We start from the raw sequence: 144,179 nt of genomic DNA on the forward strand, positions 1-144,179 counted from the left end.
GCAAAACTGCAGTAAAGCCAGAAAAATCTAATATCCAGGAAATCCTAAATTATTTGAAACTGACAAAATCTCTGTTCTACTCATGTGGCCCACAGGAGGGGGGTGGGAGGTACATTTATGTTTACGCTCCCAGAATGATATTGATTTGTGATTTTCAATCTGTTCTTTGACACCTGGATCCATTCCTCATCATTTAGGGTATGCATGGTGATTGCAGACCACCCACTTTTCAGACAGATTTTGAATTCCTACATGATCTAGATTTTGCCATAAATGTTTATAGGGAAAAAGAATTTAATAACATTCAATTGTATTTTTAAAACCATAGTGTAAAAACATCATCACTATTGTTTCAGTTGATTCTAGGATAATTAGGCATGGACTATGCAGAGAGGAATTGGTCTTTCATTTTTAAAAATGAATGAGCTAAACATACAAAAAACTAAAAACAAAAGGCATTGAATGGTTCAGTTAAGGAAAGGCAATGTGCGTTTCCTGCAATAGAAGATGTCAAACAGGGTGGAACAACAGATTTGTACTATAATATTGAAGGAAATTTTCGATCAATCATTATACAATACATTAAGAAATAAGAAAAAATGTTTTTACTGCAATCCTGGTAAAAACATATTTTCTCAATATTTATCAAAGGTTTTGAAGTATTCTGAAATACAACCACAAATACTAAACTCAAGATTTAAGAAACAGACAGCTAGATGAGAAGTGTTAATTTATAAGCAATTTTCTTGAAGGAGATCAACAACCAATGACAAAACTTATACCCCCCAAAATGTTAATTTCTTCACATTCCTCTAATCTGAAATAAACTTGTAAATAAAATTTTAGTTTTACCTTTGTGGTTGTTTCTGATGTCACTGTTATCTTGAAAATACAGAATTTAGCTTTTGCCCAGTATACAAATATTCTGTGTTTTTTCTCCTTTCTAGCTATGTATCCTTTTTTTCTTACTGATTTAAATTTATGTGCCATACTAAAGTCATCATGGAAATGTTACCACCAGTAATTTACACATTTTACAGTATTTCTAACAACAGGATTTTGAATTCATCTGCATACCAAATCAAAATTACACATGAAATATGTAGGTATGTATTTTGTAAGTAGCAGGTTTGTTTAGTTTAAAATATATATTATATAAATACTAAAAACAATTCCTGTAATTTAAACACATTAAAAGCTCCGGCAATGTTTAAATTTAGCATTTAGACATGCTAACATGCATCCATAGTTGGAGGCCATTTAAAAACATAAAAACCTGACACAAATGTTTAATGTTTCTTAATGCATTTTCTAATGCTCTCTTTGTATTTCTACCAGACACATAATAACATACTGTATGTCTTGACAGTACTTTCAGCACTAAAATATGAACTGCTTCAACCCTGAGTGCTAGAAATAAAGACTCTCTATGGATAGATTAGAGGCGATTTCCACAAAAGTTAGATCACCCACTGCTTTTTTGAAAGGTAATTGTTGCATCTGCCTCTTGAAGTTGTCTGAAACAGACAACAAAGGCCAAGCTTCTTTTTTATCACACTGACAAGAAAAAGTTAAAGCACTGAGTTAAAAGTGAAAGGGGTTAGAAATTGACCATAGGTGGCAACAGGTCAGAGAAGAAGACAGAGACAGCTGCCTTTTGAAAGGAATCATCAGAGCTTCTCGGTCACTGCACTTGCCCACAAGTTGCTAGGCAAGGGCTTTTGTATTATTTCTTCCTCTAAGAAGCTACTCTCCAGGCACTTTTGAAGTGGGATTAACTGCTAAGTGTCAATCAACACAGTTTTCTTTTTTCCTGTTACAAAGACTTTTAATTGAAGATCGTGTGCAAGCCTAACTTGCAGTACCTTTATTTACTCATCTATGAGTTTGCAGAATTTAAAATAATACTGTCACAGATAAGAGTGGTACATTAATCATCAACACAAACTCTTTTATCAATTCCAAGTCTCTCTCTCTCATATTTACAAGTTGAATATTTGTTAGAACCCTTCCATCTGTATTAATTTCTTGTGCATGTGAAACTAAAAACTAACAACTGTAACACAAAGCCTAAAATGAACTGTCAAAATTGGTATATTATATTGTTAAAATGCAAAAGTTAAAACATATTTAGCAGGCCTGGTTAAACCATATGAAAATATAATATTTCAAAATCATGCAACTATTCATTGCATTAAAAGAATTTAGTAAAATGGACCCCAATTATCAAATTTAGTGGAAAACTCCGCTGAGACTGCTGTTGAGCTCAATAGTCCAAGGTATGGTTACTTCTTCCTTCCTGGGTTGTGTCATTAGTCATCTGGACTATAGGGCATCCTATTTGAGAAACCAGGGGTTGCAGGGGGTTTGAATTTGAGCATATTTGAACCTTGCCAGTTGCCCCGTGCCTTAACATAATTGTGGTGGTGTGGGCTCTCAAAAATGGCCACCTAATGGATGTTTTGGAGAATATTTCAACAGTTACAATGAGATCATCGTGATGAAACACAAACATTTAAACTAAAAATAAAGAGTGCAATTGTGATAATACACTACTATTGTGTTTCCTACCAGATCTGATACTGATACTAGTTTGATCAATCTAAGGAACAGAAATTTTAGTCATTTTACTCATTTTAGTTCTGACCAGTAATTTATTCTTTAAAATGGTAATTTGTCATATTACCATATTGATGCATGGAAAACTTTTTAAAGAAATTAAAACTTAAAAAAAGCTAAAATAATGCAAAAGTTATTATTTATGTAAACCATCACAGACTATTCTTTTAACAATAACTTATTTATCATTAGGTAGAACAGTGGAGCAGTGGTTACCATTATTGCCATAGAGAGAATGCCAGAATAGCCAGAATGGAGTTTCTATATTCTCCCTTTGTTCACATGGATTTCCTCCAGGTGCTTCAGTTTCCTCCCATAGTCCAAAGACATACAAGATGGTTAATTAGCTTCTGTGAAAAATGGCCCTGGTGTGAGTGTGTGCATGTTCGTGGATGGATGGGTGTTTATTGTCTCTCTTAACCTCGCTGATCCTCTGTTAACGAAATCTTTCAACCATTGAACTGTAATAAACTTCATAGCAATAAATAGCACTGTAAAAAAGACACACAGCTGCCATCTTTCCACACCCAGGTAGTACCTAATAATGATAATTCCATGCATTCATATAGTACTTTTCCTGAATATTGTAGCATTTTCAAGTTCCCACAGGACAAAGGATAAGTGGAGACGAGATAGTAAACCAAGCGACTGCTTTATTCTCCTATCGAAACCACACAAAAACCAAACACAGGCTATACACACACATGAGGAAACAGACTGAATACGTACACAAGGTTAGGGTGGTCACTCGTTAACCATAGGCTATACACTTATGAAGCTACACAGCACAGTACAACTACTATAACACTGTTTACATATGCAGGGTCAGCTGCTGGTCATCGTGCTGACCCTCAGACTCCCCCCCCCCGGCTACAACTCCCAGCCTGCTTCGCGGTACCATGAGTGCCTAGGTTCGCTTCCTCCTCACCACCGGGTGAGGGCGTTACAATATATTCCTGAAAGATCCAAAAGTACTTTCCATATAGAAGAAGCCCCACTTTATTTATTATGTAAATACCCATCCATCTCACTGACACACAACAGATGGTTTAAGCTAGAAACTCGACTGCACAGTAGATCAGATATAGAAGTAGCAAATTATTTCACCAGTTGAATCAGGAGTTAAATTTAGGTAGGCAAGATCTTCAATGACCAAGCAGGAAAGGCCCTACGTTTAACATCTCATCTAGAAGTAGTTTGAAAAATCTTGAATAAAGAGAGCACCAACTCACCTACTGGTCCAGTTTTAGTGTTTTCTGTTGCTTTTTTACTACTTATAAGTTATCATGCTGTAAACAAAAACTGACTGCAACAATGACATACTATAACTATAAATACTATGATGCAATTTTACTTACTGTTAAAATACACACTGTGTTTGTCTTGGGCTGATTATTTCACTTCATTTTCCCTGGAACACTTTGAGACACAATGAAATTTTAAATCGAAATTGAAAGAGCTACATAAATTATAACACATTTGCTGTGATAAATACTGATGTATAATGTAGAATGGTTTAGTCTCCAAAGGTGTGTTAGGAAAAGTGACATCACTACCTTCAAACCTAGGTCCAAATTAGCAAACATATTTTAATGAAAACCAGTCTACAACAGCTGAGGGACAAACTTTATCTGGCTGTACTAAGATGATAATTGTTTGTTTTCCTTCCACAATTCAGCTACTCTCAGCGTTGTAGTGCAGTATGGTATCAAATTCCCTTGTGGTTTCAACACATAAATGAATAAACATCTCTAAGTAGTTAATTGATGACAGCAAATGGTTTCAGTTTCATAAATAATTATGGGTAAGTGAGGATGTCGAGGTGGTTGATCCTACACCAATATACCACAAAGCTCAAAGGGCTGTGAGGGTGTAGAACGAGCCATGTTGTTGAAAGCTGATACCCTGGCTTCTATCAAGAAATGGTTGGATGAGATTTTCATAACAATTATCCAGTAACAAACTAGCTAAACAGGCCATTAATATTAGCCAAGTCATAATTTTTCTGTGTACATTTGACAGCTCTGACCTACTGTATTACCCATTGCCCTAGCCTTGTAATTGAAAGCTTGGGAATTTGAATCCCAGGTGTGGCACTGCAGTTGTACTCAAGAGCAAAGTGTAATATTGCTCCAGTCAAATGCTCAACTGCATAAATAAATACAAATGTAAATGATGTTGAATAGAAGCATATGCCAAATAAATAATTGATTTGTTAATATATAACTGGAAATATTTTCAAAGTTGAAAAACTACTCTGTAGAAAAGTCTAACTATATAATGCAATTGATTATTAAAACGTTGTACTTTCAAATTACGTTATTTCTTTAACAAAACTAGCATATTGCTAAAATTACAAGAAAATTTAATTCAGAATTAAAATAACTACACAAAATCTTACCTTCATTTTATTGTGTAACTTAATGTAAACAACAGTAATAATAATAACAATTCCTTACACTTATGTAGTGCCTTTCTGGACACTCCACTCAAAGCACTTTACAAGTAATGGGGACTTCTCTCCACCACCACCAGTGTGCAGCACCCACCTGGATGATGCAACAGCAATCATAGTGCGCCAGTACACTCACCACACATTAGCTATCAGTAGGGAGGAGAACAGAGTGATTAAGGCAGTTCACAGACGTGTCACTCTCTCACATAATCAACCGCATAATTCGGATCAACGCTGGCGCATTACCACAACCCCTGTCAGTCAGACACCAGCCCGATCAAATTCCCAAAAACGACAACGCACAAGCTAATCATCCTATCACATCTCTTGCTTCTCACCGCACCTGCTATTTAAACCTCCTCAACCTTCACTTCACGGCTTGGTATTAAACAGTCTACTGTTTTCCTAAGCTCATCACCTTTGAAACCTTTGCGATCCCTTTTTTCTTCAAGCCTCCTGGAAACAACACTGATTGCCTACCCAACTCTGTATTTGTCTCGCCCTTTGGATTTGTTCGCACCCTCTTAACAGCCTCCTGGATAATGACACTGCCTGCATACCTGATTCCATCTTCGCCTAATGTACTCATTTGCAATCCGACCTGCATAGGGTTCTTCACACCGCTTGTTACAAGATAGGGGCTTATAAGGAGGCCATAATTGGTAAAGGCCAATGGGAAATTTTGAACACGACATAAAACCCCTTTCTCTTTCTGAGAAACGTCCTGGCCTTTTTTATTACCACAGAGAGTCAGGACCTCAGTTTTACATCTCATCCGAAGGACAGCGGTTTTTTATAGAATAGTGTCTACATCACTATACTGGGGCATTAGGAACCACACTGACTACAGGGTGAGTGCCCCCTACTGACCCCATTAACACCACTTCCAGCAGCAGTTTTTAAGTTCTTCCCAGGTGGTCTCCCCACATCCCTCAATGGTTAGCTTCAATGGTTTGCCAGTTGTGAGTTGCAGGGTGATATGGCTACTAGACTATGTGGGACATGCATGTCAATTAAAACTCAGAATCTTTCAGTTCCAGTGGGTAAGAACCCATTACCAGACAACATATATATATGATAACGTGGCAGACTTCCTGATGCCTTTAATTGCTCAACATATTTAATTAGAGAAGAGTACGCTTTATTCTTTGTGCAATATAATGCTTACACATTAGATTTTATTTAATAGTCCACTTGTTGTTAAACATAATCTGAATTCCTCTGGGTCTAAGGATGTGATCAAGTAAGATATCGAAAAATTTGTGCCCATAACTATGTTCCTGTGAAATTTAAAGGACACTTTGAAATTTGTGTAAGATTTTAATTAATCTCTTATATCTTATTTTTCCCTGTAGGTAAATGTATGATGCATGACATTACACAAACTTTTTTCAATTATTAATTAAAATCTCATGGTGCCTGTTGTTTTTTAAATGTATTTTTTTACATTCAGGTTCTAACATCTTTTGAGAAAAAAGAAAACATCGAAATATATTTATAATATATTTAAACCAGATGTCAATCTCTTTTTTTCTTCATCAGATACATTATGTAGCAAGTCATAATAGGTTTTAGAATCCAACTGTACCTATAGGAAACAAATATTTGATCTTTAATTCTTTGCTTGTTTTCAAACTTTTTCTTGCACATGGAAGTGTTTTTAATTCCATATTTTATGTTTCTGCTATTGAAAGACCTTGTGAATGTCTATTTTTTGTCAGAAACCCTAGTATTCATAATGCTGTACTATTATTTGGATAGCATGCTTTAAACTAGCAGTAACTAGCAGTATTTGAATAGCAGATTAGACTATTGTAATGTCTTACTTATTGGGGAATTTTCTAAAATATTAAGTTTCAGTACATGACAGAATTTACCAGTTCATTACTAACTAAGTACTATGCATCATCACATAGATCTTGTACAAGTTGCACTTGGCATAAGAAGGTGCTCCTACTTCTCGCTTTTTATATAATATAGAAATACATACACATATGTTTATATTATATTTTAAAATACAGTATGTATGCCTCATACCTAAATACATCAACACCTGTTTAAAGTTATTTTACTTTGCTATTAAAAATCGATCAATGTATTTATTCAAGCAAAATCTACAAAAAGAACTTCTCAAAATTGTCATGGTTTCAGTAAATTATTCCAATTCATTTTAATTCTGGACATCTGTTTCAGGTTTTCTTTCAGGCTTTCTGTGTTTTCACAAGTGCAGAATCTACAATATATAATTACATATATATGTTTATTAATACCATGTTGATATATAATATACAGTGGTGTGAAAAAGTAAGTACACCCCATGAAAAGGTTTGTCTTTTTTTTTACATTTTTGGACAAAAGTATATTTGATCGTCATTTCATCAATATTGATAGATAAGGGTGATCTAATTTTAAAACATAACATTGAAAAATTATATTTTGCATTCATTTGTACTATTTAAATAAACAGAAATGCAATTTCCTTTTGCGGGGAAAAGTTAGCACACCCCTACCTTTATCATTGCATCAAATGCCTAAAATTAGAATCGGGTGCACCAAAACAGGTGTAAATTATTAGAATATCATTAGAGAGTAAAATGGAAGACACTGCCTTCTATAAACATTGCATACCTGTGGTCTGATTTGATCTTAGCAATTAAGGTGTGTGGCTACATCATGCCAAGATCAAAGGAGCTCTCTAAGGCCCTCAGAAGAAAGATTGTTGATGCCTATGAGTCTGGGAAGGGTTTTAAAGCCATTTCCAATCAATTTGTAGTCAATCACTTCACTGTCCGAAAGATCATCTACAAATGGAGAAAATTTAAATCCACTGGCAATCTATCCAGGCCAGGTCGTTCCACCAAATTTAGCCCAAGAGCTGACTGAAACATGCTGCAGGAAGTCTCCAAGAACCCCAGGATAACATCAAGGGATTTACAGGCAAGTCTTGCCTCAGTCAATGTCAAAGTGCATGAGTCTACCATCCGAAAGAGACTGCACAACTTTGCCCTACATGCGAGGTCAGGAAGGAACGGAAGTTTGCCAGACAACACCTAGGTGAAGATCAGGACTATTGGAGCAATATTCTCTGGATGGATGAGACAATGGCCACAATGCCAGACATCATATTTGGCGAACAACTGCCTTTGACCAAAGGAACCTCATACCTCATACCAACTGGTGGTGGAAGCATTATGGTTTGGGGCTGCTTTTCTGCCTCAGGGCCTGGCCAGTGTGCCATCATAGAGTCAACCATGAATTCCATATTGTACCAGGGAGTACTTGAGGATAATGTGAGGCCTTCTGTCTAAAAGCTGAAGCTGAACCATTAGTGGACCTTGCAACAAGACAATGACCCAAAACACTCAAGCAAATCCAAAAAAGAATGGCTCAAAAAGAAGAAATAGAGGGTTATGGAATGGCCAAGTCAAAGCCCAGATCTTAACCCCATAGAAATGCTGTGGGGGGGACTTGAAGCGGGCAGTACATGCAAGAAAGCCCTCAAACATCACACAGTTGAAGGAGTTCTGTAAGGAGGAGTGGGCAGAAAATTCTCTACATTGAGGGCGACTGATAGACAATTACAAGAAACGCCTGAAGTGATTTCTGCCAAAGGGGGCAACACCAGCTATTGAAGCCAGGGGGTGTACTTATTTTTTCCACAGCACACAGTTGCATTTCTGACTGTTGTTCTGTTGCATAAATGATTGCAAAGAATAATTTTCATTGTTATTTGTTAAGTTAGATAAACTTTAGCAATTAATATTTTTTAAATTAAGATCAAATATCCGTGCATGCAAATATGTTGAAAAACACACACCTTTTCATGGGGTATACTTACTTTTTCACAGCACTGTATGTAATTAATTTCTTAAATTTCCTAGCTGAGACATACTATTAGGTTGGCTATTAATATTTTTCATATGAATTTAAATGTGATCAATGAACAATTGTGGAAATAGATCACCTATGATAACAGATCTGTCTTGAAATATGGTTTATCAGGGTGCCTGTTTGCAGGGCCTTGTTAGATTGAGCAGAAAAAATCAAAATATCAAAGTACTTAACATTCACTTGCTGGGAAAACAGAGTTACTGTTAGCGACTTCCAAACATAATACTGTAAATCTAACATCGTGACAAATAACAAACACAAATTTTACTTAGTCATTTTCTACTACACAAAAAAGTAAGCCTACCATTACTTTAAAAAAGTAAGTCTAAGTGTATGATTCTCACTTGGGGTGCGAGAGGTCCCGGGTTCAGATCCCAGATGAGTCCCCATCTTGTGACATTCATGTTCCTCCTTAGGACGTGGTGTACTAGTTAATAGGTCAAGTCGAGATTGTGTACTAGGAGTAAGCAAAGCCTTTTCCACGTGTGCAGACATAAAAACATTTTTATGGGTAAGCACAAATTCGTCTGCTAATACAGCTGCTTGAGACGAAGACAATACTTTCTGTTCACTTTAATAGGCAACAACACGTTCAGGCAAACAGTTCTTAAATTCTTCTAACAGAATTAACTCGCACAATGAGTTAAAGTCGCTCACTTTACTGGCTACACACCACTTATCAAAGAGAATTCCCTTTTCTCTGGTGAATTCAACAAAAGTTTGGCTTGACACTTTCTTATGATTTTGGAATCATTGTCTATAAGCTTCAGGAACCAGTTCGTAAGCACGTAAGATAGCAGCTTTTACAATGTCATAATTCAAACTTTCCTCTAGAGAAAGTGTATAACAAACTTCCTGAGCTTTCCCAGCTAACATAACATGCAATAGCAGTGACCAAACCTCTTTAGGCCAACAAAGTGTTAACCTCTTTCTCGGCCTAATCTCCATTTTACGAATCGCAAGACACAGATTGAATTCTGCCTGACGTGCCAGGGCTTTTTCCTGCACCTCCATTTGCAAACGGGCCAGACGAACTTTCAGGCAAGTCTCATCTTTCGGCCCAGTGGAGACAGGAGAGAACGGTACAAAGGGAGGTGATGTGACCTTAACCTCAGCCTCTGCTATGTCTTCAGCCACCACCTGCACCTCGTCCTGTTCTTCCATAGCCTTAGCAGGTTTAGCACCAGCCCCAGGAGAACCAGCGTCCTTGCTCACTAGTCCAAAGACCTCTAATTCCACCAACCTATCAATTGCAGCTCTTTTGATGTCCCTTTTAAGAGCTTGCTTCAATACCTGAACCCGGAAGAGATCCGCAATTTGGAGCAATTCGTCCTTCCTACACCTTTCCAGCTGCTCAAAGGAAGGTTCCGCCACAAACATCCGTAAATCAAAAGTAGCCATAACTACTTTGCCAAAAACACATTCCAAAAATCCTATACCAGTCCTTATTCAATATACCAAGCAATGCAAACCAGTTCCAATATGCAAAAAGTACAAACAACAAAATTCTGCAGCCAAAAATCCTTAGCACGGGAATTTGATATCCTGGACGAATAGTATCCCAGACGAGCCCTCAATAATGTTACGACCCCAGGTGTCTAGGGGTAAAGGGATGTAACATTTAGGATGGGTTTGGATGCAGGTGGGTTTCTTGTGAGGAACTTAGGAAGCGTGACAACAAAAGTTGGGTGCAAAAGTGATTTTTTTTAAAAGAGTGAATAAGTGACTGGTACGTATACAGGACACAATAAAACACAGGGAAAAGGAACTTGAGCGGTGCCAAAGGAAAGAAAATAACAAAACCAAATGGATCTAGCTAATACAGTGAGGTCTAATCTAACTAACCCAAACAAACAAAAATCAAAAGGTCTTCATACACCCTAACTTCCCTACACTGAATTAACCATAACCAAAATACACAAGTGGCACACACCCCTAACCTAGTGTGTCTAGACAAAAACAAACCTACGTGTGAACAATTTAACCCGACAACCTTACCTATACTTTTTCCCCTGGTGTACAACAAGTTCACAGTTAACAATAACACGACACAAGTGAACCAATTGTACTATTATGGGAAAATGGGTAGTACCGAAGAAAATACATGAACAAGGAATAGGGTAACAAATGTGCACTAGCAAGGTAAAAAGGAAAGTAACAAGTGCAGGCAAGATAATAACAAAACACAGGTAATCAAAACCAACAAACAGATGAACCCAAAGCTAACAACGAACAAACACGAACACAAGTGAGCAAATGCCAACATGAGCGGAAGCTAACCAAAGTTAAGCCGAATAAGCTAACTGAAGTTGAGCCAAAAGCCGACCGAAGTTGAGCCAAAAGCTAATGGAGTCGAACTTCTTCAAGTATTTAAACTGTAGATCTTGGGTTCTGATTAGCCAGGAGTAGAGATGATAATGATGTCACAACTGCAGCCATGGTGTAATGATGGACCAATGGGGAGGGAGGGGGTTCCTGAATACAGGAAGTGGGGAAAAAAGCAAACCTTATGAACACACGGGACAATACATAACACACTTGTATATAACTTAAAAAACGTTGTCAGTGTGGTCTGGAGGATTCAAGTCTGTAATAACACATCATGTCTAGGTCAAAAATATATTTCAAGTGGAGAAGCAGGGGTTAGTAAAATAGAGAAAAGAGCACCCGGATCACACAGGGGAACCCAGGTGGCTAATTGGGTTGGCTGACTCGGCGGCCTCCGGGGCATGAAAACATGAACACCTCTGACTCTCTAAGAGTCGCTTGAGAGGCGCTGACTCAATGCTGGGAGCTAGGGCATCAGGGGTAGGGAAGGAAGAGGAAGACTTCCCTGCCTCATGACTGGGAGCTAGGCCATCAGGGGATAGAAAGGGAAGAGGAAGACTCCCCTGACTCCTTAAGGGTCCCTTTGAGAGCCGCTGCCTCGCGACCAGACACTGCTCTCAGGGGATAGAAAAGAGGACATAGCCCCTTAAATCGCTGAGAGTCACATGAAAGGCTCTGCCTCACAACTGGGATAAAGCCTCCGGGGACTGAGGGAACACGAATGAGTAAATTAGAGTTCCTGAGAATAATGTGGCCAGGGGTCCCCTTTTTCTGCAGATGTTAATATAAACTCAATCTGCCGTAAATTATATAAACACAGGCATAATGTTCAGATTAATACTCTTGTATGAAAAATGTTTATATCATATTAACAAAAAGCTTCTATTGTTTTAGTGGAGCTTACAGTGACTGTAATTGAAAATGTACAAAGGAATAAAACCAAATTTGGATGAATGGTTATGTTTTGGAGCATTTGTTCCTGTGTGTAGCTCATTAAACGTGCTGAAACACCACTTTTGTTCCTCAAATAATCTTGACCGGGAGAGATGGGCAGAGAGAGATGTTTGCTGACACTACATTAGGCTTCTTTTATTTTACATGATGGGAAACAAAAGGCAAGCAAAACATTTATAACCAGATATAATCACAGGGAAGAATTCTAAGAGTTTTTCAAAGTGAATATGTTTGGGAAGCAGATCTCACAACTCAGCAACAGAAACAAACTTTAATTTTGCACTTTCATTTAAAAATTCCAAATATCAAAGCAATATTACATTTAAAAAGGTAATTAGAAACAAATGGTTCAAGTCACAACAAATTAAAAGGTGAAGTGATTTTTTTATGTATTTGTAATTGTCACGATCGCTAACACCTCCTCTTAAGGGCGCTCCAGCCCTTCCTTGTTCCCTCCCATTGTCTGCACCTGTTCCCTATTCCCGCTCCCCCTTAAAAGCCAGACGCGGACCTTACTCCTGGTTCCTCATTGAACTCTGCTTCGTGAGAGCCCGGGGTCCTGCCGCGTCTGGCTCTGTTATGGTTTTAACCTTCTGTTCCTGATTCCCTGCCCCGCCGGTCCCGACCCGGCTCATGCTTTTAACCCTTGGATAGATCTCCTGGCCTTGGACTCTACTCTTCCGTTTGGATTCCCCGTTTGGACTTTGGCTTTGTTTGTTCGCCCGGACTCACTTCCCCAGGACACCTGCTCACCTCGGACACGCCCCCCTGTATCCAGACCCTTTCCTGCATGACTTTCTCCCTAGTGTATCTTCACAATTCCGGATCGCGTCGTCTGCATAGGGCCCGGAAAGAACTGATCGTGACAGTAATAAAGGTAACTGACACATAATTTGAAATGCAACTTGGGAATGTGTCTCAATTTGGAACATTAGAAGTGAAAGCTTTGCATCTTGTTGTTTGGTTTCTGGCAGACAATTTGAGTCACAGTTTGGGTAGGGGCATAAACATATTTTTTAGGTTCCTGATAGCAACACCACATTAACAATATATTTTAAGGGTTGGTGTTCAAATTAAAACATCTCTCAATTTCACAGACAAGTAAGGAGAGGGATCACTTTGTTATGTGTTTTATATTAGGAAGTAAACAATGCCATTTTAACTAAACTGTCAATTAAATAAATAAAATAAATAAATAAAAACATAAAAAAAACATAAAAACAACTTTCAGCAGGTGTGTGAGAAAGCTGAGAAAGGCCACAGTCACCCAGTACCAGAGGTCCACAGACAAGCCCCTGTAAGAGAAAGACAGATTAAAACTTGGAGATGAGCAAGCCTGAAAAACAGCCTGATAACAGCTTGTAAAGAAGCCCAGGGACTGACAGCTAAATGACAGAGACAGAAGAAAGAGACTAAAGAGTTGCCTTTTGCAGAAGCAGTCCAGATAACTGAAAACTGATGAATTTTTTGTTTCATTATTTAAAACAAAAACAAGACAGCTACCATGCTTGTTTCATTTGAAACCCAAACATTGCATCATTTTCAACCAGCCTGTAACAAGAATATTACACAAAGGAATCTCATTAAAGAAATAGTTCAAGTAGGTAGCTGCATCAGCATGTGAAGGCTGCAAAGGAACAAGTAAAGGTTTATTTAATGCTGAAAAGAGAAGAAAAGAAGCACGATTAGGATAGAATAACTTCTCTTTTCAGCATGGAATAAACCTTTACTTGTTCCTTAATTAAAGAAATGATTTAGAAAGAGTCCTATGTCCTATTCAGTCCTATGAAACTATGGTTTCACATCTCATCTGAGGGACAAAGCACAAGATATTTGAATAATTTGTTCAGGGTGACAGTGGTTCAGAGGCAGAACCAGAGTCTGAACCTGAATTCTCCTGAATTTCCCCTGTTAACAAGGTGTTTTTCTTCACCATTGAGAACTAACTTTCTTATATTCACTGGGTAGAAAGAATGAGCCCAACCTTTCGTACACCAGTAACATATGTAGAGCAAAATAATGAGCATGTTTTTTTTTCAGAGATGATCTTTCCTAGCCAGTGATATAAGGAAACAAAATCCTAGTAAGGACCAGGTAAAGGCATGTCTCCTAATTCAAATCAGTGTGAGGATAAAAATTCACTGTTCTAACCATTACAAATTTTATTATTTTTTGTAATAGGGGCCAACAGGTACTGTAGATAAGCTAAATGTTACAACACAGTTCACAAAGCTATCAGCACTACACTAACAACACTGTTTTTTGCACTTTATGTGGTAGAGCAGAGAATAATATTTGGGAACAGTCCCTTGGAGGGCAGAGTAAAAGCAATTCAGATGTGCCTAGTTATTAAATCTGCCGGTTAGTACTATAAAATATCAATTTATGGTGTGCACCTAAATAGCGTTAAACCACAAAATCCCTTGTTTTTTTAATCTTGCTTGAAACTTTAATGAGAATAAGGAAACTATTTAGGTCACTGGTCCAAAAATACACATAAGAATTGTTTGTAAAGTTGCCATTCTGCAGCAAAGATAACACATATTATTATGTGGTTTGGACATGCTAGGATAAACTAGACATGCCCTGGACTAACTTTATTTCAAAAGCATGATTCCTTTCTACGACTAGTGCCAATTTAAAAAATGACAGAAAAGCACTACTGATCCTTGTCAATCTATGACCGCTCTTTTACCCACACTAATGCCATTTGAGGTAAAAGCAAGTAGTGTTTTAAAGGCTTCTCAGAACTCTCCTTCAACAGAGCCAAAGTGTTTGGCTTAAACCAGGCTGGCTAGAAAAAGTCAGAAAATTATACTTTATATGGTAGCTAATTATAATGTATAGATAACAATAACAAATATTAAAAATCTATATTTTGTTTATGTTATTATAAATGGAGTTTATAAATTAAATAATTATTGTACTATGCAAGTCATGCAAAGATGTTAAGCTTAGTAAATAATCTATTTTTAAGTGATAGCCTGTACTCCTGTAGCTGGAAAGTCAATTAATTTATGGCACCTCAAACTGTGTTTAAATATAGCAATAATTCAAGGGTAGGATCCTCACTCTACCAGGAGCCTAAACTAATCTAAATTTAAAAATGATCTGATTGATCAGTCTTTGCTTACTGTCTTAATACAGTCAACACTATGACTGCCTTAGTTGTGACTGATCCTGTGGAGACTACTACTGGCCATTTTGAATGTAGGTCATAGGCCACTATGAGGAACCAACGCAGGGGCTGGACATCATGTAGCTCCCCACAGATGTCCAGTTGGAGATGATCCCAGGGCGTGGTTGGTCCATCTGGGGGCTGGAGAGGAGGCAGAGAAGGTCCTCTTGTTTTCCTGCTAAGGAGACAAGCCTTGAGGTTTCTGACCAGTGCCTCTTTGTCCTGGTCATTAGCTGGCCACCACACCAGATCCCAGCACCGTTGCTGGACTTCAACAAAGCCCAAGTGGCCCTCATGTGTCATCTGCAGAACGCGTGTTTGGAGACTGGCTGGGAAAACAGTGCAACACAGGAGTTGTTCCAGAATGATAGCTTGTCTGTCATGATCGTAAACCCTCCTCCTAAGGGTGCTCCGGCTCTTGCACTTTGTTGTTGATTTTGTGCACCTGCCTCCTATCCAGCCCCTCTTTATTTAAATCAGACGATCTTACTATCCTGGGCTCAGCATTGGAAGATGGACGCCCGGAAGCCCGCCTACCAGCAGGTCCTGGAGTGACCCGACGGCATAGGCTTCACCATGGCGTCCTGACCATCTGGGTCCGGTGCTGGGAGCACCTGGCCTCATTAACCCACTTTTATTCCCTGTCCCTGCACCGGATCCTGTTCCAGTTTTTAAACCTTGTCTTGTCCTATTCTCATTTGGATTACCCCCTGTTTGTCAACCTGCCCAGTTCCTCGCCGTCTCCTGCCTGTGTCCGTTTCACTTACTTCCAGATTATGCCGTCTGCATAGGGTCCTGACCTACACATCGCTACATTGTCTTTGAAGCAATGTAAAGGGCCCAGTTCACCAGGGACATTGGATGGCCAGCCTGAGCGTTTAAAGGCTTGTAGAGCACTGGGTCCTATTCTGAGGCTTGCTGGAGCTCCTGGAGAGAGACTGTAGTCTAAAGTAGTGTGTGGAGCATCAGGATGAGATTGGGCTTGAGAGTGTTCGGATCAGGATCCAAATGTGTTATGGAAGGAGCAGGACAGCTGGTATGTCACTACATTTTCACATTCTGGAGTGAACTTTGATTTGAAATTGTAATGGAGTCTCTCAGACCAGTGGTGGAGAATGAGTGATTGACCGGTAATTGTAATAGGCTGGGTAAATTAGTGAGTATAAGTGGTAAAATAATCAGGAATAATCAAATCAACTTAAGCATCCTTTACAAACAGAGGGTGACTAAGAAAGCCAAAAGCATCATGCAGATCAGCAGTGACATCATCACAGAGGGCCAGCAGAATGCGGCACAGTGACTAGATGACCGTGCCCACCGGGTTGTCAAGCAGGACCTTATGGTTAAAAGCAGTGATGCAGCAGAGACCATGAGGTGCTGTAGGCCACTGGCACTGCCATGGTGAGCTAACAGTAAGAATGGCCGAGCTGCGGTTGTCGATCAGAGTGAACTAAAGGTGAGTGGAAATTGAAGACTGAGAGAGTCCTGGGGCCATACTTGTAAGCTGAGTACACCCACTATATTGATTTTATAATTGCCATAACCACACAGGAAGGTGGAAGGTGTTGAGAGAGGCCAGTGTGAGAAAAACTGCTCCATTGATGAAATATTCAAGACAGAAACCGCAGCTCTAGTGTCCAGCTGCAGTGGAATACACATGCCACCCAGCTCAACAGTCCACATCTTAAAAGCTCTAGGCGTTGCTTTCACTGAGTGAATTATGGTGGGTGCTGCAGAGAAGATGAGGTTGATCAATAGGGGCGGACCTTGGCAAGGTGATTGTATTTTCTGCAATGCCCATTGATGCAGTTCTGAGCCCTGGTGACATGACAAGGAGAACCAGCAGTGTCTGGGAGGGCACACACATCTGCCGCATGTGCAACATGGCTATTTCCTGTGTCTGTGAGACAGTCTGGGCTGCCCGGCAACTGTGGTTGCGCCACATGGCAGGCGGCGAGTGCAGGAGAAGGAGCCGGGGAGCAAGCTAGTGTAGTGGATAAGGCAGTGGGGACCTCCATTTAAAACTTTATTTGAATAGTCTTATCCAGTGTAAGGTCATCAAGTGTTGTCAGCAATCTATCGCTGATTATTCATGTGCTCTTCTGGTTTTCGAATGAACTAATTCCACATCGCACAAAGCTGGCAAGGGGAGGAAAGGGCCTGCAAGTCTGCAAACTGTGGAGGATGACACTCCAGAGGGTGGCAAAATTAATTTTCAAAAAGCTCCATGGCACCAGCATATCTCACAGCGGTGATGAGAGTGTGAAAAATGCCCTGTCCGTCCGCCCTTAGACAGTGTACAAGGATTTTTTTGGACATCTGGTATGTTTTTCAGGTCTAGTACAGCCCAGTAAGCCTCAAAAGACTCCAGACAGCTAGTCCAGGGCACTGGAGGCTCACCAGGTAAAGTGAGGAACAGGGGAGGTGGTGTGAGTGAAAGCTCCATCCTCGTTGCCAGTGTTATGCCGTGAGACTCCAAGAACTAAGGCAGACAGATTTCATAGATAGACATCTGCTCTTTATTGTGCATCTAATTGAACTGAACAGAAAATGGCAGGAACCCGCCATGGCACCACCTTTGTGCCATAATGCAGTAAAACATAAGCATGAAAGTATCATAAACACAAATGGGTGCTGTGTATCGTCATAACACATCCCAGGTTAGGAACCAGTGTCTTAAAGGTTTGTTTGGAAAACCCTAATGCACAGTTTTATTTTGATCAACTAAGGTGTCACGATTGTAATCCCTTCCCCTTAAGGGCACTCCGGCTCTTTCACATTTTAGTTGATTTTGTGCATCTGCTCCCTGTTCCAGCCTCCCTACAAAAGCCAGATGCTTACCCTGTTCCGGGCTCTGTATTGGAACACAGACACTGGAGGCCTGCCTACCACCAAGTCGCCCTATGTCCGTGGCTTGAGGGGTTAGGTCTCCTGTCGGCTTCCTGAACCAGCCGGGTCTGGGACCTGGAGCGCCTTTTTATCTCCCCGACCCTTCACTCCAGTTTTTAACTTTGTCCACTGGATCCTGCTCCAGTTTTTAACTTTGTCATGTCTTGGATCACCCGGCTCTGGACTTTTGCCTGCACTGGATTTCCCTTCGGACTCCCCTTGGACTGTTTGCCTGGCCCACACCCCCCCAAGAACCTGCGCACCTTTGTCACGCCCCCCTGTTTGTCTACCAGCCCAGTTCCTCATCTCCTCCCCGTGTCTGTTCACTCTCTTCCGGATACTGCTGTCTGCATAGGGTCCTGAAAAAACGCTTCGGAACATAAGGTCTTATTGGTACAATATCAAGGATTGTTTAAAGATGAATTGACAGTTTGGATAATGTATTTTAATTAGTTTTTCAATCACTTTTTAGTAAAACAAACTAATAACATAACCCTTTGTGTTTACATTAGCATAAACTTACAGCTGATCAATTTTAAGGAAATCAAGACCATGTGATAAGACTACAATTAGTTTACTCAAGAAAAATCATTAAAATTCATGTTCAAAATTAACAGGATACATTTTTGATGATGATGGTGATCATTATTATTAGTAGTAGAAGTAGTATTCAGGGTTCAGCACTTATAAACCTACATATAAACCATTATGTATACATTACATTTTACACACTATTTTCTCTTCATTAGCAATATCTTCTGGAATTTAAAATAACACACCACTTTTCTAAGAAAGTCAGAAAGGCTCAGCAAAAAAAAAACCTTAGCTTCTGATTGAAACACAAACAGCCATCAGCATTTCTGTCCTTGTAATGACTGATGTGGTAAAAACATGAAGGAAAGTTCATAGCTCACTTCCCACACAAAACAATTTCTCTGGTGTGTTGGTTTAGATCCCTCCCAGGGTCTTCCAGGATTAGAATTTCCAAGGAAGACATTATTAAATTGCCAGCAGCCATATCACCCTGCAGATCTTAACTGGCTTCCTACTGAAACTTAGCAGGGTTGAGCATGGTCAGTACTTGGATGGGACACCTCCTGGGAAGCTATGGTTGCTGCTGGAAGAGGTGTTAGTGGGGCCAGCAGCCCCAGTATAGTGACGGGGACACTATACTGTAAACAGGCGAAATCCTTCAGATGAGGCGTAAAACCAAGGTCCTGACTCTCTGTGGTCATTAAAAATCTCAGGGCGTATCTCGAAAAGAGTAGGGGTGTAACCCCGGCGTCCTGGACAAATTTCCCATTGGCCCTTACCAATCATGGCCTCCTAATAATCCCCATCTTGAATTGGCTTCATTACTCTGCTCTCCTCTCCACTGATAGCTGATGTGTGGTAAGCGTTCTGGCGCACTATGGCTGCCATCGCATCATCCAGGTGGATGCTGCACATTGGTGGTGGTGGAGGGGAGTCCCCATTACCTGTAAAGTACTTTGAGTGGAGTGTCCAGAAAAGGGCTATATAAGTGTAAGCAATTATTATTATTATTATTATTATTATTAGTTATAGTGGGACCAGTGGTGATTGTCCACCCTGTGGTCTGTGTGGGTCCTAATGCCCTGGTATAGTGGCGGGGACACTATACTATAGTGGGTGCCGTCTTTTGGATGAGATGTTAAACCGAGGACCTCACTGTCAGGGATCATTAAAGATCCCAGGGCATTTCTCGATAAGAATAGGAAGTTATCCCCAAATTTCCCCCTTCAACCTTAACTGTGGCCTCCAAATTGTCCCCATGTATGATTGGCTTGCACTTTCCCTGGTGCCCTGTCCAGGGTGTATCCTGCCTTGTGCTCGTTGCTTACTACGTAGGCTCCGGCTTAAAATCAGCTGAAAGGAACAAAGCACAGTGAAAACTGCAGTGATATTTATTGAGCAGTAGGTGTCAGTATAGGGTAGGGGGCATCTTAGAGACAGGACTTTACTGTATGTTGAAGAACAACAGATCCTAAACACATCGATTGATAGCATCTGAGGTTGTTTTCCTTTTTTGATTTCCAAGCAATGTTACATACAAAATTCTGTAGTAGTACTTGTCATATCTCAAATCATAATGACTGGATGAGTAATATAGCATCATTTGATACAGCAAGTCTTTTCCATGTAAACTTAAGCAACTGAAATATTTCACTTTCAGGTTGTCGGAATTTCCATGTTGCAAATATCTTTATGGTTAAGAAAGGAAAAATAAACACTGTTGTGACAGCTAAGGTTCAGTACCTTCTGTTTATCTCTCAAAGTCCTGAAATGCAGTTCACAATTAAGAAGACAGGTGTCTTCTTTGCCATATGACTGTTTTGTATATGGGTATTTAGATTCCAATGAGAATCAAGAAATGTGGCACAAAAAACACAAGAACACATTAACAAATAAGACACAAGTAATAGGTTTATTCCATGCTGAAAAAAAGAAGAAAGAGAACACAACGTTTCGGCCGAGGAGCCTTCTTCAGGTGTGAGAGAGACAGGGCAGTAGGCAAAGGTAAAGTAGCGGGAGAACAAAGGTTGGGAGGGAGGAGGAGTGAGAGGCGGGAGCAGGGGACAGAAAGAGAGGCCAATCAAGAGGTGTGAAGTCAGAATGGGTTCAGAGAGGTGTGAAATGAAACTTCCAATGAATGGAGAAAATTTAAAAGAACAGTAGTCTGTCGTTAAGGGAAGGGAGAATGTGTGATCCTAGCTGCAGAATAATTTTAGTTTCGGTGGTCTTTCTGATGTATGAGTTCGGAAAACCGTCTTTGAGAACACAGACGGAGAGATTAGAGTGGTCGTGGCCGTCAGAGGTGAAATGAGAAACAATGGGCTTGGAGAGATCTTTAATCTTCACAGCCCTGACGTGCTCTCTGAAGCGGTCTCCGAGTCTCCTTCCTGTTTCTCCAATGTAGATGGCTGGGCATTTACTGCAAGAGATACAGTAAATAAGGTTGCTGGAGGTACAAGATGCTGTCTGGGTGATCCAGAATTGTCCTGAGGGGCCTTGAATGAGTGTGGTGGTGGATGTGTACTTGCAGGTGATACAGCGAGTTCTGTTGCAAGGGAAAGTGCCAGGTGTGGATGGTTGTTGAGGGCGGTCAAGGGAGCTGTGAACAAGGAGGTTACGCAGATTAGGTGGTCGGCGATATAAGATGATAGGGCGATCAGAAAAGAGGGCCCCAATGGAGGGATCATCCTGTAGGATGGAAAAGTTGTGGTTAATGGTCCTGGGGATAGGAAGTGTGTTAGGGTGGTAAGGAAGCACCAAAGGAATGCGGTTGTTGCGGCGGGAGTTCCTGATCGGGTTGATGGTCCGGGGGGTGTTTTTGGCTCAGGCAAGGGCCCTGTCAATCACACTGCTGGGGTATCCTCTGTTGATGAAAAAGGAGTACATTTGGAGGGCTTGGTTCTCGAAGTCGATGTCGTTGCTGCATAATCGTCGTAACCTAAGGAACTGTGAAAAAGGAAGAGAGTTTTTAGCCCAGCCATCTACATTGGAGAAACAGGAAGGAGACTCGGAGACCGCTTCAGAGAGCACGTCAGGGCTGTGAAGATTAAAGATCTCTCCAAGCCCATTGTTTCTCATTTCACCTCTGACGGCCACGACCACTCTAATCTCTCCGTCTGTGTTCTCAAAGACGGTTTTCCGAACTCATACATCAGAAAGACCACCGAAACTAAAATTATTCTGCAGCTAGGATCACACCTTCTCCCTTCCCTTAACGACAGACTACTGTTCTTTTAAATTTTCTCCATTCATTGGAAGTTTCATTTCACACCTCTCTGAACCCATTCTGACTTCACACCTCTTGATTGGCCTCTCTTTCTGTCCCCTGCTCCCGCCTCTCACTCCTCCTCCCTCCCAACCTTTGTTCTCCCGCTACTTTACCTTTGCCTACTGCCCTGTCTCTCTCACACCTGAAGAAGGCTCCACGGCCGAAACGTTGTGTTCTCTTTCTTCTTTTTTTCAGCATGGAATAAACCTATTACTTGTTCCTTTGCAGCCTACGCATGCTGACGCAGCTCCCCACCTGAACAAATAAGACATACATGTATGATTAAAAAAATAAATATATCATTTAAGTAAAATATACAATTCATTGTCCAAATTGAGCAGGTTGATAGCGATGGGAATAAAAGATAACATTTCTATTGCACTTGAATCTGCATAGTCTAAACTGATGCCCGGATGGAAGAAGCTCAAATACACTGTGTAAGGGGTGGTTATGACCATCAATGATTATATTGGCCTTCCAACACTATCTGTTTGAGAAGACGTCCGACAGCTTTAGCTGCTGTACACTGATGATTTTGCTGGCCACCTTTACTGTCCTACACAGTCTGTTTCTATTGTGTTATTAAGGTTACCAAACCAGGTTACCGCAGTAAATGTTAGAACAGATTCAATGAAAAGTCTAGAGAATATAGTTATTGTGCAAATATAATAATTTTCATTGGAATGGCTGAGATCCATACCTGAAATTGACTTTCTGATGAATGGAAAGACGGGAAGTTGTACACATTCAGTCCACAGTTTCATCTTTTAGAACATAATTTTTTTTGTTCTAAATGCTGAATCATTCATCCATTTTCTAATTTCTTCCTCAAACTCAGAGTTGCACACGGGAGTTGGAGCACAGCAAACAATTAGCTCAAGGCAGGGTAAACCTTAGACGGAATAATAATAATAATAATAATAATTGCTTACACTTATACAATGCTTTTCTGGACAATCCACTTAGAGTGCTTTACAGGTAATGGGGACTCCCCTCCACCACGACCAATGTGTAGCATCCACCTGGATGATGCAAAGGCAGCCATAGTGCGCCAGAACGCTCACCACACATCAGCTATCAGTGGGGAGGAAAGCAGAGTAATGAAGCCATTTCATAGATGGGGATTATTAGGAGGCAATGATTATGTAAGGGCCAATGGGAAATTTGGCCAGGATGCTGGGGTTACACCCCTACTCTTTTAAAAAAAATGCCCTCCAATTTTTAATGACCACAGAGCATCAGTACTTACATTTTACATCTCATCCAAAGGACAGCACCTGTTTACAGTATAGTGTCCCCATCACTATACTGGGGCATTAGGACCCACATGGAGAGCACCCCCTGCTGGTCCCACTAACAAGTCTTCCAGCAGCAACCTTCATTTTTCCCAGGAGGCCTCCCCTCCAGGTACTTGCTAAGCTCACACCTGCTTAGTTTCAGTGGGTTATCCATTGTGAGATGCAGGGTGATAGGGCTGCTGGCTATAATACAGCAAATACAGTAGTGTACAGTATACAAAACAGATCCAATAAAATTTAATAATAATAAAATGCAGGGAACACAGCAGATGCATAGTTCTCACAAACAGCCATCCTTCTGTCTCTAATCGCACAAATTGAAGATTAATTCTTGCCATACCTACACACCAAAGTGCTCACCATAAACCCACCTACTGGTTCAAAATCTGGATTTTTAATTTCAGATCAGTCACTTTTCTTGATTTTCCTTTCCCTTTCATAGTTATTTTTATTTTACAAGCCATATTGAGGATGATGGTGTACAGTAAAGAAAGCACCAATTTGATTTTTAATGTATTTTTTGTTGCCAACCTTGTATACACAAATTTGCTTAAAATATTTTGTGTGAAACATGAGTCTACTGTATTCTGCTAACAGTAACTTACATTGAACCTTGTCCTGTATGTACTGCTTGAGAATGGCAAATATTTTTAAAAAGGAAACCACTTTTAGTTGGTCAATAAGAGTACTCAGTTAAGAAGTTTATTTTCAATCATTAAATCCCCATGTTAATTAAATTTCAAAGAGTAAATGTAAAGTTGGAGCTGTGCTAGCTCAGATGGCTCTTTCCATATGGCTCCCAGGTCCACTTAGCCTGCTTTCCAAATGAGTACCAAGGGTTAATCCTTCTGGGGGTAATAGGCCAGCCGGAGTATGATACTGACCACATCTCCTCAACTTCCACTGTTAGATGGTTGAGAAAAATGGTGGCCCTTGCCCCCCATTCTCCTATGGGGCTTTATGGCCTTTCTTACCTAAAAGGAAGGTTATATACTTGTACCCTTGACAGTAAGTAATTTAACTAACAAAAAGGGATCATCGAAGCTTCAGAAGAATACATATTTCAAGATGTGAATAGTGCAAATGACAGCATATTGTAAATATGGAAAAGGCAACAAATTGTAGCTGTTTATTGTCATTGTTCTATATTTAGCAAATGATGTTGACTTGTACAAGATATAAAGGCCATAGTTTTCAGACACAGGCTTTTTACTTTTGTTACATAGAATAACCATATTTTTTACATAATATTAATTCACGAGGAATGACAACGCCCAAAATCAAAGCGTGGCAAACTATTGTGGAGTGAATATTTGGCTTAACCCGCTTGGCTGAGGGCCAACCTCCTGGCCATAGGACAAGGAGGCCAGGACCCCAACGCAAGGTAACCAAGGGGCAGCTGCAGAGGTGGAGTTGGGGTGGAGGTGGGATGCAAAAGTCACACGTGAGGGAGAGGGAGATATCGCATTTGGTATTTATAGCATTAGGTGGAGGAAGGACGAAGGGAGTGATTGCTAATCGCTGACAGCTGGGGATGATTAAGCGTGGTTGTTGTCATCCCTCCCGAACTTTAATTAAATAAACTCCATTAGTAAAGATGATGGAGGGCACCCCAGTGGTGCAGTGGTTAGCATTGCCTCCTTGTAGAGCTGTGGCTCTAGGTTAGGTTCCTGGGGTGTTAGCTGAGTGGACTGCATGCCCTGTGATGGACGGGTGTCCCATCAAGGGAGTATCCTTCCATGTGTCAGGATAGGCTTTGGTTCTGCCACAACCCTGTAAGATAAATGCTGGCTTTTCTCCCCAGAATACATTTAAAGAAAATAACTGGACGATAGAACTTTGTTTTTGGAAACACTTGTTTGAGAACCACTTCAAGTTATCTGGGAAGATGTCAGCTAGGGTCAGGCTCCCTTCACGACTTCACTTTGTTCTCAGCCTGGGATCACAATGTGGTTTCCTTTGGCAGAAGAGCACAACCTATTTTAGCAAACAATGTCCTTCCTTTCCAACTTAGAGTGACATGGATCCACTCTAGCTTTTTACTTAAAACTGAAAACTGGATGGGAGACCTCCTGGGAAAAACTAAGGTTGCTGCTGGAAGAGGTGTCAATGGGGCCAGAAGGGGGTGCTCACCCTACAGTCCACGTGGGTCCTAATGCCCCAGTATAGTGACAGGGACACTATACTGTAAACTGGTGCTGTCCTTTGGATGAGATGTAAAACTGAGGTCCTGACTCTCTGTGGTCATTAAAAATCCCAGGGTGTCTCTCAGAAAGAGTAGGGGTTAGCTGATGTGGGGTGAGTGTTCTGGCGCACTATGCTGCACATTGGTGGTGGTGGAGGGGAGTCCCCATTACCTTTAAAGCACTTTGAGTGGAGTGTCCAGAAAAGCACTATATAAGTGTAAGCAATTATTATTATTTTTCTTCCTCCTATGTAAAATAGTGTTTATTGTTAATGACGAAAGGAGTTTATTTTTTGCAATGCCGAGACGAGATCTATTATACTTTGGGTGTAGTGACAGTTTTTTAAATGAAAAACCATCATGGCGTTTAAACTCATTGAAATAAATTAGGAAAAGGGATCAAACATTTTGGTGAAGACAGGTAATTGGATACATTTGTTTTAGACAGAAGGGATTACTTTGTTAAAACCTTTGTGAAGGCTTTTTGTCCTAATACTATCAGTGCTTAAAGCTTCAGTGATGTCCATTTCTCCAAGAAAGTTTTTTGAAAGGACTCTATCTTTTTTAAAATTTGTTATATATAAGACCATATAAGATCAAAATTGTAACATCACCTAAACAAAGGCACCTAAATAAAGGCAGTGGAAAAGTGCATACAACTAAAAATAAGATGCATATTGTAACGACTGCTAGGTTTTGGTACAGAATGGAGCATGCTGACACAGCTCTAAAGTGCTTTGGCAACACATTTATTGTCCTCACGCAGCTGCAAGGTTCCAATTTAAGAACTTTATTTTCTTTTCACAAATAAATACAGGAAATCACAAAATAGAAAACTTTACATTAATGTACATACTTAAAACAGTATATATTAACACATCTCATTAAGTTTTGACACGGTAAGTTACATAGCAACAATTTATCTTGTTCCAGTGCAAATCCCATTCTTTACTTTAACAATGTTTTTCACAGATTCTTGAGGTACTGTCCTATGCCCTCTATTTCCCACAGATTTTCTACTTCCTCCCTCCCTTCTCTTCACAGATCTCTGAGGTAATAGTTCTCTCGGGTAATGGATAGGGCCAGGCTACCTGCTGCCTTGACTGGGACCTCGATGCCTTTGAACAAACGCATGTTCCTCACTCTCCACAGGGCGTCTTTCCCACTGTTCACCACGGCCCAAATCCTGTCAAATATGTCAAAAGGAAGTTTGACGGGAGAGATGCCATATACAATGAAAGCAGCCGTCAGGGAAAAGTGGGGTGAAAGGGCTTGCAACCAGTCTTCAAACTGGACCCAGAAAGCCTTAGCAAAAAAGCAGGACCACAGGAGATGGGTTACAGGCTCCTCCTCACCACAGCCCACCCTAACACAGCGAGGGCTGGGGGTAAGGCCTCTGTGGTACAAGAAGGTTTGCACTGGTAAGCACTGGTGGATGACACTCCAGGCTAAGTCTCTGTGAACGTTGCACAGAAACTTAGAGGATGAGTGTTTCCACACCTTCCTTGTTTGGGCTGATGTTAAAATGCCCACAGGGGTCTGCCTATTGTTCTGAGGTGCAATGAAGTCTTCCAGTTTTTGGACACTGACATCTCAGAAGGGAACATGGCCAATTGGGTGAGATCTTTGAAAACTTTTAACTGTCCCATAAATTGCAGGGCATGTGTCAGAGTGGGACATCCACCTTGGGTCTGATACCCCACACTCTGAACACCTCCCTACCTACCCAAAGCCTGGCAAAATAAATCCAGGTACGTGCTTCAGGTGCTGTCGCAAAGCCTCTCAGAACACAGACCAGATAAATGCACAGCAGCTTCGTAGCAATATCTGGGACAGACTTCTCCCCTAAGGGTAGTGACCTGTACATTATTTCCCTCCTGAGTCTTTCCTGCTTCCAGGTTCCACACACCTACACTTCAGACAGACACGAAACAGAAGAGGCTGCCTCACAGCCTCCGGCACATTATATACAGTCCGGTAACCCAAGTCCCGCCCCTCAGGCGCTGTTCCCAACCCGCCTTGCGTGCACAAGGCTAAAAGGGGACGGTACAGCTGCTAAAGCGTCCTGCGCGGGCGCTACAATATAAAGAAAATTAAAGTTGGCTTTTCACCTGGATGATAAAGCTGCACACTCATTGCATACGTTTACAAGAATCATTATACAGTAGACTCGCTTGTTACGCGAAACATTTTTACGTGAATTGGTGTATACATGGTTGACGACGAAAAACATTAATGAAAAATAAATGCGGGAAATTTCACGGATTCAAATCTGGCGCAGCACGCACCTGAGCTGCGCTTTGGGAACTAGTGTAAGCTTATGCAATATGTTACTGTTGTTTTATTCAGTTATTCAGTTTAAAGTATTTTTAGGTTTTATAAAAGTATCTGTTTTAATTTGTAGATATCTTTATGTTCAAATACATTTCCTTATTGTTTGGTCACACTGAATAGTGTGAAAAGGAAATAGAAAGATATCGGGAAAAGAGAGAGGGAACGAGGCGGTTGGTAATTTGACTGTTAAAATTAACTGTTAAAAAGGAAATAAACATCTCCATCCGGTTTCCATCCTTGCAGGTAGTGTGTTTAACCACACCTTCACGAACCCTACAGTTACGCTACTCACAGAGCCTCTAGCAAGTCGGTGCTTTCTTTAATATGCGGCATTACCCCTAATATGACTCGTAAATCGAAAACAAGTACTAAGGTGAAGAAATGGGTACTAAGGGGAAAGGTAAGCCAAGAAAAGATTTGGAGTTAAAATCGACATTTTGAACATGTTAAGAGTGACCCGTTTGGCGCGTATGTATGGCAATAATGAATTTTCGATTCGTACAATTGGAGAAAGAGAAGGCTATTCGTTAGAGCCATGCATCTGCTGCGTTTTTTTATTATTTAGGAATCTGTTATTAATTTATATTTGATCTATTTCGTATACTCTACAGTACTGTATTTGCTGTATTACTGTTCATAATACACATACTAATAAACCTACGATTGATTTTACTTGTTTAAGGGGGAAATGGGGGTGTTCCGATCATACGCGATTTTCGGTATACGTGTCAGGCCACCTAACTACCACGTAAACCGCATATAGCTATCGTCATAATACAGTAGCATACACACCGTGCACATATTTTGGTTTGGGGGGATGCATTGTCTTCTAATCTATAAATTGTTTTAAAATTTGCTGGGAAACGTTCCCGTTCCCGTTACTGGCCTTCTAATGTTTTTTTTCTAACACATCACCTCAAAATTTGTTAAAGGATACATGCATAAACAAAAGATGACAAGAAAAACTGCCCTAGGTTTACTCTTTCTGTACATCTAAAACACACTGATGTGAATTTTGTGACAGGTCTGGACATACAGTATGTTTTCAGTGCTTGTTAACTTTTTTTGAATGGACAGTTTCTGTCTTCAGGAGGATTTAAAACTAATCATATCCTTTATTAAAGATATTAATGGTTAAACATCTCAAACCGTTTAAAATGCCCCTCACAATGCACAGTGGTCTCACGTTTGTCATTGCACATACCAGTAAAATGTATTCACAAAGGACATTTTAAGAAAATCAGTGAAATATGACCTAGAGGACACAAATGGAAACTACTAATAATAGTGCAACTATGGGAAGGTGCGTTTAAAACTGAAAACAGGGAAATTCTTTAACCTTCCAAAAAAGGGTTGTTGTACAAGCTACTCAGCAATATTGTGGAAGGTGATAATAGAATGCCTTGCTTATTTCAAGAAATGGCTGTATTGATCATTATTCAATGAACATCTAAAAATAAAATCAGATTGATTGGTCAAGTGGCCTCCTTTCATTGTAACCTGTCTTATATTCTTATGTTCTTAAATGTACTATTGTATTGTAATGAGGGTTATGCACTTTGGAACCATTCAACCATATAGACTGTCAAACTTTTTGTCAGCAAAAACTGTACTAGGTGGTTTGAGTTTTTATGCCAAATAAAATTTTGTATCAAATTATTAAGAAAAAATATAGTTTCTTGTGTAATGCCAGCCATATTGTAATTCGTTGAATTTTGGGAGATAAGAATCCTCAAACTGTCTGCATACTTGATCATTAGCTACAGAATTGTGTATAAACTGTATACAGTATATGACAGAAGCTAGGGTTTCTCTACAATATTTCTACAATTCAATGGAATTGATTAAAAAAATATTAATTTGACTTGCTTGTTAACAGTGGCAGAACAATAAATCCTCCAAAACTATACAGGAGAGAACTGAAAGGCATTAGGAAAAGAAGATAAGCTTATTTATTTAGGCACAGCTGAGGCATTTTGTAACTCATTGTCATTGTCTTTGGAAAAATGTTGGCTTTCTGGAAAAATTGAACATCAGTTTAATACTAGCAGGTAATCAAGGTTCGACGTCATGAATAAAACCACATAATATAGTGGAGTTGGGGTTTATAATAATGAAATACGATCCCTATTGAGCACACAAATGGATTACATTCTTCTCAGAGTTGTTTTTTTCTGATTGCTGTCCAGTTTCACTTTTTTTCTCTGCATTTCAAATGAATTGAAAGTAAAATGAAAAGTGTAGAATGTTTCCTTTCCACATGCAACTCAAATGAACTCAACTGCTACACTCATCTACTAATGCCAGATTCTACTCAAGTTCATTAATCCTATAACAACATTGCAATGTAGGTTATATTACAAAGAGTAATGCAATTCTAAATGTATTAAAATTTTATTTTATGAAATAAAGTCATAAAATGCAGGAAATGTGCTTTATTACTGGAAATATCTACAAATTATATTGCTAATTCAAAAAGGTCTTATATGAGTTAAAAAGTCACGACTGTCTTTGTAAAAATCATCCCAATAAAATGTAGAATAAAATATCCTTTCCAGAAAAATTGTGTGTAGTGGTGTAAGACAAAGGTAAAAAACAACATGAGTCTCACAAAGAATTCAGAAGCTAAAAAGATCAATACTGCTGAAGTCTGTCTGTGAAACATTTGCTTGTCTAAGAGTTCCTGTTGTCAAGGTTAAAGATGTGAGAAGGTTAGAGGATATAGCCTTGGAAGTGTTACTGTCTCCATTCATGCTTCTGTTTTTCAGTAATAAGATGTACTATATGCGATCTAAAGAATCATAGAAAAAATCTCAGGTCATTTTCTCAGATCCCATAAAAGGATAGGTAACAACAACAAGGTTCTTTCCTGAAATCTATGAGACAGAGATAGTTCTGATAAAAAAGTCACTAAATAAAATTTATAAATCTGCCTTTTTAAGGGGTGGAAAAAGCAAATTCCACCAAAATAGCACCATATGTATATGACTTGATTATTGTGAAGATTGTTAATCATCCTGGGCTCAATTCTGGAATTTGATGTCTTCGATTTAGTGTTTAAATGTTCTCCATGTACTTATATGGGCTTTCTCCTGGTGCCCTGCTTTAAAATCTTGCTATCTTGCTAGCTAGGTTAGCTAACTCAGTGTGTGTATGAAAAAGGGACTGGTGCCCTGTCCAGGGTGTACTTAAGTCCCACAATCCACTATGACCCTCACCAGGAAAAGGCAGCTTTCTAATAATAATTGTAATAATAGTTACATTTTATATTGTACTCATCCCAAAGAATCATATAGGAAGACAACAACCACTGAAGAGCAGCACCCACCTTAGTGACACAAGTATGCCTTTATTAGCCAGCAGCCTCACTATACAGCAGAAAAATTAGTAATTGCTACATCTATAAAATCAGGGGGTAACTTATTTATCCTGATGTTTTATGTTTCTGATACTCAAGGACCCTATATTCAAAACATGTAGGAAAGGAACATTAGCCAAAGGATAAAATCTGGATTGAAGTGCCTAATTGTTTTTAATGTAGAGCACATGGAGTTTTGTCTTCGACTGTATTGACCCTATATTAATCACAACACAAACTCTTGATTCACCTGTTATGTAGGAAATGCAGTTAAAGCTCTTATATTGTTCACTTATGCAAATCCAATTATATATGAGACCTGAAGACATTCAAACACATTTAAAATAAACTTGCACTTGCATTAGAAAGTTATTTTAAATTTAGTATGGACAGAATAGTTGAATTAGTATAAGGGTTTGCACTAAATTCTCTGCCTTGTTTATGTCCATGAGACCCAGATGCATAAGGGGTTAATGTGACCTATAATGTGTGTTTGAGGCTCACAGGAAACTCTTTTCTGGGCGTAACAGTGTGTATTGAGATGGACAGTGCATTTGTATTCTTTTTCCCAGCAGTTTCTAAATTTAATGGCTATTGTTTTCTTTCAAAGCTCTGCCTGGAGCCCCTCCAATAATGATAACAACATCTTGACAGTGGAGACAGTGTGTATGACAGTGGATTTTCTCTTACAACAGAATCCCAGCAGAGGCAACAGCAGTAGTGTAAACAATGTGAATAGGCCTAAACAATAACGGGGGGAGGTTGTTTCCCTGCACATCTTCGTCATATATGAGAGGATCGCCTGTAAGGGTCCATACATACAGTAGATATTTATGTCATGTGTGCAGCAGTAAATACTCTACTTACTTTAATACACAAAATATTCTCTCACACTGATGTTTTGCTTCACTGTTTAAAAATAATATTTTTCAGTCCTTTTTACTTTGTGTGGGTAAGAGAAAAGGGAAAAATGTTTGTTTGGATCAAAATGACATAAAAATGACATTAAAATGAACTGCACACCAATTTGCTTGAAGTAGAGATGTAATTCCTTTTTTAAAAAATAGCATCAATCTAATCAACCCAGCAGATTTAAATTCATATTACATAATGCCAATTCTGTTTTTTAAATATATCTTTATTTTATTGGTGTGGCCAAATTCCAGAGTGCTTGATGCCCAACCAGTTGGCTCTCTTTCGACATCTCTGCCACATTCTGGTCACTTGTGCTTGGATTCTGCCAATTACACCCACAGCTGTGCCCCATGTACAGCTGCGGCATAACAGTTATAGCATATTAGCATGACTTTTAATAGTTTTAAGCTATATTCTATGCCAGGTAAAACAAGTCAGTTTAATCGAAAATAATGTGTTCCTCAAATTTTCCTCAAAATGTCATTTATACTACACAAAAAAGGAGTAAGAATTTACAATAGCTATTTTAGGCAACACGTTTTTTTTGGGAAATGTTCATTGGAGAAACAGTAAGATAAATTAATAAGTATCACAGATAAGTGCCACTCTGGACTCCAACATACAGCAGTCAGTCTCACAACAATACATCCAAAATTCTGTCTCTCTCTGTCATTTATGTCAGATAATAAACTTGGTTTATATAGAAAAATAACGAGTGCATGTCAGAACAAAGGGTTTCTTCACTGCTACTCTGAAATTGTTGTGACCATAAGAACTGAATAAGCAGATTCTTTCACTGTCTATAAATCTAAACTTAAAACTCACCTTTTTACTAGGACATATGTCTGATTGTCTTACAGTATGTCATGTATGTTATCATTATGTACAATGTCCTTGGGTTTAAAAAGGTGCTTTATAATTAATTAAAGATATTATTTATTATTATAGAATCTCTGCACAGAGTTCTGTAAAACTCCATGTGCGGAGAAAAACACCAAAACAATGTGTAGCGAGCTAAATATGGCCAATACCTCCAATAATACATGTACAGAAGAGAACACTAAAATATTACTTACACATAAAAAGCAGTGACCAGAAGATCTACCACCACAAGGCCTTGCTGATCCAATAGGGGAGCCCAGAGAAGAGCCCCCTCAGCCAGTAGGTAAACACAATTCAAAGTCAACCAAATCAAAGCACAAGCCAAACAACACTGCCACTGGGACACATACAGTACACACAGCAGATACTGGAATGCTACAGGACCCTAAAAAGACAATACACACTACCTGAAACTGGATGACACAGGCGGACCTTAGTGCCCAGTGAGGACAGGCTATGTTCCCATTGCCAGCAGGGAGAAGCAGAGACAGATATGCACTTTCTGTTGCATTTGAGAAATACTCAGGGATTAGAAATTCTTCCCTACAGTAACAAACCTCGTCCCTGAACTCCCACACAAAAGTGTGGGAGTCAAAAGAGCTTCCTATGCTACTGGGGGAGGGGTAAGGAACCTCAATAGACCTGGTAGCAATTTCCTATGATCTCCTGTGACGTTTTAAGAAACAGACAGTGAGTGTGCCTTGTAATAATGTGTTATGTACTGTATGCAAATATTCGATAATACATTTTTACTCTAAATGTCTATAATTGTTGTGTTAATTGAATCTGTTTTGAAAACCTGTAATTCACTGGTCATGTCACTAAAGCACTTTGAATTTGAATTTGAATTAGAGGTGACAGGTTAAGTGATGATATTGTAAATCAATCATTTGGTTGTTCAATCAGTGAATCAATCAAAGGGTGCTTTTGAGTTTATTGTCATGACTCTTAATACCTGTAGGGAGGCTAAGGTGATTAACTGAATTTTGCAGTTTTCTGGCCTGTGTTCTTGTTAAGATTACTTAGCATCCTTGCTGCTGCTTAACATAAAAAAGTCATTTTGTATGTTTGTAGAAATGGGGAACAGCACACATCTAATAAAAAGTGGAAATAAAAGAGTAAGAAATCTGTCAGGATCAAAAATATTTAATTCATGGGACAGAGGAAATTAAATGCAAGTGTATTTTGGAATATAAATACAAAATACAAGATGGATAAAATAAGTGACAAAACATTCCTATTTTTTATTTTTATTTATGTATCCAGGTAAGCCTTTTGCCCTTTTAAATTACTAATGGGACCATTCAATCCATAATACAATAATATGACATGTAAGTAAGGTACACAGGTACCTCCTGCAAATCAAAAAGAAGTGAGGAATAAAATATTGTCAGATAAACCTAATGCAACATGTTACAAACTGAAACATTTTATGGAAATCATTGCATTCTGCAAAGTAAAACATCTAAATTCCCATGCATGATCAAAATGAATGATTTAGGAGCTTCATCTAAAAGAACACCCAGATTCTGAGGAAATCCCAAAAACATGCAGGAATTTGTACTGGTGCAAGTAATTGCAATTCTCTTAAAATTATATTTGCAATTTTATTCCTGGTGGAATATGCCGAGTTGCAGCTGTCCTGCCTTTGTTCCCTTGCTGTCTTGCCTTTAAGTCACCTAACCTTGACAAATACAATGTAAAATACTGAATGTACTATATGGACTGACCAAAAAATAAAATGATAATATTTTCAAACTAGACATAGAGTAGGTTCCTTTCCTTATTGTGAGTCTGGGAAGCCTAGAGGTGTTAGGCACAGAGAACCACAATGTAGAGAGCATGGTGTCTCCCAGATGTCTTAATCTACTGAATTCTTCTTTGTGTAGGCTCACCATTTAAACCCAATGCTGTTTAAAACAAGGCCACTTCCAATAAGGTTCATGCGTTACATTTTGAGTTCATAAGGACTGAGACAGATTACAATAAACTTATGCCAAAGTATATTATGAGTTTTCTCCAAAGCAAAGAAAAAACATAAATATCTGCAGCTCTGTAGAAGGCAAAGGGTTTGGAGTATCTTTCCTGTAAGTGTAGAGAATATGATGGCAAGCCCCTTTTTTGAGATTTTCACACATGTTCTGACCTAGCCATCAGGAAGTGGTCATTGTTTAAACTCTGTGCAGTCAGGTAGTGACAACAGATATTTTTACACTGATATGAGTCTCTTTTCCTGCATGCATTTTCTCATGAGTACTACCCATGCTCGACAGACTCTAAAGAAACCTTAAACTAATTTGACTGTTTGCTCTAGTATACAGTAAAGATTTGATAAAGGTAAACAAAATCTATTTTATTTTTTTTTATTACTGGGTCACCAGTAAACTAATAAGCCTGCATTTCCACTTCTCAATCTCAAGTGGCATCAAAGCTAAATGTAAAGCAAGGCACCTTAGCTATTGATATTCCAAAATTTGGAATATTACAGAGGAAAGTGTAAAGAAGTTTATTTTCATGGTGGTTATATTAGTTATCTATTATTTAATTTACTACAAATTTATTTTTCCAGGATGGAACCTTGATATCTACGGACTGAACAGGATATTTCTGAAGTATGTGACATTTTCTACTGTGGAAAGAACTTGTTTATAGTTTTCACTTCATGGATTAAAGTACTTCATGGATACAAGTATTTTCAATTTTTTATATTTCTCTGTATTTTATTCTATTTACTGGATGGACTTGCTTCTTTGCTTCTTGTTTCTTTGACATATAATGTATTAGTAATATTTTTGGCGCAATTAATTCATATAATTTTTTTATCAGTTACAATTCCTCTTGATGATTTGCTTTCACAGTCTCCTGCTAGAGTGGTTAGTACTGCTGTGTCACATCTCCAAGGTTTAGTTTCAGCAAGAGCAATTCATTGTTTGGTAGATCTCCTTACAGTGGCTTGGGTGTTAGGCACTTGATCTCATTGGAAGAAAGCAAAATAGTCACCAAAAACCAAAGTCAGCATAAGGACAATTGCTACACCTCCAAAACACAAACATATTAGGTATGGTTATCTGCAAAACCAGTACCAGTTATAATTTGTAGGACTAAAACAGAACGGAATGAGCATGATGGGCCAAATGATCTCTTCTGATTTTAGAAACCCCGTTTTGGATATTGGATATCTTCAATTACTCTGTGGTGAGTTTGGAGATCAGGATTCTGTGCTGGAGTTATGACAGCTGTAGTCAGAAAGAAAGGTAATTCCATTAATCCATCCATATATTTTCTAACCAGCATTATCCAGTATAGGAGAGAGCTGGAGCCTACCTCAGCAAGCAACAGGGGCAATCCAGGATACACCCTGGATGTAACTCTAGCTCATTGCAGGGCACACATGGACACAAACGTGCACACACTCACACCAGGACAAGTTTTACCAATAAAAAGCCAATTAACCTACCAATATATCTTTGGACTGTGAGAGAAAACTGGAGCACCTGGAGGAAACCCACATAAATACAGGGAGAACATTCAAAATCCACACAGATAGCAGCTAATGAATTTTTCATTTAGCAGAGCCCTAGAGCTGGCAAGCATACACTCACAACAGGGTCACTTTTCCCAGAACCCAATTAACCTACCTGTACCAGTATGTTTTTGGCCTGAGGGAGGAAACCCAACGAAAACCCACGAGAACATGAGGAGAACATACAAACTTCATGCAGGTAGCATCCCAGGTCCAGAATTGAATCCACAGCCCCAATGTTGTGAGGCATCTATGCTTATCATTGCACCACAGGGTATATTAATAATCATATTGCTTATTTATATTTTATAAACAAAAGACTATAGTTAATATATTTTATAGTATCTGTGGCACTATAGCATGGCAGTTAGCACCAGTGCCTATCAATCTACTCTACTCAGATGTCTGTGTGAAATTTTCATGTTCTTATGTTTATGTGTGCATTTTTGTCTTTCCAAGTCTCTTACCAGGATAAAATGATTTCTGATAAAAGATGAATGGTTTTTTTGTGATAGTTTTATATATTCTGAGCATTTTAACACAAGCATGCTTGTTTATAGAAAAAGTATTTAAAAATACAACAATAATACAATTAGATGTTCCAAAAGCATCCTCTGTTATTAATAATAGTAAATGTCATTGGAACTCATATCTGTGTTTTTCTGATGGATCTTCATTCATTCGTAATAAGATTAGAGGAAATTAGGAGTGCTCTTTGTGTTTCTGATAGGAAGATGATCACATCAGAGTAGAACAATTTATCAGATCTTTCTATGTCCCTCTCTCCGCAATATGTTTACCTCTCAAGACCTAAGTTTACTTTAACCAAACCGTTAGAAGTGGTATTAGAATCATATATAATGATACAGGTAATTTAATAGAAATAATTTTAATCTGAAAACAAAAGATGCTTAAAGCAAGGACTTCGCTCAGTTTCAGCAGCTAGAACTTAAAAAGTTTTGATTTACGATACAGGCTCTAAAAGATAAGTATTTTCTGTCTGTGCAAAGATAAACATTCAGATACATTTTTGATTAGTTTCCAAAACCTTTAGTAAAACTGACGTTTTTTCACTTTACAGGGTTAAATCGAGAGTTTGCTTTTCATATATATATACACATTTTGAATAATCGCAGAATGCATCTTGCAACCGTGTTCTTGTCATTTCGACGGCTGCCCGAGTGCTTCCGAAAAAGTACGAGAGAGATGCATCCTGGGAGAACAGAGACAGCCGCCATCTTGCCGGTTGGCCGGGTTTATCGTATTGATATAATAATAAAGTTCACACGGAAATCGGACGTGATTTTGGTTGAACGAATTTGGAGGTAATTCTGGTAAAGGTCGAATTCGCCGCATAAAGAGTTTAAAGTAAGGAATTGATTATTAAGGTCGTAGTTTGAGGTGGCGATCATGGGTCGTTCTCGCAGTCGCAGCTCGTCCCGCTCTAAGCACTCCAAGAGCAGCAAGCACAACAAGAAGCGGAGCCGGTCCAGATCTCGGTCCAGAGACAAGGAGAGGTCTAAGAAGCGATCGAAGTCCCGGGAAGCGAAGAGAAGCCGGCGGAGAGAGTCGCGGTCACGTTCCCGCTCCGCTACAGCCGCGTCCCGTAGAGAAAGGGAGCGGGAGCGAGACCGGGCTGCCTCCCCCTCCGACAGGATCGACATCTTCGGGCGGACAGTGAGCAAGAGAAGCAACCTCGACGAGAAGCAAAAGAAGGAGGAGGAAGAGAAAAAGGCCGAACTGGAGAGACAGAGGAAAATGTGAGTAGGCACTTTGTAACCCGTGCGGTGCGAGCGATTGCAAGATTGCCTGACGCTGACCTTAGCTGCGAAACCCAGAGAGGCTGTAGGAACTGTTGCTGTTTATGTTATTGTTTATGCAATGCCTTTAACTTTACAAAATTGTCATTTAATTTTAAGGTTGATTAAGTCTGTTGGGGTGCATTTTTATCGAATCTGACAGTCTAGACGTGTTAGGCATATTTTTAATGATTTGTTAATATTGAAGATAAGGAAAGAGATGTGGAAATAGGTCCGCTTGTATCAAGGGCATTAATTTCAAGTTTAAATACTGGCTATTTTGCACGGCCCCGAGGCGGGATGTATCGGCAAACCCCGGTTTTTCTTGAGGTACTTGTCGCTATTACGCTGTGGTTGTCTACAGTTTCTTTTAAAATAGCAGATTGGTTGCAAGAAAAACCCTGTATATTCTAAATAAAATATAAATTTAAAATGTAAATTGGTGGTCCATCATTTTTAATAGTAGGAGGAGCTGGAATCTGTTGCTCGGGTCAGGGAAGTCTGGGTGATCTACTCGGCTTGCTGTAACCACGACCCTCACCAGAAAAGGCGGAGTGAAAATAAAAAATGAAATGGTATTCCCGTATACGCGTTTATATACAGAATAAGAAAAATAACGGATTTTAAATTGTTAAATTCGTTATAGTCTGATCAAGCTGTGTTACTTATTTGTACCTCAGAATTTCGTTTTAAGTACGCCTCGGTGAGGACTAAAATGTGAGATACACGTGATTAATATTGCTACAGTGGATTTCCCTTAAAAAGATAAATATTAAGGAACAACAACAGAAAAACAAAATATATAAAGGGAAAATATTCTACGCCCCCGTCTTTATTGGAAAATAATATTATGCGTATCATTTGTCCATAGAGCAAATGAAGCCACTTTTCTATTTGGAAAAAAACTGCTGCATAATTGCATCATCGAAGTGGTCAGCAGTTTCGGGTCTGAGGTTTTATACATGTTTTGGACACTCAAAACAATAAAATGAGAAATCTGTGGCACAGATTGTACACTGGTTTTAAGTGTACAAAAAGAACACAAATGTGTGTTGTGACCTTATATTACATATAGAAACGTAGAACTCTCATAGCATATCTATCTTTAAAGTGCTTGCAGAATGTTTACCAATTCACGTTGGTCAAAACAATATCCGTTCATTTTTACGTGTTTTTTTATGTTCCTACTTTATTATATATCGAAGATAGCAGACATGCTCAGCCATCCTCAGAGGTGAATGTTTTCAGTGCATTCCTGCATTAAAGTTCATGTGACAGTCTAAAGGTGTTTGAGATATTGTGATATGTTAAAATGAAATGTAGGTTTTACGTATTTTAGAGGTACATATCCTAATAATCTCCTGATTTCTATTCGGCTACTATGTTGTCTAGCTAGTCAAATTGTACGTTAAAACAAACTTTGAGTTTCAGCATTCAGGAAATTATATAAATGGGGAACATATGTGTGTATAGAATCACGGTTGATTTTGGTCATGGGATGGGATGGAAGTGAAGCTGAATAGCAGTTTGGCCTCAAGCAGTTTTCTGCAATTGTCCATTTATGCTAATAGTATTGTGATTATTGCATATGTCAGCAAATCTGGGGCATACCTTGTATCCAGTATTGTTTTGGTCGCAAGTAGCAATATTTGTGGTAGCAGTCAAACTACTTTAAACTTAATTTTTATTGAATTGTGGCGCATTATGACAACTCCTTCTCTCCCTTCCATAACTGCTCTGAGAGATTATGACTTAATGAAAAGGCATTGGCAAAAAACATGATATGTCTTGAATTCCAGGTAAAAGGAGTTCACCACATCAGTGAAGTTGTTCCTTTTAATATTATTCCCAACCCAATTTTGTAATGCTTGCTTTAGTCAAAGAAAATGACCTCACCTTAAATAACTTAAAATCAGCAGTATTCATTTTTATTGTTGTTTTCATAATCTATGCAATAGTAAAAATGTAGTTATTAAACATGTAAAAATAGTAAAATAGCTTATATAAACCCCTTTAAAAGGAAAGAGGAAACAATGCAGTAATTTTAGTTTGTTGTACAGTATAATATATATAATGTGTACCACAGACTGGTCTTACCCAGGTAAGGTACATACACAGAAACAAGGAGTAAACAAAGTTTTTTGGAAACTTTGAAAGGATGAAAGGGCAGAAACCACCTTTCAAGCCAGTAATAAGCAAAAAAATAAATGGAAGCAAACTTACAGTATGCACAGATGGAGAATATGACAGGAAGCCCCAAAGGACTTGTTCAAAAATGCAAGGAAGAATTCAATTAAAATGAACATAGTAGCAAAATTCCTCTTGGTTTAAAGCATGTTTACAGTGTAATAGGGCTTCTTTCACATTATCAGAAGTTTTGGTACCTTGTTCTGAATGGCCGACACAACTCCCAACTCCCAGTATTACATAAAATGAAATATAAATCTTGAATATATAAATCCTGATATGTAAAAAGTAGTTGCATACAAAGTAGTTTACATTTTAAGGTGGGGGGGGTTGTGTTGTGCGTACTACTCATATTGAAATTTCATGTCTTTTATGATGGAGGTTGTACAAGTTACTGTTTACTTGGTAATTTCATTGTGGTTTGAAATGCACTCATCAATGCTAACTCATTATAACCCCAAAATGTAGAGAGAGCACTGCAGTTCCACTTTAATTAAAAACAAAATACTCATCATTATTGCTTTAGTGCAGTGTATCTCAAACACTTTTAACACTTTTAGATTTTGTGTGCTTTGAATTTTTAAAATGGAACTTATTTGGAGTAAATGTGCTCGTGTAAAATACTGAATTTTAAAACATATTGCCAATTTCCTTTGTAGATATAATTATTTATTTTTAGGAATGGTGCCCCTTTAAGTTAACTTAAGAGATCGGTAATGCCAAAAGAAACCTGACAGCCATTACAATATAACTTTGTGGTATTAAGGTCAGTGTGACAAAATCATTCTGTGGTGAGAAGGTATGTGAGAGTCTTGAGTTTCTTTTCATTGTGTTTAGCTCACAGCAGAGCACACTGTTTTTTTCATTTTCTGCCCTCGAGGAGGGACCTTTGCTATTTACCATACCTTTACACCTGGAAGGTTTCAGCTCTTATTTACTGGACCTTAAGGAACATAAGGAAGTGGCCTGGTGTGATCAGTTTTGCTTGCTGTTTAGTGTATAATAATGCACCATAATTGTCACTATCTGTTCCTCAGAAGAATAAATTACATAATGTAAGAATAAAACAACCTTCTGTTTTAGTACTCTGTTGCTGTAACTTAGTTACATTTGAGCTAGAACTGTAGAAAAGTAGCCCCAGAAACCAGATGCCCGAGAACAATATACAGTAGTTTTTGCCTAATTATTAGAAAACATTCTGCTTCACCAAAACATTAAGAAATGTGAGCAGTGATAATTATAATGAAATAAACTATATTTTATGAGTTTAAATACCATATGGGCCACTGCTGTTACAACCTTAAAGTTAGGTCTTCCCGCAAATCTAAGTTAATATGTACAAAATGTATAACACAAATTATGTAATCTTAAACCCTGTAAGATGCTGTAGATAAACATATCAGTTAAATATATTCTCATTAAAATCTGGAGTACAATGGGTTTTATTTTGAAGATTTATGATGCAGAACAGAAGGATGCTCTTTATTTTGATGTTTTCTTTGACAGTTTACTTCATAAAACTATGAAGTAAAGTACCCTTTTATTTTTATGAAGTAAACTATTAAAGAACACATCAAAATAAAGGGCATCCTGCTGTTCTGCACCATAAATCTTCAAAATAAAACCCATTGTACTCCCGATTCTAATGACATAAATTCTAACTGCTATGTTTATCTACAGCATCTTACAGGGTTTAAGATGATCTATTTTGTGTTATACATTTTGTACATATTAACTTAGATTTGCGGTAGGATAAAGAGGTGATATCACATATCCTAAGTCTTGAGATGAGGTACTGAATGCCCATTGTGAAGCTAGCAGAGAAGTAGTTATGAGCTGTGAGTTATGAAGATGTATAGCAAAGGACAAACTGCATCAACATTTTTATTTTCCTGTGTGTGCAAACATGAAAGTAGATATGTGACTTTAGTTTTCTTCACCAAATGTTGAGTTTTAAAATTAATGCAAAGACTTGCCTGAGTCTTATCCTAGTTCCAGGAGTCTAGTCTGTTTATATCTCTCCTAAATGTTTTGGTTTTTTACCTCAGACGACAACAGGAGATTGAAGAAAAGCTCATTGAAGAGGAGACGGCGCGGCGTGTGGAAGAGATGGTGGCCAAGCGGGTGGAGGAGGAGCTGGAAAAGCGGAAAGATGAAATTGAGCGTGAGGTGCTCCGGAGGGTGGAGGAGGCCAAACGCATCATGGAGAAACAGTTGCTCGAGGAGCTGGAGCGACAGCGGCAAGCTGAGCTCGCAGCACAGAAGGCTAGAGAGGTAACGCTTGGTCGTTGGGAATGCAAGCAAGGGCCCATGGCAAAACTTTCAGGGGCGAGGGAGGTATGTGGTGGATGGTGTAAGCATGTGCTCTTGCTTCTTCTGAGTTCTTTGGTGAGGCAACAGCAAGCATGCATTGTCACACGAGGTTGATAATTGACCACTACTTTTCTGGTTGGAATCCACATTCCCTTTTTTGAGAACAGGGGTCTGTTAATTGGAAGGGATGTTTTAAAGAAATGAGGAAGTAAAATCCTTGCCCTTTAAAAAATAAATATGAAACTTTTGCCATGGCTGCAGAAAAAGTTACCAACATCATCCTTTTAATTTCTTAATCTCTCCCCACCTTTTATTCGTTTGTTTTTTTGTAATACAAGGTGTTTGAAATTTTATCTAACTGCTTGCCCTGCCTTCACTTGAATCGCCTCTGTGTAGTAAAAGGCTTTCCCCAGTCTGAAGCTGAGCAAAGTGGTTAAATAGGAATTTGGAAATTTCCTGCTAAGCACGAAAAATATAAATACCAGTAACACAATCTTTAGACGTCTTTGCCCTGTACTTCTCCTACTTCAAATAATGTAGTCAAAATTAATCTTAAATCTTAAGAATCAGTGTTCAATACCTTCTGATCATTTTATGTTTTTGGTAGATGTTAATGATCTGTTTTGTTCCTGCCTAATGTAAAGTGTAACATTACTTTCACTGTAGGAAAAAAAAAATTCTGTGAAAAGAACACCACAGTACTGTAATTTATGCTTTACTCATCAGAATGAGTCTAAACTATAAAGGGAGTTTAAAAAAATTTATTCCCACGAAAATTATTTTGTACTTTCCCCTTAAGCAGATCTTGGCTTTGAAAAAATAAACTGACATCAATATTTCTTTTGTTTTAAAAAAGTCAAGTTTCATGTGCTGCAATTGTAGATTAACCTTATGTTTATAGGTTTTGACTCTTGTGTATAATAGCAGCCTGATTTCAGGAAATCATATTTAAAAATCATATAGGATGCTTATGACTTAATGACTGCAGGAAACACCTTGGATTTGTGGCTAATGAATTTTTTCATGGAGCTTTGAGCAAGGATATGCTAGAAAAACGGAACAAAGAAACTTATTTTTTTTTTAGTAAAACTCACTGTATTGCGTAGTCCTGATATGTCATTAAACATAGTTATGTAATGCTTTTTGGCCCCTTCTTACTTCTGGTCTTGTCGATACTGATACTGCATGACAGCTTGTTACCAAACAGACCAGGAATTTTGATCTCTTCTTTTTCATTGTCCATCAGACATTTTCTAAATTGGCAGACCTTAAATATGGTAGCAATTGTCTAGTGTGGATGACTTCACCATACAGCCTTGTGTTTTTCCCAAAACAAATCTGGATGAAATACTCCTAGGAAAAAAAAAATTTAAAGCATCTTTCAAAGTTTTTTTTGTTCAGAAAAACTATTCGATCCCCCCTTTTCACCCCTTCAAAACTCAACTATTTTACCTTTTTCCGGTATATGATTTGTGAGGCCAACAGTCTCCTTAGTTTGGATTAATCTTGTATTTTCATTCTTTATTTTTATTTATTGATTTAAGTATAACTAACAGTACATTGTATTTTTCTTATTAATTGTTTGCCATAGGAATGATGAATTACATACTTTTGTTCCTTCTTATCATAAGCATCTGCAGTCCTCAGCTCAGCTTGCATTTGTATGTTGTTTCTTGTAAATGGCTGAGCTGCTGATGCAGGTGTTGCCACGCTAACAGTACAAATCAGTTTAAAGAGGAAGCTGGCGCGTTTGGCAGCCGAGGAGCACTCTCTCTCTCTGCAGGACACTGGACAAGACAGTAAATATGCAACTTTTAATGCTGATAAAAGGAGTATAGGTAAAGAATGCGTAGGTATACCTAAATTGGTGAGCCAAACTATTCAATTTTTTCTTTCCATTTTTTTCTGATATGTTTATACAGTTGAAATATTTGATATAAAGTATTTTATAGTTGTCAATGTTGATTGTGATGTTTTCATGTATAAATGTAAAACAGTTGTTTTAAATAACTTAAAATTGAATCAGGGAGGGTTTAGCTTTTGGTGGTTGAGTTGATTGGGAGGGTGTCGTGAACATAGTTATCCGGGATATGTTTTCCTTAATGATATGTTTTAGCTTACGTTACTATGTGAGAAACACTGGGGGCTCTCAGGCTACCCTTTGTTGTAGGAGTGAGGCACAAAAGATCTGAGAGGGAGCATAGCTCAGCAGAAACGTAGAGAGCCCATGCGTTGTCTAACATATCACCATGTCTCCCATTTAGGAGGAAGAAAGAGCAAAACGAGAAGAACTGGAGAAAATATTAGAAGAAAATAACCGTAAAATTGCTGATGCTCAAGCTAAACTGGTATGTGAATAATTGTTGGAAAGTTTATATAAAGTTCAACAGTATACTGTGTGAGAATTTGGAAAGGGTAAATGGGTTTATTCTTAAGCAACTGTTTTATTATTAAGTGTGTGCAGTGTGAGTAAACAAGATTAAAAGTCTTATTAGGTCCTTCAAATGTGCATCCAATTTGGGAAAAATATCTTAATCTTACAGTGTGTAACCTTCTACAGACCAGAACCCGTTGAAATAAAATAGGTTCATTTCACACCACCTCCTCCTCATTAGAGCCATAGTATTTATGGGTCATATTTGAAATACTATTTTTCCCATCACGGTTCCCTTTTTTTCCTTTGCGGATTAGTAGTATTTAATAAGAGGTGTACTGTTAAAATCTTGCACAAGTTCCCTGTTGATCCTACATATCCTATAATACTCTTCTTGAAAGAGTTCTGTATCATCTTTAAATGGGATTCCCAGTGATTGAATTAGTTTATAAAAAATTCAATGTTTAACCAAATTATGTTTGTTATTGTTAGTAGATTGGAATTAACTTAAATGCTTTATATGTTTAGGTTGTGTATATTCTTACCATGCTGAGAAGAGCATCTCATGTTTGGATATTGTATTTCCAAGTATGATAAGATGCTCTCTAGTTTGATTTTTGCTGTCCTTTATGAAATCTATTCTCTTTTTTAATGTTTTCTGCAGTAATAAAATATCCAGGATTAGTGGTTAATTGTGTGGAAAATACAAAGAATAATTTGAATGTCAGAATGAAGCTGCACTTATGAGATTTTTAAGTGGTTTATTTGAACTTCAAAAATCTCTTGTAATCAATAGACAAAAGCAATTCTGCAATCATGCACAGATTGACTTATTACACATTTGTGTTGTAAATCATAACTATATACTTTATTGTCCTCTTTATATGGTTGCTGGAATTACAACGTTTTGTATTAAAGCAATTGTATTGTATTTTTCATTTGGATATTTCTTTCACTGTGTCATTATTTGCTTCCTTGAAAATTATGTATGCAGTCAGATAGTAAATGTATTCTTATCTGTGTACTAACCGAAATGTTGGATTTGTATTGTAGGCTGAAGAGCAACTGAAAATTGTAGAAGAACAAAGGAAAATTCATGAAGAGAGGATGAAATTAGAACAAGAAAGACAACGTCAGCAAAAAGAAGAGCAAAAACTAATCTTGGGCAAGGGAAAGTCAAGGCCCAAGCTGTCCTTCTCTTTAAAACCAACAGAATGAACTGCAACTTGTACTTTTAACTGTATGGTAGCTTCATGTTGAAGTGTTTTCTGGAGAGTCTGGAATGTTGGCTTATACCGATGTGGGCTGTGCTCAACAATCTTTCGAAAAGAGATGAGGCATATGATTTTAATTGATAATCCAGCCATCGTAATTTTTTTTTAACATAGGAAACTTTCACTTGTCACCTTGTGACATCTTTGCAAGCAATTTATCAAATCATGGTAAAACTGGCATTAGTTTAAGTCTAGGAGGGGTTCGTACAATGATATTAATTTGGCAAAGCTTTTGAACAGTGTTAAAAAGTGTATTTGGGTTCTGTTATCTGCTTTGATAGTAGCATTGGGGGATTCAAATGACAAATTCTGACTTATGAATTTTCATTACTCTGCATTGAGGTATGAAGCAGTATAATCCAATGTTACATTTTAAAATGTAGTTCATTAAATGCAGACAACGGAAATGGTTAGATATGGTACAGGACAGGGCAGACCACAATGTCATTTATTTTATAATGTGCAAAGTAATTGCATTGTTTGGCATGATTAAATGTGGAACATTAAACCCATTAACTACTTAAACATCAAGTCTGTGAATGGCTTGACCTGAGAAAGTTTCCCATGTAATCTAAATATTGACCCTGTGTGATGTAATGTTTCGTAAAATCATGTAATACATAAATGCAGTTGTCTCTGAAATCACTTTTTTAATGTCCAAGAGTGGGCTCTGTGTCCCCATGTATTACTCTATATGTAGTACATTCTTAAAATCTAACGCTTTTTGCATTCTACTGGTTCTAAAGCTGTCCTGGTACAGGTAAGGAAGTGATTTACTGCATGATGGGTTGGGGGTTGAGGGGAGGGGGGTGGGATTAATAGGGTAGGATGGAATTTTTTTTATTTGATTAAACCTTTGGTAATTTTCCTCTGTCTGGAAGTGTGTTCAGTTCACAAAATAAAAGATCTGAAAGCGTAGTTGTTTTGTTATGTCATGTTTTATTTTACCAAATTAGAAACATGTACTACTGCCATTATTGATGTTACATGCAACAGCATGGAATGTGTAATAGTTTGTAGTTACAAAGTGTGCTCTTTCCCCAGTAGATCACATTTCTGTTTTGTTCAAAGTGGTTCTTTGCTAATTTTCTAATGTATAACAGATTACCAGAATAACAGAATGGATAAATTGGAAGAAAATGTATTTACAAGGGAACAAGTAAAGGTTTATTCTCTGCTGCAAAGAGAAGAAAAACACCTGAAAATGGCTCAACAGGAAAGTTTTCCTCTCTTTTCAGCATGGAATAAACCTTTACTTGTTCCCTTAAAGCCTACTCATGCTGACACAGTTACTCACTTGAACTTCTATGTTTTTGCAGTGCAAGTAAGAAAGGGGATAACAATGCATTCTGCTGCTTCAAAATCTGCTTAAGATTCATAGAGATCAGTAGTAGTGTATTTCTGTAGTGTTTTAAGTATGCTAGTATACCTGTAAATTCATATACTTCGATATGCAAGAGAACGTACAAGTATCCATTATTAACATTACGTGAAGCGTGATCCGCCTGTTACATGTGGCAACCTGAATTAGTTCACTGAAATTCCTCCTGCAGAAGTGATTCCTCAGATGGAGAACATAAAGGCTAGAAATGAGTAGTGGTCTGTCTTTTGGCCTATTTGTCTGTTTAGTAGCTAATTAATCCAAGGATCTTGTAAGCTTTTGATAGAAGCCAGGGTAGCAGCTTTGACAACATGACTCGGTAGCTTGTTCCATATCCCATGTGTTCTGTGTGAACTATGTATTGTCAGAGGAACTTCTGACAAAATCATTTCTGACCAATGTTCAAGTATTAAATGTTTTAGACCTCTTAAAAATGACCTCCCCAAAACATGAACTTGAATGTATTACACTTGGTATTATAATTGAAGAAGTAAATTGTACATTTTAATAGACGGGTTGTTTGCACATGCTTCCTGATAGGTATTTTTTTTTAAATATCTCAAATGTACAGTAGTAGAGTAATGAAAGAATAAGACTTCTGGTTCAAATGTATAAATTGTGAAAAAAACTATTTTTAAAGCCTTTAAAACTTGGTAAATTCAGCATTCTCTCTCACAGGGTGTTTGAGTTGTCTTTGTTATTTTTCATCAATTTGCTTGAATGTTTTTTAACAAAAAATGTGTCAACTTGGGGACAAGATTCATTTATTGGACAGCAGAATAGGGCTGTAGAAAATCCCATGGAGATCTGAGCTACAGAATTTCTATAAACCTCACTGCACGCGTACAAATATGGAAAATGCTCTGTTGGTATGTTCTATGGTATAGTTTTTGAAAGACACTGCTATTACTTTAACGAACGAATTATATATAAGCATCTATTATATCAATACAAAGATTGTGTCAGAAGTATTTCGATGGCAAATAAAATATATTTACACAGATTTTGAAGAACACCACTACAAACGAGAGGACGCCATTTGGCCCATCCAGCCAGCTTGATCGTAATAGGTCATGAACTCATTCAGCAATTTCTTGAAAGAAACCATGTTATTGGATTCACCACTAAGGTTGGGTACAACATGTTTGTATTACATGTGTGCTATTGTAAAGCTCTAGGTTTATTTTAAAGTCCGCAAAACAATGAATTGTTGTTGTTTGTTATTATAATCCTATTTCTGAAATCCCGTTTTCTAAATGTTGCTAGAGAGGATCTGATAACTCTACCCTTCCTTTGAGAAGTTAGAGGTCGTGACATTTCTATTAAAATGGAACTGAAGCTGCAATAGTTTTGAGAGTACTCTATAAAGGGTCTAGATAGCAGTACAGTCTTGAATACATCGATATTAAGTCCATCTGTCCAAAATAAGTATGCTGTAATTATTTTATATATTTTATATATTCTCTAGAATTCAGAGAATGTCTTTCTTTGTAACATGGAAGTTATTTTCATTCACTGCAAAATGATCATATTTTACCTATGAAATTTCACACGCCCTAGTGTTATTCGTTATGTAGAGGGCTCATAATTACGAGAATTCTCCCTGAACTGTTTCTTACAGTTCTGTACAGCTGTTTCAGTCTGTAGACTGACAGGCGAACTGTGATGAATACAAAGTTGTTGACTTCGTAATTTATGTAGTTTGGAAACAGGGCATTTTTGTTATATTTGGTAGATTTGTGACAATTTTATTATTCCGTCTCACATGATACATTTAAAAATATATAAACATGCATGACATTTTTGAATGTGTAATATTTTGTCTCAAAACAAAATTGCAGCTGCAAAAATGGTAAATAAACTAATTAAAACGTAATTCTCAAGTTACAGAAGTAAGTTAACTACCTTCAAATCCTGATTTATAAGTACACTATTAGGCTTTGACAATACAGAGTTGCAATGTAATTTCTTAAAATGTAACGCGTGTAAAACATATTATTAAGTTACATGATTCATTGTGGTTTTTATTGAATACTTTATATTAAACACTAATTGTGAATATCTAGAAAGTCACAGTTTGGCTTGCTTCAGTACTTCTTCAATAGATTTCACTGAAATTAACGTAAACTTTTATTTTCATTTTTACAACTTGGTTTCTTATCTTTGACATTTCTACTTAAAGAAAAAAATGGGACAAAACATTTTTCTTCTAGCAAAATACAGATCACTATCAGGGGGTTGGCTCATAAATGTTCAAAACAACTTCACTTAAGATCACGTGCAAAAGGAGCCGACTAATTTACCTAAAAGGAATGCAATCAAACAGCTGTAAAACAAAGAGCTACAGAAGAAATCTTATACAGTGTTCTTTAAACATGGACTCCACCGCCGCTTATGGGACACGGGCAAACGAATTATAGGAGGTAGATAATGAATAACAAAATAAAGTAAAGCGTACAGAGCACACATTTCTAAAACGACGAAAAGAGCAATTACCAGAAAGTATAGAACTGTGTATATTATATATTTTATGTATTATTTATTCTGCTTGCAGGGATGGATTCTGAGTAAGTAGTTCTCTTTTCCCGATTACCCCAGCTCAGAATTGTTAATAAAAATGATCAAAATAAAAATCTTACATTATTATTATATTATTATTGTTCTTAGAAACACAAGGACGACAATAATAAATAATAAAGTAGCTGAAATAAAATTTGTATAATTTGCATCACATAACAATTATAATTATGCAGTGAAAAGGCATTTTAATCTTATAACAGATATCCTTAAAATCTTAGAACAGTGCTTCAAACACGAATGAAACGCATGACATATTACGTCAGTCAGGTTTATATACAGTATATATAAAATTAACTCACACATAAGCTATTGTTTGAAGCCTATCTTGCTATTTGGTTTACACCTATCACCACATCTATGAGTTTAGATCGTGGTATCGTACAATTTAATTTTTCTTTCTTTGATTAGGGAGGGCAGCAAAATTAATAATAATAATAATAATAATAATAAGTTTAAAGTACGGGCTTAGTTTGTGACTCTTATTCAAAAAGTATTTATTTGAGTCTCATGTAGATCGTTGTGACATTACAGATGATATATTAGAAAAGGTGAACGTTTTTTTAATCACTTATTAAATCACTCCTATTTGTACTATATGAGAATCAAGCAGATTCAAGTTTTCCGAAAACAATCATTTAATAAAACTACCTATTTTGTTTTATGTCATTTTTTGTAACTATTTCTAGTTATAACTAGTTCAGCTAGTTTCTTAATTCTAATTTGGCGATGAAAATGTAAAATTTACAGAACGAAAATCCCTATTTACTTGTAACCTGGATTTATCACACACAGTCGTAGAGACATTAACTGTCACTGGAAGAAAAAAGCAACTGGGAATCGTGTCAGATCACAATCGTTTTATTTTAAACAGCCTGGATATATTTTCGGACTATTCAGGAACTTCCTTTTGTTTCCCTGAAAAAAAGATCTTAACTGTCCTTACATCACATTTTCTTTTTTTAGTCACAACTGGCAAATTAGGTTTTACGTAAAGCGTTTTAGATAAAAATGGTTATTTTCATGGTACAGTACGTAGATACGATACTACAAATTTGTCGGCGTCTCAAATTTTTGCTAAAAACCGGAACGTTTTTAGAATTGTTTTTATTTTTCATGTATTTTAATTAATACATTAGAAGACTGATATCACTGAAGACTGATAATATGGCTAAAACGAGACAAGTTGGCAAATTCTTGTTTATTCGGGAAGACGTCCTGAACACGCATTCCTTTCTCATCCATTATGTGTTCTTATCCAACTGCTTAATGTGTTATTCAAATGCAATACACAATACTTCACAAGTATCAAATGATTTCATTATTTGTGGATGGGGCGTCGAATTCTGTTTACTTTTCCCGTTTAAAATAAATGTATCTTTACACATGCCAATCATCGTAAAAACATGTATGAATCGAGCCATTTTATGAAGCAGTGAAAGTGTGTAAAAATATAAACAACCCTATTTTAAGAAATTATACATGGTATAGTTATTCTAACAAAACTATTTATGACGCAAGTTAGAAAACTGGGTCTCTTTTCGTATTTTAAAGCATAATAAGGTATCATATTTCTAAAATAAAATAAAAAGTCTTTTTGTAGCATTCGGGTCCCGCACCAATGGTTGCTTTGGGTTATGAGATCGTTTTTAGAGAGTGCATGCTTTTACTTCCATTTTTAATAATGGTAATAATTTAAAACTGTAAGGCGTTAAACAATTGCTCCTTTTGCTTTCTAAACTCGAGTCTTTTGCTTTTCATTTACACGTATAAATACGCTAGTGGGCACTGTTGCCTAATGAAAAATGTTTTGCTCACAACTTGGAACAGCTTCCTAAGAGCACTATTTACGATTTTAAAGACTACTGTTACAGTGAAACTTTTCTTTGTTAAAAAAACTACAGTATTCTATTTAGAAAAAAAATGTGCGATTATTGAAATAAATTGATTTAATTCTTAGTAATACTGTAAGTATTAAAGTGTTTTTTGTAATGTGCACAATACATTGCAATGTAAAACAGCACAGAAAGTAAGCTAGCGAATGAACACGTTTTCAAAACAGCCTAACAATATTAATAATAAAAACGTGAAAGTATTTGAATAAAGTTTTAAAGCGTTGTTTCTTCTTATGAAGTTTCGTATATTCTCTATATCGCCGACTTGACCAGTCACTCTTTTCTCCTATCAGTCTCATTTCATTAAAGACTTGATGTTTAGTTATAGAAAAAAACAACAACAGGTATTATCCCAGATCTCAGCAGTTTAATAATATAACACTGTTCCCTCCACTTATTTCAAATAACGAAATCTGTCAGTGGAAATACAGAGTCACTTATTTTTTTCCTGATAGAATTAGTCCAAATCCTTGAACTGGAATATTAGGTTTTCGAGTTTTAGGATTATACTGTAGTTATTGAAATTATAATAATTTTGAATGGCCTGTTTCAATCATAATTGTAACAGTTTACTTAGATTTTACCCATTTAGATTTCATTACTGGCATTCAATAATCTGTTATCTATTTCAAGACTCTTAATTGGGAAATGTACTGCATGTAATATAATGTCTTGGTTCTATACTTCCCATTACATTTTAAGGTGCTTTGCGCATAAACCAATTGCTGTGTGTTTGGTTTGATTGACTTAAGTGTTTTCCACTGAGCAGAAAGACCGACCCAATGAGAGACGACGTGGGCGGAGTTCGTAGATAGAAATTACTACCGAGTAACCACTCTCACTTTCAGTTACTTGTAACTAAGGTTGGAGGTAGCACACAACAGAGCTGCTGTTCCCCACCCCCTCAGTGTCGCAAGGGTACGCGATCCATCTTCATATGTTACCAGCCAATAAAGGCGGTTTTGTTAAAAGCTGCTTTTATTTTTTTGTGGAGAAACATATCTACGGGATCAAATATCTACTGCGCTCCAGGAAACCTATGCACCTAGATCAATTTTTCTTTGCACACTGGACAAAAACGTGGATATATAACATCTTTCTGTTGTTGAAGGACATCTGCAGCAGTTCAGTCTCCTGTTCTAAGGGTGGCCGCATCTGTAAAAAGGATTAACACCCCATGATCTGGAAGGGACTTCAGGGCATCGTTTTGGAACAGGATCTGTCCTATATTTATGATCATTTTCATCTTTGCAAACGTGCACGTTCACCTTAGGACTAATTCAGAAAAGATCCTTTGGTGGATTCGCTCCTCTTCAAGGATTAGGAATATAGGAGTTTATTCGGAAGAGAATCATTTACGTCCTGAGTGGGAAGGGTGATCAAACAGAGGGTGATCGATCATGAAAGCAATAATGAGGGATTCGACTTGGAAGTACTGTTTTGGAGTTTTGATCATTGCCTGCAAGGTGGTTTTGTCCCGTACGGCGGTTTTGGAATCCATCTACTGGAACACTACGAATTCCAAGTAAGCCTTTTTATATATATTAACTAAAATCCCTGAACGTGATAGGTGTTTGGAGATTACATATTACCCTTTAAATACCTTACGTCTGTAATGAGAATAAAACTATTACCAATTTCAGTGTCTGTAGAGTTATGATGACTGTCAACCCTCCAAATAAATGCTCAGATTTATGGAAACAATGAAATCTCGGAAGTTAATCGTCAAACACTGGACTCATTCATATAATCCTTTGGAAACGACAAAGGTTCACCAATTTTGGGAATAAATTACAAATTTGTAGGACGGCACATCATCCTGTACTTACTCTAACTCTATAAGAATTCAGATCAAAGGCTGTTCAGTTAATTAGTTTATTTTAACGCATCTACAATTGGTATTTGCAGTTCCAATAAGTCTGCGCACTTCGTCACATGCATCACAAAGACTAAGATGTCTAAGAGAACTGCGCATGCAGTTTTCATACCTATTTAAACACAGTAAAACGATAGAGTAAGTTTAGTCATGTACCCATAGAAAAAGCATCTCGATTTAAAAAGTTATTTTTTAAAGCAACCAATTTTGAAATCGACGTTGTGTTTCTAGAAATGCTTAAAACTGTAGCATGAAACAACTCTCTCATTTTATTAAAGAAAAAGATGGTTCAGTTTGGTTTATACCAAAAATAATGATTGTCGGTATCACATAGAAATACATGATTTTCAAAATTTAACAGGAGAAAAGGAGAAAATAATGGATAACGTTCGGCGTTTTGCATCGGAATGCGGATATATTTTCTTTAAACTAGTGACTCGATCATTTTCAGTGAATGTTATTACCAAATTATTACTTTCGGTTTTTCTGTCATGTGGCTAATGGAGAAGCAACTGCAAATATAACAATCACTGCTTCTAGTCCTCAAAATATGTAGGCCTATATAACCTTTGATATTTAGACACCGGTTGTTTGTCTATAGATGTGTGTTTCATTTATATTTTCTTCTGTCCAGTTGCAGTAGTATGTTAACACCAAAATATCTTTTTATCACATTTATAACGCAGTAGTTGTAACTTTTTTCTTAACTCCTGGCGACGACAAGCCAGAGACAACGTAATATAATTTACTATATATATATCAATAATTATAAATCTTATAAGACATCTTTGGAATGTCATTCGAGGAGCAAGCAATATGAAATAGAAGTTCTACCTCCTACAACAATAAAGCGAGAAAAGGGTAATTTGCTCAGTAAAACTTAAGAGTGTCTAAAGGTTAAAATGTCAAACTTTGAACACGGCTTTTAATTGCATATCAGGGATGTAATACAGCTAATAGTCACTGTCAATCAAGTGGTCTCTGCTTGCTCTATTAAAAACAAACCTACATTTATCAGCCTGCATACAATGGAAATCATGTATTTGTAAAAAAGCATAATGCATATTGTGTTATTGAGCCGAATTCGTTTGAATACGTATTGGATATTCCTCACATGCTTTTCCATCATGGTTGCTAGAAGGTTACAGGCCCAAAGGACGTGTTAACAAGGTATGTACTGTGGAACACTGTGTTACCGGAATATTGGCTGTAGTTAATCATCCATTTATATATAAAGCAATGAGTTTATGACTTGCTCTGTACATACTAAAGATATATGGAAAGTCAAGTAAAACGCTCGTATTCTGTTGAATATGCAAGGAGATTGGTTATATTTGAGAAAGACCGAGCTTTCCCGTAAAGAAAAAAACGATATTTGCATTGATATACTATATATAGGTCTTTATAGACTGACATTAAATGGAAGATCACTTAGAAAATCAAAAAACGCATTCAGCGTGATTTTATCTTAAAGTACATTTATTAATCAAAAGTTCGTTGCCTGGGCTGTCGGCTTGGGACCTGGGATAGTTCATGATAACTTGGCGCAGTCGACGCCATTAGACACTTTAAGGTCACGTTAGTTTCCTTTATAAAATTTATTTTTTCATTCATTGTATCTATGTATATCTTCGTTGATTCTATATTACTTTTAAACCAACAACCAAAAATAACAAAATAAAAAAAAAACAAGGGCTACACTAAAGACAACTTTAATTCAAATGAGCCAGTTACTATCAGACCATGTTCGCCATAGTTTTCGGAGACATAAAGTTGCACGTTTTTTTTAACAAAAATTCCTACAAATGCTAACGTTTTACATATCACTCTATCTTAGCGGTTTTGGCCGTGTATATTGGCAGTGAACATGCCTTTCTTAAGCCTTTTCCCATGTTTCATGTTTGAGAAGATTAAAAAAAAAAGTCCAATACCACGGGAAACTGCAAATGTATCTCCAGAGCATAATCTGCTGAAAGAAACATGTTTGTGAAAATAATAATATTGATACATGATACGGCAAAATAGAACATATGTTAATAAGTGGAGTCGATCTTTAAATTTGAAGTCTAATTGCAGTCCAAGTGTATGCCGTGCCAAACAGTACAGATGCACCGATCGGCTTTTCACATTAGTTGTATTAATTTTATTGCATAGGTCTTGGTGGGTTATCTAAATGAGGATTCGGTGCTGAATCAATAGCCTCTTGATCTATGCAGTATAGGGTGCACTTTGGTTATTTTGTATGATCTGACATGGAGAACTGCAGAGTAAAAGGTAATACTTCAAATGCAAGTTCTTGGCATTCAGTGATAATGATTGTCTACATTTTCTTTGCTCTTAGAACGGTGAAAATTAAAGACTGAGATTAATATATTCAACTAGGCTGTGCAGTCGTATCACGACCAATTTATGCATAAGCTACCATCGGCCAATGGAAGGAACATCACTCTATTCTTGTTCAAGAAAGTTTTGCGTTCTTGGATTCACCTAATCCCTATTTTATAACTCGAATAGAAAGGGCTCCGTCACAAACCAAGTTTAGATCCGTGAAGTATTAAAAAGAAACCACTTAAAATACTCTTCAAAAAGAATGGATTTTATTACGCCGACGTTTGTAATTAAACTAATCATTCAGTTTTAGTTATCTAAAATATACATTTCATTCCGGCAACTGGACAGATTTTCATGTTGCATAGAATTTATTTTAACCGTCAGTGCGACGAGACGGTCTTGAACCATTAACATCCATGATCACCAGAAAGAATCGTGATTTATTTTTAGTTAGCAAAAATCAATATCCTTTCTTTAATCATAATTGTATGTGCGGAGATGTCTATTTTAGCCTGTATATTATGATCTACCCTGCTGTTTAGAGCCCTCCTTAGAGTCCCTGGTTTGCATTAAGTTCTTCAGAATTCTAACTCAGCAACTTTAAGTATGGGGAAGCAACATTTTAATTAATCTTTTAATTAGGTCTGATGAGAGTCTGAGACTCATTGTAAATATATATATTTGCTTCTGGTGTTGAAATGGTTTAATTCCAAATTTCTGGAAGAAAGTTCATATTTCCTTTCTGATTAATATTTTATGTCAAGGATTCATACATTTATTAGAATATTTAAAAAATCAGGATTGGGGGGGATTTGAATTGGATACAAATCATGCAGTTCTTTTGTTTAAAGGGCGCCTGAATGGACAAAAACTAAAGATGTTCCGTCCATTGTAAATGAAATAATTCAAACCAGAGCCATCCATCAGTTTAATACTCATTGTGAATTCTCTTTACTTAACAGATGTGTGAGCTCTGTAAAGACTTCCCTGGTAATCTGTTTTGTTGTTCACAATCAAAAACAAAGAGGGCCTGCTTTGCAAAATTTGCTTTAAAAAAAAAAGTAAATCGACCTCCAGCCCCAGTTAATAAGGAGATTACACTGCAGACCATTTCTTTGTAGATGTAATGCAAATTAAGAACGGGGCACAAAGGCGGATCCAAAATGAATGAAGCAGAGTTAAAAAGGCCTAAAGGAACTAGATGGCGTAATCTGATTGTTTTGCAATGAAACCCCCATTTTCTAGCTTTCAGGGGAAAATGTTCAATCCTCCCATTTTTGACAATGTATGGATAGGTAAAAGGGTGCTTCCATAGCAACATATAGAATAAGTTCATGTTCAAGATGACGTATTCGGGGAAAGAGGCAGAAAGGCCTTGCCCAAGGCTGTAGGGTATTATGTGGGAAACGAACACAACTCAAAAGCCAGTATTAGTCTATAAAAGACCATGCTGTGGTTTTGGATAAGGTGACAGCCAAGAAAAGCTTTTCAGTTCTTGCTTACTGGGTAGAATGGCAAAGGTAGCCTAATGAAAGCTTTCTTGCTTTCATTAATGATCTATATGATTAAATCTCCATATTGGCCTAATTGTTAATCAAACTTTTTTTTTCATTTTCCCTTTTTAAACCTGTGCTCTAGCCTTAGATGTTCAGAGGATTAGGTGCATATGGGGGATTTTAGCTTTTATCTGTTTATCCCACAGACTAAAACATGCTGAGGGGGAACAGAGAATGCAGGGACCTGGGAGAAGAACGTTATTTGAAAAGAAAACGTTCTTTTGGTTCACCCATCCTTTATTTCTTTTATAAAAAAGAAAAACAAATATCAAATGTTTATACTTTAGCAGGGTAGAGGCAAAAATAAAATTGATCAGAACTCTTTGTAGCAAATAGCTAAGCCTTAAAATGTTTTGCCAAATCTTTATTAAGTTATAACAAATTAAATATGCTTCTTATGTTGTACCTTTTTATATCTAAAGTATTTTTCATGTTCAGAATGCGTAATAAAACTTGTAAACTGATGCTAGCAGCTAAACATTGTTGCCTCTGTTTCTATGATAAGGAAACTGAAGAAAAAATGTTGCAGTTCTTTATAAAACTACTTTTTTATGTGTTTGGAGTCCTTGGTGTGAAGGAGCATGTAATTGTTCCATATAGGTTGACAGTATAGCCCAGAGAGTTAATACACAGGATATGCAACCCCAATGTGCTAACAAAATCCTGGTAGATGATTTTTATTGATTTAATTCAGCAAAAGACCTGCAGTTATGGGTGAGGTCAAACTTTACATTTACCTATGTTAGAATGAAAGGATGGAATAAAGATAATCATTGAGATTCTTATTTTAGTTATTTGAGTTCTTTGTCTTTAGGTGTTGATTTTTGTTTAATCTTCAGCAAGAAATTAAAAAAAACTCCATTCCATTCTATGTCAGTTGCAGTTCATTTCTAATCATTAGGCCACTTGCAACCAAGCACCTTAATTTCTACATTTGACAGTGATTGCTAATGGCCCATTCAAGCAAGTATTTTGTTGTTAACAAGAAACAGAGCAAGATAAATGTCCAGCAGGCCCTGTGCCTTCATCAGCCATCAGCCTTTCAGATGCAGACTGCTGCATATTTATGGTGGGGACATGACAAAGGGGCATCTGAATTAATGTAGCCCTCTACATTTTGTTTAAACCAGAGTTAACGTGATTAAAGACATGAAAAGATAAACAAGCTTTGTTTGCCCCTGCTTATCAATTAAGTAGCTTCTTATTGTACCTGTCATGTTTGTTGTTTAAGTTTAGGGAAAGGAATTAATGATTGTTCTGCCAGTTCTGGAAACATCACCTTGCATTTGCTTCAATGGGTACACTATCAGCAAAATAGTATTTATATTCAGTGCCAAAACAGTACTGAAAGCTACAAATCTGTGGTAATGTAGACTTATCCATTGATATTTTTACACATAAGCTAATTATTTCTTGAATGTAAAAGGACTTCTCTAAGTTGGAGACAAAATGCATTTGTTATGTAAATGTTTTAAATGCTTCTTTACATAAGCCTTAGTCACAGATCAAACCACTGCTGTTCTAAACACTGTCCTTAACGAACATTTTCTAATTTGTCCACGTTAGGCATCAAAGGTTTGTATCTTTTTGACAGTTTACTTGTCTACTTTTTTCTCTACTTGTCTACTTGTGTCCTTGATCTGCCAAAAAATAGGGATAAAGTTCACATTTTATTTTTAAAAACATCTTTTATATCTCAGCATGTATACCTGTGCACATTTCATTCTGAAGTGTTTTAAAGGTTAAAGGTTCACCGTTGCTGCTGTTTTTCTGAGACATAAAAACTATAGAATCAAGCTGTTCTAATATACTCTATTGTACATGCATATGTTAATCTCCATTTTTAAAAATAGATAAATATCATGAAAGTAAAAAAACATGCTTGACTATCAGGAATTTTTCAGGCAATTAATATAATGGGTTATTCCTGTTACAATACAAAGGGTGGATTAAAACTTTTTTACTAGGAGCCATAAATCTGGCTGTTGGCCTGATGGGTTATTTAAGTATAAACCCTTTCTGTTATCCTTGCCTTTTGTAGAACTGAAAGATGAAGCAAGGGGAGCTATGACACTTTTGAGCACTAATGTTAAGGTTTCCAGCAGTGGAAACCTTATGTGTGGTTCTTAAGATGTTATGTGGCAGCACTTGATATTGCCATCTGTTTAAGTTATTACCACTAGACCTGAGAACTTCAGAGGATTTCTTATCCTTCTGTGTGTATTTTACTTGCCACAGCCCCCTGTCAGCAGTTAGTTTTGTATAATGTTAATAAAGGATGTAAACTGAGACTATTGCAGTGGTTTAAGAAAAAAAAGGCCTGCTTGTACTGAAGAATGGTACATAAAAAGACAGGTTAGAAAAGTAAACTAATTGCCCAACATTAGTTTTTTGGTGGGGAAATACATTATTTTGACATTACATTATTTAGTTGTAACAGATGTAATCCATAAATCTATGCCCATGTGTGTTGTGGTGGGTAGAAGTAAAGCTTTAGTACTAGTTACTCCACCTTTTTCTAAATGCCTCTTATCTCAGATGCAAGTGATTGCCGAATTATGTCTGAGCTCTACTGCACACATGCATTCTTGATAAGGTCAAAACTAGAAATTATGCTTTTATTTCTAAGTGGGATTTCTTGAAGTAAGACATTTTCTTCAGATAGTTTCCCTAAGTTATTCTGCCTCTTTTATTGTCACTAAACATAGTAGTAGTCATTTACTTTGATTTGCAAAAATCTGATTGCTGTAACAGATGGCAGTGAGCTTATATGAACATTTAAATAACCAGGAAATACCTTGTTTGGCACCTGAAGAAGGCTCCACAGCCGAAATGTTTTCTTTCTTCTCTTTGCAGCATGGAATAAACATATTACTTGTTCCTTTGCAGCCTATGCATGCTGACACAGCTACCCACATAAAATAAAGTGCCCAGCTTCAAAAGAAATATTTTTTCTTCTGTGTTTGTGTAATCTGTGTGCCTCATAGACAAGATATGTATAGATATTTTTATAGTTGTTTGATGTCATAGGTCATATTTGGCACTTCCCCAATAGTCCTCCATGAAAAAAGCAGACGTATGTAGCCCATGTATTAAATATAATATTGTAGTGAAGGGATTACCTCTCCCTGGTTTATACAATGAAAAAGCTTTAGGGAGTATTATGTATTTTTATAGCACAAGCAATCGTGAAAATATGCTGTGGAAAATTTTTATATTTAGCATTTTGTTACAGTACAGTGGAAGTCTGAAGATGAAAATTAAGAGTTTCCATTATGTGTCCCAGACAAACACAACTTAGAAGTTAAGCATTACCACAAACAGTGGGCGAGGATAGTGTTACAAATGGGGGGTAACGAAACTGGTGAAAATCAGGATTTGACCAAGCAGTTTAGTCAATAAGTGAAATAATTATTCATAACCCCCAACTTGTAAGTGATTTCAAGCAATATACCTGAGCAGTTGGTGTAATTGGAGGCACGTGAATTCTTTGTTCTCTGGCACAGTTTTGTTGAGAGGAGTAATAATCTATGCACACTTGGTCATACACAAGTTACTTTATGTACAGTATTTACAAACAAGGCATTTCAGAGGCCTAAGATTCTGGTCACCCAGAAAACCCCAGACTGCTACTTAGCATTAAACTCTTAATGCCTACAGAGGCAACATAAGAGATGAGCTGCCTTCTAACTAAATACAATGCAACCTACAGTTAAATCTCTCTCTCTGCACTCCGGATGCCACAAAATCAATGGGAGCCTATATCCCTATACATAAAATGCACCCTAAGTAGGAAATACATTTCTAACTGAGGAATCTTTTACCCAACCAACCCAAGTTCCCTAAAAACATAGAATAGCATGCTCTCTAACAAGGTTCAGATACTTAGCTCCAATCAGGTTTGGTTTGGATGATCATGAAACCTGGCACAAGCTTTAAGTCCCAACTCTCTGGACTCCTCTCTATCTTCTCCTTCCTTGTTTCTGGTTTCTTCCCCTTCTTTTTCTCTCTTCATATGATCTTGTATTGTGTGTGTCTGTACTGCTCTTTGCCAATCATTACTCCACAACATACCTAGGTACACTAAGGTAAACTTTACAATGATTTCTGCTCAGGGAACTCCCCCAGACCTTAGCAAACATTCTCTCTGCTTTGAAGTTAGAAGTTTTTACTCTTCAGAGTGTGACAAACTTTAAAACCTAAGAGACACTTCTCAGTCACCTAAAGTTGTAATGATACCCAATCTGAAACTGCAACCAATTCATTTGGATAAACTTTTAGTTTAGATATTTTCATTTAATTAAAGCAGATAGTGTAGGATAACCCATGGGTGGTAAGGTTTAAGCAGGGCTCCAGACTAAAATAATTACTTGGGAGCCACTGGATGCTAAAATGAAACATTTAGGAGCCAAATGACTTTTCTAGTCGCCAAATTACAAAATCAAAATAGTTCATCTGCAGTGCACCCAATAAACTCAGCAAATGCAGTGTCATTATCACACGTCTTTGATACATCCATTCTGTTCTTTCTCGTTAGCAAGATTTAGGTGTCATATTTTGTGAATTGCTCGCGTATGATCATGTAGGCTGTATTAAATTTCATTTTCTTTTAAAGCCTTTCTTGGTGTTTTTTTCACAGGCGCGAGACACAGCCCGGGCTAAAGGCACACTTTGCAATTACACAATCACGAGCTTCAATCAGTATGCTTTGACTCTCTGCATTTTTTTTTACCGTTTCTTTTTTTTTAATGATTTGTCCCTTTGAAAAACTCAGTTTTCCCTTCAACTTCCTGACCGGTTTTAGAACAAATGTCTCAATACATCATTTGTTTAACTTTATCATCCCCAAGCCAAGCAAATTCCTGAACCCACTAAGTTCTGAAATGCCATTCACACCTGTTGACGGGTGAATCAAACTCTTTAAAAAAAAATCTGTGATTCTTCATACCCCATTTTTGTTCAGATGTAGCAGATTTTGTTAAAGTAGCTGGAAATAAAGGTATTGTTTCAAGTAAACATGAGAATTTACCAATGGATGTGTTATTGCCATAACATATCTTGTACTTTTTTTCTGTTGCTTTACTAGTATAATGTCATATCCTTTGTTTCTGTTAGACCTTTCTGTTTTTGATATCCTATAAGGCAACTTTTTACATTTATTTTTGAGGTTTAATGTTGCTTTATTTGTTCTTGGTTGTACTGTATATAAACAGGTAAATAATTATAACAAACATTTTGAGGGCATTCCTTTAAGTATTTGAAGATGAAGATTAAGTAAATGAAGATTTCTTTTTCACCTGTTCCTGTTATAACCTTTTTTCTCTCTTCCTCCTAGATTCATTCCTGGACAAGGATTGGTTTTATATCCACAAATAGGAGACAAGATGGACATTGTTTGCCCAAGAGTGGATTCTGGTTCTGGGGAGCAAGTGGAGTATTATAAATTGTACATGGTTCCAAAAGAGCAAGTGGAAAGCTGTACCATCACCAAAGCTGACACACCTCTACTGAACTGCGTCAAGCCTGATCAAGATGTTAAGTTTACTCTCAAATTTCAAGAATTTAGCCCAAACCTATGGGGCCTGGAATTTTTAAGAAATCATGACTATTTCATTATATGTAAGTATTTTTATTTTCAAGCATTTGAAACAATTTAATTTGGGTGGGGAGTCACTTTAAGCTGTTTTGCAGTGCTTTCCAACTTTTTTGCTTGTCTTGGCTGCTTTGCTAGTGTAGTAGGCACAAGCCATCTGTTTTGCATGGTGGCACAATTCCAATTACCATGGAACTGATAATATGTGCAAATTAATAGACATGTATTACTATCCATGAAGCCACAGAAAGTGAGATAGTCCCCACAAATAAGTAACTTGGTTAATTTTAGATGGATGATATGGTGATTTCCACATAGTGTAAATGACTTTTTTTTTAGAAACTAAATGACAATCTCTTGTAAATCTAAGGGTGCCAGTTATATCTAGTTCATTTTCTCCTCTTGAGTAGCTTCATTTGAGAGAAGTTTAAGAAAAAAAATAGTAATGAGAATATCCCTGAAGTACAGGACTGCAGATGTGTTTATTTGCAGAATAAATAATTTGAGGCACAATGCACAAAAACAAGGTTGAAAGATTGAAAGAGAACATTGCCTTCTGGAGGTTGTTGATTAAAATAAATGTTAATGTCTAGAGTTGTTGTTAATGCTGGAATAAGTTTTAGAATAAAGTTTTATGTACCAGATTTTCATAAATGTGGAAATTTGTCTGAAGAAAAACAAAAACTTGAGAAAAGAACAATACATTTTTCTCTTAAGAAAAAATAAATAATTCTTAATTTTTGCACATTTTACACTTCAAGTGTTTTACACTTGATTCATATTTTACAGGTGAAAAAATCTTTGGATCTTAAACTGAATTAAAACTACATTTTGTAGATTATCCTTTTGCAAAATAGAAGTTAGCCAATTTTTTGTAGATTTTTGTAAGAGGCACAGCTTGATTATTGCCTAAGGCTTTGGAAAGGTGTACAAAAACCTTTTGTCAAATAATTACAAAGTGTTCCTGTTTTCTCTAAAAAAAAAACTCCTCTTACCTGTAGAGGGAGACTTGGTGAAGATAGACTATACTGTAAATAACATGCCTTTATTTGTTTGTAGTTCCCTGCCCTTTTTAGTTAGCAGTTAAAATTTCAATTGCTAATATGCACAGTGAAGTACACTGGTCTGTATCGTCCATAGTATGGTGACATTGGCGATGGGACTGCATATAACTACTTTTACTATGCTGTCGTGCACAACCCATGATACTACACACAGATTAATTACAGGCAATTGGAGGTCCATTATTTTAAGAACCTGTTACTCTTATTCCTTAGAGAAAGAACAATCTTAGAAATATTCACAAATTTTCTTTTAGATCTCTACCAAGTGTTATTACCTGATGATAAATAATCAAAACAGAAGTAACTTCAAAGCAGAACTTACCCCTTTAAAGACTATATTAAAGCCTTTATTGCTGAGAATATTTGAAAAACATGCAGTGGGTGCAAATGCATCCTAGAAATATCACTCTTATTTAAAACTGTTTTCCAATGCTTAGTAATTGAAGCATGTACTTAATTGCTCCCTCTCTTCAAAACAGATATGTATTAATATGAAATGTATTTTTTGTTAATGTGTGGAGATTATAATTTTATGATCATTTGAATTAAACATATTTCATTATTTACACTATTTTGTGTACACTTCAACAACGAAAAGGTAAGCACAAAGTATCCCACACCTAAGCCATAATCATTCAAATGCATTTCTCTAATTTGAACTTTTAGATCATGAACGTTTTACTGTACAACAGTGCTGCATTTATAACAGTAATAAAACCAAGATGTAAAAAGTAAAGAAAATACCCTCTACTAAGGATGAAAACATAAATACATAAAGGGGGAGTTATAAAATTAGTAATCTAATATGTTTGTGTATGCAATAATAGTTACAGTGGGAAAATAATACATTTTTAAAGTTTCCACTATTTTCTTCATTAAAAATACAAATGTGCAAATTCAACATTTGCAGAGACTTCAAGGCACCCAACCCTCAATAGTACAGAGTTTCTACTATATTTGTGGACAAGGAAATCTGTTTCTTTTTATTCTTACAAGGAAAAATATAATGTAACAAGACTAGCTGTGTTGTAAATTGGTATTGGTACTGTATTGTTAGAAGATCTTTCTCTCTTGCATGATGTGTCCCATTACTTACAAATTTCACTTGGTATCAGTTTGTACATTCTAAAAATTTCTTTTGCCTGCTTGTTTAGTTATCCATATTTATGACTGTTCATTGCTATCCAAGTGGTGGGAGATTAGGGTTAAGTAACTGTGGCCTGGTGCCTGGTGTTTTGCCAGAAAAAGGTTTAATGAAAATGTCATAGTTTTCATTTTGACAGTGTAGTGTCCAGCTGTATAGTACAAGAAAGGTAAAGTGATCTGATCTAAATTAACAAGTATATTTCTTTTGTTTTGTGAATGGGTTGCAATGAAGATATTATTAAATCAGGCAGGAAAATTGCTCATTGGCTACACAAAAGACTCCCTTCCCTTATATCATGCACACCCAAATAAGCTTCAGTAGTCACAATGTTATGTGTACCTAAAGGTGTGGTGTTTGAATTTTGGTCACATAAATTGCAGATAATGAAACAAATTTTCTCATTCTGCTGTGTTATATTCTGAACTCTTGAAGCAGATTAATTCAGACAGTAGTGAAGTCAGAACTCGTGAATGAACAGCAGTAATGTTTTTATGCGTCATATTCACTTAAGGGCAATTATCAGGTTATTAATGGCTTTAGTAGCTTTCATTATGAAAAGAGATTATTTTACTGTATATAATGTTGTAGGCAAAATAGTATGTAACACTTGGGGTAAAAATGTAATACTTAGGACTCAAGACCTTATAGTTGTGGGTTCAGATCCCCAAAGGAAAACTTCTGATTTCCCCTTCATTCAAAGTGCTTCAACAAATGTCCTTTACTGCTTTCCAGGTTAGAATTGTTAAAAAGAATTTGTTCTGAGTTGTCTTATCAGGGAAATAAGGGAATCATTTTTTAATTAATAAACTTTACTGCTTTTTTATAGTTTTAATTAGATACCTTACATTAAAATAGATAAAATTTGTATTTGTCTTAAAGAACTAGAAATCCTGTATGGTAGTAAGAAACAAAGTAATTGACAATTTACCATAACCATGTGAAATTAATAAAGCAATTCTGTGTAGCTGCCCCTGATGCCTCACTGCTTTGTGAAAATGTTTTTTTTCCTTCCTGTGTACCGAATTGCATTAAGCAGATGTTTGACACTTAGTTGATGTTAGAAATATGTTCTAGTGGATTGTTGAAGGTTTTATTATCCTTAAATGCAGTGGGTTTGAAGACGGTGGGGAGAGTTAGCTGCAGTATTTAATCTCCCAGTGAAAAACTTGTCAGGTGCTGAATCTCAGACATGTTGAAACCATCATGGAAAGGAGCTGGTGTCCTTGTCACACACTCGTTGTTGTGGGCAACGTCTTATGGCTGATTTTTGTAAAGAGACAATTGTGGAGCCTTAAAGACTTTGCTCATTAATTCATGACAGTTGGCAGCAGCATTAACTGCCTTTACAACAGCTCTTGACAAAGATCAGCGTTAATGGGATACAGTTATAGTGGAGTTTGTTGCCTGCTTTAAGACATTCTTAAATGGTAAGAAGACCACTTTCCCATTTTTAGTAATCACCAATAAAAAATATGATTTAAAATTATTTTTCTAAGAAAGTGGAAAAATACAATAGAATATCTTTAGAATTACTACAGAATTTCAGAACAAAGTAAATAAAAGAAATAACCTGACTGAAAATGACAGGAAGGGTGCAATTCCGAGTTTTGCCCTGTAATAGCTGAAGGTTTAAAACAGTTTAAAGGAGTATTATAAATATACGTTTAAGAAACACTTATCTACTGATATTTTTCTACCAAAATAGAAAAACTAAAGCTTTTAAGCCCTAAATTTTTAATTAAATATACTATGACTATCAAGAGTATTATTTGTAATGCAATGTCCATGATTTTCCAAACATTATACTTGTACCCCAGTATGTGGCTTTATGAGTAATCTCTGTTGACCTAAGTTCCCTGTGCTGCATGGAAGTGTTGACTAGTGCTTCATTTTTCAGGAGAAATTGTCAATTCCAGTGACAGAAATTTAATTAACTTTATGCTTCTTTCCCCTGTGCTTCATTTTGCTTACATAAGTAAATCTCCACAATCAGAACAAACTGGAAGATCCTTTCTTAAAGTGTGTGAAAGTATAAGTTTATTTCTCGACATAAGAATCTTAAAATATTATTTTACATCTGTATTCTGTTTGTTTCCTTTGTGAATTAGGGTATTCAGTTTCCTGGATTATGACTGAGCTCTGCTATGTCATCCACCACCTACTCAAAAATAATGATGAAGTGCAAGTGAACAGTTCAGGTTACGTAGTGTAATGGTGAAAAGGAGAAATAGCTTCCTCCCAATAAGTTAAAAAAAATCTATTTTAATATAACTGGAATAATAGTGCAAAGTAAACTAAATGTTGTTAAAAGCATTTATGACAAAACAATTCAAAATACTGAAAAATGTATTGCAAGATGTACATTTAGAAGAAAGACCACATTTGTCAGTTAATTATTTTTAAATTTCTGTGACTTAAACTATAAAGTCCTTTTACGGGACTGTACCAAGGGAACCTCAAATATCTATTACTGGCAGTAAAACTAATTTGGTTAATGAAGAGGAAATTGACTTTGTCATTGTTTGGTATAATGTGTTTTGTGGGGCTTAGTCTGCAGTGAATTTAAGAATGAGCAGTAAGATGCAAAGCTCAAACAGGTCCTGCTTCTCTCAGTGCTAACATTTTTTTTCTTGCAGCTTTACTGATGTGCAGCAGAAATAAAAACACAAGATCATAGCAGTATTCTATGGAATCTTAGATGAATTAACTGAAGCACATCCAAGCTTCATTTGGACTTTCAGAAATAACCTCCCAGGTTTTAAAATGAATATAAATGCAAAATGGTTGTAGGTTATTCCAATCAATACATTTTATCCTAACAATTCACAAAAGGGCATTGATATTCTTGATTTGAAATTGTGGTAGAAATTACGCCGCTATTTTAAGAGGTTTGAGCAGATTCTCCTGGAGGACCAGGTTTAAATTTTCTTCCAATAAAATGATAAGGAAAAGACTTCAGTAGGACCAAAGCTGCAGCCTTGATTGATTCAGTTGCTTGTCTTTTTTCCTCATCAGTGAATAAAGGCCAATAGCGGGGACAAATTCCGCAGCTTTTCTCTGATTATATCTGTTACTGACCCGATGGGCTATAAGCACTGTGAATGCATGCTGTTCGACAGTCGCTAGGGATACAGGGATGCATATATTAAGACATGTTAAAAATATATCTGCACCACAGGTATCTGCTCAAAATATGAGAAGGAACGGTTCCATTTCAGTTTTTACACTGTACATACTCTATCCTCGATAGTTTACCATCTACATCCTACAGGTATTTACTAGGATCTGTTAGGGTTGCCTGCTGAAAATAAAATAAACTTTCTCATTAATGTGTTTTAAGTCTTAGGTCTTTTTACTGCACTTATATTGAAATGTCTGCTATATTAATGATACCATTGATTATGTAGCATTTTACTAAGAAGCAATTTCAAACTGTCTTCCATTAAGCCATTGTTAGTGAATGCTATTGCTTGTTTCACTCAGAAGTCATAAATTGTAAAACGTATTATGCTCAAGTCTTTCATAGCATTAAATTATTATAATAATAATTGCTTGCACTTATATAGCGCTTTTCTGGACACTCCACTCAAAGCGCTTTACAGGTAATGGGGACTCCCCTCCACCTCCACCCTCCACCACCAATGTGCAGCATCCACCTGGATGATGCGACGGCAGCCATAGTGCGCCTGAACGCTCACCACACATCGGCTATCAGAGGGGAGGAGAGCAGAGTAATGAAGCCAATTCATAGATGGGGATTATTAGGAGGCAATGATTGGTAAGGGCCAATGGGAAATTTGGCCAGGACGCCGGGGTTACACCCCTACTCTTTTCGAGAAACACTCTTGAGATTTTTAATGACCACAGAGAGTCAGGACCTCAGTTTTACATCTCATCCGAAGGACAGCACCCGTTTACAGTATAGTGTCCCCATCACTATACTGGGGCATTAGGACCCACATGGACTGCAGGGTGAGCGCCCCCTGCTGGCCTCACTAACACCTCTTCCAGTAGCAACCTTAGTGTTTCCCAGGAGGTCTCCCATCCAGGTACTGAACAGGCTCACACCTGTTTAGCTTCAGTGGGTTACCAGTTGTGAATTGCAGGGTGATATGGCTGCTGGCAACCTGTAATTACCTGTAAGCTACTGAACAATTTGGTAATGCTGCCAAGTTATTAACTTCTGGTGACATTTTTTTCTGTAACTGTTGCTTTTGGAATTGCAATAGTAATTATTAAAACGCTTAACTGTAAACTGGGGAAAAAAGTGCTCACCTTGGTACTCTAACTTTGCAATTGCAGTTTGCAGTTTGTGAACATTTTTCCTGTTTTTTTAAAGTAAAAATGGTGAATGTTGTGCCTAACCAAGGACAGGGACTCTTTGTTTAACTGCAGCAAATCAGTAGTGTTTGACAAATTACAGTGTTTTAATGAGAACACTCATAAATCTTAAGGTTGAAAATTCACGTAGAGGTGGTGTGGGACGGGATCTTTTTATTTAGAACAGTTATCAAATGTGATAATTGGATGTTGCCTGTTTTGTCACTCTTGCATTGAAATTTTTTCAAAATTTCAAAGTTGTATATACACTTACAGTAGCATCAAGAGATTGGTACAATGTGAGATGAATGCTTAATGCCAGAGGATAGTATTTCCACTCCGTTTCCAATACTGGCTTTTGACATTGCAATCTTTTCTTCTCCTGGTGTTTGCAGTGTTCCAGAGATCAAAAATATTGCTAGTTTTTTCACTCTTGCGGTCTGTTAGCATGGAGGTATTTTGCTTCTACTGAACTTTTTCTTTTTCAAGGGCAACTGGAAGTAAGTCTGTCTCCCAGTAAAAACTGAGACATGAATAAAATGAAGGGAACAAACAGGGTGATTGTCAGAGCTGGTGTTAATGACAATATAGAATGGTCTATTGATATTCTTATGATTAAATCTGTACAGTTAAGTTGAAATTATATAACTTATAGAATGCAGCTACTTTATTATTTTTATTATTACATATTCAATACTTTGGAAATACACCTGGATTTAAATGTATTCTGCTTTTCAGAATCATTTACATTGTCTTAAATAAACAGTATATAAATGTATGTATTAGATTAACATCTTTTTCCAAGGCATCGTAGTACAGGCTAAGAAGCCGTCTAACTGCAGGATCCAATCTAATAACCATTTGGTCATTTTCATAATGACTATGTAATGGTAAAAAAAATTACATATTAAATGTACCAAATGGACTTTATAAGTTAAATGTCCCTTTCTCATTTGTAAGCACAGTAGTAAGTACAGTAGGGTCTCTATAGGTGCATATAACCAAGTTCACCCCTATACTGTTGCATAAATATACTACAGTACATAAAATGTATGGTTAAAAGACATATGTAACATTCCTTTATACAATAATTAAAGTACTAATGCATTGGCTTTACATTCATTTAAATAACATCGATCAACTAAAAGAAACCTCTGCATCCAGCTTGCATTTTCTCTCTAAACCTCAGTTGTAGCATGCTCTATTGTAATGAAACTGTCAGTGAGCCTGTTGAGTCGTTTCCAGCCTGTCATTCTCCCTGCTGCTGACACAGAACTAGGAGTGTTCTATACAGTATAAAAATAAGACCAAGTTGAGAATCGGGTACTTGGGTAGGTGACGGGGAGAAGCACACTCATTTGCTACATTCATCTAACAATCCTAGTCTGTTGTGCAGCTAATTTGAAAGTTAATCTTAAACTTGGTTTTATTCCATTCTGCTCTTTTTATATAATAGTGTGTTGACCAGACAGATTAGCAAATAAGCAAATTTGTGAATGTATTTTTATTAAACCTAAAGCATTAGGCCTGACTGGCACGGTGAGGAAAAAACAGAGCAAGTGAAGGGAATACTATAAACTTTGCTTGAATTGCTACATGGTATACATGGTTTCCACTTTAGTCATAATCATTATTATTGGTATTAATAGTTTAAGGATAGTTTACATTTATAGTGTGTATGAAGAAACTACTTTGCAGATCTTTATTTAAACCATCTTTAGATGTTTGTACTCATCTGTATAGAAAAAAAATTCCCAAATATTTGTAGAAATCTTAATTATGCTGTGCTTTGTTCAGACAGTTGTTTGCTACAAAGGTGTTTGCATGTTTACAACTTTTTTTCGAACATTAATGAAGAATGCCAGTTTTATACATTATCCATTAGGTTTTGAAGCTCATTTTCTTTTGTTTTTCCAGCTACATCCAATGGAACAATGGAAGGTCTAGAAAATCAAGAAGGAGGAGTGTGTCAGACAAAATCCATGAAGATTATAATGAAGGTCGGGCAAGGTAAGAATTTTGTTCAAGCTTTTGAATTTTTTGCTTTGATTTTGGAGGGTTTTATTTTTGTTCTTATTAATATGCTATCATTTATTACAGTAGCTATAATTATTATAAAACTAATCCATCTTGAAATGATTTTATATAATTGAGAAGAAACCTGGTTGCAAGACTAGCACAAGCTTTATGTTGCAGCATGTCAGCTTGTTTTATGAAATTGACATGTCATATGGACAGGTTTCCTGTTGCTGTAACAGATGGCCTGACCTGAACACTAATGCAAAATAGCCATCATATTAGCATATTTACATTATGAAGGCATATGAGACATGAGAGCCTGTCAGTTCTGGGCTAAAATTGCAAAATTGTACTGCTAGGCAATGTTCAGATGATCAGATTTATTTCCTATACTAACTGTGAGTTATTAAGTAACTCATATATGAAATGTTTGTGTTCTTTCCAGATCCTAACGAACCCATATCACCAAAAGATTACCCAACTCGAAATCCACCAAAACACCATGACAGTGAAAAAGACCATGAAAACGAAGTAACGAACAATGCTGAAGACAAGCCTGGAAATGGTAATGATTTTTCTTCTTATTATTATCTTTTTATTATGATCAGTTTCCAGTGCTGCCTTAAGATGGCTACAAAGAAGTCTTATTCATTTTTCATAAAATAGTTTATTCCTGGTGAAAAAATTAATCAGGTACATTTTTCTTAAAGTTAAATCATTTTTTGATTTTCAGCAAACTAAGTTGGATTGAAAAAATGTCCATTGGCACACTAAAAATGTGTTCCTTATCATTGCTATAAATATGAAATAATATTTGGAAAGTTTATTGTTGTTGGAATGAGCAGAATACTGAAGTATTACTAGCAACATCAGTTGCAAAAGTAATTGTTGCATTTTGTTAAAAGAAAGGCTTGGCTTGGAATGCTATTAGTGAAAGAATGTACCTCTTCTCCAATCAGTGCTGAACCACCTGTATGCCATTGTGAAAATTGTCAAAAAACAAATGCCTTGATGAGCGTTTTTCAAATGAACATTAGTGACAAGGATTGAAGTTTCAGGCCTGTCCCATCCTGTACCACCCGTATTTTTCCTGTCCCAACCTGTCCTGTGATGCTATTTTAAAAATAACTCCTGTCTCATGATGTACTGATAATATGTATCTGGTGTTGCCTTTAGCTTCAGATGTAGAACATTTAGGTTTGTAGTTTGTGCAAACTGCAAATACCTTGTTGAAAGACATTTAGTGTATTTTGAAGCATCTTCCCGCTTAATCTGTCTGCAAAACTGAGCTCTCCAACTTATTTCACTGTAGTGTCTCATTTGAAACTTACGTCACCTCACAATAAAAGAAACACTGTTCTCAATTTTTAAAATAAGATATTTTAAGAATGATTAAGAAGGATTTTTTTTATTTTTCAAGCTACTTTATCATATCTGTTGAACTAAAGATTGAAGAAAATTAAAAAGGGTAGTCAAGCAGTATATTAACTTAAAATATAAATACTAACGGTGGATGCATGTTCAGTGAGCAGAGTCAACTACCTTATGTAGTTATTATATTAAAGGCTAAATTGCTCCAACATGTGCCCAAAAGTACTAACGGAATGCTGGTATGAGCAAGGTATGAATATGTAGGAGCATTTTTTCCATGAATTAAGAAGTTACCCATCACTTAATGTTGGTCTTTGAGCTTACTGCTAGAAATGGAAGATTAATGCAAGATGATGATGATTACCAAAGTATTTCTGGAAATTATCAGAAGCTACCAGCTCCACAACTTCTTGCATACTGTAACAATCTACATATAAGTGAACAACTGGGTCCAAGGATCCAATTTATAAAAAAAATGAATTCAGATTAATACAGAGTAGTTGTACTATTTGTACATAGTTTAAGCTTTTATTAATTATTTAATTTTGTCTTTGTGTTAATAAGCATAAATTAATAATTCATTATTAAAATGCTTTATGGACGATGATGTATATATGAGTGAGAGATGTGTATATACATCTACCTTCTTTGAATCACTTTCATTACTGTGAAAGTTATTTGGCAGTACCCACTCCAGATAATTTATTTTGGTGTGGCTTTTACATGCTCCCTGACACTTCAGTCATAAAACCCTTCCACATAAGGGATATCTAAATTTCTCAACCAAGATTGTTCATGTGCCAAAAGGTGAAAGCAAATGATTTTGAAGAAATCAACTTATTTCATAGACCATATAAAAGCAAGGAAGTTCATACTTTGAAACTGACAACTGGTGACTGTGGTATATGAAATATGTTTTGTTGGATAAAAAATATTAGGTTGTGCAATACCTGAACAGAAAACATCTGAAGTAAGAACTTCTAATTTCAAGGCCAGAGCGCAAAGCAGAAGACTGCAAATAGGATTTAATTTCCTTTCTAAGGTGGAGTTTGAGGAAAACTTCTCCTTAATTATCGGAGACTTGGTTGATGCAGCTTACAAATTTTAATAACACAGAGAAGTGAATTTTCACTGGTAACTTCTTCAAGCACAGCTTTATTTAAACATACATTAAAAATAAATCTTTCAGCATGCTAAAAGTGAGAAAGATTCCTTGACTGTTTTTTGTCTGAAATATTTAATTCCTCTGACATTCACAGTTTGTGCTAGCATGCCTGTAAATCTATTTGGGCATTGTGTTCCCAGACATCTTTAAGTGAGAACACATTAAAATTAGTCTTTTGAAGTATCTTGTGAAATATTCTTACAATAATTGTGTAACCTAACAAATAGGAAGATGCTAATGCACCCTTTTTAGAGCTTAAAGTCTTAACGCTATGGTTCCTTCAACTCCTGTGCAACAGTCTAAGAGAAAAAAAGAAAGCCTTAATTTTATTTTACAGATCTTCCTGGACTTGCAGAACATTTTGTGAAGATGAAAATAGGTTACCCAGATGCAGAAATCCAGCAGTCATCCTGCAATAAAAACTATCGCTGGAATATGTTCAAAAATATTTCTTAAATATTCTTTAATGGCTCCTCTGTGACATCTTAAATTGCATAGATTAAAAAAAAAACAGTACTAGCTGTTTTTATACAATGGACAGAGTCAAATTGTCCTTAGATAAAAGTTCTTCAAGTTGCCAACTGCCATCTCTTTAGTGGATGACTGTGATGGAAAAGTAGTGGTACTTTTTGTAAACAATTGAGGACTATAAAGGACCCCCTTATTTTAGTTACTAAATTAACAGATGAACAGACTCCTGGTGATTGACAAACCAGTTACTTCGATTTGGGAATGCAAAGTTCAACACCCTTGAACTTAAAATTCAAGGTGACTGTAATATTTTATTTCAGCTGCCTTGGAGAGACTGAGAATGATTGCTTGTCATGTGCTCTTTACTTTGTTTTTTCTAGGACCCAGGACAGGGCCCAACAATGATAAGGAAGGACAATCATCAAGTATCATTGGCTCAGAGGTAGCACTTTTTGCAGGAATTACCTCAGGCTGTGTCATTTTCATTGTCATCATTATCACACTGGTGGTCCTCCTGCTGAAGTACAGGCGGAGACATCGGAAGCACTCTCCACAGCACACAGCCACCCTTTCCCTCAGTACACTGGCAACACCAAAGCGAGGGGGAAACAACAATGGCTCTGAGCCAAGTGACATCATCATCCCACTACGAACTGCAGACAGTGTGTTTTGTCCCCATTATGAGAAGGTGAGCGGAGACTATGGACATCCGGTGTATATAGTTCAAGAGATGCCTCCTCAGAGTCCGGCAAACATATATTACAAGGTTTGAACCACATGGTGAAACATGGTGATGTTGTCATTTTATTTTCTTTAGAGGATTATTACTATGAAGAACTCCTGGTCAGCAGCTTTCCAGATGAGCCATTTGAGCTCTTGTTGTGCACTAATAACTGACTTTAAACAATGAGACAGCCTCAGAAATGAAGGGAGGATGAGTGGATCTCTGTGATTTCTTCAGTAAGCTCAAGGAAGGTGTAATGACAGAAATGAGCTCATTCTGATTAATATTGTTATTCACTTCTCTACATGGGACATTTGATGGAATATAAGCATAAACAGTGATTCATAAACAGCAACATGAGGCTCTGCAAGCTCCTTATACTTTACCTCTGGACTTCATACTCATTTCTTCAGTCTTGCTTAATTTGTTTGAACCTCATCTTCTCTTTACCCACTACCTCCTTTCATTATTCTTACTTCTGTGACGTTATCTAGAGGTTGTTTTGTGTTTTTCAGTATTCTTCACACATAAATTGAATAGTGAACAAAACACATATTTGCATATTGTTGATCATTCCACACTATGGGCACACTGCAATGGAGAGTATCAGATCATGCAGAGGGTTATGAGGAAGATGGTGTTTGACGATAGTGTATTAATGGAGTCTACACTAGGAGTTCATTTGTGAATTTCACGATAAAAATGGATTCCTGCCTTCTGAAGTGGTAGCCTGTTGCAAACTTAAATGAGAGAAGTAGAAGTTGCACTACCATGCAGTGCAACCAGCAGCAACATGGGCCGCCACTATGGCAAAAGGTGGAGGATGCCACACTTTGTGATTGAAAGATGCAGGATTTCTCAAGCATTTCCCAGGGAAAAATGCTGAAACATAATGGAAGGACAGCAAGAGGCAACACTGAATGGTGGAAAAAAATGGCTTTGTGTTGCCATGGCAAATGTAACTGTAGGTACAGGCAATACAAAAACTGCCTTACTGCTGATTTAAAGAATCCTAGTCTACTTTGGCTAAGTAGACTTAGGTACTTCAGTGACTGTTCTGTGAGCATCCTGCCGTGCTGGTGCTGTAGGATTCACAGCAGTTTGTTGGTGCTCTGTTCAACATAAGCACAGGAATAACTTGCAAGTTTTTTTCTTTGCGGATAAAAAAATGTAAATTTAAGGGGAGATAAAAGATTTATTTATGAATGACATATAGAGCACAGAATTTACTGAGTATAATAAATAAATAATATATACTGGTAAATGCACATTATGCAAGCTAGGTTATCTTTTTCAAAAACCCTATTTTGTTATTCTTCAAGTCTGAGCTGCCTTTCTTTGGTGAGGAAGACTGAGAACAGTCCTTCACAGAGTACATATGATCCCAAAATAGCTGTATCAAGGTAGAAATGTTGAATGAATTAATTAATGCATTAATATTTCCCTTGCGTTTATTTTCTTGTTTGATATATAATTTCAAAATTCATCCTTTGAATTTTAAAACCCTTACTTTTACTGTGGAAATATGCAAGTATGTCAAGTGGGACAGAGGGAGCAGCATTGATTCCACTGTTGCAATTGTCTAAGGTTTTTGAACTTTTCCTTTATTATTAATTAATATCATATAAGAATACATAACTCTCCCAAGAAGAATATCCTAGCATGTACAATTTGTGGCTCTGTTAAAGGCTGCCATGGCTGCAAATATGCAATTTTTTTCTTTTCATCCACAGAAAGTATTCTTAAATCACTGATAACTATTTACAACTTGGGTTGTGTGACTCTTAGTTAATATTTTCCAAAATATTAGTTTTTTGTTCCTTTGACTTGGTTACTGTGAAAAACCATAACAAATGTAAATGGAAAGCAACCTGGGAGTGAATTGCTTTTGGGTTGATGGTAGACTGGTGCAGAATATGACAATCCTATTAACTTATTTAAAACCTGGAGCAAAATTAAGATTTCAGGTTGTTACTATAAATGCCTTGCTTGTATGGTCATCCCTAGTCACCTGACTTTTAAATTTGCACCGTAGTTAAAAATAATGTAAATATGTTTAACGTGTATTGTATGTTGAAACTGGGTTGTTAAAATAGCCTTATTCACCTTTTTAGGAAAGAAAACTAAACACAGCAAAACAATTTTTGGTAACCAGCTTGTGTAAATATTAAAATGTTTTTTATAAACTCTTAAGTGAGATGTTTTGTATAAAATCTGAATTTTTTGCAATGTATTTTAGCTATAGCTTGCTGTAAAGCAGTGTCATTCTGTTCCCCTTTGCACTGTTTTAAAAAACGGTTTAAAAAAGAAAAAAAAAGTTGCCAAACTGACTGCTGCATAATTGTGCCATAGGTGTTTACCATAAATATTTATTTAACTTTTTTGTCCAGTTTGTAAGTAACACAGTATTATGCTTGAGTTATACCCTTTTTCTTATTTTACTTAGTCTGTCATAGTTTCTAGCTTTTAGTTCCACTTTGCAGTTACAAATGGCCAGGCCAAAAAAGAACACATTCCACAAGTCTGTTACAAACTGAAATTGTTTTTCAATAAAATGTTTTTCCTATGGACTTGGCATCATGTTTTTTCTTATCAAATGAATGATTGACATCCTAAATAATAATATGAAAATGGTTACAAACTAGAGGAGGGTATTCAGCATATTTAACTGGTTTCCTAGGTAGTAGCCAAGTTATTTCATATAACCATTTCTTGAAAGAAGCCAGAATTTTGGCTTCAACATCATTGCTAGCTCATGTGTTCCATATGCCTAAAACCAGTTGTGTAAAGAAACGCTGTTGCTCCTCTGTTTCCTGATTTACACCCAGGAGCTTGATTGTGATGCAAGGTCTTTGACACTTAGCGAAGCACTCCTAACATTAACTACTTCACTCAGCTGAGTTAAAAATGATGTTGTGAAAAATAGATTCAATTGACAGTTCTGAGACCATTTCTGCCACTATTTATAAGCATTGTGAAGAAAAATGGCAGTTTTCACCATCACTGTTCGTAGTACTGTGTTGGTTTGGTTGGCTTTCTTGAATATCATTACATAATTTATTTTTTATATATTTCTCGCATCTGGCATGATCTGTAAAATTGGGGTAGAATATAAGTGAAAAATGAGTCTTTCTTGTATGGTTACTAATAACTAATTAATGGATCAGAGGAAAAACAATCTAGGCTCCTTAGCTTGGGACTGTAAGTAACTACAGTAGTTATCTCTTAATATTTCCAAATGTATAGAAATACAGATTCTTATCTGTTCAGCTTACCTGGGCCACACTGAGACCCAATCTTTGACTCCTGGAACAATTGATTATTATGGTCATCATTCTTTCTCCATGGCCTCTCCAAACTCCTCCTATGTCCAAGCCTTTCGCAGCAGTCCTTTTATCTTGTCAGTACCTCTCAGCTGAGTCAGGAGAACCTCCCAAAAGCAATTCCTGGAAGGCCACCTTCTTCAGCTCGACAGCTTCCCTCTCTTCTGGTGTCCACCAGCAGGTCCTAGGGTTGCCGCCGTAAGAAGCCCCAACTGCCTGCAGGCCACAGATCTTGGCAGCTGCTTCAACAACCGAAGTCTTGCAACATAGTACATTCAGACTCAATGTCCCCAGCCTCACTCTGAACATGGGATAAATTCCCTCAGAGGTAGGAGTTGAACTCATCACGGACGGAACTGCTCGTTTGGGTTTCCCAGGTCTGTCCGGCCTGCGCCCCATGCGCCAAATCCAACTCACCACCAAGGGGTGATCAGTTGACAGCCCTGCCCCTCTCTTCACCCGAGTGTCTAAAACATATGGCCTTGGGTCAGAACAACCACAAAGACAATCATTGACCTTTGTCCTATGGTGCTCTGGTACCAGGTACACTTAAGAGCCTCCTTGTGTTCGAACATGGTGTTTGTTATGGACAATCCATGACTAGCACGAAAGTCCAGTAACAACTCGCCACTTGCGTTCAGATCCATCAAGCTGTTCCTCCCAATCACTCCCCTCCAGGTACAGATGCAGCCATTCAAAGTGCGCGGCACAGACACGTACCGGAGGTAATTGGCTACGGCCTCGCGCATCGTGACGCGCGATGACGCAAAATACCGCGGTACGTGATTGGTTGACCGACAGGGGCACTCATGGTGCGTTGGTCGGTCGTAGAAAGATTTAAATGTCTTTACTGTGCCCGTTTTAGTATTGAATATTTATATGGAATTTTACCACTGAAGGGAAATCTTAGTAGATGAGCATAAAAAGAATAGGAGCATACTGTAACGCGTGTGAAGGCCATAAACGATATTAATTTTGGAACATAAACATAAAGTATATGGCTGGTCTCGGTACTTTAAAGAAAACATACACACCAGTATTCCATTTCTCCCTAAACATTTCAAGCATCGAAGTCTTTAACGTGATACCGGAGTCAACGAGCATACTTTTAGAATTTGATTAAAAGGGAATATAATATGGAATCGCTTATCTAAAGAAATTAATAACGATATAATTATATTCATGTACCGCAACACAAGAATAGTACACGCTGTACGATGTCTGTTGATAATGTTTGTAGGGCTTTTTCAACACTCCTCATGTGACCTTGCCGGTGGTGCTGTGGGTTAGGTTCCTGACTCCCCCATCACACGTTGGGTGTTTGAATCCAGCCGTAACCATGACTTTTTTTTAACAAACATTTCTTTGAAAAAATAAAACGTTTCCCTGGGTCAGAGATTAAATAAAACTTCACTCGCACCAAACAAATTTATATTTCTAAATATCACAACATGATTGAATTTAAGTCATTTTAATAACAATGAATAGTCACCTATGCGTTACAATATAAACATTTATATTGATTTAAATCGCGTTTAAATCGCCTTTATTTAAAACCCATAAATAAAGCTGATACTTTTTAGACTTTTAATTATTTAAAATTGTATTACAGCAGCACAATGCACAATGCAACGTAAATTGCTATCTTTCTCTTCTGTGTAATAATGTTCACCTCTCTGTCCAGCAAATTAACAATAGTAATAATAATGAACTTTATTATTTATGGCGCCTTTAAAGGTGGCTACTCAAAGCGCTTTACAGGATAAAAACAATAACAACAATACTGTTAGGCTGGGCAAACGATTTTTTATTTTTTTTAAAGAAATACAAAATGAGATATAATGATGTGTTCCAGCTTAGACATTAACGAAGAGCATAACAGGGGGGGGGCGTAGCGGTCGGCTCTGGCTTTCCCATCTATACCAATGCACTGCAAGTACAACCCCCCTCTCTGCGGGAGTGCTGGCTGTGATGAATTAAACCGGTTTCACAGCTATTTTCAAAGTAGAAGGGGGCGAGATTTCCAGCGAAAGACACCTCCCCCCCTCCAAAACCCAGTAAGTACAGTACTTACTAGTTAAGAAAGCTAGGCTCCTCAATGAAATCGCTTTAACATGCTAATGCGTTGGTGTAATAGTCCGGGCGTGGCAAGCTTCTAATGCCTCCTGACTATGGCGAAAGGAACCCTTCTTTCATTGGAAGACAATGAACATATTCTACCCGTACATGAGAATATAATGCTGGCGCGTGGGCACGGTGGGGTACTGTACCAGCTGTAAAAAAAAAGTTGTTTTTAAAAGTCAATTGAGTGTCCATAATATTGCAGTAAGTGAAAAGACCACGGGCATTCTTCCTCCCCCTACATTCTCAGAGTAGAATAGAATTTATTATTAGCACAATTTATTACAGTGCTAAATTTAATATTATTGATTACTAATAATTTATGCTAACACCTAGCTTTCTTAACTAGTAAGTACTGTACTTACTGGGTTTTGGAGGGGGGGGTGTCTTTCGCTGGAAATCTCGCCCCCTTCTACTTTGAAAATACCTTTGAAACCGGTTTAATTCCATATTAAATTTCATATTAATTCCATATTTAATTCCTTCACTTCTGCATAAGCTTTCTGGAGGAAAAGTGGATGGGATGCGGCTCTTTCTGGGAATACTGCAAATTCACAGGTGCCTGACTTGATGGAATTCACATTATCATATTCACATATCACCCCCCCCCTCTCTCTCTCGCTTGCCCTCCCCCCTGTGTATTGTCTGTTTAGGGCAAGCGAGAGAGAGTGTGCTGTCCTTTGACAAAACAAGGCTCGCCAGATAATGTGAATCGAAACCTGTTTTTCTAGCTTTTAAAGTCGTGCGATGTGTAAGCAGGAACACATAATTATATCTTACATATGAAAAATACATAATATAGCTCCCAAACAAACGCAAACGTGTTTTTAATAAAATGCTTTTATTCACTCATAAGTTAGTTGCATTGCTTGAAAAATAATTTTATTTCGAGAGACTGGATAAGTAATTCAAGTGTTTTTTGAACTTCCTGAAAAACAAGTAATAATTTAACAATATGTGCAACAGTTTTATGATACGTCGCTGTTGTGAATGTCTGTGGAGTGTATCTTATTTGCCTGTCCTGGCTGTGCTCTCTCGCTCGCCCTCCCCCCCTCTCTTTCTCAATTCAATTCAATTCAAGGTGCTTTATTAGCGTGACAGATGGGTACAATCAGTGTTGGGTATTTACTTTGTAATCTGTGGTCCTTTTAACTGTTTTTACATCTACTGTATTGCTTTGAGATGCCACTTTTAAAGGTGATATATAAAATCAAGGTTTTAACTTGCTTTAACACTTTAACTTAAAGTGTAGTATAGATTACACTTTTCTAAATGTTTTTAAAAAATAAAAACGATTACAATCTAATCTTTCCACGTTTGATCCCAAGATCCCAAGAAAAATAAATCTAAATGGGGAGAAAGCTATGCTGAAAGTTTATTAAGATACTTAGAAGACAAAGATATCAATTTATGTTGCATTTGTCTGATTGTGAATTAAAAAACACATATATTTAAACACGCATTTGCGATTTAAATCAAAATGCGATTTAAATCAATATAAATGTTTATATTGTAACGCATAGCTGACTATTCATTGTTATTAAAATGACTTAAATTCTATCATGTTGTGATATTTAGAAATATAAATTTGTTTGGTGCGAGTGAAGTTTTATTTACAGCCAGCACTCCCACAGAGAGGGGGGTTGTACTTGCAGTGCATCGGTATAGATGGGAAAGCCAGAGCCGACCGCTACTCCGCCCACGTGTTATGCTCTTCGTTAATGTCTAAGCCGGAACACATCATTATATCTCATTTTGTATTTCTATAAAAAAAAAATCGTTTACCCAGCCTAACAGTATTGTTGTTATTGTTTTTATCCTGTAAAGCGCTTTGAGTAGCCACCTTTAAAGGCGCCATATACAATAAAGTTCATTATTATTACTATTGCTAATTTGCTGGACAGAGAGGTGAACATTATTACGCAGAAGACAAAGATAGCGATTTACATTGCATTGTGCATTGTGCTGCTGTAATACAGTTTTAAATAATTAAAAGTCTAAACAGTATCAGCTTTTTTATGGGTTTTAAATAAAGGCGATTTAAACGCGATTTAAATCAATATAAATGTTTATATTGTAACACATAGGTGACTATTCATTGTTATTAAAATGACTTAAATTCAATCATGTTGTGATATTTAGAAATATAAATTTGTTTGGTGCGAGTGAAGTTTTATTTAATCTCTGACCCAGGGAAACGTTTTATTTTTTCAAAGAAATGTTTGTTAAAAAAAAAGTCATGGTTACGGCTGGATTCAAACACCCAACATGTGATGGGGGAGTTAGGAACCTAACCCACAGCGCCACCAGCAAGGTCACATGAGGAGTGTTGAAAAAGCCCTACAAACATTATCAACAGACATCGTACAGCGTGTACTATTCTTGTGTTGCGGTACATGAATATAATTATATCGTTATTAATTTCTTTAGATACACGATTCCATATTATATTCCCTTTTAATCAAATTCTAAAAGTATGCTTGTTGACTCCGGTATCACGTTAGTTAAAGACTTCGATGCTTAAAATGTTTAGGGAGAAATAGAATACTGGTGTGTATGTTTTCTTTAAAGTACCGAGACCAGCCATATACTGTATGTTTATGTTCCAAAATTAATATCGTTTATGGCCTTCACACGCGTTACAGTATGCTCCTATTCTTTTTATGCTCAGCTACTAAGATTTCCCTTCAGTGGTAAAATTCCATATAAATATTCAATACTAAAACGGGCACAGTAAAGACATTAAATATACATATACATACTGTATACAGTACAGTTTGCATACAGTTATATGTTTATGTTCCTAAATCAATCTATTTTATGAGCATGTGAAAGGCATGGTGAATCGGACATTCTCAAAAATTACTGTACTTTGCATGATTGGAAACAAATGCGTGATTGCGAAATGCTGTGGTGTTACTTTTACAAAGACGGTCAATGAAAAAAAGAATATGGACTAGGGCAATACTTTGAGTTTACAGCTTGTCCAAGGTCATTCATTATTAATACTATTAGTAATATCTTCGTTAAAGACTTTGATGGCGACAGCTCAAATATGAGAGGTTGAGCTTTATTAGCTCCACCTTGCGGAAGTTCCGGATACTATTATTTTACTTGCGGTACTATACGAGAATTTACGGTAACTCGCGGTAGACTGCGTAAAGCGCACCGCAAAATAATGCGGTATCGCCCGCTTGTTTTGAATGGCTGCATCTGTATCTTCATCATTCCCGACGTGAGCATTGAAGTCCCCCAGTAAGACTACAGCGTCAGTAGGCGGTACCCTTTCAAGCGCCTCACCCATTTTCTCCAAGAAGGTTGAATACTCTGAATAGTTATTTGGCGTATATGCACAAACAACAGTCATAGAGTTTTCCTTGCGATATGCAGCCACATTGAGGCAACCCTCTAGTCCACTGGAGAAAACTCCAACTACACAGCCCCCAGCCGGGGTTGTGAGTATCCCCAAGCCCGCCTGGGGCCTATCACTCAGAGGAACTCCAGAATAGGATAGAAACCATCCCCTTTTGAGAAGTTTGGTTCCAGAGCTCCTGCTATGTGTAGAGGTGAGACCTGCTATATCCAGTCAGTACTTTTCCACCTCTTACACCATGCTCCTTCCCCACCTGAGAGGTAACATTCCACGTTCACAACATCAGTCTCCATTGCCAGGGTCTAGTCTGTCTAGGTCCTTTCCCCTTATGCCTGTCATTAGATTGGCATCGCACCTGACCCACCTTTTGTTTTGCAGGTGGTGGGGCCACAAGACGGCCCCACATTGCCTTTTTGGGCTGAGCACGACTGAGTTATGTGGGCTGCCTAGCCACCAGTGCTCAATGGCGAACGCCTCCCCCAGGCCTGGCTTCAGGGGCAGGTCCCGGTAAGCCTGTCCTGGGCAGGGTGCATTTGACCTAAGTTTGTACTGTCATGAGGGACTTTTTTGGACCGTTCTTTGTCTGACCTCTCAACTCTGACCTCTTTGCCAAGGGAGACCCTACCAGGAGCACAAGGCTCCAGACGACATAGCTCTGCGCATCCCTTAGGTACACAAGCTCCACCACCACGACAAGGTGACGATCCATGGGGTGCCAAATAAAGTCCGAAAGACTATCAGATGGCCTCAAGGCTGTTCTGGCAAACCGTTACGTGCCTCATGAGGGGATGGCGTGACCTCGCCCAGGCTGTGTTAAACAGGGACGGGGAAGTACTGACCTCTTCTGGGGAAGTTGTTGAGCAGTGGAAGGAACACTTTGAGAAACTCCTCAACCCGGTGGACATGCCCTCCTATCAGGAGGCAATGACAGACATACCTGGTGTGGGGGAGCCTATCACTGTCGCTGAAGTCACTATGTTGGTCAAAGGACTCTGTAGTGGTAAAGCTGTGAGGGTGGATGAGATCTGACCAGAGATCTCTCAATCTCTCTCTAGCTCAGTCTATAGTTCCTTCCTGCTTTAAGAAAACCACCATTGTCCCTGTTCCTATTCCTAAATTGTTTTGCACATGACCTCAATCTTTCAGGTAACCATAAAGGTGCCCTCTTCGATGCCTAACTTGATCCACTAGAAGTAAGCCCTGGACAGTGTAATTGCCTCTCCCCTCTAAGGTAAAGCTGGTCTGGAGAGGAAATAGATAATTCAAACACATAGAAAGAAATTATGGTTTAAATGGATTTTCAAAGATCCATTTCTTGTCCTCTACAGGATGCTGTTGCTTACTAATTAGCACATGAGCTACCTGTAATCCATCTTGTACCATGATGATGCATGTAGTAGGTACAAATATTACAACAGTCTGTATAATATTCAGAAATGTATACAGCATTTAGTAATGTTTTGTCTATGCCATTGTAGTGGTTTGATGGGTTTACTGAGACAATTATCAATTGTAGCAGTAATCACGAGGTTGTTCGTTGGGGCTTTTAGAAAATCAATCGTCAGAACAACTAACAACGCACACACACGGGTTCAATACACGAGATACATTTATAAATATAAACTGTGCACCAAACATATACTAGTCTGCCTGGATACGAGCGGCAGACCTTACTGTGAGGGTTATCAATACAAGGTATATAATCTCGAAGAGATGCAAACACAAAGAGATACACAACAGAGAATATATGTCAATATATATTGTTCGGTTACCAAATCGCTAATCAGTGTTATTACCCACTGTTACTCTAAACTCGGAAGTAAACACATTACTCATGAATTAAATTGATAACAACTTGTGTTGAGGTACAATTAAATTCTCGAGACGCAATGTAGAACATGGGGTTTACTTATCCACTGTGTTTGGATTTGGAATTTCCCGGCACGAACACCAAACCAGCTGACAGGCTCTGTTGCAGCCTCTGTTCCAGCGGTTGTCCAATGGGCGTTGTGTCGGCGTCCTCTGGCTACCGGCCGACCAGTCGGGGTGCAGACCGCCGTAGGACGGGCGGAGGAATCTAACTGCGGCGCGCAGGGCAGTCGTTGCTCCGAGGGGATCTACCAGCAGTCCGGCTGGCTAGTAGAAAGTCTCTATGCACAGAGTGTGACCGCGAGTCCTCACAAGTCACTCTTTTGCCTGGGAAGAAACTGGTTCGTTCCCGGTCCAGCGCTGCTTCTGAATAAGCTATTCAGGTTGTCGTCGAGGGTCCAACTGTAGGCTGCCGTTGATCAAGCGGAGCATTCACGTTGGTAGAATTCTGAGTACGTACGGGATCCTCGGCCTCGCGCTTAGAACAAAGTCCAAGTCCTTTTGCAGACAACAGCAGTTGTCACATGATTGTCTCTGAGGATGCGCGAAAATGGCCAAGGAGAGCCCAGAACTGAGCTTGCGCTCCCTTTTTGATCAAGACCCAGATGTGTGCTGATTGGTTGAGAGTTTGGCGGGCATTGGAGACCCACGTGGTATTACCACGCCCTGCCAGTCCCTGATTGGTTGGCCAAGGTGAGATATAAGTCACTTACTCTTGACACTTAGGAATGCAGTCCAGATGTCCATTCGGCACTCCCTAGACTGATAGGCGCCAATGGATGACCATTGATCATGATAGCCAGGCTTAGCTAATTGCATCCCCGTCTGGGAGCTTGCTTCTTATCAAAAGAAAACATCTTAAATCAGCCTGCATGAATTCTTTCTTGGTGGCTGCACCACAGAGATGGAGGGTGAGATGGGGCCTCCTTTAGGAGCATACCAACGCTTAATTCTGTCTTATTAACAAGCATTGCAGCTACACCATCTACAATTAATAGTATCAAGACTTTAGGATGAAACAATAAACAATTCAATTTAATAAATTCTAAAGACATGACAATTAAAGTCCATGAAAGTAAGCAACAAGTATCATAATTAAATAAATTCAGACCTGTAAGAATTTAAAAAAAAACATGTAATTATTTCTTCTTCTTTTCATTTAGAACAGAAACAAGTTTTGTAAGTTTGACCTAATCAGTATGATTTTACCTAATCAGTATCAGGAATCACGGTCGTCCCATGGCTCAAAGAATGCAATTGGGTCACCTTTTAGTCCACCCTTCTCCCTACCGATCAGGCACCCAATCATTCAGCAAATTTATCTTCTATTTAATCTTGAAATGTCATTAAACCAGTGCTCCATCATTGATCTTTCAGTGGCCATGCTGCTGTGACCACACTCATCTTTGAAAGTGCTAGCACACCCTTTTTGAATCACAGATCTTATAACTGATCTAAATACTAACTATAACCTAACTATTTATTTTTGCCTAGTTTCCTCTACCCATGTTGACAGACAGCCTCTGCTTTGACTGCAAGAGCCATTACTTCATTCAGCAGCTAACCTCTGATGCAACTGCTACAGCTCTGCCTGTGGGTACCCAGTCTCCACTGTGGCTTCTATATCCACTCTGGTCCACTACAAGTCATCAGCACTACATGTACCAGCCTGCTGTTGCTTCCATAGCCTCACAAGTCTGTTACAAGTTGGCAGTCAACCTCTCCTGCAACTTCAATATCTTCAGCCCACTAAAAGCTAGCAGCTAGTTAGCAGCCAACTTGTGCTGCGACTTCTACAGCCTCTCCAATCTGCTACCAGTTGACAGTTAACATCTGCTGCAACTGCATAGGCACTGCAACTGCAACTGCCACTACCAGTCCACTGCTACCCTGTGCTGTACTACTGCAATGTTGGTCTACTGCTAGTCAGCAGCCTGTATCTGCTGAGTCTACTACAGCTAATGTCAAGTTGGCAGCCTACTCCTGCACCCACTTCTATTTTCACTACCACTCCACAGCCAACCTCTGCTTTGACTGCTACATACTCTGCCAGTATTAGGTATGGATGGCTCAAAATTGAAAAGTGGCCTCCAAAAGTATTGGGACAGTCAAGTAATTTGTATGTATGTTCTTGAGATACAAATGAATGATATGTATAAGATAATATACTGTAGCGAGATGGGGTCGGCGAGGATGGAAACAAGAACTCATGCTCTTTTAGTTAAGAACTCGGCACTTTATTAGTCGGACATATGTCCAGCACAGCAACAGCAGCAGAGAAAGGAAAAACAGAGCAAACAGGGTACAACACACTAGGGTCATTTGGGGTACAGGTACATGGGTATAGAGTGGTAAGTGGGTACAGTTATAAAAGGGGTACAAAACCGGGGATAACTATATACAGGGATCTGGGCAACCTTTACATGGTGTACACTTGTTCTGGATGTTCAGTGGCACTGGTCAATGTCTCCCTTAGTCCCTGTCCTGTCTACCACTCATATCCTGCCCTTCACCGCGCACCTCAGCTGGGTGCTCTCTGGCTGCAACGCCAGGCAAGGGAGACACACTGCCCCCACTTGAGACGTCTGGCGTCCTGCCAACGTTGAATAACCTGACTACATAAAACACAAAATCGTCCAGGCCCCGCAGCACCCCGGGTCACTGAAATCTGGACCTGGTTTTTCCCCGGACTCTTCTGTGCCAGCTCTCCTCCCAGCGGTGAACCGAACGCCAGATCCACTGGAGTATGCATCTTCCTGCCCAGCATAAGCAAGGCCGGAGTGCACCCAGTGGACTCCTGGACCACGGTCTGGTACGCTCAGAGTGCGAGGGGCGATCCCAGTCCCGCTGTGCCATGATACCAAGGTGGCCAGTTGAGTGGAGAGCATCCCATTAAAATTCTCCATCAATCCATCGCTCTTTGGATGCATTGGGGTGGTCCACTTTGTCATAATCCCCAGGCGCTGGCACACCCCAGAGAAAACCTGAGACTGAAAATTCCACCTCTCATCACTATGATGCTCCTACGGCACCCCCAGCCTGTACATTCCCTCCAACAGGGCATTGGTCATGGTGCATGCGCTCTGATCTTGGAGGGCATAAGCCCAGTATGTATATCCCCACTCTCCCAGTGGGTGCCCCCATCTGATGCTGTTGCAGGGGCACCCAGGCGCGTTCAGGAGAGTCCTTTTGGGCTATGCAGAACTCACACATGTCCAGCAGAAACACTCCACGTTCTGGTGTCAGAGACCCCAATAGAAGTCCTGGAGTCGCAGCAGGGTTTTTGCAGAGCCGAAGTGCCGCACGCCTGGTTGAGCATGGAGAGTACCCGCCACCCCCAGCTCAGCACACCATTCATCACCTCCAAGGCCTCCCACAGGGCGCAGAAAGCCATCACGTACTTGGGGTTTGCATAAGCATTTGCATGCTTATAAATCCTTCAAAACAGCAACTTAAATTACAGTATGTTGTAGAAGAGAAATGGGATATAATGACATACATGAAAACTGATAAATGAGTACTGTACAGTATGTCATTATTTCCCATTTCTCTTCTGATATGCAGGTATGAGTATTAACATTTACACATGTTATAGGTCACCATTTACTTTTTGTGATAAAATCCACCATAGTCATCTATGACGTGAAAGACATTTTTAAAGAATAGTTTATTTTAAAGGAATTGCCTTCTTTAAAGGAGTTGCTTCTTCTCCGATGTGACCCTTAATTGGATGAAGCGGTTAGAAAATGGATGGATGCACGATTCAATTAACAGGCTGCCTACAATAACCAATATTGTAATCAGTGTATTTTAACCCTATTATGGTTCATATCTTTTGTAATCTCTGAGAGTGATTTGTATTGATTCCACTTTATTTCTACATTTGTATTGGTTTGTTTTGCATGTTTTATTATTGTATTAATGAAATAGGATGTTAAATCTTTGTGCGTATATTGCAATTGTTCTTCTTGACTTGTTCCAAGCAATCATAAGATCCTGTTAGTTTTTACTGAATGCCACAGTTTCAGTAAATTCAATCAGTCCAAACGCCACACCACTAATCTCCACAGATAATCTAGAGAAACATACAAATACAACAAATATACAAAGTTATCTGGAAAAAAGGTCAGATCTTGTCTGTTGCGTATAAATTCATGATACAGGTTAACATGTGACTAGGTCCACTCATAGCCTTCTCTGCTCAAGAATAAAAAGGTCCAGTTCTTTTAGCCTGATTCCTAAATAGTGCATTATATGATTTCAATATAATGTAACAAGGTGAAGTGAGAGTACAGGAGTCAAGAGAAGCATCCTGATATAGGCAGGTATTTACATGGCCTCTCCCACCTACAGTACTCCTGTCCTGTGAGAACCTCTGGAAACCCTCCCATATTTTTTTTAGAAAATAAACTTTTAAAAAAGGAATCTCATGTGAATTCCTTCTGTCTGTGACTGTGACAATAGACTACCAGATAAGAAGCTAACAGTACTGGGATGGACCTGTAAGACATCACCACAGCCAAGCATCACTGGGACGTATACTACAGACAGTATAATTCACTAGCACTGAAGTGAACTTAATATGTGGAAGAGGTTAGTCAAAGTCCATATAAGTGTAAATAAGGAACCAGATGAAGCAAGAACAGCATCTTCAGAAGTCAGTCTTTAAGAAACAAATTAGTAGCTGCTTTGTAATGTAACTAATGTAGTTTACTATGATTTCAATGGTAATGGGGAGGCAATTACTGTAAATAGAAAATGCGATTCACTTTAATGGCAGCCCAGAGTGCAAGGAAGGGATTTTGAATAGGCAGATCAATGCAGGAGATATGTGGAGCATTATTAATTATTGAGTATTGAGAGCAATATTACTTAAATCTCCAAATAGCTTGTTTAAAGAAGGCTTGCTTGCTATTTGAGATAGACCATTTATAATTAAAGTGGACATCGCCAGAGGAGAAACTTGATTCACATTCCATAAAGTGACAAAATGCTTAAAATTTTGAGACTGCAAGAACAAAATCAGGTCAAACTGCTTTTGGTCAGAAAACCAGGTGGTTAGAAATGCCTTTCTTAGAAGTCTGAGGATCTGTGATGTCTGTATTTCCAGGAATGACTAAATCTAAAGTGTGTCTATAATTATGAGAGGGGAAAAGGTTCTGGGATAACCCAAAACATATATAGTAATTCCTTAGAAAGAGCAGATGTCACTTTCATTATTTCTCTCCACATGAATATTAAAATCATCCAAGCTCATAACGTGGTCCATTGAAGGGAAGACTGACATCCTAAGTTCAAAGAATTTTGGTAATAAAGCATGCATTATATTTTCTAAGGAAAATTATAGACAAGTAAGACAGAAATTGGTTGAGAAGAGTTAATTTTAAAAGCAATAAGTTCTAATGAGTTCAAGGGGAGAGTATGCAATAGCTGCAGTTTAAAAAAAGCAAAACCAAACCAATGGCCTGTATTTGTAACTTTATCCAGATGAGCATAGCCTGGAGGTATCAGTTCATTTATTGTCCATCATTGTTCTAAGTTTCAGAACATTTAAGTTATTTTTAACATAATTAAGAAGATTTCATGGACTCACTTGTAGCGGGGAACTTTATAGACCTGAAGACAGCCCAGGACCTTGGCTTGCCCCTGATTCCCTATGATCCGACGCTGACAGTGTAAGCCTTGAACAGTGCCCCCAAGGTACAGGACACATCCAGACAAGGCCTGACTACAACAGTGGGAGTGTTGCACCTCCTGTGCATTCCATCTCCATGCTGCCTCCTAGTTCTGGGATTCCCATGGCTCCAGGCACACAACCCATGCTTGGAGTGGTCCTGCAAAGTCACATAGTGCCAGGAGAGGATAGCCAACTGTTGGTCGCTCCACCCCTGAGGCCAGAAAAGCAAGTGGTTTTGGTGAACCACTATGTGATGCTCTTCTGGATTAGAATGATCTAATTCCCCAGAGAGTCTTTTTACTTAATTATTATTTATTATTATTTCTTACATTTTCTAGTTAATTTAGGAAAATAATCTTAATCAAAAGCTATTTTACTGCATGATAAGGAGCTAAATGTAAATGTTAATTTCTTTAGCTACTACATTTAAATTCTATATTTTAAATTAGAAGCTGTTTTGGTTCTTAAAATGACCATTTGGAAACAAAAATAATTGTAATGGCAATTATGAGTGCTTGCACCAGTGTCACTTGAATTTTAGTTGAAAAAATTATGAATACAAGCTTAGATCTAAAAGGTCTCTTTTGAGATGACTGACATGTCATCTTGTACCCCATTATTTTTTCATTTTAATATATATTAGCATCTGTAATCAAATATAACTTTCTGTCTAAGTGAGGAAGTTGTGATTTACCAACAATACCTCCTTTAATGATCATAAAATTGAATCTTAAACTATGTTCATGTTCATGTTGAGTTCATCAAGTTTTAAATGAAAAATAGTGTTAGGAAAGAATTAGCTGGAATATCCACTATGCTCATTCTTGCTGTTAAATCAAATTTTATGTGGAAAGTTGCTGAGAGTAAGCCTATTTATGTATGGATGTGTATATTTGCTCATTATGCCTGCCAGCATGTAGGGGCTGTTTCCGTAATATTGTTTTTTACAGGACAGGGTTGTTAGCCAACAGGTTGACAGGGACAGGGTTGTTAGCCAACATGGAGGACCTGGCGCCTGAACATGGGACACATGGGACACAAACCCACTACCCTGAGATTATGAGTCTCATGCTCTACCAACAGAGCTAGTCGGGGTCCCTATTTATGTATGGTGCTTACTTATTCCAATTTCTTTCTTTTCTGTGAAAATGCCTGCATGTACACACACATAGCAACATGCTCAGTCCTAGACGCACTTAGCCCTGTCACTCCACCATCAAGAAATCCCTATTACATTAAAGGGTGGCCCAGATTGTATTCCAACCTGGGATATTAGGGATTGAATGTTTTAATCTGATCACCCATTCATAAACCCTGTGTCTTTAACACATGGCAGATCTTGTTTTGCTAGTAAACTGTCACAAGATACTGTAAATCTTTATTTGCCGTGGTAGAATTGCTCATCTTCTGGAAAAGGAGTTTCTTTCTGTTTCTGTAATGTTAAGAAGACTGTTTAAGACCTCAGCTGAAAGGAAAGCTGCTAGAGGTTCTTCCCCTTAGCAATGCTAATAAACATTTATAGCTGTGTTGACTGAAACAATTAAATTTTTAGCTGCCTATACAGATAAAACTGACTGTTTCATGTGAAATGGCATTGTTAAGAGTTATGTGCCAAACTACACACAAAATGTTCTGAAGTAATGTAATGACTGAAACAATTAATTCAGAAGCTGCATAAAAAACTATTATGCTCAGTAAGACCAAAATTATTATTAGTTCTGATATAATAAAGTTAACCTGATGGAAAAAAATATACAAAACATGATACTCTTGAGCATGGTATGGTACATTGGTATGATACATGGTACATTGAACATTTATTCATTCTCAAATAATGCAACATTTGATATCCATTTGTGACAAAGTAGTGATTCAGTAACTGATGGAATCCCCTTGAGCAACAGTGTTGGTAACAAAACACTTCCTGTAACTGTTGATTAGTCTTTAACAATTTCTTTCAATTGTGTCCATTCGTCTTTACAGAACCCCTTCAACACTGTGACATTTAAGAGCTGACTTGCATGGACAGCTTGCTTTTGGTTGTGCGATAACATTTCAATTGGGTTTAGGTCAAACCTTTAAAATGAGACATTTCTTCTTCTGCAGCCATTCTTCTGTAGTTCTATTTGTATGTATAGAATCATTGTCTTTCTACAAGACCTACTTTATGTTCAGATTCACCTCTTGGATGGGTGGCCTGATATTCTCTGGGGTTCTTTGTAACTGCCTTGCTGATTTGTTTTTGAAGAGATTTTAGGTGTAATTACCATTCATGCATAGGGTGACTGTAGTATTGAATGATTGTTGGACCTTAAATCCTTAAAAATTATTTTGAAACCCTTTTTGACTGATGAACATCAATAACTCTTTCTCTGAGGTCCTCAGAAATTTCCTTAGATTGTTGCATGACTTTCACACACCTGGATGGTGAAGACCAAATTAAAAAAAATCCTCCGTCGAGCCACTCCTGGACTCGCTGGTAGGCGGGCTTCCAGGCATCCATCTTCCAAAGCTGAGCCTGGAATGGTGGGAGCATCTGGTTTTTGTTGGGGGGGGCTGGAACAGGAGGCAGGTGCAAAAAATCAAGACAAACAAGAAAGAGTCGGAGCGTCCTTAAGAGGAGGCGCTTATGATCGTGACAGTACCCCCCTCCTTTTCAGGGCGGCTCCGAAGCCCTAAACAATAAACTAGGAAGGAAAAAATAAAACAAAACAAATGGATCCTGGGCTTCTGGACTACCGTCTGCGGGCTCCTGTTGTTGGCTCAGCTTTCTGTCATGAAGCATTTTTCAGGACCCTATGCAGACGGCAGAATCCGGAGGGGAGTGAAACAAACATGGGGAAAGCAGACTAGGATCGGGGCTAAAAGAAGAACAGGGGGGCATGTCGACGGTGCACTGGTGCTCAGGGGGGGGGGGGGGGGGGGCATGATTCAAGGAAACAAGTCCAAAGGGAGTCCGTAGGGTAATCCAGAGTAGGCAAGAGTCCATAGCAGGGTAATCCATCCAATCAAAAGAATCAAAAGGGTTTTTTCTTTTAAGCTTTGATGAGCCAAATGCACATAGTCCTAATATCTGCTTATTACCTTAGGTTCTCATATCTTTCCTGAACTTGAGGTAGTTAAAAAAATGATACAAGGTGATTATAAATATTTGCCTTTAAACATTTGTTTTGCTTATTTTAAAATGATATCCTTCAATACAGTTGACATTTATTGGGACAACACATGAATGACAATAAACACATTTGTCCACAAATGTCTACCACCTAAAGTTAAATGTCAGCTAAATTAAATACTGTACTAATATTGTTTGAAAAAACATTATTCAATAAAGCTAGAACTGTTAATACATTATTGTTATTATAACAAACTACAGTAAATGCATAAATATCCATAATGAGTCAGTTTCTATATGCATGCATACATGCACCACTAACATGCCAGGGTATGCATTTCCTTTAGACCTTTGTGTAATGTAAACCCTTCAGATTTTTACCTGTCATACAAAACACTGTGCCCTCTTTTCTTTATACATAATCAAGGTGTAACTTTACAGGCATCATACTCAGTGTTGACACAAATAGGACAATTCCTTTCAAGACTAACAATACATTTTATTAGTTATGTTTCCTTTTCCAAGGCAGCCTAGTTGATTTTGCTTTTGACATGATCAATCTTTTTAGCAACTAATTCCTGAAGGACTGTAAATGATCTAATCTGCAACCCTTGTTATTGTTTAATTCTGATTGAAAAATCCTATAAAGTGAAAAACAATCTTGTTAAAGGTAGGATAACAAAATCACTGTAATCCACTCGGTCAATCCAGTTATCTGTTCATACGAAGCAAATAGCATTTACAATGAATGAAATAAAATATTGAAAAACACAGTGAGATGTATTTTATGTTTTATTGCAGAAATAAAGGTTGTCAGTTCTGACTTTCAGAAAGATGGAGAGATTTTATTTGAAGTTTAAAAATCTGTTTTTTAAATATTTTCAAAAGTACCTTCTCAAGGTGAGCAGTACCATCTTTAAGCCCAATACATTCATCAACCATGTTAAACAGGACTTTGAAAAGAAGAGTTGCAAATTGTATAGAACAATTAATGATATTACAAAACATTCATAAAACCACATGAACTGGGTTGACAATGCACAGTACATGTTGGAGAATGAGTATTGTTTCCATCTTTTTACGGTATTGTGAATATAAATTTAAATTGGATGTACTTGGCAATTCAAACTAAATAATAAAACAAGAAAGAAATTCAAGTTACAAATAAAAGGAAATACAAAGCACTTGTATATACAAAGAGTTGTATATACTGTACATTGGGAGCTTCTTTGAGATGTACTACGATCTTGGTAGGCATTTTGTTTGTGGCTCCAGGCAATAAGAGACTTCCAAACCAGTTGGACAATCTCTGAAAATGTACAGTATGTGTTATCACGACATGAAAGTATATGACATATTAAATTTTATTTTTATTTTGGTACATTTTACTATTGGTATTTTATAATATCCTGTGGTACACATTTTTGTATTTTCTGTTGTATTAATCCTTTGGTACTATTGCTGTTGTAAAATGCCCAATATATTTATCAATGTAATAATACAATCTGATCATACATTCCATGTGTTCTGTACTTAATTGAGCTCTGTAGAATTACAGTGATAAATTATTTATGTCAGAATAGGAAAGTGAACTTTTTTCTAAAAAAGTGATTACTTGGGAACAAAGGTTAGTTTAGTTTATCACAGTATATCTTGGAATATAGTTTCATAATATTAATGGAAGGAGATGAAGTATTCCTGTGTTGAGGTGATAATGTTACACAAGTAATTAGGTAGTATTCCTGTAAAGCCTTTCTTAACTAGCAAGATCATGCTATATTTTCTGACTCAATAAATGTAGGTTTGCAAGATTACCACAGAGTATTTTATAAGAATCATGTAATGATTCTTTTAAATTGGAGGATAATCTGTTGGTGTAGGTTAGAAAGCATGAACTTTTACAGAGTCCTTTTGGTGGATATTCAAGAAGCAATTTCAGATATAAGGCAGACAGACTAGAATATTAATAAGAGTGTAATGGTAAAGCTTGTTATGCTTTCACTTGAGGCTAGTAGGAACTTTAGGAACGTACCAGTTAGTGATAGTCACAAGAACTGATAAGAAAGAGCCTGGTGTCAGCTAGAAATCATGCCATATTCCATGGAATGAACTAAAGCCCTGTTACTGCTGTGTGCAAATGGACTTGTCTACAGATTTAATACTGATGCCATTGGCACCTATGAGTTCTTTAAAATAACCCCATTAACAAGTTCTGATTAAATCAATTGTCATTTTACAGTCTGTTTCTACACACAATGTAAGATTAGTTCTGTATTTAAATCCTGAGATAAGCTTAGAGAGGCTACAAGGAGGATTCCTAGTATAAATTTATTATTTCATGTAAGGCTCTCTTTCAGCTTCTGATAGGTTCTTTAACTGTAAAATCAAGCCTTTTTCTTACAATTTCTCCAAAAACACCCTGTTTGTTTACAGTAATTGCAGATCAATTTATTTGGTAACTTATCCTGCTTGATTTGGCCCCCCTTGCCTTGCCGACCCATGGGGGCGTTACCCATCTGAAACGCACGTACTTTAGCACATACTACATGCCTCATTCCACTTTCCTCGCTACTCTACTCAATCGTCCACAGTTCATATTGTCATCCTCTGTGATATCAGGAAAGTGCAACTGTATTATCTTAGCTATATCTGGTTTAAGCTCGTTCAGAGGAATCTGTTTTATTACTACGGATGTATCTTCATTAACCTCTTCATCGTTTGCTAAGCCTGAGTATTCAAGCCACAGCGTAACAGACCTCTCTATGAAATATGACACATCCTCACTCTCTTTCTGTTGACATGCTGTAAATTTCTTCCAGTCTGTCCTGGGTGGGTAGTGTTCTTTCAGAAACTTCCACACCATGCTCCACCCCTTTATTCATTTTTTCTCACTACATATGTTTGCAACGTGCCGGCCCACTTTTCTCCTGCCCTCCTTAGAATCATAGCTGCCTCTATAGGTTTAATACTATATGTATCTTTTAATTCCTGTAGAGCACTCCATGTTTCCTGCCTTAGGGTGAGGTACCTCCTTAGCCCAGCGATCTATATCCTCAGGCTTGGGTTTATTTGTTTAACCCCCTCCGCCGTCTTCTGACACTGGCTGACTACTGCTACCTTCCCCTACTACCTCTTCTTCTTCCTCTATGAAAAGGATATGTCCTCTTCTGAAAAGCGATGCTTGTAATCCCTTACACCCCGATCATACCATGTGTCACCCCAATCGAATTCCCCATCAGGATACAATCAATCTGGTTATTTATCGCAGTCCTCATTTTTGCCCTGCAAGGGTTTTAGATCTGGATATAGTTTAGGCACTATACTGGCATTACTACACTTTTCCAGTTCTTTTTTTTAGGTTTTCAACTTCCTCCTTACAATCTTTGAGATATTTCTCGGTTTTCTCATTATTAGCGAATAAGATTGCATTTCTCTCAGTCATTGCTTTAAGTTTTTCTGTCAGGGACTTCTGACTCTTGTACCATTCTGTTTTTTCAATAATATTTTGTTGAGCCCTCAAATGTTTCCCTAAAACTAAACCAATTTCCGTTTGCTTGTTCTTACTCCAGTGTTCACACACTTTCCTACATTCTTGTTCAGACTATATACTGTCTGATAATCTATATTTCTTTTTTAGTTTTTCTTCACATTCACCAAGTTTCTTTCTTTCTGACATCCAGTTAGTGACCTCTACTAATTTGACCTCACACCAACCCATTCTGTTTAACTTTCGCCTCACACGTGTGCCAAACCTTCAGGCTAAACAACTGAACAACGTGGACCAAGTTCTTATCCTTAGCTTTAACGAACCAAGTTACCGTCCCCAGCTCCCCTCCAAGTACAGACCAAGTTGCCACCCTCGGCTGTACTGCATCCGTGTATTAGGATACAACACCTGAAACCATGGCTGACAATCAAGAACACAGCTTATAGCATTTACTTTTCTTATCTATGCCTAACTTCGATGTAAAAGCAGCCACGTGCACCAAGTGCCTCAGTCCTGGTTTTACCGCACAGAACAGGCGGAATGCTATCAGACAATTCCTCTATCTCGACCCAGTCTTCAAAAGGCTCGTACATCAGGTGCCCCAGTCCTGGTTTTACCACACAGAATGGGCAGAATGCTATCAAAGACAATTCCTCTATCTTGACGCGATCTACAAAAGGCTTGCCTAGGGCTTTCCAGACATTCACAGACACACACACCTCAGCTCTTTAAATTCTTTTGTACTTACTGCAGTTCAGGAAATTCCATTCAAAGCCATGGAGTAGAGAAGGGACTTTTATAAAGAGGAGTCCTTACCTCTTAAAAGTAGCGGCGCCTTGCTTTTCCCCTCCACTGCTCCATCGGAGTTCCGTCACTGAGAGTACCCTGCTCGCAGCACCAAAATTGTTGGCCAAAAAAAGGGCTTCAACTGAGAGTTTGTCTGTTGAAAGTCATCTTTATTTCATATGCTTATGGAAGTCTTGCGCTGGGACACAAGACTTAAAAGACAACGCTTACAGTGCTCTTTTATACCGTGAAACAAACGATACAAGATACACTCCCACTTGACTCTCTGCTTGCATTGTGGCTATATATGGTAATTCTAGAAAGCTGACCAGTACATATATTTTCTTTACTGCCAGCTTGCTACTTCCCTTGAAGGTGGATGTTTTCACAGTACAGTATATACTTTCTGTGGCATTTCAAATGTTAATTTTAATACTGATTTTAAAGAACTGCTTTGATTTAATAGTAGTCAATAACAACAACAATTATAAAGTATGTTATGTGTATACATATTATAGTTAAAAATGATGCTTTATGATTTAGAAATCTTGAATCTTGGATTGACCAGAATATTAAAAGTAGTACTGGTGATACTAGAGATGCTATCCCTTTTAAATAATTCAGTACAAATAGTTAAAAAATCATTTTTCAGTTTTCAGTCATATAGTCTGTATGCAAGAGAGTGAAGGTTTTTGGTAAATAAAGTCACCATTAAAGGATTAATTGAATATAAATAGTTTAAAAAATCTTTTGAAGGTCATTTAAGTTTAAAGAGTAAGCACTTTTAATGATGAAAGAGATATTGCTCTGTTTTTCTCATCATCAGTATTTTACATAATCATCCATTAACAGAAGCACTTATGTTCAGCAGCCACTCCAATAGTTCTCTGAAAATGTGTTCCACAAACATTTTTCACAAAGATGATTTAGAATCAAATCAAAATCAAATCAAATTTAAAATCAAATTAAGCTTATTAATAGTTAAATAGTCGGGTAAGTCACATTTCATCAACCAGACTTAATATTTGTACAGGAAAGATTTTAGTTTAGTCCTTGGCATTCACAACCCCCTTGACGTACTGTATAGCCCTCCAGTTTTCTTTCAAACCCTATAACAATAACTTCCAAAAATATTAGTTACAAGTGTAATTTGAAGTGACTAACATTTTATGTCCTTAAAATATATATTTTTTGCCTTACTAATATCTGTGTTTCTTTCAATTCAGTTCAATTCAATTCAAGTTTATTTGTCATTATACTTACACGGGTCAAAGTATACTGAAAAGTGTTTCTCATTAGTCACTCAGGTGCAGTATATAAATAGAACAGAAGATAAGACAGTAGACAGTAACACAATAACAATAACAGTGTAATAACATAACAGTGTAATCAAAACTGTGCAAATACGCAAACAGAGAAAAGAATACAACAGGACAAAAACAGTGCAAAAGTAATTCGGGGAACAGTGCAAAAATAATAAGATGATTAATAAATATTACAACTAGTACAGTTTTAAGTACAATTTTGGCTTACATTCAGTTATCGTGTATGTAGTGGTGTTGGAGTACAGTCACTGTGGGTGTAGTATCCTCTCATGAGGCACCTGTAATGTAGGGGTTGGGCATTTACTGGGACAATTATTAATTGTGGCAGTAAATCACAAAATGATTCTTTTAATGGCATTAGAATCCAACCATGCGGTATAACTCAAACAACGCACACACACACAGGTACTAATACACGAGAATACATTTATTAATACATAAAATGTGCATATAAACATAACAGATCTTATTGTGAGGGTTAGCAGAATACAAAAGGTATATATTAATTCAGTTACGAAGAGTTACACATACCAAGAGGACATACGTTCAGTATATCATTCATTTAGACCGTTTCGTAAATGAACTTGGTTACAACTTCTACATTAGATAGTCAAAACAAGTACATAACTCTTAGGAATTAAATTGATATCAACTGGTTGGAATAACAATTGAATTCTCGAGCTGTAATGCAGTGAAGTTGAATACTCATCCAACCTCTGGGGATTCAGATCTCCTGCGGGCACAAAGAAACAGTTGCAGCCTTGTTGCTGTCCAATCCACGCTCTCTGGCTCGGTGCCAGGCCGTGCTGTGCGGCTTGCGACGTGGTGGAAAGTTTCATGGGCATCAGAGACCCACGTGGTATTACCACGCCCTGCTAGTCCCTGATTGGTTGATCAAGGTGAGATATGAGTCACTCACCCCTGACACTTAGGAATGCAGTCCAGATGTCCATCTGGCACTCCCTAGACAGATAGGCACCAATGGATGAACATTGATCATGATAGCCAGGCTTAGCTAAGTGCATCCCCATTTGGGAGCTGTCCCTTATCAAAAGAACCTTAAATCAGCCTGCATGAATAGCTTCTCTGTGGCTGCACCACAGAGATGAAGAGAGAGATGGGGCCTCATTTGGGAAAGCACAGCAACACTTAATTCTGTCTTATTAACAAGCATTGCCGCTACATGGGTACAGGAAGAAGTTAGGAGAGATCATAGTATGATGGGAAGGAGTGGGGGCGTCACCGACTTGACGGCTCTGGGGAAGAGGCTATTTTGGAGTCTAGTTGTGTGCAACTGGAGCATCCAGAACCTTCTGCCAGATGATAGGGGGACAAACAAGTTATGACGGTAGTGAGTGGGGTTAGACATAATTTTGGTGGCTTTTTTCAGACTTCTGGTGTTGTAGATTTCCTGGATGGATGGTAAGGCACTGCTGATGATGTGTTGGGCAGTTTTGACCACCCGCTGCAGTGCCTTATGTTCGGATGCAGTGCTGTTGCCGTAGCAGACTGTGATGCAGCTGGTCATTATGCTCTCCACCGTACATCTGTAGAAGTTGGTGAGGATCTGTGGATGCAGGCGCATTTTCTTCAGCTTTCTCAGGAAGTACAGCAGCTGTTGTGCCTTCTTGATGAGACTGGAGGTGTTGAGTGCCCATGTGAGGTCCTTAGAGATGTGAACACCTAGGAATTTGAAGTTGTTCACCATCTCCACCGCAGACCCTTCTATGTAGATGGGGGAGTGGACTTTTCCTTGTCTCCTGGAGTCAACAATCAGTTCTTTGGTTTTGCTGATGTTGAGACATAGGTTGCTGGTTTGGCACCAGTCTGCAAGTTGTTTTATCTCCTCCCTGTAGGCAGTCTCATCGTTGTCAGTGATCAGGCCCATGACTGTGGTATCGTCAGCATACTTGATGATGGTGTTTGTGCTGAACTTGGCAGTACTGTTGTGGGTGAACAGGGAGTAAAGCAGTGGGCTGAGCACACAGCCTTGAGGGGCACCAGGGTTAAGGGTGAGCGTGTTGGAGGTGAGGCTGCCAATCCTGGCAGTCTGGGGTCTGCTGGTGAGGAAATCTAGGATCCAGCTACAGAGGGTGGTATCTAAACCTAGAGCCCTGAGTCTGGTAGAAACTTTTATGGGTATGATGGTGTTAAATGCTGAGCTAAAGTCAATGAATAGCATTCTTGTATAGGTGTTCCTTTTATCCAGGTGGGTTAGTGTGGTGTGTAAAGCTACAGAGATTGCATCCTCCGTGGAGCAGTTTGTGCGATAGGCAAACTAGAGAGGATCAAGTGTTTTTGGAATGCTGGCTTTAATGTGTGGAATAAGTAGTTTTTCAAAGCACTTCATTATGATGGGGGTGAGTGCAATAAAGCGGTAGTTGTTCAGGCATGTGAGTGCTGATTTTTTTGGTACTGGCACGATGGTGGTTGTCTTGTAGCACCTAGGTACAGTGGCCTGGGCCAAGGACGGGTTGAAGATGTCAGTACAGACATCAGCTATCTGCCAGGCACATGTTCTGAGTACCAGGCCAGGGATACCACCAGGTCCAGCAGCTTTTTGTGTGTTCAGTCTACTTAGTGATTTCCAGACATCTAGCCTGGATAGTGTGGGGGGTGGGATGGCAGGGGAGTCAGTGGTCCAGGTGGTTGGTTCAGGGTTATGAGCTTTGAAGCGTGTGTAGAAGGTGTTAAGCTTGTTTGGAAGGGAGGAGTCAGTAGCACTTACAGGGCTTGTTTTGTTCTTGTAGCTTGTGATTGTATTTGTGTCTTGCATCGTGGGTTAGCAATGGTGTTGTAGTGGTGTTCTATCTGGGATTTGTACTGTTTCTTGGCAGATTTAATACCAGCTCTTAATTTTTTCCTTGCCACTCTTCCTCATTACCAGATTTGAAGGCTACATCTCAGTGTTCATCCAGGGTTTTGATTTGGGAGTTTGCATATCTTTTTAACGCTCGCCACATCATCAGCACATTTGCTGATGTAGCTGGTGACTGATGATGCATATATGTTGATATTGGTATGGGTATAGTCGTGGTAGTCTGCATCTTTGAACACACTCCAGTCTGTGCACTCAAAACAGTCCTGAAGCATTGATTCTGCCTCTTTGGTCCATGTTGTTTTTACAGTTATAACTGAAGCCTTGGTGCGTTTGAGAAGTTGTCTGTAGGCAGGGAGTAGGAACAGGGAGATGTGGTCAGATTGTCCAAGAGGGGGGTGAGGTACTGCTTTGTAAGCACCGGGTACATTAGTATAAACATGGTCTAGTGTGTTGTTTCCTCTGGTAGGGCAGTCAACGTGTTGGTGGTAGCTAGGCAGGACTGATTTCAGATTCTTAGAGCATATTTTGAGTATTCTAGATTTGCTTCTTCGTAGAAAAGCCCAAAGTGATATTTCTGTATGTCATTTCTTTTGTGTTTATTTTTCTCATTCTTCTTCCTTTTTTCATTTCAATATTTTCTATCCTTTTTAGTTAGAGGGTTAGACCTTTTATAAACTACGTACTTTAAAGATGGTTAGATGTAAAATTTATATTGTGAGATGTTGTGGCATGTAGGGTTATGTCATCTTAATATGATTTATTTGTTTACGCGTTGCTAATGGTTGTATCATTAGCACATAGATCAGTATCTTTCCTTTAGCTTTCAACCTACCATTATGACTTTGGACAAATAAATGCTGGTTATCTGGTGAAGCTATTCTTTGCCATTCCTATTTTTCTTGAAGTTAAATGCATTTGTAAATTAAATACATGCCCCTTCAGCTGAAATGTGGAAGAATATACAGTATAAGATACCTAATCAGAGAGATCAATTAAAACTTGTTCCTTTTATTTTCCATATGTATACACTGTTGCTGAGGAGCAATCTTAACCTTTTTAATAATGCTTGTTCTTCAGTATAAATGTTTAAAAAAGCAATAAGTGTAAGCACACTATTAATTCAATAAGTACCACATGTGAATTAGTGAGTGGCTATTCATTATATAAGGATTTTAAGTATTCAAACATTTCCTGAGAAGTAGTTTCATCTGTTGTTACTACTTGCATTTTGCATTAAAAGTAAATAGTTATTATGCTGTCTTTGGGAGCCAAGAAGAACATTCTTCTTGTTGTTTGTCTATCATTGTCTTTCATAATATAACTTAAGTATAAAACCTTCAAAGTAGATGGATTATTTTAATTATTTTAATTTTAATATTGTGGAGTTTCTGAGTCTTCATACACACTGCAGCTTCTACATACCACCTGTAATTTAATATTTAAGTGTTAGGATTGATATTAGGATATTAGTTACATATAGTTAGATTTTGTGTTTTGGGCAGAAAGTTCTGGACCCCTTAGTTGCCAGGAATTGTCCTAGAATCTTGTTTAGTGGATTAATTTAAGCATGTGCATGTTGAATTACATGCATTCAGAAACTATTACAGATCCAATTCCTGAATCCCAAGTCACAGATGATAAACAGTCATAGTCATATTTTATGAGTGAAGAAAAATCAATTGGTATATCACTTTTATAGAGACTTGTAACACCTGTTTAGAGCACGATATATCCCAATACCCTCATACCCTCATGCTGTAATGTAAGATAATAAGGCTATGCTAATGATTTGTCCTTATAACACATTATACAAGTATTAGAAATATTTTAGTAGCATCCTTTTCTGTAGAACATTATGCTTCTAGAGTATTACAAAGCTTGTCATAGATTGCTACAATTGCCATTATCTTCCTGCAATGAGAACACTGAGATCCCTGTACTACTTTTTATATTTTTCTTTCTCCTTTTCTAACAACTGGGGGAAGGGAAGACAGTGGTTTATATTTATAACATTTCCACTTTATTTACAACATTTTTTTCTTATATTTGCAGTGATTTGTACAGTCATCCACATCTTGTTGAGGAAAAATGTTTAACTTAACACAAAATAAAATAGCTAAGTAGTAATAGCTATGAATACTCAATTATTTCTAAAATTGGGTTAATTATAGATAATTCAACAAGAACATCATATGCATCCACAATGTTTACGGCAACTGCAATTTATATTTTGCCAAAATAGCACACCAAACAGAAACAACTCCTAATGTCCCTTGTTAGACCCTTTTCTCAGTAAGCCACGTGACTCTGGTAAATCAAGCTGGAGATTTCTTTAACAGGTTAACCTCATCCCTCACACACTTTCCTAAGGACAGTAATAGGCTTTTATTCTTTAAGATGAGCAACAAAAAAATTATACGGAAACATACATTTATGATTGGTCAGTGGCAGTTTCTTAAGTTATAAGGTGTTAACAAACCCAGAAGGATGGCAGTCAGGTCACCCTTGCACAATTTACCAAAACCCTAATCAGCTAATGCTTTATTCCTTTCATTTTGATAAATAACATGCAGGAGACATGAGTTACACCTCCACTCAAGAGACCTTGAAGAAACCTGTCCAGCAGGGAGTGTACAAAACAGTGAGGCTTTTCTTGAGGACCTAATTGTTAACTCTTAACAGGCATACAAGTCAATGAAACCACCACCACAAGCCTGAGAGACAAATGTAAAGAATTCCTTTTTTTCAGAAGAATGCAAAGAATTTGGAAAAGTAGCTAGAATTTGAATTCCTGTGGAAAATGAATGATCTCCTTTAGTCTTTCTTGCATAAATAATTTCTTAATTGATTAAAAACATTCACCAGTTTTACTCCTGAGGTCCCAAGTAAAAAAAAACAAAACAATCTTATTGTTGTACATTGATAATTCTCTGTGTTTGTACCGATTTTTTTTCTTTTTTCAATAGTCCATTCAGTCTGTATTCAAGATCCATTCAAAGTACTTGATTTCTGATTTTATATTGGAAATATCATGCCTAATTTAGGTTTTGTTTCGTTTTCCAGTTCTAATTTATTTAATGTGTCTGAGAACCTATTTGTCGCTTTCATTTTTTTAAATATCTAGCTGCTGTAAACGATAGTTTCAGCAGTTCTGTACTGTCAACCTCTGAGTATGAGCACCTGTGTTTCCTAAAATATTGTGTCTGTAATTCAGGAACAAGCTAAGCAGGAACATACGGGCAAAAAAACAGCCTGAAGAAAACAAAGGTAAATCTTGTTAAACTGCTTTTAGGCTTCTGATTAATCATCTGTCACACCTCCATCTCAGCATGAAACACACCATTGTAAGCACCAAGAAACAACAACATTCTTGCTCATGGCACATAACCTTCCCAGAAGTTCAGACTCTTACTCATTTTCAGATAGATCATTTTCAGATAATCTGACACTTAGATCAAGGAGAAAAAATTTCTTTGTGGTAACAACTTTTGTATCTGAGATAAGATACTCTTCTTCTTACAGCAATAGCAGTATTGTTACTTATACTTAAATGTTGGAAACATTTCAACATTTCAAACATTTAAGAAGTTCAGTAATATGCTAATTGCCATTGCTCTGTTAATTAAAAGTGCTGTAATTTTAGGACAGTCTGAAACAGTAAGGAGTGTGTAATATTTTGTTATATTAAGTGAAAATACATTTTTAATACTTTTATTTACTTAAATTTATTTAGGAACAAGTATTCCATGCTAAAAAGAGAAGAGAGAAAACACAACGTTTCAGCTAAACAAGTCACCTTAATGTTTTAAGTGTTTATTTAGATGGGGTTAATTCTCATTTTACAAATGAATTTTGTTAAGTTTTGTCACAAATCTCATATTTTTATTTATTTTATTTGAGGGGAAACAAAAACAGAATATTTCACAGATAAAGCTTAAGTCTTAACTATATCTTGAAAGGACATACATTTTTCTTTTACATACAATGATTAATACATCTTCTCCAGTGAGTTTGCTTGTTTAGACTTGCCTGAAATCTTCTCAGAGTTTCTCCAGAAATATCTGGTTTGCAAAACTCTTTATAGAAGAAACACGAGGCCTCCTATCTAAGCTTTTTTCCAAAGTCTCACTATGAACGTCACATCAAGCTTTATAAAAAATACAGTAATTCAATAGAATGCAAACTCCTAAAACACTATTTTCAATCTGCTTACACTCAACTTGTCTCCTAAGTTTAAGATGTATTTGTGGAGTCATGAAGTTCAAGTGAAAAAAATAGCAAAAGAAATGGTGAAAAAATTAACTCGGTGCTGCTAATTGCTTCTCCACATGCCTCCCCATTGCCCTGAGGAGCAAGTGCTTGAATTGTTATGACTGCTGCACTCTTTAGCAAATCTACTGTATGTCTATGCTGGAACCACACTAACAATTTGGACTTTATTATTTTAAGGCAGTGACTTGTAATGATAACTGGCGACACCCAATCAATTAGACTGCGCTTTTACATTTTCAGACAGCCCTACAAATCTTTTAAAATATTTTTTATGTTGCATTGCTTTGTTACTCCTAATGCAAGAGAATAAGTTAAATCATTCAAAAAATATAAAATAACATGAATTTTATAACATTTTATACATACAAATTAAAAAAGGTTAAAGATCTTATTCCTAATCTATTGCAATAGCATCTAAATGAAAAAAAAATATTATTCTCTGTCCATTAGCAAAACATTTCATGAAATGTTGTAGTGATACCCCATGATTGTAAAATTGTTCATGCAGCATAAAATGACAAAGTTGAGCTAAGTCACTACAGATCAATAAACCTTAATGTGTATTACACGTAAGCATAAGAAAACAATAATTTGACCTGAACTGGACAAAAGACTATATGGCAATAGAATTCTAGGGGGATTTATAAAATTTAGGTTTTGCTTAATTAGCTTGTCAGCTTTTTTTTAAAGTGATAATATCAATTGAATGTGACTGCAGTTATCCATCTAGTTGGAGATTCTAATGGAGACAAAGTATATACTAAGGTAAATTAGAATTTTAGAGGGTTTTTTTTGTTCATAAAAGAATAGTTTCAGATAAAAATGCAGATGTTTGGCATTCAAGAAAATATTTGTGTTAGGATTAAGATGTGATTAATAGTTTGAAAATTGATAGTACAGATGAAGGGTGAATGCTGAGATTGTAGGGATGTAATTAAAGGAAAACCACAGTGATCTGTATTAGATACTAATTTATATTATTTATATCCATTCTTACTCATTTATATTAATTATCTGGACTGTGGTATAGTTGCTAAACTACACACTTTTAGATGATGACAAAAATATTAACAATTTATAGAGGCTGCAAAGGAAATTAGAAACAAACTTCTTTTCAAGACTGGGCAATTACATGTCAGACATGCCCAAACAAATGTCATGTGGAGGAACTAAACATATAAACTTTAAATATAAAATAAAAAGAACTGAGCTTGCAAAATGTATGAAAAAGGCTTACATGTTTATATTATTTTAATATTTAAGACAATGTGAGGATAAACACTTAAGTGTATAATTAACTTCAAGGGTGTAAACTTAAATACAGACACAGCCGGTCAAATTGCGGATCAAAACTCATTGCAGCAGTAAGGTGCAGTATGGATTTGTCATACTACCCAAAGAATCTTCACTGAACAAAGAAGATTTATAGGTGGCACTTGTGGTGAGATAGATGTTAGGGAAAAAATTGCTTTTTTAATCTGTTGCCTATTAATATGGAGTCATGTAGGGAAAATTGATAGCTGAAAATAAAAATAAGTTTCTGAATGTTAATTAACCATATTAATTTATATATATGTATAGCTTGTAGTGGTAGCTGAAAATAAAAAAAATAAAGGAAAAAACAGTATTCCAACTTTTTTCCATAGACATCTGCATTGAATACTTCAACTTAGTAGGTTGCTTATTTTGAAAAAGTTTTGATGTGCTCATTTTAACAGTAATAATGATAATGCTGTTTTTATTGCTGTAATGGAAAATTAAATGCTTGTAGTTTAATTGAAACTATTGCAGAAGAGGGAATAAGTAACCCTTTTATTTTTTCAGAGGTAAAATTCTTGCTTGCCACCTAGACGTTCTGGGTTTAATTCCCAGCCAATGCACATGTTGTCCTTTTGACAAAGACTCTTTTTCTAATAATAACATATGATAAGTAATATGGATGTTATACTGATATTTTGTTTATATATGCTTATATATAACAGTACTTTAAATATTAAAATAATTTTAATAATAAAATGATTGAACATGAATGAGTCAGCAAACGTGTAAATACTGTCAATGGCAGGAGTAAAAAGCAGTGTGACCTGTCGGACCAACAATCCACAAATTGGGAATTTAAACATACCCTTAAACATAAATCACAGTTGAGGTTTTTACATGTACATGTATATTTGGTTTTAAATATTAATAATTAAATCTGCTGTGTATAATATATTATTTAAAGTTATAATAAAAAATAACAAAATGGAATTAAAAAGACAATAAACTCTAAACATTTAAGATTAGTGACATTATGAAACAATGTGATCACATCACCCTCCTTCACCTTTCCCTCTTTGAGGAAAAGGAGGGTGGGATAGTGAGAAGAGCAAAAAGTGGAAGGGGGGTGGGGAACAACAAACGAAAGTTGAAAAAAGAGGGATTTGATATCATTCTGTAGATTGACTTTACATGACCCATCGATTGAAAAGTAAAAGAAGTAATTGAAGAAATTGCCAATGCTATTTCCTTTCTTGAATGAAGACATCAAGAGAAGACATTAGAGGAGATTATAGTCAATAAGGTTGGAAATCAACTGAAACAAGTTTTTTGGACCAAATATTAGAGGACGTGAAGCCTATTATGCCTGGAGCGTTGTTTGAATTGTTAGTTTTACAGATAAATTATTAAACCTTTATGCCCAGATGAAACACTACACCGAAATCATTTTAATTTTTCAACAGCACTACCATGTTAGGGTTAAGAAAGAGTTTAAAAAGTGCCTTTGAATACAGAAGTTGTTTGGCTTCATAGTGTCTTCATGTATATATGTTCTTGACTGTTAGGTGATTAATTAGTATTATAATAGGATCTTAATAAGTCAATTACTAGACAAATCATTGGTACAGGAGGCCAGAAATGAAGGAACACCTTAACAATCATCTTGAAATGCAAGAAAAATCTCTATCAAAACTATTGATTGATATGATCATTAGTTATTCTTTTCAAATGCAAATGCAACAGTTGAGTTTTTTACTGGCACATGATTGAATTGGTCTGTCCAGTCAGTTTTTGTGATTGGTAAAGATCTACACATCCAATGCTTTATTAGAGACTTATACTGTATGTAATATTTCTTCTTGGCTAATAATGGTTTTGATTGCTATTGTGGTTTATTCTTCTATGATTAGTGGGTAAATAATAGGAGAATTAGCAGGAAAGGCATTGAAACTGTGGGTTGTTTCTGCTTCAGGATCTATTGCTTTTAAACTTTCCTTGTTCTGTAAAACTGTTGATACTGTATTGTTGATTATATGAAAATTAGATTAATATCAATTAATAATATTAATATCATATCCCAGTTCCATCTTTATTACTATATATTATAATTAAGTTATTAATTAATAACTTATTTATTAGAATTATATTTTTTATTTAAAGAAAATAAAGATGATTATTGATCTTAGCAGAACCTTTTTTTCATTAGTTTCATACTTGTTTGGTTTCCTCAATCAGAAATTGATTATTAGAAGTTCATCTGGATAAGAAATTATGTTAATGCAAACCAATCCCCTGAATATGACAGGTTTATATCAAATTATGTCTATAATATCTTTTTTAACAATACATGTGAGGCCATAGCACCGCACAATGAAATCATAGAAATGAATCAGACATGTTATTGCTTTAGTACCATGGGAATCCTGCAAACAATTTCAAAGGGGAGACTAAGACATCTATTATATAGCCTAAGCAACTGGAACACACACATTTATAGGAGATTCCAATATGGGACACACTTCCACAGCCATATTAACTCTTCCAATTTTAGTGAGCTTCACATAGGCAAGCATGTTATGAGAAGCATCTGTAAAGGCGATATATCAATAAAAGAAGGATGGGAAGATTTGGAAATTTCAGAGAGAAACAAATGCATGTACAGTCCAATTACAAGAAGTTTGTAATAATATTAATATAATTAATAGAATTCTAATAAGCACATTCTGAGTGTTTCCACTTAAATGACCAGTGGGAAAACATCTGCATGTTTGTTAGTCTGGAGTACCTTGTCTGTTGTTAGATCAATTAGCTGCCATGTTACAAGGTACAGTGAGAATGGGAATGGAGTCACTGGGTATGATGTCAGCATAATAAGGCATATCATCATGTTGTCAACACAAACAGAAGATACATTTTTGAATTAGGTTGATAATGCAGTATATTTAAGCCTGGAGTGTGCTAATATAGCACAAAGCAAGAAAACAGAGCCTGTTCAGTGAGGAAGGTGGAGCAGTCTGTCACTAAGATTACAGGCTAGCACACGTGGGCAGAATTTCTCCACTCCCTATGACCATTTGAGAGAAAATTATAGGCTTAAATTGCACTGATGATAGCTTGGAAAATGAAGCAATTAAGAACAAAAGTTCTTGTGCAAAAGGTGACTTCTTTTGTGCTGCCTCTTATTGCTATCACTCAACATTCAGAACAGTTAAGTTAACTTTACTTAATTTTGCACGGATTGTTTTTTTTACTTTAAGCAATTGGTTACATTCAGAGACTGATTCTAGCACTAAATGTGAAAATAGAAAAATGAAACACCCATATTTTCCCTCATAGATTTTCCAACATAGATCTAAGTAAAAAACCTTAACTAAAGTCAAAATATAAAAATAAAAATGCAAGTCAAATAATCATGTTAAATTTTCAGTGTGAAACAGAATAAATTACCAAAATGAAAGAATTACAAAAACCTGGTATGACCTCGCTGTCATGCCCAGTATACCTAGAGGATGCTCTACTTCTGTCCTGTTCCTAGTTCCCTGTGATTATTCATGTCTTTCTGGTGTGTCTTGTTGTGTAGCCTATTTACTTCCTGTTTCTGCTCTGCTCCTCGCTCAGCATTGATGTTCAGATGTCCTGAGACCTGCCTAGCACCAGGTTGCTCCTCCTGTCTATGGCCTGACGGTTTCTATACGGCATTTCCTGAACAGCTGAGCCCGGGCTAACCCCCGTTCCGCCGCTATGCATATGGGTCTTTTTCTGCTCTCCTGCCATTCCACGGTTTGTCCCCTCCGACATCTGTGACACTTGCTGAATATTAACACAATCCTGTGAGCACATAGAGATCTAGCCATTCAGAACGCATGCCAGATACTGCAGCACTTTGTAGCATGCATGCCCTAGTTCATCGTAACGTGCCCCATTTTTTAACAAAAATAATTTTTTGGACTGCAGTATTTTGTACAACCGCCAGGAGGTACAATGGATGCTTAACATGGTGTATGGAAGCATATGAAGCCAGAAAATCCCTGTCAATGCTGAGCCCCTTGAGAGAATCTTTTTCCAATTATAGAATGTAAGTTGTATACTGTTTGCTTTTATTAATTTTAAACTGTGTATTACAGTATGTTAAATACTAAATTAATTTAAAAGTAGGTCTATTTTATAAAAAAACAAAATTACTCATTTGGATATATAAATACAATTTATTATTATACTGTAGCTTGTTGTGATGTGCTTCTTTCAGGTTTACATCCGCATTGAAAAAATCTAAAGATAAGTTTTGGTTGTGGAAAAGAAAAACAGAAGTATAACATAGTATATACCTGTGCATACATGATAGTGATAGCTAAATATAAGAAAGTACACAACAGTATTTCACCTTCTTCATAAATATTTTATGCGTCAAAGTCTTTAACTTGGTAACTTACAGTGGGTATTTTGGAAAAGTTTTAATATGCTTGTTCTAACATTATAGAGTTTATATACTGTAGTTTATTAAAAGTTTTATCCTTTTCTAAGAATACATAGTAAGTCAAATACTTATTATTGTAAAACAATGTACTGCTTTAATACCACTTGATAGGGAATATGAATATAGAATCATGTAACAAAGCAGCTAAAAATATCACATTTTGATATTTTGGAAAATTTTAATGAATAATAATTAATTAATAATAATTATAATAATAATTGTTTACACTTATACAGTGCTTTTCTGGACACTCCACTCAAAGCACTTTACAGGTAATAGGGACTCCCCTCCACCACCACCAATGTGCAGCATCCACCTGGATGATACGATGGCAGCCATAGTGAGTTTTTTTAGACTCTATGAGCCAATTCAATTAATTCTGACATTTGTTTTTTTTCAAAGTTTTATTGTCCTTATAGTGGTATTGGACAATGAAATGCTCAAAGACCGTAATGTAGTGTGCTCTACCCAGGCAGTTGAAAGCCCACTCAGAGCATTCCTTTTGGTTTGTTTCTTACATAGCCGAATATATAAAAGTAGGTTATTATTATAGCTTGTTGTGAACGCGATGTGCATCTTTGAGGTTTAGATCTGCATTGAAAAAAATTACATTTTGTATTAATCAAAATTTCAGCAACCAGTTATCAGCAATTTAACTTTAAACCATATATTATACTGTACAGTACTGCTCAGTTCAAAGACTTACTGGGAGGTTGTTTCTGGGAAAATTGGCTCTGTGAGTATGTGTGTATCTGGTGAATTATTGTAATTGATGGTTTTGTGGTAAAGGATTTCTTCATGGAATTCTTTAAGTTAAACAACGAAGGGTTATTTTTACAATTGCCAGTAACCAGAGAACAGCTTATCAATATTTTGAAACTATGACAGTGAAGACAGAAGTGTTACACCTTTAAGTGAGCCAGTGACTCACTCTGTTGTTTACTAATGTTTACTATCTAGATGCGGATGGTCTTGTTTTGCAAAATATTTTAGACCAATCACTCGCTTATTAAACTCCAAGATCCTGACTGATTTGACTTTCTATTCGCCTCATTTAGCTGAAATGGAAAAAAGAAGACTTAAAGAGTTAAATTTATTGGAAGGTGCTCTGCTTTATTAACTGACACTCTGACTCAAACTTGAGTAATACAGCGATTTAGACATGATTAATGCCACCCCAATTAAAGAATGTGCTTATTGTGTAAATCCTGCTAAACCAGTAGCATTGCAAAAGGCGATATATGGTACATTATTTGCTGGAGCACAGTTCAGTTCAAACAAACAAGTCCATGAAATTCCCCTTGTTTACTGATAACAAAACTTTATGGTACATGGGACATCATGGTTATGCACAGATTACAGAAAAGTGAATGCTGAAACTCCACCAGACATTGTATGTACTGTTTAACCATAATCAAGGACTGATGCTGTGTTTCCTTTGTTATAGGGTTACTCCCTGGAAATTAAACACAAGAAGGGCATGGACAATGTTGTGTGACTCTGGGGGAATTTTTCTGTAAGCTAAAGAGTTATAGAGGAGACACTTTCTGTATCAACTTTTTTATACCTGTAAAAATGTCCCAATTTAAAAACGAACATGTCAAAATGTTTCTAAAATAACCACAAGTGAACAAGTTGAGGAATTATTATTATTATTGTTGTTGTTGCACCCACTGGGCTTCAAGTTTTGAGTCGCCTCGTTCTCCAACTAACTTGTAGAGAAAGTCATTGCCCTGCTTTTTATCTATCACTGTATAAACAAGTCAATGAAGTACACGTTATTTATTACTATTACTTTGGTGCTTTTGGGTATCCATTATCCCAAGGGTGCAAGAAGGTGAGAAGATGTTTTAATGTACAGCATTATACAGTGTTGTTTTCATGTTAGTTATTATATATTTTTATTATTACATATTACATTGCAAACCCATGTTTAATTAAATGCTTTCATTGATTCACAATCTGACAATGTAAGACAGAACAAACAGCATTTGTGAAATAAAATTTCTGAATGTTTCCCACTGCACTCAACAATCTTTGGAAGAACAGAAAAGAGCCAGTTAATAAAATTATTGTAACTTTGTTGTGTCAGCTCTTCCTCCCAGAACTTGTTAATCGTTATGATGAGTTCTTACTTTGTGCTCTGTTTTGCCATCTTCTGAATATAGTCTATGAGTGCCATACCATCTCTATTGGATTTAAATCAGGGGATTCAGCTGGAGTTTTCACCCAGTTTACTCCCTCTGCTTTAAGCCTAGCCATTGCTGCTGTATGTTTCGATTCGTTGTCCTGAAAGAAACAGTGCCTGGATTCAAAGTGCTCTCAGATGTATGGTGCAACGTACTGTTTAACCACAACTTCCTCGAAGAATTCACGATCCATTATTCCTTCGATAATAAGAAGTGGTCCCAGGCCTTTTCTAGATACAGTATACACCCCCAGACATGGACCTTAACTGGATGTTTAGGCTTTGATTTGTTTACATATCTGACATTTTTATAAAACAACATGGTTGAAAACTGTACTAAAGCCACTGTTGTTTCATCAGTGAAAAGTACGTTGTGAAAAAAATGTTTTCTTTTCCTGTTCAATCCATTGAAGTGCTTTCTGGAGCCTGTAGTATAAAAATCCACAGGAGGCCATTTTGTCAAGCAGAAGAGGAGTTTATTGTATATTTGGCCTTACTTGATAAGCAAGGAAAACAGGTTAAGTCTCAAAAAGGAAAACTTCAATCGTATTTGATTCCTATTGGTTAAGCAAACTTCTACGACAATCAATCATAAGATGCCTGCAATCATAAGATGTCTATGTAACTGAGCTCTGTCAGTGTTTTCTAAAAGCAGGTAGTTGTGATTGGTCTTCTACACCAAAAAATACATTATTTGGAATTATTAAAACAAGCTTTCTTCATGTGTGCAGGCCCCCTAGTCTTATCAACAACAGATACATTTAATGTTGCAGCTGAGAGAGAATTTAACCCTTCAAGCCTTTCTTCTTAATTTTTGTACCCTTATCATGGGGCGTGTGTTTGTTTTTTTATAAAATGTGTTTGTGTTGTTGTGTTCTCGAGTAATACAATATTTTTCCAAAGTTATTCATCTTTGCACCTTCCTTAGTTTTGATACTCTTTGCCTCCTCTCTTTATAATGCCTTTTCACTGTGCTTTCGGAAACAAAGATGTCCATGGAAGCCAAATACTGTACATTGTATCTTGTTGATTTCCCATTTCTTTTCTTCTTCATTATCTGGCATGAGATCGTCTTGTTGATTTTGTCCATAGTCTGTCTCCTTAGCAAAGCTATAGTGCATTCAGTTGTCTGTCCCAACAAATGGTACAGATAAATGTGTACTGTAGTTATGAGCTAATATCTGGGGAGTGATTCTTTCTTTGAATAGAACACACTAAAATACTGAAAATTGACATAATACACCATGAAATGTGATAGGTGCATTTGCAAGTCAATGCGATACTATTAAAAAGCAGTGTGTTATCTCCTGTCCCAGCCTGATGCACAGTCAGTGAGTACAAAAGCAAGAACTCATCAGAGCAAATCAACCGTTTCTGCTTTTTAATGGAGTAATAAATAAAATAAAATGAATATATTATTATAGAAGATATAATAAAAAGCTTGAAAACAACACTGTATAATACTGTACATTAAAATGTCTTCTCAACTCCTCCCACCCTGTGGATAAGTCTCCTGCACTCCAGTCTCTCTGGTACCAATAGAAACATACAGTAATAAAAAGGTGTACTACATTGACCTTTTTATAAAGTGATAGATACAAAGCATGGTAATGACTTTCTCTAAAAGCTAGTTGAAGAAGGAGGTGAGCTTAAAGCCTAGTGGGTGCAACAAGAAGAAGAAAAATAAAAATAATCAAATTCTTCAAAACTGTTATTTTGTAAACATTTCGACATGTTTGTTTAAAACTACATTGTTGTTGATACTGTTGCAATAGACAATGAAATGCTCCTAGTTTGTAATGTAGGATGCTGTGATCGATGTGCGCTTTGGTACAGTACAAACAAATATATTTCAGACAACCTGTACTGTAGTGGCTTTAAAATCACATGGCATCATGCTGTATTTACTGTACAGTACATATATACAGTATACCAGTTAATTGCATACCAGTTGGGCATATCCATAGATATGACTTCATGTGATCTGCGTGTGTGTCACATCTTTGTTCACATTTTAAAATGACAATACAAGCTGAAAGGAAGACACAATGTATCCCCTCTATAACTATTCATCATACAGTTCGTTTATGGTCATTCATTATTAATATAATTAATATCTTCCATATTGTATTTAAATTGGAATGTTTTACAAGTATAAATCCAGCAGTCTATCTATTTTCTAACCGCTTTATCCAGGAAAGGTAAGGGTGTGACCTACAGTATTACATTAGTGTTACATTTTTACATTTTTACATTTTTGAGGGACCTCAGAACGCTTTGAATGAAGCAATCTTTCACTAACATCTAACGAACCATAAGTGCCACCTATTGTTCATCTTTGGCCAGTGAATTACATACCGCAAAAACTGCAGTTGGAAGAAATACCTCGCGTTCTGAATGGCTGCATCTGTAAACATTGACTTGATATCTACCACCAGTTTGCAAAACAGCCATGTGCAGCTGTCTCACATTGATGGCATTTGCACATTGGACACACAGGTGTTCTGTTAGGCTCAGTCTAATCTGAAAAAAAAATGGAACAATCTACTGTACCTGGAGTCATGAAGTTGTAAACCAAACCCCCAAAAATCATCTCTGCCAAATTGCTATGAAGAATGGAATTCTGTTTGGCAAAAATACTTTATTAATGTATAAGTGTACAGTAGAGTTTCCCTCAATCTGAACCAAAGACATTCTTGTGTTGAAGGACCTTCTCCCTACATTATGCTTCAGACACTCACCATGTTATCACGCATCAATTGCTGGATGAAACACTCCATCATTCTCTCTGCCAGAATATATGTACACTTTCCCAAAGAAGATTATCATAGAAGACTTTGAGAACGATGATGAAAAACTATTTTTCAGAGATATTAAAATAATTTATTTTTAAAGGCTATTGATACAGATACTATATCAACTATTTTTTGGCAATTTTAACTATTTTCAAATACAAACCTCTGCATACCAGGCACTTGAGATCATAATTTTGTTATGCTATGGAAAAAAATATTTAAACAATCAACAAACAATCCTATTCTGAAGATGCAATAGCAAGAATGGAATTATGTTGCCAAAATACTTTATAAATGTATAAGTGTGCAGTAGAATTTCCCTCAATCTGAACCAAAGACATTCTTGGTTTGAAGGACCTTCTCCCTACATTATGCTTCAGACACTCACCATATCACCACATATTATCTTCCATTAATTAATTCTATTCTTAATATTAAAAGATAGATTTTTTTAAGATTAGTATTTTTTTGTTAATGAAACATCATTTTATTGCTTTTCTAGGAATATGGAGCCAGATGTATTGAAACTGTAAAGGACAGTTAAGGTTTGTTTAGTAAAATGCAGTTGTATCAGAGAGGTTTTCTGTAACATGTTAGGGGGTCAAATTAAAAGTTTCTTCCTTTGTTGTATTTTTCTAGTTTGTACATTTGTTGTGGGTGGCATGATGTCAGAGTGGTTAGCTTTGTTGCCTTGCAGTACTGGAGCCCTGGGTCCAATTCGTGGGGTGCTATCTGTTTGGAGATTTTATTTTGTGGGTTTTATCACGCCCCGCGCTTGCCCTCGCAAATGCCATTACATTCCCAAACCCACTGTTTCACGATCTCATTCCTAACTGAACCCATTATATTCTCACAGGCATGAGATTCCACTGATTCTCACTCCTGAACTAATTATCCAACCACGTCCCTCTCCCTTCACTAATTAAAGTTCCCTTACACACCAAACCATGCTCACTATTGAAAAGCCTCCTTTAGAGTTTTCTAGTGCGTGCTTTTGTCTTGTTGGATTTCCTGGTTTTTGGACTTAACTTTTCCCTTTTTGATCTAGTCTCTTGGATTTCGCCTTTTGGATTGTCTTCTCAGTTTGTCTCGGCTCTTTCTGGTTAACTGATCTCTAGCTTCTCCTATCGACCTTGCTTCTGGATTACAATTTTGGATTGTTTGCCTCTGCGTCCCACAGAATTCACAGCTACGCACAGGATCCTCGGAAAACTACCTGCCAGTTCCCTGACAGGTTTCCTCCAGAAGTCCAAAGACGTACTGGTAGGTGAATTGGCTTCTGAGAAAAATTGGCCCGAATGTGTGTGTGTTTATGTCTGGTGTTGCATCCAGGGTGAATCCTGCCTTCTGTTTGTTGCTTGCTGGGATAAGCTCTGGCTTCCTTGTATTAGGTAAAGTGGGATAAAAATAGATGGATGGAAGTTTGTTTTTCAATAAATGTGTAAAACATTTTTAAAAAGTCTAATATTTAAAAGCACACAGTCTTCTAATTTGAACTAAAAAAACTAAAAATCAGGGCTATTATGTGAATCCTTAAAAACACTACAAATTAATATCAGAAACAAAAGCATTTGTTGCATTTTTATTGCTATTATAACATGATATGTTATAATATAGGGGTCTGTAATCCCCACTGTGGCTGCAAGAGAATGGCATGTCTTGTCAGCCCTGTTCATTTCATGTTTTCATATATGTTACCAGAAATAGCAAAGAAATAAAATTAAGCATGATGTATCAATCTTCTGTATAATTACCTAATACACCTTTTTTGTCCATGTAGTTTTATTTATCATAATATAGTATGCCTGAGTTAATATACATCTTCATTTCCCTGCATGTGTGCCTTTCTTTGTGTTTATCCATCAGTAACTTTGTCTGTTACCTGGATTTCCCAAGTTTCCCAAGCAGTGGTGCACAATTGGCCGAGTACTACATGAGGTAGTGCAGAGTTAGTCGGATAGAACTCATGGCTCTCAATTACACTCAGGGAGTCTCATTTCTGAATGCAAGTTTGCACTTCTTCTCCAACTGGTGCTGAAGTTGTGATACATGCCTTTGTTGCCTGTCAGATACATAAAAGACCAAGCATGAAGGTAAATGGATTATAGGAACGATGGTATACTTTTTCATTTCCCTCTGTGTGCAGTTATAGGGATTCTAGCCTCAAGCTTGAAAAATACAAACTATTGTTCCTAATTGGGAGACTACAGTGCCAAGAAACCCCCATATAATCAGGGTAATTACAATTTATGCCATGGTACCCTTTTCAATTGAATGTGGACTTAAATAACTTAAAGGGTTTATATTTACCAATTTAAGGTTAAGATGCAATGATGTGTGAAATAATTAATGAACACCTAGTTTACTTGCCACAATTAAAGGGGTCATTTATATTAGGTGCTAAGTGGGTAACAAGTACTCAAGGTCTTTGTCATACAAGTTACAGATGCAGCCATTCAAAATGTGCGGGCGATACCGCATTATTTTCCGGTACGCTGTACGCAGTCTACCGCGAGTTACCGGTAAATACCGCTAGCAAAATAATAGTATCCGGAATTTCCGCAAGGTGGAGCTAATAAAGCTCAACCTCTCATGTTTGAGCTGTAGCCATCAAAGTCTTTAACGAAGATATTACTAATAGTATTAATAATGAATGACCTTGGACAAGCTGTAAGTGTAAACTCAAAGTATTGCCCTGGTCCACATTCTTTTTTTCATTGACTGTCTTTGTAAAAGTAACACCACAGCATTTCGCAATCACGCATTTGTTTCTAATCATGCAAAGTACAGTAATTTTTGAGAATCGATTCGCCATGCCTTTCACATGCTCATAAAAGAGATTGATTTAGGAACATAAACATATTACCGTATGCAAACTGTACTGTATACAGTATGTACTGTATATGTATATTTAATGTCTTAACTGTGCCCGTTTAAGTATTGAATATTTATATGGAATTTTACCACTGAAGGGAAATCTTAGTGCTTGAGCATAAAAAGAATAGGAGCATACTGCAACGCGTGTGAAGGCCATAAACGATATTAATTTTGGAACATGAACATACAGTATATGGCTGGTCTCGGTACTTTAAAGAAAACATACACGAAACATGGTTTCATTATGACCAGAATCAGTCTTGAGATATTTTTAACTTGATTTACAGTATTTGAGAGGTATGTCTTGACACCGATACTACGTAAATACTGCTCACGTATATGTTTCTAGGTTTATATTATGCATTTCATACGGTCAAATTACTTTTGAGCAACTGATAAGAAGCGCGAAACGGTATGCCCAGGGCGTTTTAGTTTCGTTTTGTGCGGGGACTGCTTTAACTATATCGCCGTGGATTGATTAGAGATATCAAGTATATACAAGTCATTTTTTAAATGTTGTAGTTCGTCTTGTAAAAATGTTACGAGTACATCATCTGTCAACAATTACACAGGTTCTGTTTCCATATTGCGGATTTTTGTTACGTAATATTATTTTCTAATTTCATGTTGTGAATATATGATTTGGGCAAACAGAGCCGCAAAGAAGTACATTATGGGTTGTTGTTTTTTTTTTGCAGTTTTATCTAGAACAAGCGATGCTTAAACCTTTGTCTGATTCTTGTGAAACTATCCACATGACAGTTACAGTACCTAGGAGTTGACTTCAGTGATGTCACTGATGGGATGTTTCTAAAATTCCATCCTCTGTAAAACGTCTTCTCTAGTTGTCCTGCATATGTATTCACTAATGAAGCTGTGTGTTCTGAGCCTGGTTCTCTACATTTCTGTATGAACCAGCTTAGAGGGCTAAAGACAGCTTGTGTTTAAATTGAGTGTAAGGTAATTTATGCTTCTAAAGTCATGGTCAGCATTTATTATTGTACTGTGCTGTAAACTTGTTCTGTGCCTAATTACATTATTTTATAGCTTTATCAAATCTGTACATTGTCTGTCGATAATGTTTCTGTAGTGCTTTTTCAGCACTCTGCATGTGACTGCGCTGGTGGCGCTGTGGGTTAGTTTCCTGACTCCCATGTCACATGGTCTGTGATTGAATCCCATGTAACTATGACTTTATTTTTTAACAAACATTTCTTTGAAAAAATGAAACGTTTGCCTTGGTCAGAGATTAAATAAAACCTCACTCGCACCAAACAAATTTATATTTCTAAATATCACAACATGATCGAATTTAAGTCTTTTTAATAACAATGAATAGTCACCTATGCGTTACAAAATAAACATTTATATTGATTTGAATTGCGTTTTGATTTAAATCGTAAACGCGTGTTTAAATATATGTGTTTAAAGGCGATATACTGTATAAAAGCGCTGATTCTTATGGAATGTGTTCCGCCGGGGATTCAAAAAATTTATTTTTTTTAATCGCGTATCTAAGGAAAATTGCAGTATAACTTTGTTCATGCACAAACAGTGGCATGTTACATTATTAATTTGGGTGTCTCCTCTTGCCAGAAAGCTCTAAATTGCATTTTGAGTGCATTTTTTGACTTTTTCTAAATTGCAACCCATAAATAAAGCTGATACAGTTTAGACTTACTGTATTCTAAACTGTATTACAGCAGCACATTGGACAATGCAACGTAAATTGCAAAAATGCACTTGGAATCTGTCCAAGCCCTACTACGAAAATTATTTAAACTGCGACACTTATCATTCATCTTTAAATAAACTTTATTTTATATAGCGTTTTAAGCGAATAGGTAATTAGATTGCTCATAAACCTAATCACTTTTTCTACATAAACACAGCGTGATTGCTCTCTGAAAATGCCTTTTCTTTATATTTAGGCTCAGATTTCAACTATAGATCGTATTATTATAAGCTTTCGTGGAATAATGTCTTTTATGTAAACCATGTTTGCTATTAATTCATTTAGGGCTAGAATACTGTACGTTCATTGTCTTCCAATCGAGTCGAGTTGACATTGGAAGCTTGCCACGCCCGGACTGTTACACCAACGCATTAGCATGTTAAAGCGATTTCATTGAGGAGCCTAGCTTTTTAACTAGTAAGTACTGTACTTCCTACTTTGAAAATACCTGTGAAACCGGTTTAATTCGTCACAGCCAGCACTCCCGCAGAGAGGGGGGTTGTACTCGTTAATGTCCGATGACATACAAGTGGAAAGATTACAGATTTTAATCGTCTTTTTTCTGAACCAGGGAAAATCTGAATGGTGAATGAATAAAAGCATTTTATTAAAAACGCGTTTGCGTTTGTCTGGTATTTACTTTGGTCCCTTTTAACTGTTTTTCGATCTACTGTATTGCTTTGAGATGCCACTTTTAAAGGTGATATGTAAAATAAAGTTTTTTATTATTGTTATAGAGAAACATGATCAGATTTTCCCTGGTTCAGAAAAAAAGATCTAAAGTGCTACACCTTACTTTCTTAATTCGATGTATTTAAAGCAGTGAACTACTGTAGGTGTAACATAACATTCAGAAATACAATCGAGAATAGTTTTGTGGTGTTTGTTTAGATGAAACGTTCCTAAAACGTATAACGTACAAAATTAAAGACGATTAAAATCTGTAATCTTTCCACTTGTACTGTATGTCATCGGAAAGTTTCTGCTTTGTGTCAGGATGGTATCAAAAAGTAATCTTAAGTGGTGAGAAAGCTGTGCTCAATGTATTTAAGGGAATTAAAAGTAAAAGGAGATGCTTCATATTGCTTGACTAATTTTTAAAACTAAGTTATAAATGCAGACGCTCCCTCGGTGCCGCGCCGGGTGTAAATATCAAAATATACATTCGTCCCGGGCAGAGGCCGAAGAGCGCCTGGCTGGGGTGCGCGGGGAAGAGCAGGACAGGAGTGAAAGGCAGGGTTTAGGAAGGCGTACAGTCTGGGTAGGTATAGATTACACTTTTCTAAAACGTATTTGAAAAATAAAAACGATTAAAATCTAATCCTTCCACGTTTGATCCCAAAATCCCAAGAAAAATAAATCTAAATGGGTAGAAAGCTATGCTGAAAGTTTATTAAGATACTTAGAAGACAAAGATACTGTATCAATTTATGTTGCATTAGTCTGATTATGATTAAAAAAAGACATATAATTAAACACGCGTTTGCGATTTAAATCAAAACACGATTTAAATCAGTATAAATGTTTATATTGTAACGCATACTGTCCAGCCTCCATTTCTCTATAAAAATTTACTCTATTACACACACACACACACAATAGAAGCAGGAAGCAGAAGCAGGGACCGTTGTCAGAAGGGAAGAAGGTGACTATTCATTGTTATCAAAAATGACTTAGAATCGATCATGTTGTGATATTTTGAAATATAAAAGTCAATTGATTGTCCATAATATCGCTATTCTATTTTTTCGAAGAAATGTTTGTTAAAAGAAAAGTCCAGCACCAGCTGGATTTGAACACACAACCCATGAGTTGGTAATCGGGCACGTAGACCAGTGGGCTACAAGGGAAGTCGCGTGAAGAGGGAGGCAAAACAGCCCTACACAGCCCTGTCGCAGTACACGAATATAATCATATCGTTATTAAATTCTTTAGATACGCGATTCCATATTATATTAGCAGAAAAGCTTAAAACTACCACTTTTTCACACGCTATTTTACATGTTAGTTAAATACTTCGATGCTTGAAATGTTTAGGGAGAAATGGAATACCGGTGTGTATTTTTCCTTTAAAGTACCGATTCCTGGAATCTGACTGGCTGACACCCTTCTGAAGTGGTTCCATAAGATCTGGTATACGGAAAAGAAAGCGTTGATAAAAAAGCCTGGATTCCCATGTATCTCAGAGAGCGAGTGATCAGAAAAAGGAACAGCTGTTACACCCAGGTTTTACGCTCTCTCTCTGTTGAATGAATGAAAGCATTTTATTAAAAACGCATTTGCGTTTGTCTGGGTATTTACCTTGTAATCTGTGGTTTACATCTACTGTATTGTTTTGAGATGCCACTTTTAAAGGTGATATGTAAAATAAAGTTTTTTATTATTGTTATAGAGAAACATGATCAGATTTTCCCTGGTTCAGAAAAAAAACGATTAAAATCTGTAATCTTTGCACTTGTACAGTATGTCATCGGAAAATACAATCAGTTTCTGCTTTGTGTAAGGATGGTGTCAAAAAGTAATCTAAGGGGTGAGAAAGCTGTGCTCCTCAAAGCGCTTTACAGGATAAAAACAATAACAACAATAGTGGCTAGGCAAACGATTTTTTTTTATAGAAATACAAAATGAGATACTGTATAATGATGTGCATGAACAAAGTTATACTGCTATTTTCCTTAGATACGCGATTAAAAAAAAATAAATTTTTTGAATCCCCAGCGGAACACATTCCATAAGAATCAGCGCTTTTATACAGTATATCGCCTTTAAACACATATATTTAAACACGCGTTTACGATTTAAATCAAAACGCGATTCAAATCAATATAAATGTTTATTTTGTAACGCATAGGTGACTATTCATTGTTATTAAAAAGACTTAAATCCGATCATGTTGTGATATTTAGAAATATAAATTTGTTTGGTGCGAGTGAGGTTTTATTTAATCTCTGACCAAGGGAAACGTTTCATTTTTTCAAAGAAATGTTTGTTAAAAAAAAAACTCAGTTCCAGTGGGATTCAATCACAGACCGTGTGACAGGGGAGTCAGGAACCTAACCCACAGCGCCACCGGCGCAATCACATGCAGAGTTCTTAAAAAGCACTACAGAAACATTATCGACAGACAATGTACAGCGTGTACTATTCTTGTGTTGCGGTACATGAATATAATTATATCATTATTAATTTCGTTAGATACGCGATTCCATATTATATTCCCTTTTAATCAAATTCTAAAAGTATGCTTGTTGACTCCGGTATCTCTTTAGTTAAAGACTTCGATGCTTAAAATGTTTAGGGAGAAATGGAATACTGGTGTGTATTTTTTTTTTGAAAGTACCAAGACCAGCCATATACTTTATGTTTATGTTCCAAAATTAATAGCGTTTATGGCCTTCACACGCGTTACAGTATGCTCCTATTCTTTTTATGCTCAGCTACTAAGATTTCCCTTCAGTGGTAAAATTCAATATCTACAACGGGCACAGCAAAGACGTTTACTGTAAGTCTTTCTACGACAGACCAACGGACCACGAGTGCCCCTGTCGGTCAACCAATCACGTACCGCGGTACCGCGCGTCATCTTGCGTCACAATGCGCGACGCCGTAGCCAATTACCTCCGGTACATGTCTGTAACGCGCACTTTGAATGGCTGCATCTGTAGTAAAAAGTAGACATGCCACAGTCAAAAGAAATTTTACCTCACGAAAAGAATTGTTAATTTTCATGAGTCTGGAGATGATTACAAAACCATTTCTAAACATCCCTGGATCAATTCATTCACTGTCAGACAGATAATCTGCATACAAATGGAAATATTCAAGACCATGGTAAATCTAGCCAGAACTAGTTGTCCTAGCAAAATCTTTGTAAGAGCAGCCTGGAAAGTCAGTGCTCATGCCTCAACCATCAAGAAAATCTGAATGGGAATGGTATTCATAGGAGGATAGCCAGGAAGAAACTGTTCCTTTCTAAAAGGACATTGCAGCCCAAGTTCCCCATAGGGCATACAGAATATCCACAAGAGTTATGGAAGAATGTTCTATGGATAGAAGAGAGAAAACTTTTTGGCTACAATGAGAAATGTGGTAAACACCTAACACTGCCTTCCAACAAAAGAACTTCTTCCTAACCGTCAAGCATGATTGTGGGAGTATTATAGGTAGGGGCTACTCTGGACACTGTTTGCTTGCCATTATTGACAGAACCATAATCATTCAGTGTTATATCAGCAATGTCTGTGTTGAAGAAAAGTTAAGAAATTGTCGAAGAAAACTCTTCACTCAGGTTAGGTGTGGTCAAGCAGAGTCCTTTATTCATGTGCATGGGGAGGATATAATCATGCAGATCTGAGAGCAGCCTCTCATGCAGATCTGTGAGTAACCTCTCCACCGAGATGATAAATGCAATGAGTTTTATAGAGCAAATTCACACAGGAAAGCTCATTCTAAGTTTCCATATTAGGAGTTGTTTTTCTCTCTACAAACATTTCTTGGTAATTGACCACATTCTTCTTTACCTTGTATACAGACAAAAGGAAGTATATAAATAAAAGGTGTGAAATGAGCTAGACATTCTGCTGTTGTAGCATTAATATCAAAAAGTCAAATAATATGCTTGCAATTGTTCTTTCATACTGTTACTAGGTAAAAGGCATTTTTCAAAGCCAACTAGTCACTATCTTATACACTTTAAAAAAGGTAAATGCTAAAATTCTTCCTCATCTGGAAGAGCATGTAAGGCAGCTGCAAGGGTGGTGATGTGTCAGAACCCAAGTGCCCGAAACCAGAGAGTGGTGGACCACCGGAGGAGACCTGACTGATTGAGGGCCCTGACAGAGGGAAAGTGAAAGAGAATTGGAAACGGAAAAGTAATAATTGATTAATTGATTAATGGATGGCAGGACTTAATCAGCCCAGGCTGGACAGTAATGGAATAGAAAACAAAAAAAAGTAAAACAGAACTGGCTGTAAGAGCAAGGAAGGCCCCAGCCTGTCAGCAAGAAAAAAAAGGCCCAATGGTTTAGGAGATAAGATCACTTTATTAGATACTGTATATACAATTTCTTGCATTAGGAATTTGTCTTTTTTCATACTCCAGCTTGCTCTCCATTATGAGTCGCAACACAGCAGCTTGTTAACCCAGAAATCTAATCTACATAATTCCAGAAGGAATAATCAGAATATGAGTAGTCACAAGCAGTATAGCAGTGTTCCGCGCACCACTATTTATCAGCAGGGATTTCTTCTCTGTTCTTTAGAATGTTTTTTTATTTGTATTCTCCTTGGTCTATATGGAGTCATTGCATTGACATTTTTAATTCCTGGGGTTTTGTGTCAATATTGTCACTATATTTAAAAAAAATCTCTATTAAATTGTTCACTTGCCTATTAAAACATTTGAAAGAATGTGGTTAAGCTCCAAGAAGTCAGAAAAAATAGGCATATGTTCTGAAATGTCATCTTCAAATTCACTCTCTGAATAAATTTCTGTACTTTCGCTGCTAGAACCAGAAGGTACCTCAGAGGTGTCGGATGAAATTTCCTCTTCCATCTGCTCTTCAGTCTTGTCTGAAGACAAAAATGTTTCCCATTTCGCCATCCGGCAAATCTCAAAAACTCTCGCAGAGAAAATAGCATGTTAATAGGTAGAAAGATCGCTAGAAATTACTGCAACCACGAGAGAAAGAAAAAGAAAAATGTGAAAAACAATATAAAACCTCGAGACTTTATGTCACAAGAATATAAGAAGTTTGTTGACCTGATTTCAGACTCTTCCTTACAAACAGCTTTTAATAAAGTGCAGTTAGCAGAGTTTTGGTGCAGCACCAAAAACAAATATCCAGTATTATCAGAGAAAGCTCTTTCTGTTCTTCTTTCTGGTTGTGACCACCCATCTGTGTGAAACCGGATTTTCGTCGTACGTTTCCACAAAAACGAAGTATCTTAACAGATTGGATGCAGAGTTGAACATGAGACTGCAACTCACATCCAAATATAAAAAAAAAAATTGTAGAAGTAAGAGGCAAACACACTCATCACTTGTTCATCAGATTGTTCTGTTTCTGCTGGTTTGAAATAAATGTTGATTAAAAATTATTAGTACTCTTTTTAAAAAAAACTCATGCATTGTTGTCTCACTGTGTTTTACTTAGTCATTTTGCAACCACAGAAAGTGTCATCTGGTTCTATAAATCTATTAGTTTTTTTTCCTTTGTTAATAATGTAAAAAATTAAAGGTTTTCAAACCAGAAGGCTGGCTTCTTTTAACTTGGTCAAACCGGCAGTTAGCACTTTGATTCTTTTATTCTCAATGAGTATTTCAATGTTTAAGCTTTATTGAACTGTAGGGGTGCTAATCACAGACAAGTTATCATGTGATTAATCCATCCATTTTCACTTCCGCTTTTCCTGGTGAGGGTTGCGGTGAAGCTGGAGCATACCCGGCAAACAACAAGTGCAAGGCAGGGTACACCCTGGACCAGGTGCCAGTCCTAAGCAGGGCAAGTGCAAGCTAATCAGACGTGGGGACAATTTAGAGGCCACCATAAGGGCTGAGGGGGGAAATTTGGCCTAGAGACTGGGACAACTTCCTATTCTTCTTGAGAAATGCCTGGGGATCTTTAATGAGCACTGAGAGTCAGGACCTCAGTTTAACATCTCATCCAAAAGACAGCACCCACTACAGTATAGTGTAGTGTCCCCACCACTGTACTGGAGCATTAGGACCCAGACAGTCGCAGGGTGGGCACCTCCCGCTGGCCCCACTAACACCACTTCTAACAGCAATGGAGGTCTCCCAACTGGGTACTGACCAGGCTCAGCACAGCTGAGCTTCAATGGGTTGCTAGTTATTAGTTGCAGGGAGATATGGCTGCTACCCTCATGTGATTAATAAATGACTGAAATAAACTCAATTGGCTCATACAATACTTAGAATTAAAACAAAAGCAATCGATAGTTTCTTCCTTAATGATTGGCTAAATTGCCTCTGAATAGCAGTCCTAGAATGCTTTTTGAAGAACACCACCATAGCTAATCCTGAAAAATAAGAAAAAAGGTTGCCGGGTATCCATGACATTAGCTTTGACAGAAAAGGGTTCTGTCATCCAAAAAATTTCAGAACCACTAGTCTAATTCATCCACTATTAGAAAACTACTTTAAAGTTACAGTACAGTAATAACTGCTAAGGATTCCAGAAAGCTCGATCCCCCCTGCTCTTGAATGGTGGTTCTTTCCAAGGTGAAGGAAACCAAAGAGGACATGAAAAAAATCCACATGAACGCACAGAGAACTTGCAAACTTCTTATAGAAGGTGTCCTAGTCAATAAGTGAGTGCAAGAGCTGTGAGGTAGCAGTATTGAAAACCATACCACCATGTCACTAGGCCTGATCATACATTTTAAAATCTACACTGCTTCAAATTCAATACAAAACATATACTCTAAATGTAGGAGCTTTCAACCTGACCCACATCATTAACAAATTAAAAAAAAGACTAAATGCTGCAGGGGTTTAGTGAGCTTTAGGTAATCAGAGTTTTATTGACATACTCTGTGTTTGTACTATCACTAGAGTGCTTTTCAGTACAGTGTATGTGCTAAGGTATTTTTCTACTTGTGTGATATAGGGGTACAGTGCTAATGGTAATTGATAAACAAAAAGCATAAACACAACACAAATTTGAAAATTAATTAGGTTTGTGTTTTATATACAGTTTAATGACAAGCTATCTATATGTTCCCAGCAAAGTATAAATACCCTTCGGTATGAAATTCCTAGGCATTCTATACAATGTATGGCAGTTTTTTGCAAAATATGAAGATTGTATGGTCATATTATGTTCAATACTTTTAACAAGGCATTATATAAAATACCTAGGCAATTATATGACATACTGAAATTAATGTAAACAAAGTATTAATAAAGCAAAACATGTAACTTTTTAATATTAATGAAAAAATATTTAAAAAGTAATATATACATAATGCTGTTTGTTGTCATATTATTGAACTAATATTTGAATCAACTTTGTTAAATAATTAAACAATTAGAAAAGTATTAGAGATTAATACTTTTAATTAATTGTAAAATTATTACAAAAGAATGTAATAGCTCACAAAATGTTTGCTTATGGCAGAACTAGAATAACATTTAAAAAAAAGTACCTTCCTATTAAAAACAAAAACATTTTTAGACTGGCACTTACTTTTGAAAATCTTAAAAATCCTTGTAGAGTCCCTGTAGATAGCTAAGTAGCTTCTGATCTGAGAGATATTTCTTTGTCCACTGGGAAGTCTTCAAATCCTATGAATGAATTAATGATTCGTCAGATAGTATTTACATTTTTGGTTGTTGTGCTGGGCTCAGGTTGAACTTGGGAAACAAATCAATCCACTCTCTCATCACTATCCGACTCTCAATCAAGTCAACTGTCATCTATTTCTTCCTCCTTCTCAAGATTTTTTTAAATTTCTTGTGGTAGACTCAATGTGTTTAAAATCAAGTTTTAAGTCACGTCTTCGGTTCTTTTGATCTTGAGAGCTTTACAAACAACAAATGTCTTTTTACTGTGCATTTTGAATGACTACATCTGTAGAGTGTCTCTGCTGTCCAAAATGTTTATCCTTGTTGTCAGTAACAACAGCATAGAATGTGATGAGTTGTCAAGGTATGGCAAATTGTTGTAAAACCAAAATGACTTTAAAACTAAGTTAGGTTGCCTGATAAGACTATTGCTGTGGGAGGGATGGAGTTTCATTGAAATGTTTACAACACTTGTGACAGCAAATGCTAAAAGGGAACTTCCTCCATGTCCTCTTCATCTGTTTTAACACAGTCCACACCCAGACAAGAGGAAAGGAAACTGATAATTGGCAGGAGAAGGCCTCTAAAGCTTCAGTGGTGACCCATTGAGCTGTTGATGTTTTTTTCGCAGAGTGTTTTCTTTCTCCTTTCCCTCTCCGGTGGCTACACAGGTGAAGCTAATTATGGGTTTTTGGTTTGTGACTGCTCACACATGGCTTTTCTCTCCTGCTGGGTTGACTAGACTTGTACAAGGGCTACTTCCCGTGAAAAAGCTGTAAAAACAAACACTTTCAGATTAGCGAGGCCGATGACGAGAGGCTTCTGTAATGGCAAACACAGGATTCCACACCTTTAGAAATGCATTCCTCCACTTTCCTAATGTAGAACTGGATACTGTCTTCTGGGTTGGAGTATTTATTGTAAGGTCTGATGAGCTGCTTCATAGATATTCCTTGAAAGTATGAAGACACAAAAACAAAATGTTTCTACAGCTAAATATACATCTTTAAGGCTATAATCTAATGTATGTCTCAGAGTGTTTATGTTTCATTAAAAATGTTTTTACTTACCAGTTTTGTGTATTTTGTTGGTGCTGGGGGTAGAAGACCCTGAGAATTTCACTGCATTAAAAGTAAATCTCCTCACAAAATACAATTAAAATCAAGCTCTTGAATTTTGGTCTCACTTGTAAAAAAGAGACTTCAGACTCAGGGAAGCTCTAAAATTAAAATTCAGTTTTATAAAAGGGCTCCAGTGTACAACCTGATCCATTAAGCTTAAATTAAAACTAATAAAATAACTGCTATATTTTACAGATATGATCTGAACTGCAAATTTGTTTTAAAAGTTAACACAAACATGACAGAAATACAGACCATATTAGAATTTTAAAATGTAATACTGTGTAAATAACAAAAAAAAGAATCCCCCTGAGGTATGGGACCCTATATTGCATATTTTCAAGAGACATGTACCAAAGCTGCCTACTGTTCTTTTGTGGTTGTAATAATGTAATCTTTTAGTATTTTATTCAGTTAACTCAGTTCATTTTCTTTAACTGAATATGGTTCTATTTTGATTAGTTTTTAGTGCTTTCTTTCATAATTGATTTAACTATTTGAACTCTGATTACTTACTCATGGGATAAATCTTTTCAAGTAGAGAATCTTTAAAATGTTGCCATCTATTATATACTGATTTCATAGTTATTTACTGGTTTAGTGTGATAATGTTAGCTACCTGAAGGGGAAAGGATTTCAGTCAAAAACGTTTTCTTAGTAGGAAAATGAGAGGCATTGACAGCTTTGGTATATATTGGAGTGGAAGGGCTGGTGACAGAACATTTCACCATGACGTAATGACTTTTAAGGTAATTCATTTTCAGGTAATCAAGGTTATGATAATAACCCAGTTTTCAGGAACTAATTTAAACTTTAAATAGAGGCATCAATTACACCAATAACATAGCTTTTTACCTCAATCAAAAAATTTTCTAACTTCTAGAGGGGAATTTCTTGAGCAGAAAAAAGTAACGAGATGTAATCATATACTTTTTTATGTGGATTAGGATTTTGAAGCAGATTCCTTAGGGAGTCTTATGAGGTGAGTGAAAGGGTAATTGTTTCTTTTGACCTTTGGCAAAAGTATCATGAAACTCAATAAGGCATTCACCAAAGCAGTGACAGGATAGGACCTGTTCAAAACTGTCAGCATTCCACAGGTACTGAACAGTATTTATCTGGCTAAGTGCAGACACATCTTTACTTGTAAACAGCAATACCAGTTTCTGTTTCAATTGAGAAAACAGAAAAACGCAATTTGTATAATGATTTCCTTGTTAACTCTGCCTAAATTATTTGGTGACATTTACTTTAGTTAGATGTCTAACATTTAATATCAGTCCTACCACACAAAAATAAAACATCTTACAATGTATGGTCTAATTTACAACCTTCTAAATATTTGGACTATGACCTTTTATAATAGCTGGTATAATAAATAACTTACACTTTAAGAAGTCCTAAAACAGAATGTTGTTCTGCAAGATCTGTTTTACTATTCTTTTTGCAGACATTCCATTTTTTTTGCTTTGATGTGGATTCATGTTGAGAGTGCAATGTTATCAAAATATATATGTAATTACCACTTTTAAATGACTGCTATGCATTACAAAGTGTTTCCTAAAATAATAATCTAAAAACCATTAACAGAGTAGTAAAATTAATTTGTTAGTTTTGTTTAAATCAATCATTGAAAGAGTCTTTATTCATGATGTATTCATGTAAGAGATGATTTAAGAGATGTGGTATTTTCTGGATTTACATAATAATATATGTATTGTTTATCTACATGTATTTGTCAAGAAAGCATGGGTTTAATTTGAAATAGAAGAAATGCTTATATTAATAAACTTTAAGATATTAATAAACTTTTTAACAATTGTTTTATTTTTCTCAAAGCAGTGACAGGAAAAAGCAGTGTCAAGGCAGTAACATGAGTACACACTAAAGTGTGCGCCATTTTATAATTTCCAAATAGAAAGTGACACATTCCTACTTTCCTCTTCTGTTTTAGTTAATCTAACATAAAACAAAAAAGTGAATACATTATTTTTGTGTACTACACCTCAAAAGGCCAAAAAAATGAAAAATATTTGACTTCAAAGCATGCTGTCAGTTTATGATGAGGGAAAGGAGATAAAAACAAATCAAAATAACCATGACCTTTAAGAAATTATATTTTCATAGCATGATAGCTTAATTTCTGTAATCTTGTTTCTTGCAATCTTTATATAGTCAGTCTTAATTTCATGGCTGCGTCTGAGTTTTTGAGAGGATTTTAGTAGTTTTAAAAACTTATGCTTTTAGAGTTTAGTGTATTTTTTTGGTTTCTGAAATTTTGAAAAGTTAGAAATTATTTTACCAACTCTAAATGTATAAATATACATTTATAAGTTATTTGAAAGTATTAGTAAGGTACTATTAATATTTAATATTAAATTAATTTATTCAGTTTAAGTTTTAATTTATGTGAACGAATGCACAATTTACTAGCCTACCTCACATGTCAGTGTTAATTTTATGAACCACAGGAATGAAACTCAACAATTACTGGAAACATCATTAAGATACCACTATGACTATGCACAGAGTATTCTGGACCGAATCACATACCCTGAAAAAAGCTTTTCTATGCCCATTCAAATAATGATTAATTTGTTAGTAATAAAGTAACTGTCTTACTATGTAGTATATTCAGTGTTAAATCCAAAGTTAATGTGCAACTCAGCTATAGGAGATGTTACATTGTCTAAAAATGCTAATAATCCTCTGTCATTAATTAAAGTAATAATTCACGGGGAAAAGCTTTCAAAGTTACTTTCTATAATGCTTTGTCCAGTATATTTCTGTTTTCTTTTGTTATCAACATAATTCAAACCAGAAACTGTTTTTAAGATTGCTCCGTAAACTGAAGATGAAAACAGAATTATTTACTCGTCGTTTATACAGAAAGCATTATGTATATTGATTTACACATTGATTCTTAATTTCCATTTAAAATATGAATCCAGGGACAGTGATTTATATTACAGAATTACAGATTATAGAATGCTGTGTCACAAAATGGTATCTCCAACAATTTTTTAAAACTAAAATTAACAAAAAAAACATAAAATTACATACTGCAAGACTTACAGGGAGCCCTTAAGTATTATAGTACTTCATCATTGTTATTGTTAGGATGATTTTAAAAATGTTATCTATAATTATGTTGTATGTATTTAATTTAATATTTATGTATTTAAGTATTTAATTGCATTTTGGAGACCATGTAATATAATGTTTCAGAGCTGTGCCTACAATTAACTACAACTATAAATCTTAAAACAAAACTGTCCATCAAGGTTTCTTAAGTCCATCTGAATACAATTTATTGATGTCCCATAAGTTTACTACTTTTTGTCCTTTTAATGGAGTTAAAAGTGGGTTAAGCCAAAGTTTTCACAAAATTCAATAAACAGTTCTACTGTCACTCAATCTTCAGCTGCTGTCATTCCTTGTGAAATTTAGTATAATAATTTTACTGAAGCATGTTCAGAATTTTCAAGTTAAAGACTTAGTGACTTTGGCCTTCAGAGCCATTTTCCGCCTGGAATTTTCTCCCCTTAAACGTTTTGTTATATCTCTGCAGCAGAACATGGCAGAAGCCAGGTCCAGGTCTTAAATTGAAGCTAAACCCCTTGGCTTTGAGAGTAAACAAATTTCTTTTATCTCTTAATGTGTCCACTAACCAGACAAAGATGTGGAAAAAGAAACTACAAACCAGCAAGCAAAAACATTTTATTGGTTTTCAGAGGTCAATTTTTTTCCCTTTTTAGGCCTTCAGAGGGCTAATAATGCTTGCAGGCCTTGCACTAGGTATCTAGTAGCTTAGAAAAAAATTTGGACAAATTAATCAATTTGAAAAAATTATACATCAGTTTTTGTGAAGACTGGACCTAGAATTAAATTTTTCGAGTCCCTCAACATAATTATTAAAGCTATTGGAAAGCCAAGAAAAATATGTAAAAGACTATTGCAATTGCTATAAAAAACCTCTAGGCATTGCTAGAGAGGCTTTTTCTGCTGTTAGGGATTGAAAAAAAAACTTTAGAGTGGCCTTAAAATGTGAAACAATGACCACAGATAAGAAACTGATTGATTAACCTCTTCTGAGTCAATGATTGACAGCTGAAATGCAGGGAAAAGGCAGACAAAAGCTCCCAGAGGAAGTCCCATCCCCTAAGGGCTCAGAATGGCTGAAAATACAATGAATGAAAGTGTTTTTCACCAATCAGACCACCTTTTTTCTGGCGGTCAGCTTCAAAATTAGATTCCAATAGCCAATAACTTTCAGTCATCTCCAGATCTGAAGAATGGTCAGTCTAGTCTTTTATGGATATATTTCTTACTTCCAAATAAGGTAAAACTATAGGATATATTATTTTTTTGCAGTCATGTTTTGCTGACTTATTGATTACTTATCGACATACTTATGCTGAAGTCCGTCATCAGAAAAAAAAAGTTTTATTGAGCACTATTGCCTTGGTGTATTTCTCTTCTAAAAACAGTTTTGTAAAGCTCAGGTTGTCTATTTTCGATTGATATAAGGTTTTATGTGGTTTTGTTTGTGAAACACGATGAAATGAGACGCATGTCCTAAGTCAGATTGAACTCTGGTACTGGGCCCTGTGCTTACTAGGTTATTTTGTAACAGCAAAGGGTTATACTTACACAATCATGATTTTTCCATTTACTTGTGTTTTTTTTTATTTTGAATAATAATTGTTTTAAAGGTTCAAAAGTTGGTTGTTCACATAACAAATATTACAACAAAATGTGCAAACTGTACAAGGATCTGAAAACTTTTGCAAGGCACTATACAGATGCAGACATTCAAAACGAGGGAGGTACACCACGGTACCATGTGGTGGGCGTGTCGCATCCTAACGCGGCATGACGCAGTATCACACGTCATATGACGTCATATCGGAAAGTATCCGGAATCACCTTGTAAAACAGCCAGGAGGAACCAATAAAGCTTAACCTCTCATGTACAGCGTTTGAGCTTTTAAATTTAAACTGTGTATTACAGCATGTTAATCATCAGTCATTAAAAAGTTGGTATATTTTATGAAAGCAAGATTGCTCAGTTGGGCAAAAGTGCACAACCTACCTTTATCATAAATATTTTAATTATGCATAAATATTTTATGCATAAAAGCCTTTACCGAAGATATTACTAATAGTATTAATAATGAATGACCTTGGACAAGCATTACGCTTTTCCACATTATTTGTAACCGTCATTTTAAATTAAAAGACTTTATTTTTTCATCGACAAAAAGTAACACCACAGCATTTCGTTGATCTAACTAACAAGGACGGGACATTAGCTAGCCAATAGGATAAAGGAATAAATTACTTTTTTTGTTTATTTCTTTAGCACATTTATTTGAACATTTCCATCGATTGTACAAGCACTGAAAAACTGTCCAATCCCTAGTTCTTCGGGCATTTTCTTTTAGTATAACAGACATAAAAACTCCCTTGCTTTTAACAGAGCGTTTCATAATTTCTAACAACAAAAATTATTTAAACTGCAACACTTATCATTCAACCAGAGCTCAAAATATCACAAGGATCCTCAAGAGCACAACTAAGACTGTATTAAAAGATACTTGTATCAGATACATGAGAATCCAAGCTTTTTTATCTACGCTTTCTTATCTACGCTAAGAAGTAGTCTTTAAAATTTATCACACAGTAAAAAGTCAAATTTCTGGGGCATCCGTATACCAGAGATTATGATACCGCTTCAGAAGGGTGTCAGCTAGTCAGATTCCAGGACCGGAATTATCTGTTTTATAATCAAGAATATGTAATCACGTATCTAAAGAAATTAATAATGATATTAATTTAAGGATCTAAATAGCTAAATCTATGTATCTATATAGCTGGTAGTATTACTGTATTTCACTTTCTTTGTAAACACGTTTCGTTAACACCCGAATCACAGGTGGATTCTGTTTTTTGGTCTGTTATGGTCTGTAGCTCAAATCCTGCTTAACTAAAAATTAGACACAAGAAGAGTATTATTGGACAATGTTGTGAGGCTCTGGCGGAATTTCTCTGTAAACTGAAGAGTTATAGAGGAGACAGGTTGTGTATCGCTTCTTTTGATACTTGTAAAATAATTTAATCTCTTTACTGTGCACATTTTATTCCGATTAGTATTGAATATTTATATTTATATGGAAACTGATATGGAAGTTTACCACGAAAGGGAAATTTTAGTAGCTAAGCATAAAACACAGAGGAGCATAACGAATGTCATAAAGGTCATAAACAATGTTACTTTAGGAACATAAACATATTATGTAAACTGTATGTTGCTGTTATTGGTATTTTAAAGAAACAATACACACCAATACTCAATTTCTCCTACAGTATATTGACATTTTTTTTTCAAATTAACACGTTTGTACTGTACTGTATGTACAGTACACAGCGGTACCGCAGGTTGAACTGTAGGGTGCAAATCCACCCGAGCCCAAAAGCCCAACATATTAATGTGCATTCGCCTGGCGCTGCGCGGTTTTCATCACTTTCTGCGGGAGTGCTGGCTGTGACGCATTAAACCGGTTTCACAGGTATTTTCAAAGTAGAAGGCGGCGAGTCTTCCAGCGAAAGACACCTCCCCCCCCCTCCAAAACCCCTTTTTTTTTGCTTACAGTAGTAGTACTTAAGTACAGTACCGTAAGTACAGTAAGTACTTACTGTACAGTACTTACTTACGGTAGTACTTCTCGCGTTAAGAAAGCTAGGTGTTAGCATAAACTATTAGTAATCAATAATATTAAATTTAGCACTGTAATAAATTGTGCTAATAATAAATTCTATTCTACTCTGAGAATGTAGAGGGGAGGAAGAATGCCCGTGGTCTTTTCACTGATAAACTTGTGTCAAGCTGTCAACAAAAACCAGCTGTCAAAAAAAATTTTTTTTTTAAAAAAGTCAATTGTGTGTCCATAATATTGCTTTTTTGATATTGCTAATTGCTATTGCTACTGAGTCTCTGTGTATACAGTACATTGTTTGTGAACAAACCGGTTTCACAGGTATTTTCAACCCCCAGCCACTGTTGTTTCATCGGTTGTTATCCTGTAAAGCGCTTTGAGGAGCCAACTTTAAAGGCGCTATATAAAATAAAGTTTATTATTATTATTAATATTGATCATATTTTTCCTCCCAGAACTTGTAAATTGTTGTTGTTATCCTGTAAAGAGCTTTGAGAAGCATACTGTCCAGCTTGTCAGGTGCATTATCTTGTAAAATAATAAGTAGAGCTTTTGGGTTATTAGTGCTCCACTTACAGCAACCCAATGTAAATACATTTTGTCTCCAAATCCACCACCACTTGTATGAATCATAGCCCTGCCAAATGATGCAAATTCTGCTGCAATGGTTGTGTGCAGGAATTATTCAGTATGGCATCTCCATGTTCAAGTAAACACTGCTCTGTGTACAAATGCAAATGCATTTAAAAAAGTCACCTTTAAAGGCGCTATATAAAATAAAGTTTATTATTATTATTATTAATATTGATGATATTCTTCCTCCCAGGACTTGTAAAATTGTTGTTGTTATTGTTGTTATCCTGTAAAGCACTTTAAGAAGCATACTGTCCAGCATATTGTATTTCATTGCACTTTGACAGATCGTCTTATAATCACTTGTTGTTAGAATATCCCCCAAGAGGATATTCCCCCCAAGAGGATATAGAGGATATCCCCCAAGAGGTATCCAGGTAACAGTGAAACGGGCGTACAGTCTGGGGAGATCGCCCATTTTCGATGTAAATAGTTCCCTGGTTCCGCACCCCTTGGTGTCTCTCTCTCTCTGTCTCTCTCTGTCTCTCTCTCTCTCTCGGGCCCGCACTCTTGGCGGGCTTGTCTTGTGTCTCTCTCTCGTCTGGGTGTGGGAGTGCTGCTGGCAGGTGGTGACGGAGAAGAAATAAAGCGCAGTTTTTAACTCCATAAGTTTGAGTCTCTGTGTTCATCCTCAACGAACCCAAATTCATTACATTGGTGTCAGAAGCGGGAGGATGGACAGTAAACGGCCGATGATGTCGGACTCAGAGAACTGCCGGTACCCCTAGCCCCGGGGACTCCGGAGGCCGTCGGGAAATGGGAGCGGGGCGGCCTAAAGGGGGGAAGGTCGCCCTTGAGCGATGCTACCCCCGCTCCGGAAAGCCAGAAAGAGCGCTTCACCCTGCCTGCTGTGGGAAGAGTTGACCACAGCCGGGGCTTATTCCTTCCCTGCCTCACCGAGGGCAGACCCTGCCAGGCCCTCGTCGACACCGGTTCGACTATCACTCTGCTGTGGCCTGGTGTCCTGCCGGGCACCGAGTCAGCCGGACCCCCAGGGAGCTCACCATGCACTTTGGGGCTGCGAGGGTGAAACACCCCTTCTACCTTGCCCCAGTCCACGAAGACTGTATCCTGGGGTTGGACTGGCTGCAGCAAGTGGGTGGTTGCCTTGACTGGGCATGAGGGACAGGGTGCTGCGTCGGGGGTGGTGGGTACCCTCCAGCGGCGAGGTCAGGTGGGAGTTTGTGGTGTCGCGGCCGCTCCGTGGGGCAGTTCTCCAAGCAGTGCACTGCCAGCCGGAGGCCGCCAAGCAGTGACCTAGCCACTGGAGGGCACCTGCCACCCCCGGCGCAGCACCCCGTCCCTCACCTCCAAGGCCTCCCACAGTGCACAGAGTGCCTTACAGACTTCGGTTAGGGGCAAGCTTATCTCAACGTCCTGGGAGTCAGCTCTGGCACGCTCGCCCTGACACCCGCGGCTCCGACAGGCCTAGGCGACGCCCGCCGCTGCCACCTCCGGTTCCCGCTCCAGTCAACCCACACACTCCAGACACCTCCCACCCCGCCCACCGCGAGACTGATTCGTTCCCCCTGCCCCCACCAACTCTTGCCAGCCCAAGTCAAGGCAACCACCCACCTGCTGCAGCCAGTCCAACCCCAGGATACAGTCCTCGTGGACTGGGGCAAGGTAGAAGGGGTGTTTCACCCTTGCAGTCCCAAAGTGCACGGTGAGTGCCCTGGGGGTCCGGCTGCCTCGGTGCCCGGCAGGACACCAGGCCGCAGTAGGGTGATGGTCGAACCGGTGTCGATGAGGGCCTTGGCAGGGTCTGCCCTCGGTGAGGCAGGGAAGAAATAAGCCCCGGCTGTGGCCAACCCTTCCCACAGCTGGCGGGGTGAAGCACTCCTTCTGCCTTTCCGGAGCGGGGATAGCGTCGCTCAAGGGCGGCCTTCCCCCCTTTAGGCTGCCCCGCTCCCGTTTCCCAATGGCCTCCAGAGTCCCCGGGGCTCCAGCACCTGGCACTCCCGGGCGATGTGCCCCCTCTCCCCACAGCGGTGGCAGATGACCAGCTGTCGTGGCTCCCCCAGCATCGCCGCGCTGGCCGTCTCCTCCTCCCCATCTGATTCCCTGTGCACCCCTCCGTTGGTGCCCATCAGTCTCCTCGAATACGGCATCAGCCTGCTCACCCAGAGCCAGGGCGTGCTCCAAGAGGACCGGCGCGGCCAGCATCATGTGGCGCTGCACCTCAGTTGGCACCAGAGCCCAGAGGAACGCCTGGAGTGCTATCTCCCGGTGGGCCTCCTCCGGGAGAGTAGGGTAACCCTGGCGGGCTAAGTAGGCCACATCTGCGGCGACTGGACCCAGTGACTCTCCTGCTAGGCAGCAGCGTTGGGCCAACCTTGCCCGCAGCAGTCCCGGTGCCTCCCCTCTCCTGCCAAAACACCTCCAGAGGGCTGATGCCAACGCCGCGTAGTTGTACCGCTGGTCCCCGGGTACATCCAGCGATGCCTGGCAGGCCTTCCCTTCCAGGACGGCGGCGAGGTGGCCCACCGTCTCCACCTGAGACCAGCCATTTGCCCAGGCCGCCATCTGGAACTGGGCCTCAAACATTTGCCATGGGATCTCCGGCACAGGCTGGAGCAGGGGTGGCGGGCTGGACCACCGCTGGTCTGGCGTCTCCTTCCTGCCACATGGCCTGAGGCGACCCGGGAAAGGGCCCCCCTTCCGCTGAGCAGGTCACCATGGGGTAGCCCTGATAAGGGCTGTGGCCACTGGCGGTGCTGAGAGGTCGTCCCGGCCCCTGGCGGCTGCTGCTCGCCCCCAAAAGGCGCTTTAGGGGGTCACTCAGCTGCTGGGGGAACCGGCGCTTCTCTGAGTCCGACATCATCGGCCGTTCACTGTCTATCCTCCCGCTTCTGACACCAATGTAATGAATTTGGGTTCGTTGAGGATGAACACAGAGACTCAAACTTATGGAGTTAAAAAAAGCTTTATTTCTTCTCCGTCACCACCTGCCGGCAGCACTCCTGTGCCCAGACGAGAGAAAGACACAAGACAAGCCCGCCAAGAGTGCGGGCCCGAGAGAGAGAGACAGAGAGAGACAGAGAGAGAGACACCAAGGGGTGCGGAACCAGGGAACAATTTACATGGAAAATGGGCAATCTCCCCAGACTGTACGCTGTTTCACTGTTACCTGGATACCTATTGGGAAATATCCTCTATATCCTCTTGGGAGGAATATCCTCTTGGGGATATTCTAACAACAAGTGATTATAAGATGATCTGTCAAAGTGCAATGAAATACAATATGCTGGACAGTATGCTTCTCAAAGTGATTTACGGGATAACAACAATAACAACAACAATTTTACAAGCCCTGGGAGGAAGAATATAATCAATATTAATAATAATAATAAACTTTATTTTATATAGCGCCTTTAAAGTTGGCTTCTCAAAGCGCTTTACAGGATAACAACCAATGAAACAACAGTGGCTGGGGGTTGAAAATACCTGTCAAACTGGTTTGTTTACAATGTACTGTAGACACAGAGTGTTACACCAACGCATTAGCATGTTAAAGCGATTCGATTGAGGAGCCGGGCGCGATAATTGTTTTGTCCCTTGATTTTCTGATCTGCAAGGCCATTTGGCTGCAGCGAATGTGAATTCTGTCTGAAAAAATAAAAGTATTTTAATCAAGATTCCCTTATAAAATTAACATGAAACAAAACAAAAACTAAAAATAAGATACAATCTACAGACATAAACATATCTTCACAACATAAACATATCTTAAAACATTTACATATATTGTTAAATTATTACTTTAAATATATACTTTAAGTTACTGAAACAGCCAGTTAATAAAATCGTTGCAATTTTGTTCTTGTTTGGAGGTGGGGATATTCTGGCAAC

General features: G+C 37.3%; 2 protein-coding genes across 2 annotated transcripts; both read left to right on the forward strand.

Annotated features, from left to right (window-relative positions):
• The first annotated feature begins 37,818 nt into the window (after positions 1-37,818).
• LOC148836313 (arginine and glutamate-rich protein 1-like) lies at positions 37,819-47,476 on the forward strand. The gene is made up of 4 exons (XM_088914526.1): positions 37,819-38,371; positions 42,646-42,871; positions 45,175-45,258; positions 46,338-47,476. The coding sequence occupies exons 1-4, from the start codon at positions 38,022-38,024 to the stop codon at positions 46,500-46,502; spliced, it is 825 nt and encodes a 274-aa protein (XP_088770652.1). The 5' UTR covers positions 37,819-38,021; the 3' UTR covers positions 46,503-47,476.
• A 5,777-nt stretch (positions 47,477-53,253) lies between these two features.
• Positions 53,254-78,618, forward strand: efnb2a (ephrin-B2a). Its single transcript, XM_088913831.1, has 5 exons — positions 53,254-53,936; positions 63,510-63,793; positions 72,216-72,308; positions 72,763-72,882; positions 75,705-78,618. Exons 1-5 carry the CDS (start codon positions 53,812-53,814, stop codon positions 76,094-76,096), a joined length of 1,014 nt encoding a protein of 337 aa, XP_088769957.1. The 5' UTR covers positions 53,254-53,811; the 3' UTR covers positions 76,097-78,618.
• The last annotated feature ends 65,561 nt before the right edge of the window (positions 78,619-144,179 follow it).

This window comes from Atractosteus spatula, chromosome 4, assembly GCF_055471065.1.
Source record: "Atractosteus spatula isolate fAtrSpa1 chromosome 4, fAtrSpa1.hap1, whole genome shotgun sequence".
Classification (NCBI taxonomy): domain Eukaryota; kingdom Metazoa; phylum Chordata; class Actinopteri; order Semionotiformes; family Lepisosteidae; genus Atractosteus; species Atractosteus spatula.

Coding starts and splice junctions, on each gene's coding strand:
- LOC148836313 (XM_088914526.1), top strand. CDS start 38,022: ATGGGTCGTTCTCGCAGTCGCAGCTCGTCCCGCTCTAAGCACTCCAAG. Junction 42,872..45,174: donor CAGCACAGAAGGCTAGAGAG/GTAACGCTTGGT, acceptor TCTCCCATTTAG/GAGGAAGAAAGAGCAAAACG. Junction 45,259..46,337: donor CTGATGCTCAAGCTAAACTG/GTATGTGAATAA, acceptor TTTGTATTGTAG/GCTGAAGAGCAACTGAAAAT.
- efnb2a (XM_088913831.1), top strand. CDS start 53,812: ATGAAAGCAATAATGAGGGATTCGACTTGGAAGTACTGTTTTGGAGTT. Junction 63,794..72,215: donor TCATGACTATTTCATTATAT/GTAAGTATTTTT, acceptor TTGTTTTTCCAG/CTACATCCAATGGAACAATG. Junction 72,309..72,762: donor TATAATGAAGGTCGGGCAAG/GTAAGAATTTTG, acceptor TGTTCTTTCCAG/ATCCTAACGAACCCATATCA.